The sequence below is a fragment of the Crocodylus siamensis genome, chromosome 4, assembly GCF_052110815.1.
Source record: "Crocodylus siamensis isolate JL-2025a chromosome 4, ASM5211081v1, whole genome shotgun sequence".
Taxonomy (NCBI): Eukaryota; Metazoa; Chordata; order Crocodylia; family Crocodylidae; genus Crocodylus; species Crocodylus siamensis.
This window is the reverse complement of record NC_143398.1, coordinates 38,384,663-38,501,037: the sequence shown is the minus strand read 5'-3', so window position 1 is coordinate 38,501,037 and position 116,375 is coordinate 38,384,663. Positions and strand designations below refer to the sequence as shown.

Here is a 116,375-nt window from a genome sequence, read left to right as displayed (position 1 = left end):
CCGACGTGGGCATTATTGGGACGAGCCCCAGTTGGGAAGAGCCCCAGTGGGGCGTAGGCCCAAGTCGGGCACAGGACCCAAGAAGGAGTCTGGGGTCAGGTAAGGCTGAGGCCGCCTGAGCCCCAATTTTGGGAAGCCCAAGTAGGGCATAGAAGGCCCCAATGTGGGCGGGCGCGCAAGAGGCGCGGGCATAGAAGGCCCCAGTGTGGGCAAGCGCAGGAAGCGCGAGGTACAGGCCTGGTGAGGGTGGGAGCGCGAGAGGCACGAGCAGAGAAGGCCCCAGTGCGGGCGGGGAGCACGTGAGGCGCAAGCAAGGCCCAGTGCAGGCGGGGAGGGCGTGGACATTGCGCAGGCCCCAGTGGGGCACTGTCTATGGGTGAGAGGCCCAGGAGAGGGCATGGACATTGAGCAGGCCCCGGGAGAGGGTGCAGATAGCGAGTGGGCCCAGGACGGGGCACTGATATCGAGCAAGGCTCCAGGAGAGGGCGAGCATATAGGGTAGTTCCAGGAGAGGGTGAGCATCGGGCGTAAAGTAGAGTCCCGGCATAGTAAGGCGGGCACCGTGCCACAGTGGGCAGGAAGGCAGCCTCCCGTTAATAACATAAGATCAAAGACGTGGCGGGCGAGATAGAGGGTGCATTCAAGACCTGAGTTAGCACAGGTAGGTAAGGCACTGGGGGAGGTCACAGCACCCCTGGAGGCCGCCCTGCCACAGCACCTTACAGTCCATTCATTCAGCCCATACTTCCTTAACTTGCCTGCGAGAATCTTGTGGGAGACTGTATCAAAAGCCTTGCTAAAATCAAGGTTTATCATATCCTTTGGTCTCCCCCCATTCACAATAAAACATTACTGTTAAGATGCTGCTTTATAAACCTCATTTTTCAATGGAAAATACTGTCGAATATCTTTGTTCGGAGCAGGGACTCTCTCTCAGATTTGGACAGTGCCTACCACTGATCCTATGGGGCCTTTTTGTACTAATGCATTAGTGCCCAACCTTTCTGAGCTGCAGGCCAGATGTGTGGTGTGGGGTCAGTCCACAGGACAGATCTGATGTCTGTGGGCCTGATCCAGCATGGAGTCAGCTGATGGGTGCTACGTGTGGCCCCAGTTCCACATTCCAGATTGGGCCCACTGCCCTAGCCCTGCACCAGCCTTGGCCCTGCATGTGCCAGATCAGGCTTACCACCCTGCCCTGGGCATACTGAATCAGGCCCAATGCCTCAGCCCTGCGCACACCAAATCAGGCCCATTGCCTGAGGTACAGACTGAATCCAGTGTGTGGAGTTACGTTGCCTGGCTTATGGGGCTTGGAAATTGGATGGTGGAGGAGTGGCAGCATTAAGTGCTACCACTCCCAGCTGCCATGTTTCCAGACCTGTGAGGAGCCCTGCAGGCCAGATGACATAGCTCCACAGACTGGATCTGACCCACAGGCCAGAGGTTGAGCACTAATGGACTGATACACTGTATGTCCGTCAAACACTACTGCCTAATCAAAACTGAAGTTAAAGGGAAGGGAAAACGTCCCATTCTCATAATATACAGTAAGACCTGATAGCTTCACAATTTTGACCACCAGAGGGCTGCATCAAGTTAAGTTCCAATTACGTTTTAAAACATCAATTTCTGTGCAATTAGTTTCAGTATCTTTGTGCTCTGCCACTTGGAATGTATCCAGCCATTTGCAGTTTTCAAGGAACACTTTTTTTTTAAAGACAATGGCACATTATTAGGGAAATATTAAACTTTCCCTGAGAAATGTGAACAGAAATGTTATAAAGAAAACCAAGGGGGTTGTTTTGAGAGAGATTTTTTTTTAGGATCTAGAATCTATTACGCCAGTTATACAAGCACTGAAACCATCATGTAAGTAGAAAGCTGAACAATGTGGAAGCATATAAGACTAATCATACTGCATTTGAAATCTCACTGATGAGTCCAGACATGCACACTTCTAATACAGCAAATTCCCATGTCATTGAAAAGCGTTTTTAAAACAGACATATGAAAAGTGATATCTTTGCTATGGTGAAGTCAGAAGGAGTTTTGCCACTTATTTCATTAATCCAGGATTACATTTTAGGTGCATAAGCTTACAGAACATGAGTTGGCAGTATAGTCCATGAGCTACAGATCTGTTCTGCAGAGGCTTTGGCAGCATTTGGCAGGGGCACCTTTTGCAGGTGCTCTCCACATGCTGCTATGAAGAGAAGTGCCACCTGCAGGTACTTTCCCTGTGCGACCAGAGAGACAGGCAGCAGCAGGTTGGAGGTGGGTAGACCTGCCTGCCCACCTCCAACCTGGATCTTTCTGGTCTGTAGCTGGAAGAGATTTCCTACTCCCCCTCTACAATATCGGGGTGGGGGGGAGCTTGGGGAGAGGGGACCAGGATTCGGAACAAATACTGCATTTTGTCTCAACTGAATTTTCCCACTAATGAGAGAAACTAGAGATGGCACACTCCACAGCAGGTTCCATGCCTGAGGATGTAAGACCAGGAAGTAGAGCCTGAGATAATCAATCCCACAGCAAGTATAATATTTCTTTTAACCAAAGCATGTTTCCTGTGGATTAATGAGCTCAACCTTTATTTCAGTATTCCAGGCACAGAGTTGGGATGCCAGGAAATGCATTTAATAGTTCCATCTTGATCCTTTTTATCATATTACTGTGAGCCCAGTTTGACAGTATTTTTGTGGTTGCTAGACGAGGAATACCAAATGAAAACGTGGGATGTTCTTAAATATGAAGGATCCCTGGCAAATACAAGCTTATATAATAACTAGTTCATACCAACATTATCAGTCCTTTGGCTTCATGGGCAAAACCTTCATCTATGAGATGTAACTAATGTGAACCAACCTACAGAGTGTGGTGAAAGGTTTATCTTTCTTTCACTTCTGCCAGATACTTTTAAACAGTGCTTTTAAATTAGTTTTGTTGCAAATAAATATAAGGGGTTATACTCAGAATTATTATGAGAAGTGGTATTTTAACTGGTTTTTCTCTCAATGATGTTTAAGATTTTGTGATGGTATTACTTGTGTTCTTATAATTTTTGTTGTGATCAGAGTTACTTTTTCAGGAAAAGTAGCATTTTGGTGGCACTGGTAACTGCATACCAAATGTATTTTTGACACTAGCTACTGGTGAATTAGGTACAAACATCCTCTGATGCACAGATCAGTGCTTACTTATGAAACTGCCCAAAGTAACTAAGACCCTGAATATGTTGTCCAGGATAGCTGCTTTGATGCTTTTCCCCAGAATCTTGTTGTAAGGCTGTTCTCTCTAGAAAAGTGCTAATGTGGTTTCTGTGGCCAATGTGCTCTGGAGCCTTAGAGCTGTCTCATAGCAATGCTGAAATTTGCCAGGGACTTTGAAGTGGATGGGCAGAGCCAAGCATTATCTACCAGCAATTCAGGATGAAGTATTCAGGATATACTCCCTATTTTATAAAACAATACAAATATATGTTACTCTTTTCCCTGCCCTTTCAAACTGTAAGTGCTGGGCTTTTGCAGCTTTGGGCTCAGTATCCCTGGGTGGGACATGGTTGCTTTGCACTGCGCTAATAGGTCCTAGCCCAAAAGCTGTTGTAGCTTCTTAAAGTTAGTCATGAACTCAATGCAGAGGATCCTCCTGTGGCAAAGGGGGACTCCTGTGCTGCATACTAGTGATCTATAGCTCTCATGGATGTAGGCAATCAGAGTAACCTAGAGCAGCCACTATAGTTATTTGCCAAAGGATCAGCCCAGGATCAGAGCAGTCCCTTAGATCAGTGGTGCTCAACTTTTTGGCCCTGCAGGCTGGATGAGATCTGGGGCTGTCCTGGATGGGTGCTGGCACTGGGCTTTCCTCCAACCCCCTGCATGCCAAGATTGGGTCCTGGGTGCCTGGCACTACTCCCTCCTGCCCCCTTTACACCAGGGGCCTGGCATTGGAATTGGACCCTGGGACCCAACTCTGCTTCCACCCAGCTCTGCACCCTGAGATTGGGCACCAGATCCAGTGCTCAGGGTTTGGGGTTTCCCATGAGTCCAGAGATTTGGCAGCAGGGAAATAGTACCACTGAAAGTAGCTTGAGACTAAGAATCCCTGCCTTAGATGCATTATGCTCCCTAGCTATAGTTAATTTTTGGGCCTCTGGGGTTGGGTTTTATGTTGTTGAACCACAGCTTTTGTTTTTAAGTGTAGTGTTGGCTTCCCCCTGGCAAAGCAGTATATTCTTTATGTCTGACTGGCAGTGTGCAGTGAGTACTAGGCATGCAGGTTCAGTAAATAACACAATTGTTTGTGTTTTCTTTGAAATATATAAGCCTGTCATCACTGGCCATTTGTTTCCCCACTGTTCATCTATTTTAAACTCTTTTGATTTGTTTTACCAATGCCTTCTAGCTTACACATGAGACTCAATATTTCATATCGTGTTTTATAATATATCTATAGTACTTTATATTTAGAGCTACAAGTATTATTAATACAGTTTGTTATTTCCTTTAACAAGACCTAGCTAGGCTGGCGGACCTCCTCTGGCGGGCTTTAAACTAGGCTCGTCGGGGGAAGGGGAAGATGAGGGCAGAGAAAACATCAGACTGCCAGACCAAACAGCACCCACAACTACAGCCCAGCCCAGACCAACGAGCGAAGCGAATAAACAGGTAAGATTTCATAGATTTCATAGACATTAGGGCTGGAAGGGACCTCGGGAGATCATCGAGTCCAGCCCCCTGCCCAAAGGGCAGGAAGTCAGCTGGGGTCATAGGATCCCAGCAAGATAAGCATCCAATTTACTCCTGAAGGTGTTCAATGTAGGTGCTTGAACCACCTCCGCTGGCAGACTGTTCCAGACCTTGGGGGCTCGGACAGTAAAGAAATTCTTCCTTATGTCCAGCCGCAAACGGTCTTGCAGGAGTTTGTGACCGTTCGACCTCGTCATCCCTTGGGGCGCTCTGGTGAACAAACATTCCCCCAGATCCTGGTGGTGACCCCAATAAACTTATTGGGGCCATCAGATCACCCCTGAGCCTACGCTTTTCCAGGCTAAAGAGTCCCATGGCTCTCAGCCTGTCATCATAAGATCTGTTTTCCTGATCTCTCTCTGATCATGCACATGGCTCTCCTCTGGACTCTCTCAAGCTTCTCCACATCCTTTTTGAATTGTGGAGCCCAAAACTGGACGCAGTACTCCAGCTGCGGCCTCACCAAGGCCAAGTACAAGGGGAGAATGACGTCCTGGGATTTGCTCAAGAAGCATCTATGGATGCAAGCCAGCGTTTTGGTCGCTTTACTAGCCGCAGCATCACATTGCAGGCTCATGTTCATCTTGTGGTCAATGATGACCCCCAAGTCTTTCTTCTGTAGTGCTATCCAATGTAGCACTGCCGAGCCTATAAGGAAGCTGCAGGTTTTTCCTCCCAAGGTGGAGAACCTTGCATTTTTCGGTGTTAAACACCATCAGGAGATAGGGGCCAGGGTAACGCTGGGACTAGGGGGTCAGTACACACACCCACAGGAGGCCTCAAATGCCTCTACACAAACGCTTGTAGTATGGGCAACAAGCAGGAGGAACTCTTGGGAATTCTTGGGTCAGCTCACAGAGGTAGTGAAGGCTAAGGATGTGGTAGTCATGAGGGACCTGAATTTCCCAGACATCTGCTGGGAAGAACAGTCAGCCAGGTCTGAATGCTCACGTAGGTTCTTGGCCGGAGTGCAGGACCTCCATCTAACCCACGAGGTGCACAGCCCCACCAGGGGAAAAGCCTTGTTGGACCTAGTGCTGGCCATGGGTGATGACCTGGTGAGGGGACTGTGGGTGCTCGACCACCTGGGCGACAGCGATCATCGCCTGCTGGAATTCACCATCCAGCGCAAGGTGGCAAAGGCATGCAGTAAGGCAGCGGCCCTAGATTTTAGGAGGGCAAACTTCAACGAGCTAAGGAGGATAGTTGGAGAAGCGCTGAGGTCCTGGAGGGGAAGGGAGCCAGGTGTCCAAGGAGAGTGGTCGCTCCTTAAGGAGACGATCCTCCAAGCCCAAAGGAAGGTAATCCCAACGAGATCAAAGGGAGCAGGAGAGCACACAAGCCTCCGTGGCTCACCAAAAGCATCCTTGCTAAAAGGGAGGCTTACACCCAATGGAAAGAAGGGGTCATCACCAGGGAGGACTATTCTGTAGTTGCTCAGGGATGTAGGGGGGTAGTTAGGAAGGCCAAGGCAGAGATGGAACTGGGATTAGCTTCCCAGATTAAGGACAATAAGAAGTCCTTTTTTAAATACATAGGGGGTAAAAAGAAGGTCCCGGGTAATGTGGGGCCCTTGCAGGACGTGTTGGGAAACTTGGTCATCACACCAGACGGCAAAGCTAACATGTTTAACGATTTCTTTGCCTCCGTCTTCCTAAGTAGGGACCAGAACAGCCACCTCCCTGCTGGGCCCCCCTCGGGCCCCGGGGGAGGCACACCTGGGCCACGGGTTAGTAAGGATTTAGTTAGGGAGGTCTGGAGGGGTTGGACATATTCAAGTCAGCCGGTCCGGATGATCTCCACCCTAGAGTTCTAAAGGAACTGGCCGAGGTCATTGCAAGTCCCCTGGCATGGCTTTACGAGCACTCATGGTGCTCTGGTGAGGTACCGGAGGACTGGAAGAGGGCCAACATGGTTCCCATCTTCAAAAAAGGGAGGAAGGAGGACCTGGGAAACTATAGGCCGGTTAATCTTACCTCAATCCTAGGCAAGCTGTTTGAGAAAATTATGCTGGCACACATCCAGGAGGGGCCAGCAGGGGAATGCATGCTTAGGGGCAACCAACATGGGTTCATCAGTGGCAGGTCCTGTCAGACCAACATGGTGGCCTTTTACGATCAGATCACCAGATCATTAGATGCAGGGGTAGCAGTGGATATAGTCTTCCTGGACTTCCAGAAGGCTTTCAACACTGTCTTTCACCCCGTTCTCATTAAGAAACTGGGGGGCTGTGGTATAGACACCCACACAGTCAAATGGGTCACTAACTGGCTGGTGGGCCGCACCCAGAGGGTGGTAGAGGATGGGTCCTTCTCAGCCTGGAAGGACGTGGGCAGTGGGGTTCCGCAGGGCTCGGTCCTCGGGCCCACGCTGTTCAATATCTTCATCAGTGATTTGGATGAGGGGGTAAAAAGCACCCTGTTCAAATTTTCTGATGACCCTAAGATGTGGGGGGATGTGGGTACACTGGAAGGATGCAACAGGCTACAATCAGACCTGGACAGGTTACAAGGGTGGGCGGACGAGAATAGGATGGGTTTCAACACAGACAAGTGCAAGGTGACGCACCTCGGGAGGAACAACCGGCACCATACCTACAGGTTAGGGAACTCCCCTCTTGTCAGCACGGAGGCAGAAAAGGATCTGGGGGTCATCATTGATTCCCAAGATGAACATGGGCCGGCAGTGTGGGGAGGCAGTTAGGAAGGCCAACTGCACCTTGTCATGCATCCACAGATGCATCTCGAGCAGGTCCAAAGAGGTGATCCTCCCCCTCTATGCGGCACTGGTCAGGCCGCAGTTGGAGTACTGCGTCCAGTTCTGGGCGCCGCACTTCAAGAGGGATGTCAACAGCATGGAGAGGGTCCAGAGGAGGGCCACCCACATGAACTGGGGACAACAGGGCAGGCCCTATGAGGAGAGGCTACGGGACCTGAACCTGTTCAGCCTCCAAAAGAGAAGGCTGAGGGGGGATCTTGTGGCCTGTTATAAACTAGTCAGGGGGGATCAGCAGGCATTGGGGGAATCACTGTTCCCCCAAGCACCACCAGGAGTGACCAGGAATAACGGTCACAAGCTGGCAGAGGGTAGGTTTAGGTTAGATATCAGGAGGCGCTACTTCACGGTCAAGGCGGCTAGAGTCTGGAACCAACTTCCAAGAGAAGTGGTGCAGGCTCCTACCCTGGGGGTGTTTAAGAGGAGGTTAGATGAACATCTTGCTGGGGTCATTTGATCCCAGTATTCTTTCCTGCCATGGCAGGGGGTCAGACTAGATGATCTGCTCAGGTCCCTTCCAACCCTAGAAACTATAAAACTACTATGAAACTAGCCTTCAATTGTTTATAATTTTGCCAAACTTCAACCATTTTGGCAAAAAAAAAAAATCTTTTTTGGCTGGACTCGATGATCTCCCAAGGTCCCTTCCAGCCCTAATGTCTATGAAATCTATGAAATCTATAAAACTGTTTCTAAGAATGAGGGTTGGTAAGAATTACATTGTTTTGACTTTGTTTTAAAAAATGACTGGTGATCTTTTATTAGATAAATTTAGTGCTTCAATGCTTAGGGTAAGAGATTTGAATGTGGAATGGGGAGTGGTTTTGCTTTAAGAAGACACCTTTTCTGTCCCTATGAAAACCCACGTAAGTTTGACCAAGCAATAAGCCTGTGAAGGGCAATAGCTTGCACCTTCAGGGTAGAGATCTCATAGATTTTAGAAGCTAAAAGATTCCATCCTTGCTGAATATACTCAGGCCCCTTACAGCTCTCAGTGCTGCCCAGACTGCATAGGCACTATGCCCTAAGGCCAGGCCTGTGCCCTCAGAGCTCCAATGTCCCCACCCTTCCATCTCCGACCAGGCTGCCCAGCATGGACGACTGGTGCCGCCTTAGGGGAGGGACGTGCCCCCCCTTCTCCTCCCCCAACAACCAGTCAGTGACCGGGGGGATTCCCCCCCAATCTCGCCCATCAGGTGCCCCTCACAGTAAAACTTACCAACCAGCGGCAGCAATCCTGGAAGTGGCTGTGGGGCTTCTGGAAGCAGCCGCAGCGAACATCTGTCACTCACACTCCCTGTCTGGTGCTCGCAGCAAGGACACTGGCACTCTCCCCTGCCCTCCTGCCCATTGCCTGAGCAGAGAGCATGGCCTGACCTGGGTGTACCGGTGTTCTCAGGGGGTGCATGTGCACCCTCTGTGTGTTGCCACTGCTGCCCAGTGTGCCATGGTGACCTGCTCTGGGGCTCTCCTGGAAGGGGTTGGAGGTATGTGCCCAGCAGCCAGTCAGGGGTGGCTTGGCTACTCTGCAAAAAGATCCAGCCCCTTGGAGTTCTGGCAAGCAGCATATGCCTGGCAGCAGGCATCCAGCATGATTGCAGGAATCATGCAAGCACCTGCTGCCACCACCTGCAGTTCACCAGAGCTCTGAGGGGCCCTATCCTTCCTTCTGCAGAGTGCCCTTTTCTTTCCCCACCACATGACACAGCTGTTCAGCACCTGCTGCTCACCAGAGCTCCAGTAGGCCTGATCCTTCCTTTTACAGAGCGGCCGAGCCACCCATGATTGGCTGCTGGGCACATAACCCCAGCTCCCTTCCAGGAGAACCCCAGAGCAGGTCACCATGGCAGGCCAGGCAGCCCAACCAGTGGCTGCAGGGTAGGGCATGCCATGGTGACCCAATCTGGGGCTCTCATGGAAGGGGTCTGGGAAGTGTGCCTGGTAGCCCATCAGGTGTGGCCCACCACTCGGCTGCATTCAGCTGTCCTTAGCAGTCTCTAACATGTTGGAAGGCATGCAGGAGCACCTGCAATGTGCTGGCCTCAACTAGTGCAGGTAGCCTTTGTGCCCCCTCTATAGAAGGACACACTTGTTTTCTGTTCACTCCCAAACTAATCTAGTCTGCTTAGAGAAACCCACACAAGTCAGTTTGAATCCACCCAAGATCCATTCAGCATGTTCCGGCCTTGGAGTAAAGTGGCTAGAGCAGATTGTCCCTGTAATGGCTATTCTGGCAGAAAACAGGGGAGATACATGCCTTACAGACAAACTAGGTGAGATATGTAGAGAGCATAAAGCCCATAAGATTTTATTTAGTTAGGCTGTAAAGTCTACATAGTATGTAGTCTATAAGGTGCGTATCTGCCCTGCCTTCTGCATGCCTTCAAACTAGCATGGGTAACTGCATTTTTCTGCCCATGATTGGCTAGTCTGGGCCAGTGTAGGACTGGGCATCAAATGGGGGAGCAAGGAACCTGGCTTTCCTGTATTTTTAATAACTGGTATCCACATGGTGTAAAGGAGGAAGCCATCTGGTTGAATGTGCAGCTGAGAAAACAGAACAAGAAAGAAGATTGAAACTGGAAGATTGTTAGCCTTAGTGCTATCATTAGAAAGTGTCTAATCATATTGAGACACTTTCCTAAGAATTTTTAAATTATTATCTGTTTGAATGTGCTACCTGTATCCAGAGAATCTCTGTTTTAAATTAACTATATACAAACTTCACACCAGTGCTTAGGGATCTCTTTTTAAAATTGAAGGTTGTATTAGTCCTGCTGATGAAATTCAAACCTGCTCTTTTCTGTGAATCCATGTATTTCAATTTCTTAGATTAGGCATTTTGTGTCACAGTGTGATCAGATGATTGCTGAAAACACTTATTCACAACCCCTACAAAGAAAAAAAGAAACAATTGATTTAAAAGCTTTCTTGGGAAACAAAACTTACTGAAGTTAAGTGAGATTTCCAGTTGATGTCAATGAGCTTTCAATCAGACCTGTAATAGGTGCTACAATGTATAATTTGTCCCAGTGGTTTGCTAGTGTATACAGCACACATACACACACTGCTCTCAAAGATTAGTATTGAGACAGGAAGGAAGCCTAATGCAAACAACTGTTTTAAAAACATAATCAAGAGTGTGCAGAAAGGTTTCTTTTAGGAAATTATCTGTATCTGTAGTAAAACATTAAACACTACAGTTATATCAAATGTCTGAGGTGGAATAATTACACAGATAAAGTCCCATGGAGCAGCAGGCTGAGAGGAGGGAGACACCTAAAACATAAAGTCTCTATCCCATAGCTTGCAGTACGGGCCTCCCAGCTGTCTCCACTTACAGATTCCAAAGCAAAACATTTTGTTAGGACTGCTGAATTACCAGAACAGCAATGAAAGGCCATCCAGGTATCAAACATAAACAGGTAATAATTTAAAAATTTTCAGGAAAGTGTCTCAATATGATTAGACACTTTCTAATGAATATTAATTCTCCTAAATGTATAGATCTAGCAATCCTTTCACAGCATTTGATGAAGTAAAAACTGTGCTCCTGGAAGCTTATGCTATATTTCTCTGATTTAGTCTTTAAGGTGCAAATCTTACCTTGCCTTTTAGATCCAGCATTGACATTTAAAGCTGTAAATATGGAACGCTAATTTTGCTTTCCTGTGCTGCAGTATTAAGGTACATTGACTTGTGCTGAATTTGAAGGCCCTTTGTGCATTGTGATTTAGATTAATATTTTGACCTCACCAACCTGGTCTGATTAATGTCATAATCTTACTGCATGCCCTCCTACATTTGAACTGCTCTCCATACAAAGTATTGGTCTGTGCCATTTGGAATACCCAAAAAGTAATCACTGATTCTTAGGAATACAATAATTAGCTTTCCTCGGGACTTTTTCTTGGAAGCCAAAGGCATGACGCTCTTTTTGATCAGCTTATGTCTTAAAGATCAGCTCTCTCCAGTAAACTAAATCCATACAGAATTCACTTGGAATACAGCATGGGACTAGCTACTAAGTAGTGAGCTTACCAAATCAGATAAATATTGCTCTCTATGTACTCAAAAGTCATGGTCAAGCTGGTGTTATAATACACATGGGAATAGAAATCTAAGATTGGTTCTCAATATCAGTATACATACTGAGACAGACTGCAAACACATTGGAAGATGACAGCACAAATTAGAAGAACTTTAACAGTTTGGAAAGCTGGGCTAGAGCTAACAGGATAAATTCAATGCAGACAAATACAAGATGCTACACCTTGGGAGAAATAATCAAAAAGACGGATATAAAATGGGTGACACCTGACTGGATGGTAGCTCTATGGAAAAAGACTTGGAAGACTTGACAGATCACAGTCTTGATACAAGTCTGCAGTGTGATGCAGCCACACAAAAAGGCAGATGCAGTTTTGGGATGCATCAATAGAATCATTAGGCACAAGACAAGAAGTAATGATGCCTCTTGGCACTGTTTAAGCCACACTTGGAGTACTGCAAGCAGATCTGGGCTCCACAATTTAAAAAAGATGTGAAGAAGTTAGAAAGTATCCAGAGGTGGGCAACAAATGGCTTAGAAATCAAGTCATATGAGGAGTGGCTGAAGGCACTAGCCATGTTCAGCTTGCAGAAAAAGCACTAAAGAGAATATATGATAGCAAGCTTCAAATACTTGAAGGGCTGGCATAAAGAAGAGGGAAAGCACTATGTCTTTCTTGCAGCAGAGAGGAGGACATGGGCCAGTTGCCTGAAGTTGCAGCAAAGTAAGTTTAGATTGGATATCCAGAAAAAACTTCTTCACTGTTAGAATAGTGAGGCAGTGGAACAGACTGCCTAGGGAAGCTGTGGACTCTCCATCACTGGAGGTGTTCAAGAAGAGGTTGGTCAGGGATGATCCAGGAGTAGCTATGCCTATGTTCTACTATGGGTGTTTCCCATGCTTCTAGGCTTTGCTGGTTGCCCCTTCACCTCTTTCGGCTACATTAGTTGGTGTTTTTAAGTCTTCCTTAGAGGCATTGGGTGTTGGATACAGCCAAGGCTAGGGACTATGACTGGGGTATGCCAGTGCTCCCATGGGGACCAAAGCCAGAGGTTCCTGGCTAGAGGGTCTTGCTCAAGGTCAGACCAGTTACCATATTTGGGGCCAGGAAGTAATTTTTCTCCATGGTCACATTGGTATGGACTGTGGGGGTTTTTGCTTTCTTCTGTAGTGGGAGGCGTGGCCCTCTACCCAGGATCTCTTGAGCATATATTGACATTTCATAGACTCAAGACATTGGCTACCATGGTTCCCCTGCTTTACCTATGGCAGATTAGGGTGTTAGGTCTATATTGTGTCAGGGTTGACAGTAGTCTTATGTAGAGTTTAAATTATGGTTTGTATGGGATAGTTTGTATAGGGATGGTCCTGCCTCAGAGAGGGGGTTGGACTAGATGACCTCTGGAGGTCCCTTCCAGCTCTGTTTCTCTATGGTTCTATGACCCTGGCAACAGGACCTCTGTGTAATAATCTATTCACCACAGGAAAATGAGGGCTGAATTTAAGTGACAGAAGATTTTCACCCCACCCAAAACCAGACTTGTGTACGTGCAACCTACTTAGCCTTTGCTGACCTACAAAGAGAAATAACAGGGCTTGAATATTTTAGCCAGACTCTCGCATGGTAGTATGGGTACCAGTATTGGGTCAGATATTCCTTCCCAAATTAAATGCTTTTAAATTTTCTGTTTATAAAATGTACATTTTATAATAACCTCCTGCAAACCAGTTTTAAACCAGTAGTATGGATGCTGCATTTGTTTATAGCCCTATTTCATCACCCATACTCCTGTGCAACAGTGTCATACTCTATCAGTGGCCCAGTGAAATCAGTTAGGCTCTTTGTGGTCTTCACATAATAACTCAGTGGCTGTGTCTCCATAAGACACTAACTGTCCCGTCATTACTATGCAGTCATTTAGTGCTTGCTTATACTTGTATAAATGACTGTGCAGTAACCCATGTTACTGTGCAGTAGTGCCAATGAATGGCTTTTTTGTGATGCTGACTGTGCAGTAGCCCTGTTACATCATGGTTTCTACCACGTAGTGCTATGGCACAGTAGTTTCAGGCTACTGTGCAGTCAGTGTCTTGTGTAGACATGGCCAGTATGAATAAGGTGGCAGAACTGGGCTTGTAGAATTCAATTCTGTACCACACAGGATGCTGGAAGCTCTGATGACTCTGCTGGATACAGGTTAGGCTGTCCACTGCCAACAGGACAAGTCACTGAAAAGTTTTACTCACCATGACTATGTGTGACAGGGTGGCTCCTACTGGTGGTAAGTATAAGTCCTATGTTTCAAGGCAGAACTTTTTCAATGCAGTGACTGAAACATGATAGTTTTCCCACTTAGGAAAATCTCCCTGCTGTGGTTATTTTAGCATAGCATTGGTTTTCCCTCCTATCTGACAGGAAGGCACCAATATATTTTAGTGATGTTTACAAAGTTTAGCCTTACCTTTGTTTTTCAGTGCTCAAGTCTCGCTTCAAAATGTCATCTATAACAATCCCTCTCTATTCTGTTTACTGGTCTATAATTGTTGAAATGAAACTAGCTTTTGGGAGTATCATGTGGCCACAGTCATCAATCTCAGACCAAAAAATCCAATGTGAAATACTTTAATCAGATTTAAAGAATGAAAACTGCTGTTTGTTAAAATCACTCTCATGATAAATATTCAGCTAAATATTAAGCTAATTACCCACTTTCCTTCTCTGGGCTTTTATAAAGTAATCCAAAACAAACCACACTTGTAAAGATTATTTTCGGCACTATTTAATTTTAAACAGTTTATAAATGATTGCCCTGTAATTTTTCCCCATTTATTTGCTCAGCTCCTGCTGTCATACAGCCATTTAAGCTAGATTCATCTCAGTGTAGTTGTTCTGTAGCACAGTTGGAAGAAAAGCTGTCCAGAAACAATTAGGAAGCCAGGCTGCATTGTATTTCACAAAAAGGCAAAATATGTTCTGCTTCTAGACAAGTAAATGGATGTTGGAGTCATGACCTTCTAATCCTGGCTGGAGACTGAGCAGGTCCCATTCAAATACTGAAATCTGTATATGATTTAATCATTAGGGTGGAGACATCTTTATCAGTGCACTTCTCAACCAGATATGCTAATAGAAAGTAAATCTCTTTGATGTCAAGGTAGGTAGTGTCTGGGATGCGTGCTACAGAGTAAAAGGAGGGACCTGACCTTGCCATTACACACCATCTGTGGAGATAATGCCTCTAGTATCATGAAAGTGGAAGGAAAAAATATTATTTGCTTGCATTTAATATTGCACATGTTGTTGTATCCTTTTTCTTATGTAAGAAAAGGAAAATGAAACCATTTCTGAGTGACTGGTTGAATTAAGCTTCTACAGAATTTTGCGTTTGGGGAGAGTTTAAATGATGGAGTAAAGAACTGGTTGGTGTGCTGTTTGCAAAGCAAAGCAATACCAGAACATCTATTGGCTGAGGCTGATTTGACCTTAAAATGTGCTAGAAATTGTTGAGACACTTACTAGCAGTGTCAAAGAACACTTATTGTCTGTTTTCTGTTTGTCATACAGCCGTGTAATATGAAGGGACCGCATGGGTACAGTAGTATTTATACCCAACTAGTCATGTGTGCAATGCTTTGGACCTACTGGCTAAGCAGCAGCTCTGCAGAAAAGGACATGGGGTTTACAGTGTACAATAAGCTGGATATGAGTCAACAACATTGTGTCCCTATGATGCTGTGGGTCTAATACCAGGCAAGGAGACTAAGACACAATTATCCTAAACTAAAGGCAAGTTTATTGAGACCTAACAGATACAATTCTAAATAAAACTGAAGTAGCAGTAGCAGTTAAAAACTTCAGGTTTGTAGCTAATCAAAGCAGATGTTCACCACCCAGACATGTTGCAAATACAACTTCACTGGTTGATCAGGCTGTGAAGTCTTGTCCAGGGGACCTCCTAGCTCCCACGTCTGACGTTCAGACAGGACCTTGGATCAGTGACAGGATCTCTTCAGGCTTCCTCCAGGAGTGTTCTGAAAGGTGCACTCTCTCACCTCTCTCCATATACCAGATAGCTTGCATTTTTAATACATAAAATTAACTTAAGCCTTCCCCCTAATGCATATTAATAATCTTGCTTCTGTTTGCCAAATCTGGTTACCTTTAACTGGAATTTTCTATTCTGAGGTAATCTTTTCATTCTCTGGTGGGAGTAGGTTTTGCTCTGACTGTTCCTCTTTTGCCCAGGTTATATTGATTCAATTTAGTTAGCCAACTTCCTGATTCATTTTAAGTCAGGGGCAGTGTTTTTCCACCTGCTCCTTTCACTGGGTGCAGGTCTTAACCACAATTCAAGCTAAGCATGCAGCTGGGGCTGAGCACAAAGGTCAAACCTAGGTCTGAAGGCCTCCGAGTCCCAAAAACAGTGTTCCCTTGTTGCCAAAAAGACTAACAGCATACTGGACTGCATCGGTAGGAGCACTGGCAGCAGATTGAGGAAAGTAATTATTCCCCTCTATTTTGCACTAATGAGGCCACATCAGGAGTACTGGATCCAGTTTTGGGCCCCCCACTACAGAAAGGATGCAGACAAATTGGAGGGAGTCCAGCAGAGAACAATGAAAATGGCTAGGGGTCTGGGACACATGACTTCTGAGGAGAGGCTGAGGGAACTGGGCTTATTTCATGTGGAGAACAGAAGACTGGAAGGGGATTTAATAGTCTTCAACTACCTGAAGGGGGTTCCAAAGAGGATGGACCGAGACTGTCCTCAGTGGTGGCAGATGGCAGAAAAAGGAGCAATGGTCTCAAGCTGCAGCAAAGGGAGTTTAGGTTAGATACTAGGAAAAACGTTCTCACTAGGAAGGTGATGAAGCACTGGATGGGTTACCTAAAGAGGCTGTGGGCCCTGCATCCTTGGAGGTTTTTAAAACCCTGCTAGACAAGGCCTTAGCTGGAATGATGTAGTTGGGGACAGTCCTGCTTTGAGCAGGGGGTTGGACCAGATGAGCTCCTGAAGTCCCTTCCAACCCTAATTTTCTATGATTCTATGATTTTATGCTTTATGAAATCCCAGTATTTTTTTCTGTGGGTTTCTAAACATGATCTTAATTTCAAAGTGATAGCAGCTGTTGGGTTTAGAAGAAAGTTGTTTTTTTATAATGAAGCTAGTTTCCATAAGTAGGTACAATTTACCTTTTTGTGCCTTTCCAAATGCAACTTGGGAAAGGCTTAAATACTGGCTTGAATCCAGTCTTGGGTTCAAGTTCATTCCTGCCATTGAAGTAGAATTCAAAAGGTAAGGACCAATTTTACAACCATGTAACTTTAAAAAAAAATCAGAATAATACAAGTAGATCCACATGTAGTAATGCCAACTCTCACAAAACAGTCATGAGACTCCTGATTTCCAACTCAAATTAACCCTAACTCACGATCTCAGGATACAACCCTCAAATCTCAAGATTTTCCTTCTGGCATGTGTAGAGAGCGCCCAGTTGGTAAGTCTGTGGAAGGGAAGGGACTGGGGGGAAAGGGATGGGGCAGGGGTGCAGACTGAGCCAGACTGCCTGCTCTATGGACTAGGGCTCTGCACCCTGCTGCCTTGCCCCAGGAGCCACATGATGCCATGTGTGCCTACTGCCTGCTGGGTGGGCAAGGAACACACCACACAGTCAGTGTGTGGCTCCTAGGGGCAGGGCCTGTGGTATACGGGACCTTGGGGCTGGGGTGGCTCATCCAGAGGCATAGGGGTGGATGGAGAGTTCCCTGGAGCTGCATGCACCACCAAGGGAGGCATGGAGCAGGCTGCCTACTGTGGGCTCAGGGCTCTGCACCCTGCTGCCTTTGCCCTGGGAGCTCAGCTGTGCAATGTCATTGATGCCCACTGGGAGGGCAGGGAATGTGGGGTACACTGGCCACATGGCATGTCCCCTGCCCACCCAGTGGCAGGAAGCACAGTGGCATTGTGCAGCTGAGCTCCTGGGGCAAAGGCAGCAGGATGCAGAGCCCCAGCCCACAGTGAGCAAACTGTCTCTGCCCCATGGGGGGAGCATATACCCCCCATGCCTCCCCCAGGGGTGTGCACAGCTGTAGAGAGCTGTGCCCCCTGTGCCTTTGGATGAGCCATCGGCCTGGAGCCCCATTCACCCCTGCTCCTGCCCCACTCCCTCCTGCACCATGAGTGCCTTGATCTGTCCCCGCTCTGCCTCTTCCCTCTCCTCCCACCCCTTCCCCTTCATTTACCAGCTGGGTGCTGTCTGTTTGTCTGTCTCTGTATGACTGTATGTCTGCCCCTTACTCGCAAGTCACAGCCCCTCAGCCCTACTGATGCCTCTCACTTCTGACCGCATATCCTGCCAGGATGCGTGGGGACCCTTCATTCCCGGGCTTCAAACCCTACACAAACACCCACAGTCCCCAACACCTTCACAAATAACACCCCCCCCACACACACGCACATACACACTTCAAAAATAGCACCTCATGATTTACATGCCAATCTCTTGATTCTTTAAGAGTTTGTCTCATGACTTTTGGCATGGTAGGGTGGGCAATATTGCACATGTTTAAAACGAATGCATTATTATCTTGGTGGCTAGTTTCAATTAAAAAATCTACAGAGAAGCCATCAAACAGGAATGCAGTGCTCTGAAATTCATTTCCAGGGTGCAGCTTTGACTATGCTGACATGTTTTTTTTATTTTAAATACATGTTTATCAAAACCAATCGGTAAATGAAATTTTTATTTTATATGCTTACATTAAAATACATTTTCCAAAAGACGAACTCTTGAAGTTTTTATTCCAACAAAGTTCTTTCTGATGTCAGAAGGAATTTTGCCAGAAAAACCCCATGATTTTACCATAAGGCTTCAATTCAGCCAGATACTTAAATACCTGCATAACAGGACATCCTGTGTCATCCTGTGGACATCCTGCTACACTTTTAGCTTCTTTCATTTCTTGGAGTCTCAGGACAACAGAGACTCCCCATGTCTGATGAAGGGTGACTGCACCTGAAAGCTTGCCAAATTTTTTTTTCCAACTACTCAGTTGATCTAATAAAAGATATCACATCTACTCAAAGAACCTTGCCTGCCTATGTCCTTAAACCAGCCCTGCTACAACCAGAAGCCCTGCATAACCGGAAGCATGTATTTAAGATTATCCCCATTCAGCAACACATTTAAGCACATTTAACATTTAAATATATGTTTACGTCCCACCAACTTCGACAGAGTTGCATCAGAAAAGAATGTAGCCCAAGATTTATTATTATTAATAAATGTCAAGCTGTGGTTGCCCTACTTCCGTAGGAAGTTGTTAAACTGAATTGAAAGGGGTCAGTTCTTGGCCTGCTGGAGACAAGTATGCACTCACATGAGAGTTTTACTTACTTAACTGATTGAGCTATCTCCAGGAACAGCCAGAGGCCAGGCATCATTTTCAGGTCTTGGTGTATTTTTGTCTTATCACTATAATCAGTAGCTGACTACTGACCACAGACAAAGAAAGAGCTGGGAACAGACAAGATGCCCCTGTTTACTTTCTCAATGGACTACAAACAGCTGGTACGGATTTGCTGTTTGAATAGGTTGATACCTGTCTTAAGTTCTTATAAAGCATCATAAATAACTACTTTTACTTAACTTTTAGTCTAGCATATCAAACAATACACTTTCCAGCTTACTGTAGTCTTATTTAAATAATCTGTTTAAATATTCTTAAAACCTGCATGTTTTCCTGTTTTTATTTACTTACTTATCTTTTGCTTTGTTTTACTTTGATTTACTTAGTGGACACAAAGCATTTTCAGTGGAGGGGTTCCAGCTAGGAAGTGAACTTCTGTGGGAGACTGGCCAAATTCTGAACCTGGCCATTTTTTGGAAAGACAGCAAAACCTTCCTTTGTATTAAAACAAAACAAAAACAAGCTCACAGCAAGAAGATACCCATAAAAATTGAAAGCACCCCTACCCAAACAGCTTACACTTACAAAGCAAAGTAAATTAAAACCAAGGAAATCTAAACTAAAAATTATAAAGAAATACAACAAACAACCAGTCAACAAAAAGGAGAGTTTAGTTTTCACCTAAGAAAGAAGTGTAGAGACTCCAGCAGAGACTTTGTTATTGCTAATTATCTTCTGTGAAAAATGCTCACATGCTACTGAGATGGGCAGCAATGTAAAAACCTTCAGACAGGTAAACAGTATTTTGTTAGTAGCTGGTAGCTCAAGGCAAGACCTGCAGTCCCAAGTTCTGAGCACTGTGACCAGAAGAAATGAAAGATGGTCCCTGTCACCCACAGCTTGCTTTCAAAAACAGGAATTTGACTTGCATGCTAAAATCCAGTCTTCTGTTCCTCCTTCCAATGTCCTCTCTAAAGCAACTTTATACATAATATTTAATCAACAACAGTTGTCTCCCTTTTAACACATATTGTTATATGTTGTCCACTGATGTAGCCCGAATACAATTTTAAGACCATTTTACCTGTTTCTCAGTCTGAAATAAAATTTTGGCTCTGATATTAAGTAGTCCCACTGACTTCAGCAAATAAGAACTTGTGCAGAGAAAAACTAAAAGCAGAATGACGACTAGATAGTGCACGGTTCACCCTTCTTTGCCCCTCGTTCCAATCCCAGCCTTAGGCTATCTGGTCTGTTTAGGAAACGTTACGTACCCAGTCTTTTACAATACTTAGCATATTGGGGCCTCCAGGCATTACTATGGCAGCTATCTAGATATTAATATGGTCCCATTACTGTGTTATCTGAGCACTTCATACACAGTGTTTAGCCTCACAACACTTTCACATATTTTTATCATTCGCCTACTGAGGAAGACTTAAGAAAAATTAAGGGTAGCACAGGAAGTCTCTGGAATAGTAGGGAACTGAATCTGGGTTAGGTAAGTCCCAAAGTAGTTCCCTAGTTAGGTTACCATATTTCTAGTTTAAAAAAAGAAGACATCTGTCAGGGAGAGGGGGGTAATATGATTGTGGGGGCAGTGATATGCCCATTCCCTGTCCCTGCCCCTGATTCCCAAACCACAGCCGCCCACCCTGACCTGATGCTGCCCCTCATTCCTGACCCACAGCCCCTGTCCCCCTGCTACCTCTCACTCCTAAACCACAGGTCCCCAGCCCTGCCAGTGCCCCTCACTCCTGACCCACAGCCCCCTGCTCCCTCTAGCCCTGCCAGTGCCCCTCATTCCCAACCCACAGCCCCCTACTCCCCCCCAGTCCTGCAAGCATCTCCTGGCTGCCCCACCCCTGTGAGCACAGGAACCAGCCCCACCATGTTGCTCCTCCCCCACTCTCATCCCTCGCTGGAGAAGCAGGTCCCCCCAACCCACCCCCAAGACCTGCTGCAGCCCAGTGTCAGGGAAAATTTCCATGTTGAGCAGAGCAATATCCCCAAACCCAGACATTTGTTGATATTAAAAAAACCCTGCCTGGATGGAGATGGGAGGATCCAAAAAGGAGACATGTCTAGAAAAATCCAGATGTATGGTAACCCTACCCCTAACCACTAAGACAACCTTCCTCTCTTATATATTCAGATAGAGCTCTAAGTTTGCAGTAATGGCCCTGATTTCTCCCCCTATCAGTGTTATGTGTGTATGCCTACAGCCCATTACAGGCATAAACAGTATTTCGGGTTAAAAAAATCAGAGCACATCTAAAGCCATTTTTTTCTTAGTACATTAAAGAAAACCATGTCATTGCTAAACATGACTTCTCCCACAATTTTGCTCTCAAAATTACTCTCACACAAACCAGTTTTATTAATTTATGTTTTATCAATCAATGCAAAATAGATTATGAAATATGTGTTGCCATGGAAAGAAAGCCTGCAGGTCCAGCAAGAGCTATCCTTAGAGGCAAATGTATTGTTAAATTACAAAATATTTGTTTTACTAGCTGTCTGAGAGCAAGGCTTCTTTGAAATCTCATTTTGGGGCTGTGAAGTTGCACTTAATTAACAAAGCTTGGAAATCTTTGATCCTTTTCAAACAATTGTGAATTTCCCAAGTGCTGTATTTATTTGACATGGGAAAAATGATTCCAGCTGAACACTGCAACACATATTTAATTAAAAATAAATCTTAGTTTTTTAATCTGCCTAAATTGTTAAAATGAATTCCTGGCTTCTTAAAAAATTCCAGTCACATTTCTTATGAGTCTGCTCAGAGGCTCCTGGTTAATCTCTGTCTATCTCCCTGGGAGCCATCAAAGGAAATAAAAGGACACAGGCAAGGAGGATAGTCTCCAGCAACTATTTTTGTTATCAGGGTTCATCATCAAGTGACTACTTCTCATATCCATGAACAATAAATACAGCCTAAGGCTAATGAAACAATCTTGAAAATTTCTTCAAAAGCCTTGAAGAGAATCAAGGTTGAATCACAAGCTTTCAAGAGCAAAGTACCTCTAAAACATAGCACTTATTTTCTGACTGGGCACCATCACAGATTTCAAGGCAGGCACAATTTAGTCTAATGATAGTGACAAAAAGGCATGCATAAGCAAAGCTTATTTTGTTTGGCCTTACCCAGGCAATTCTGCTACAGAAATTCCACCAGGAGAGCTCTGATGAGCAGCTAAGTAGTCTCAAAAAGAAGACATGCAAAATACAACATTGAGGGCTGTGAGTCACAATTCTGTCAAGAAGTAAACATACTAATTGGCATAAAGTGCTCTGCAAACCATTGCAAGTCATTTTGCCGATTCCTCTTTAATGACTATCTTGCCAAGTTCTTGTTAAAAACGAAATATTACAGCTGCTTACTGTCAAACTGCAAATGTCAAGTGGAGGTCCTTGTGATGGATGCCAGACTACTAAGACCTACAAAATAAATAGTCAAGAACTTTCTTGTACATAAAACTGAACAGTGAGTGTAAAGAGCAGAAGTGCCAGACTGGAGATTTTATTTAGCAAATGGTTATGCTGAAATGCATTGTCAGTTCAATTTGGTATCTCTTTTCTTTACTTCTTGGGTTCATTCAGAATTGGGTCAGATAAAACCTTTTATTTCTTGGATCCTGAAAGATATAGAACCGGCAGTGGTGAAAATTTTTTGTTTTCTTTAAAGCCTCATGAAATTGTTATTAGATTATATGAAGTTAAAATGTTTACAGGAAAATCAAAGAACAGCAAGTCATAAAGAAAGAAGTAGTTAGCCATGTTAGCTGAAATCAGTCAGAAATCATGGTAGATATGCACCTTTATAGACTAAATAAGACATATAAGGCATTATTACACAAGCTCCAGGATGTGTGTGTGGGGCGGGGGAAAGGGGGTAAGGAAGAGGGGCACTTTAATTAGCAAGCCGTGCTAATTAAAAGTGTCAAGTGTATCAGCATCACATAGAACAAGCTTCAATTCAAAGCCTCCTACTGCCATTTTTTAGCATGGAGACACTATACACATGATGCCAGAGTCTGCTGGAATGCATTTATTTCCGTGCTCCAATGCACTGGATTTCCAGCACATCAGAGCCAGCTCCCTGCATGTCTATAGAAGCCCAGAGAATGCAAGCTTTGATGAATCAAAGTTTACTTCATTAGACACTGTGAAAAAGTTGTTCATAACCTTAAAAAAATACAGTTAATAAAGCAGTGAACAGATAAGAAAAGAATCTAGTAGAGTGGCAGGATGCACTTCAGATCTGAGACATCAATCTCAAAATAATGTCCCTTTTTCTACCATTCTGTCCCTGTTATGTAAGCTACTTAGACTTAATGTGATAGAAAATCAGTATGAACTAATACAGATTAAATATGCGTCAATGACTACATTGCTGCCCATCCCAGTGACGTGAGCTTTTTTGATTCTATAACTATATTGATATGCATCAATATAAATCAAGGCTTGCGTTGGGAGCAGAAATCCTTCAACTATATTTTTCTGTGTCAAAGACTCCCCAGATCAGTTCTGAAGTTCCCAGTGTCTTAAAACCCTAATGTTCTTGCTTGCATAGTTTGAGGCTAAACTTGTCTCTTATTTCATCAAACATCTTCAGATCCACAAAAATCTATAGATAATGGTATCTATCATATATTCTATACAGTGAACATATCTATACAAGACATTTACTACACTTGCCTAATTAGCTTCACAGAAAATGTCTCAGCATCTACACGTGCAGTGCTATTAGGATGGAGTAAACTAATTAACTCCACTGAAGGTTAGTACTTGTAAACACAAGTAGGGCATGTCAAGATGAGCATGCACATGTGTTATGTAGCACTGCAGCCCTCTTAATAGCACTACACACCACAAGTACTGCATATGCAACCATTCCCTGCACTGCTAATTCACAGCCCGGGGCAAGGGATTGATATTGGGAAATCCAAGTGTAAAAAAAAACATGCCTAAAAAAAAAGCAGGGTGGCGCACATGGTAGCAGCATACAGCTTCTGAAACTGGAGCCTGGCTGGTCATACCTATGCTCCAGGTGCTGGCCAGGCTCCCTGCTGCTGGTTCACAGCAACTGCAGCCCTGGAGGCTTCCAGGACCTGTGTAGATCCTGAGACACCCAGATGCAGGTCCCAGCCTCCTCTACCTGACCCAGGGTCACGTGCCACACATGTGCATGGGTGTTACCTGGGGGCAAGTAGCAGTGGCACACATGCTGCTACCATTTGTCCCTGGGGAAATGCATGTTTCCACTCATGGGGACATGCCCATATGGAGTTTGGGCATGCCCAATGGTGGAGTTTTTTACTCCACAGCAATGCATGAATAGACGCTGATGAGGCTGGCTGGGGCATGAGGGTTCTTCAGTGCAAGGGCTGCATGTCAGCTAGCCCTGCACTGAAGCACCCTTATCTGCCCCAGCCAGCCCCTCTACAGCATGTTGAGCAAGGTCAGAGCAGCCCTGGGCCAGCAGGCTGATCCCTACCCCAGGCCCTCTGCATCTGGGGCTGTTCCAACCCAGCTCAATGTGCTGTGGTCCTGAGTACACATTCAAACACAGGGCCTATGAACAATAAACTCCAGTGCAATATGCACCACAGTTTATTGCTGCACATTAATTGTACATGTAGACATGCCCAGTGTGGAGAAACAGGAAGTGCTATGCTTGTTCTCTGAATTAAAGCCATTGGTCAATCAGTCTCTATTAGCACCAAATATATTCCCAGAAAGAAGTTTTCTTTTACGTTAGTAAATAGTGAGCCCTTTAAAATTAAAGCGCCATAGTCAGAACATAATGTGAAAATATTAAACCATATATAACTTCCTGTGATGCAAATGTGGGGCTAGATAAAGCCTTTATGTAAAATGCTGGACCAGTGGTAGCACACAATAACTTTATCCACAGCATTTAACTATACACAGCATTTAAAAGTAATCTAATGGCTTCCCTTTTTACATCTAATGAACAATTCAGGTTAGAAAAAAAGGGGGCAGAATCAGTGCTCCACCAGTTTTCTACTTCTGCTTGCCCACTTGCTCATAATGAATTTAACCCAGACACACAGTCTCCAGTGTGGGACCCAGGTCCACTGAGCAAGGTTGTTAATGGTGCCTAAACCGTTTACTCTTACAGTTTGATACTAAGTGGGGGGAGGGGGGGGAACAGAAACATCAGTAGATAGCACAAACTAAATCTGTGTAATGTCACCCAATATAGTATGGGATTATTGCTAGCAGAGTCAAGAATATAACTCTACTGGTGTAGATTACAACAGTTTAGGTTTTGTGTGTTCTCTTCCCCCTTAGGCCAAGGTTATGCTAAGTGCAAACAAGCTGTTACTTGCTTCTCTGCCACCCAGTGTATAGGTGCAGTAATAGAACCAACTGCTGGCTAAATATAGACAGTCAAAAAGCCCAAGGTTGAATTGATTCAAACTTCACAGGTTAGTCTACTGAGATTGAACTGATAAGCAAGTGAACAGACATTCACTTTTGATTCTAGAAATGTACCCACATGCCTGCAGTGGCCCAGGCCAGGAGCTGGGGCATGCTAGAACACACCTCCCTGTTTGGCTTGTGCGGACAGTTTGGGCCCTGTGAGGACGATTTTTGGGGAAGCTGCAAAGCATCCTAGGAAGCTAGGAGGCTGTGAGTTAACTTAAATCTGGAGAGGATTTGGGGCTTCATTAAACTGATTTAACCTAAATCAGTTAAGTCTGATACTACATCCATCCAGGTTTGGGCCATTTTGAAAGCAGTTTATGTGCACTGAGCTTCTGTTTTATTACAGATTTGAACTGGTTTCTGATCACTTATACCAGTTTATGTGTTATTTCTGGTCCTAGCCTTAAGGACAGCTGTCTTATAAAGGCATATGGTTGTTAAAAACTGAGGAGGGAAAAGAATTACAAAGTTGGCACAGGAACAAATGAGTATAAACTGGCCATGACTAAATTTGTGTTGCAGTTTGGAAGAAGGTTCCTCATCATTAAAGCAATTGTTTCTGGAATAGCTTACAATTGTAATAATGACTGCAAAAAATGGTAACTAGTTTTAAGACTGGCTTCAGTAAATTTATGAAAGGAATGATATAATGTGCGCCTACTATAGGAGGGGATTCAGCTTCATGACACAGAAGGTCCTTTCTAGTTTTCTATTCTTGTTTGCACATAACTAGGTAAGTTATATGTAGTATATTGCGTATCTAAAATCTGTTGTAAGAAGAACTCTCAAAACATTCTGGAAAAATTTTTATTTTAAATCAGGCAGTAGTAGCTACATATATGAGCTCTTAAAAAGCGGTACAAACCTATATTTTGAAATTTTATTTACATCTATTTGTCCGAGCAAACAGTTTGTAGAAGATTTAGGATTTGCTAAGAATATTATATAAGCTAAATATAAGTCAGGTTCTTTAGTGCCTCAAGTAGTCTACTCCCTTCTCTTGTACATTTGATATCCATTTTTAATATTATGGAAAAAATAACTTGCACTGTCAGTAGTTCTACTTATTTTTGTTTTAAGAAATTCAAAGTGGAACATGCTAAAAATGAGTACCAGGATGGTATCAGCTGTTTTTACCATTTCATATATGTATAAAGTGTAAATAAAATCAGATCCATTAATTAAGAAACTAATTAAAAATAATTAAATATTTGCATGGCTTAAATGTGTAGCATTTGTAATCTCTAGCAATCCCTAAAACTTCAAGAAGTTGTATTGTAGCTTTGAAAAAGTATGGGTGACTGTAGATGACAACTATATCTGAAGACAGAGTATTGCCTTATAATATTTATCCGTACAAGAAAGACTATTCGCCACTGAACTTGGATATACCTTCTGCTGACCTCATGAAAGAAGGCATAAAATTCTCTAGCTAAATGGATCACCCTTTCTCTGGATGTCCCAATCAATAATATTATGGCACTACAGTATTAGGGGGCCAATTCTGTGCTACCTACTGATATCAGGAAAGGCTGAAAAGCAATTAACTCTCACAGGAATGGACCTAAATTCCAGACAAAATATTCTCTTACTGGCAGAAAACCACCTCCTTTGTAGTACCTGATTGCATAAAGAAAGTACCTCTTGCACACTCTAAAGTGGTACAAGAGACATGAGCCAATTAGGGAAAGCAAAACATTTTCACTTGATAAGTTGATCTGGACTTTTTTCTGCCAAATCAGCAATGTCTGAAAACAAAGGAGACATACCAGCCCTAGGAGACAGCCTGTCTGCCCAGGCGCTCTTCTAGGAGCTCTCTTAATTTAATTTGGCATGCACATAGCAAAACTACCATGTGTCAGAGTTTGGTATGCCACATAGCACACTACAACCGCTGACATTTTCAGATTCATGAAATCGCCATATGTAAATTTTTGCCTTTAAGGAAGGTTGACTGTACGCTATCTCCACCTCCTTAGTTATCACAACAATCACTTGAATGGGCAATAAGAACAGACCTTGTCTTGGGTATTTTGATAAGCTGTTGATAAGAAATGGGACCCTGAGTTCTTGGTGTATATAAGCCACAAGGGTTTCAGTGTGCCTTACTACTGAAGGGGAACTTGACAGCGCTGTTCAGCAGCTCCAGAGACACACAAAAGATGTTTCTACTGGCACAGATGCTTGCCTTTGCGCTGAGTGGTTTTCTAAGGCTGACAATTGGGTTTGACATTGGATTATCCACTAAATGTGTTGCCATACCTAAGGAGATGAGCATGTGCCACAACATTGGCTATTCTGAAATGAGGCTTCCTAACCTGATGGGACACACAAGCATGACAGAAGTGATTTCAAAATCCACTGACTGGCAGCATTTGGTGCAAACTGGTTGCCACCCTTATGCGAGGACATTCTTGTGCTCTCTATTTGCACCTGTCTGTTTAGATACGTAAGTACTATATCACTTGCCAAAATTCAGTCTTTTATGCCTGAATAGGAACTGAAATGAATTTTTGTTTGTTATAAATTGAAGGGTATTCTCAATCCAATAGCTTAAGTATTTTTATTATTATGTTTTTGTTTGGGGGGAAAAAAACATCACATCAGGGGTTTTCCAGTTTAACTTTGATCTGGAGTGAAAAGGAGAGTTGTGACCAAAATACCATGTTCAGATTTATTTTGTCAAAATGAGAATGTCTGCTGTTTTAATAACTTGGGGGCCAATCTAGCTACTATTGAATTAGACACTTATTGGGCCTAGGATCAAGCTCTTACTGAATACCTATCACAAAATAGTATAAGGATATTGTTCTTAAAATAATACATTAAGTCTAGAATCATAGCAAGGTCCACATACAGAGCTCCTCAGTAGCCCCTGGTGCCATTAATTGTATCTTTAATGAATTTATCATTAATGAAGATGGGGATGTTAAATACTAATATATAGGAAGGATTTGCACAAAACTCATCTATATCTAGGAGTAGTCACTGTGGTTACCAGTTTCCAGAGATTTTAACTGATTCTGTCTGGTTTTTGCTTTTAACAGCTTCATCCATCCTTGTAGGAGCATGTGTGCTGCTGTTCGTGACAGCTGTGCTCCTGTGCTGGTTTGCCATGGACATGCTTGGCCTGACAGTTTGGACTGTGATCGATTTTCAGCTGATGAGGACATGTGTCTAGCATCCCTTACCAATAAATATAAATACATTCACAAAGGTAGATGGAGTAGGTGGGTGGGAATGAATATACAGAATCAAGCAACTATGTGGAGGGGAAAGCTTTCAAAACCAGTCTCTGATTTTGTAAATGCAGCCATGCCCCTTTGTGCATGTTCATACTGCTTGTGCACATTCTGATTCTGATCCTGAAAGGTACTGGATACCTAAGATATAAATTGGGCCAGACTTCAGCTAGTAAAAATCAGTGTTCATTTACAGAATGGAGGCTAACGCCATCATTCACTTAACCAATTTAATCACCACAATATCAATAGAAAATAATGTTATTTTATTTACGTGTTTACTTATAGGCTTTACTGTGCCCCCATCATCATTGTATCCACCCTTTGTATATGCAATGTAAATGTGCTCATATCAATTCTGTGAGATCAGGAAGGATTATCTCCCTTTTACAGAGGGGAAACTGAGGCATAGAGATATTAATGTCAAGCTATTCAAAAGTTCTAAGGTCCAAATTGCTACTATTGAAAACAGGGAGTTTGGTAAGTGTTGAGCACTTTTGGAAATCCGGCCCTATATGGCAAGCCTAAGCTCAGGCAGAATCAAAAGCAGCATTCAGACCTTCTGAATTCTCTCCTAGTACCTTAACCACAAGATCATGCAAGGGTTTTAACAGAGCACCCCAAATAGAATTTTTTCAATCCACAGACACACACCCACCCACACACATACAATGTAGATGAATATTAAATATACAAATTGATGCTAATTGATACCCCTGTCACTCTAAGCAGTGAGGTCAAAGACTAACTGGGTATGGAAAATACCAATTCCCTTCCATCCTTGAAAACAGCATGTTTTTAGAGCAGTGCCTAGAAACTGGCATTGCCATTGCCTATGTTCTCCTGTGTCCTTAGTGGTTCAATGGAGAAATTCACTTTTCACTGGCACCAAACTGATGCAAAGGACAAACGATTAATAAGACTTTAAAATTTCTTGCCAGTATTGCCCAAGCCTGCCTGCCAGACCTGCCCAGAAGTGGAGGAGTTTTTTACACATAAAAGAATCCTAGAAGTATTCTGTGTCAATAACTTTGGTAAGTTCTTACTAACATACATTTGATTAGAGAAACTTAAGTGTACTCACTATATAGACATCAATCTCTCTTATTTAAAATGCATTAAAAATGGCCTAAAAATAGCTGACCATTTCTGAAGGAACATGAAGGGCTAAATTGTGGGAATGTTGTCATATTTCTGTGGATCAGTATTTTGCCCCAAATGAATTTTTTTCTAGAGCTTCCTTCCTTTATAAACAAAATGCAATAGTTTTAGATAATATTGACTCATTGTCTATTTTGATAATCAAATTGTTTCTTCTTCTAGTGTAAGTTGCTATATTTTATGGATAACATTTATGGTATAAAGGTCAAAAAAGTGGTTAATGGCTTTCATTGGTGGTTAAACTCCAAAGTAAACATATGGAACATATGTCTTTATGACATTAAAAGATAAAACCTCCTCGTAGCTTGTGTCAGTGACTGTAATTCCTGCTATGCAGCAACTCAAAGCAAGATTCAGTAAATCTCATTTGAAGAGAGGGTTTGAAAGTTTCAGCTGGTGCCTTATTAGGTTTTTCACTGACAGGCAATACTTTGAGGTTGCAGTTTTGTATCTTCATGCAAAGCCTATTCAAGTCACTTTGAAGACTTTCACTGACTTCAGCTGGTTTTTGATCAGGCATCAGTGGCGCAACAGATTTGGTTGGTGCCCAAGTTTCCCCTGGGTTTTGGGGGACATATGGGTTCCAAGAGCGGGAGGCAGAGGCTACAGGTGTGGGGGGATGCCTGCAGGTTCCAAGAGTGGGGGAAGCAATCTTACCCATGCCAGGACTCCTACACAGCCCTGGCTAAGGTCCTGCTGCTGCTGCACTTTTTCTGCCCACCCAGGATGTTGCTCTTAAAGCAGCAGCAGCTGGGAACTGTTTTGGAGTTCCTGACATGGCAATGCAGCCAGGGTGCAGACTCCACAAAGGTGACAATTATGGCATCTGTCCTAACTTGGCATCAGGATGGGTGTCCCTCTTCCTCACCAACACCTACACTATTGTCAGGCACAGAGCAAGGTCTGTATGGAAAAGTATTAATGCAGCTAGATATGAGGAAAATGCTAGATGTAAAGATATATTGAGAAAAGAAAGAACTAAAAAAGGTGGGGCTAAAGGAGGCAGAGAAAGCCAGTTATGTTGTTAGCTGGTTTTCTTGAACCTTGACAACCCCACAGTTTCAACAGAACCAGCTATGCAGGATGGGATACCTGATCACTCCCATAGTTTGAAACAGGTGATGAAAAAACTAAAATCCATGACAGTCATCTTTGTGAGAACTTTACATTTTTTATGGCTCATGTAATTCAGGGATTATTTATTCGTGTCACCTGTTTTAAAATCATTATTGGATTTTTCAGCATAGTAACTTTGTTTTAGTCATACCTTTGTTTCGGGTCGTACAATATGGTGGTAGTTTTATCAGTAGTGTAACTGAGAGAGGGAAGAGAGGAAAGGGGCAATAGGGTCAACCACCCTGGACACCAACTTGGGAAAAGTGGGCTTTGAAGAAAAGAGGCTGCTGCCAGCAGCTACACATTTTTAATTGTGAACTGGAAGTTGCCACTTTGCCCTAGGCACCCGGTCACCTCCCTACCCTGCTGAGTTTTATAAATGGATGACTCCACTGTTCAACATTAAATTCCTTACTGCATTTAAATAGGTAAAGCAACTTACCTATTTTTTCTCTTCCTAGCAGTGAAGGTGAAACTCTCCAAAAAGAGAACAATTTCTGGGGACCAGGAATATAATATTGAATGCCAGGTGGAATTCATTAACCAGGGCTTGCTTCTCCCCTATGACACTCAGAACATGATACAGCAGTGGCTACTCATCAATGAAAATTGTACTCAGTGGATGACTCAGAGTCATCGTCCTATGGTGTATCTCATTGTGGGAAATATTGAAGAGAGCACTGTTTTAGTAAACCAAGTTTACCGCTGGCAGAGGAGGGACTCCCAGTTGATTCTGGCCACACGGAAATGGAAACACCATAAATGTTTATAAATGTTCACCCTATAGTCTCTGGGTATGCAATTATATGCCTTATGCAAAAGATATCTTGTAAATAGCAATGTATTATAAAATGAAATGTAAAGTCTTGTATTTTTTTAAATGTGTTATATAGCAATTTGAATTCATCCTGGGTGTACGTGAGCATAGGCTCTGAAGTCAATGATGTCCTAGCCACTTATCCCAAGTCTAAATCTGGTCTATCATGTACAAATGTGTTTCCTCAGATTATTATTATAAATGTTATGTAATATGTTTAAATCTGCTATAAAAATGTGTTGAGAAATCATAAAACTGAGTGTTTTTATCTGTCTGCAATCTGTTATGTTTTAACAACGAACACAGTGACATGTCTGAAGTATAGACATTTAGTTCTTAAATATAGATTTAGGTATTTAATGTCTGGCACATGCTTTAAACAAATGGTGTAAGTACCCATGTAGGTAATCTACTTCAACTTCTTGCAATGATAGTGTTTTTAAAAAAAAGGTGTGCCAGATTTTTCTGAGTAAAATAGTTTCTTCTGTGCAGACAGACATCAGTTTGGAAAGATATTCCTTCCATACATAGGGCCTTAGCCTTGGCAATGACATGGTTGCCGTAGTTAGTTTTATTTCATAATGACTATAGGAATAATATTTTAAAGCGTGAAATAAGTTCAATTTTTGAAACTCTTCTTTTTCAACTTTGTATATACTGTACTGTACAGAAAGTGTACAGTTCTAAGAAAAAATAAATCTACTAAATGACCTATGGTTTAATTTTATCATTTTCAAATAGAATATCAGCTACTTTAAAAATATTAAATATAATTAGCCACCTAGTATGTTTCTAGTTGTCTCAGGGATTATATGAGTTGAATATCATTGCAAAAGATCAGGCAACAAGCAAGAAATGCAAAACATCAGAGTGGCCACATAAATAGCATCCTCAACTGTAGCGTGCCTGTGCTGCGACTAAAAAGCAGGTAGTGATGGACAGGGCACAACTTAGTTTTAAATACATAGGAACTAATTTAATAAGAATGTGAAACCACCAAGAAGATGTGCAACTGCCACTGCATGAATTATGAGGAATACTTGCCATACACTGCTGGTAGTGGCTATTCTTAAAAGGAAAACATTTAGAATAGTCTAAAACCAGGTGCTTTCTGTAACTGTTTTATTTATTTATTTTTCTTCTGTATAACTGCCGCGCGGCACTCTCACATTTATGTAACCTTGAAGTCTTAACTAGTAAGCTAAATGAGCGCTTTGTATTTTTCTCTGTTGGCATTAAGCTACACATGCGCATTTTGTAGATTTTATTTCTTATCTAGAAGTGTTATTTTTGCAGAAATGAAACTTATGTAAAAAGTCTGCCTAGCAATTACTATGTAAAAGAAACTATCCTATCCCTGTATGCTCAGCTTATATCATAGTTAGTGTCACAGAGGCAGTCCAACCAACATCTATAAAGAGGCAAAGAAACAGAAAACAGCAGAGACGACGACCGGAAAACTCCATAGGCCCGATCACCCTATAGACCGGTTCTCAGCCTCTCTGTCTGGGCCTACCCCAGCGAAGACAAAGGCCTCGAAAATCCGACAACTAACAACGATTCACCGTGTTACAGTTTTGTACTGTATATCTCACTCATGAGCTGTTGACCAGTTCTGGGACTACGGAGCCGGCAGCCGCACCTAGCTTTGGACTAGCTCCACTGTTGGAACACAAGGGCTGGCTCTAGAACCCCCTGAACCAACAGATCCCCTTTGTATCCAGCATACTGTAACTGAAGAAACATCGGAGACTCCACTCCTCGACTGCCTCTCATTGTAGCTTAGACAGCATATCTACGCTCACTATACTTGTATTTACTGCAGCTTTGTTCCAACCGGCCTCCCCTCTTATTCATAAGAGGGTAAGGCCAGGTGAGTGAATAAAATCTTTTTATTTTATCCCATATCTACTCTGTAATAACTTCTATTACTAACATCCCATCTAAATGAGCCGTTGACCAGTTCTGGGACTACGGAGCTGGCAGCCGCACCTAGCTTTGGACTAGCTCCACTGTTGGAACGCAAGGGCTGGCTCTGGAACCTCGTGAACCAACGGACACCCTATAAATTAAGAAACATTAACAACTTACTCTAAGTCGTCTACTTGTGCCAACTCGGCGAACCTCGAGGGTGGCTATAAAACTACCTCCAATCCCGCCCCACAAACCACGCGCTTGCACAGCTCCGTAAAGCCCGCGGCTCCCCTAAGTGGTGCCAGAACCGCTAGCCCGGCATTCCGCCACATTTTCTACAGGGCAAGAAATAACATGATAGATCTTTACCATGGCCAAGAGCACCTAAGCTAAAACTACATTAATGGTCACTGATTTGTTAATCCCCTATTTCTTCACTTTTAGATATAAAATGTTAAAAAAATTAAAATCCTGACTATGTTTAGCAAGTATTCAATTTGCCTTCCCTCTCCTTACCATAGGTCCCTGTCACTTCTTATTTACTTATGGTTATATCCTGAAATAGACCCTCACAAAGATCATATAGGACTGGGGTTTTAGATTGTGAGGTCTTAATGTGAGGATTGTCTTCTGCCCACAAACAGGGCCGCACTACTGCTTGAGGCCTCTGACCATTCCTGCAACGTAAGCAATAATGAGCGCAAAATACAGCTCTCTAAGCTTCTAAGGCTCCCAAGTTATAGAACCATTTTCCTGTCCACACTAGTAATAACTAGGGACCTACCCAAATTACGAGTGCATGGATTTTGTGGAAATTGTGAAATGTCCAGAAAAAGCACCTGGTCTCGTGATCTGCCCATGAAATTGGCTGGCTGCCTCCTTGAGTTGGGTAGACCCCTAGTACTAACTAAATCTTTAAAAACTGTTTTAACATAGCTTCCCCTATCTAGATTAGAGCTGCACACTAGAAAGTTCATTCTTGTAGTGTCTTCATTTGGTCCTAATGTGAATTCTTCTTCATCATGTCTCCGTCCAACCTTTCTAAATGATCTGTTCCCAAAATTCTGCACTGGTCACTGCTTCTGGTGTTGGTGTTGCCAGCTCTTGTGGGGTGCATTGTGGTGCTACAGGGCATCTCAGGAGATGATCCATGAGTTGCTTCTCCTGACAAACACGTTGAGCTCCAGGGTGGTGGGGGGGGGGGGGAGGCCCTTTAATTAAAGCAGCATTGAGAGCCTGCAGCATCACATGTATTTAGCATCCCACACTCCAAAGCTCATTGAACAACCTTTAGTTAAAGTGCCCTTGCCACCATTTTGAAGTGCTAGGCACTGAATACACATGACCTGGAGGCTGCTGCGTGCTAATAAGTCTGAGTCTAATTAATTGGAGTCTGCTCTGACACATGCTAATTAGCAGATGCTGGAGCAAAGGTCCATCACATGCACTGGTCAGCTGAATAGAGACCTGTTCTCAGTCTGTTCAGGCTGACAAATGATGTATCTTTTCTAATCATTGAAATCCATATATCATGACTGTTCCTTCTGGAGCATGATGAAGAAAACTGTTTTTTAAAACTGAATAGCATCATTATAAGGCCAAATCCTATGGTTATCTTGGTATTTAAAACGCCCCTTTATGTTATTTTGAATAGGAATTTTACGGTTTCTGATAAGAGAAACAGATTATGGGGTTTTTTTTCAAATAGTTTGAAAAACAACCAGAACTTGAAATTACCTATTTTGAATCCAGCATGTATAATACAGCAGCTGTTTAAAAAAAAAGTAGGTTGTTCAGTACTTCAGCTCATTCTGTACCATTGATTCTGTGCTGGTCTCTGGTAGTAAAAGAGTAAATATTTTAAGAACTATCAATCTTTTTATGCATACCAGCTCCCCCATGGGGGCTTCATGAGGAGGCTATTTTCAAAGCAACATTCAGAGCCAGCAGTAGATGACCTATTTTAGAAATGTCAGGGCTTTTAGAGATGTCAGTAACATCACTCATCTGATTAAGTCAATGCTAAAAGCCACCATTCAAACCTGAGGGAATTAGACTTATGATTCTCTGTAATTAAGAAGTGTTGTTTAAATACTTTCTTTTTATTTGAGGGGTGCAGAACTGCGTCTGAACTGCACACCTGCTTGTTTTGTTTTGCTATTTTATTATCACAAGTGTTTGATGAAATACCCCTGTTTTTGAACTGATACAGGACTAAAGCAGAGTCCAGCCCAAAAAAAGACATTCAAAACAGCCCCTGACAGATAACAGGCCTGATTCTCCTTTTCAGTGTAACCTATATGTATATCCACCGCAACACCTGCTTTCTATGCCATAGAGGTGTTAAAGTGGCCAGACTATAAATGAGAATCAGACTCTGGGAGGTCCCTGTGTGGTATTCATACCTGCCAACCTGAGTCTGTTAATGTGAACATTCGCAGTAGCAGTATTAAGGGAATTCTGTGATGATAGCCACTGTAACGCCCTGCAGTACAGTACACACCCCATTCACCTCTCCATCAGCCCATCCAACCTGCTAGTGCCACAGCGGTTTGGGCACTCCTAAGCCTTATGTGGGAGCCTGATAGCAATGTCTGCTGTCCCTCCATCCCACCTCTCCCCCAGCAGCAGAGATCATGGTTTTTCTGTACCCAGATGCAGAAAGAAGGAAGCTCCTTGGTGCCCTTTCTCCCTCCTCTACTCTCTGTGTGACCAGCTACACAAGTGCCTCGGAGGGCAGTGTGCAGTGAACTGCATTCCTCAGAGGAGGACAAAGTTCTTTGGCAAATGTGATATCTTTTATTAGACCAACCAAATAGATGGAAAAAATTGTTCTTTGTAAGCTTTCAGGCACAAACACCCTCAGAGGAGGAACATTTCTAAGGGGATGGGTTTAGTTTCTCATTTTTTAATCAAATCACCTCTCATAGTTCTTGTTGCTGTGATGGTGGGGATGCTGCCCTCACTGTGCTTGGAGCTGTGCAAGAGCAGCAGAGAAGGAGGCTCAGCCAGCGCCTTCTCTTTCTCCCTCCATGGTTTGCTCGCAGCTTGCTCTGGGGTGGTATTTCCTCAGTGTGGGGTAAATCACGGTGGACAGGGTGGATGCATGGGATAAGACTTCTTTGCATGCAACTCGCAGGCACGCGTATGCCCTGCATCTGGTCTCTTTCTCTCTCACACACACATACACGTGCCGCATTTAGTCTCTTTCTCTCTCACACACACACACCCTGCATTGTCTCTCACACAAGTCCTGCACCTAGTCTCTCTCTCTCTCACACTCACGTCCTCCATCTAGTGTCACACACATACATACACGCGCACGCACACACATCCTGCACCTAATTTCACACACGCACGCACACACCCCCCGCACCTACTTTATCGCCCCCCGCTCCCCCGCACGTAGTCGCACAGGCACGCCCTGGCCCCGGTCACATGAGCCGGGAGAGGCGCTCGGGGCCTAGCTGGCGGCGGCAGGCTGCCGCGGAGGTGAGGCGCGTCCCGCCGCCGGGGCCGGGGGCAGCGGCCTCGGAAGCCGCTTGTGTCGCGGCGCTTCAGGAGCGGGCACGCAGCGCGGCGGGACTGGCTGTGGCCTGCTGCTGTCGGGCCACAGCGGAGACGCTGGGCGCCGCCCACGCGCGCCCCGGCTAACGCAGCAGCGTCGCGCTGAGCTCCGGGCGGACACCAGTGTCTGCTTCTAGGCCAGGCCTTTCCCTCCGGGCAGCGGTGGGGGCACGGGAGTGGTTGGCCAGCAGGGAGATCATCTGTGTCCTGCTCTGAGGCAGGTTCAAGGTCTCCCTTTCTTGATTTTGACGCCCAGAGCAGGGGATCCTAGCCTTGGCAACCTGCTGCTGGGCTGTTCCTTATCCAGTCTGTTTGGCAGCATCGATTTGTCCAAAGTTTGTGGGCTGGACAGGTGAACAAATGAAAAACTGAATAATGTGTCTGCTCTGTGTGTGTGTCCTCATCCCCCTGCCCCGCCAGTGGTGTATTTTTGTAATTTTTGTTTCCAGCCTGAAATATGCACAAACACGTCTTGGGTTCTCCCTCTCGCTTTGCTTACAGCCATGGCCTCAGGAACTGCTCTGATTTACGACAGTGAAATGACCCGTCATAGGCTACTGTGGGAGGAGTAAGTCTGTGTCCATAAACTGATACTAGCATTTCTGAACAGAGAGGTACCCGATAAAAGTGTGTTTCCTTACTTAGCCCCAGTGAAGGAAGAAAATCTTCATTGCCTTCTGGTTGCAATCTTAATGAACAAAAAACACTTCTCGCTTCTTCTTTACACAGATGATTTTTATTCCCAGTATAGCAGTATGTACACCTGGGCTAGCTGAAGGCCTAAATCCAAGAAGATGCTTAAGACTGTTATTTTCTTAACTACTTGAGCTGTCTCACCAGTAACGTGCTTAGCACTAAGTATTGAAAATAGTTATGTACCCACAGAGTTGCTAAAGGGCGAGTCTGAACCCTGTAGCATATCTGCCTAACTAGGTTTCCCATAGTCCGCATCTCCCCTTTGTCTCATTATTCATCCAAGTCTAGGGTAACGGTGTTTTAATTAAGATCCATTGCTGTTCCCCCTAGATATAGTTAGCTACTCATTCATCAAATGTTGGGTGGCTGAATATAAGCTTGTAAGCATAGGCCAGTTTTCCATTTTGTGGATTGATTTGTCATGGGGAGGCTTAGAAAAGGTTTATGATTTAGCTAGAAATCACATTGTAACCTCCATTTTTTTTCTTTGACTTTCTGTTTAGTTATCACTAATCTTGTTTGACATTTGAGAACTGCTGCTGTTTATGTTAGGAAGCTATCCCTACTTTTAGTATAATTGCAGCTATCTTTGTGGGTTTTATTCCCTATTTCTTTAAAGAACCATATAAAATCCCTTTTACTTGAACCTCGCTATAACTAAAATATATATGGCAGCCCCAGACCTAATTCTGGAAAGTTTTCAAAGGTTTATTTTCTATGTCCATACAAGAAAAATGAACCTGTTTACTTAGAGTGGCAAATCTAAATAACCTGAAGAATGTGAATAAGCCTTGATGATATTATATTATATGCATAATATTATTATCTGTGTTTAGTCCTATCTGTGAAATTGAAGTGCCGGAAAGATTGACATCCTCCTATGAGCAACTTAAACATTGTGGTCCTGTGCAAAGATGTATGCATGTACCAATCAGAGAAGGAAATGAAGAAGAAATCATGTTGGTTCACAGGTTTGATATCTTTTGTCACTCTTCATCTTAATTCATTGAAAAATAGGCCCCTATAACCTCAGCTCCTCATCAGAGTTATATACAGATCTATTTTTATTGCTTTTTTAAAAGAAACAAAAGGCAAGTTTTCTTTTGCCCAGATCAGGCAATGGCTTGCTTTGTAACCTGGAATAAATTATGTACCCACTTCATACTCCAGTTTCCCCAACTGTGAAACAGATGATAATGCTTAATTCCTTTTAAAATGCTTTTGAGATTTACTGATAAATAGCACCATAATTCCATATGCAAAAAGGTAAAATTTTTAACACAAACAGTTGCCTTTGTTTGTTTGTTTGTTTGTTTTTACTGTCTTTTAGGCTCTAACCCCTTAGTTCCTGTTATTCCTTTCATTTTATGCTATTATTTTGCATCATCCCTATAAGGCTGCTGCCATCACTGATTGCATCTCTTAACTGGAGTGGGAATCCAGTTTGTCATGTGACCACACAGAGGCATAAGCAGGGGTTAAGCTGCATCTCATCCTAAAGAATAGTTTGGAGTGGAGAACAAGTTTAAGTGGGCTGCCACTCTCTTGCAGTTGGATAGGAAGTATGTGGAAAGGGCCACAAAACAGCATGCTGATTTTCAGTGCCCCGGCCAGCACTGAGAAGCTAGCATGGATATGGAAATGATATGCACCCAGTACAGGCCTGATTGAAGTGACGCACTCTATGAAACAAAGTGGGTGTGAGGGAACAAAATGATTCAGTCACACTGAGTCCCTGACCTCTTCTTGGCATCTGCTTTTTTGTTTTGTTTTAAAAACAAAGTGTCTCTTGCACTGCTCTTCTTGCTCATATCTAGATCCCTTAGGAAATGGGCTGATAGTAGTACCAGAGCTGAGTAATTGTGTTGATATTTCATGCTTATGGAAAAAAGGATTGGCAAGCCTTGGTGTAGCCCCAGAACATCTTAAATGTTATGCCTCTTCATTGGATCGTGGGATTGTTGCCCCTGAAACATGTAAACTGTGTTCAGGAAAAGTACCCATTATGGTTACTGTGTTTCTGTTTTCAGATCTTTTGTAGTAACAGGGGCACTTCAGGCTACACCTGAGTCCATTTAATCCACCTTCTCTCTTTTTTAGTTCAGAATACTTACAAATTGTAAAGAGTACACAAAAAATGGCTGAAGAAGAACTCCGAAGAGTCTCTGAAAATTATGATGCTGTTTACTTTCACCCGGTGTGTAGCCCTAGCTGTTTACCGGTGGGGACCTGGTTGTTTCCCCTGTTCAGATTATAAGCATTTGTATTACTGCATTCGAAGCTCATTTGCATAGGCAGAAGGAAGAGTACCAACTTGTTTATTTTTGAAGTTTGTTTCAAAAGGGACTTAGTGTTGCAATTTAAATTGCTGACACTCAAATTTTACTGGTACTGCTTTGCTAGCACCTCCCTGTGGTGCACACGCAGTTCCTCTGCAGTGGGTCTGCCTGTGCACCATTTATGGTGCACTGTTGCAAGATCATTAAATAAAAGTCTCTTATTTTCAAATAATAAGTATACAGTGGCAGAGCTTAACCTGCAGTAGGAATCTTGGTAAACTTTTCTGATTTGTACGCAGTTACAAATCTCAGCCAAATAATTTATCACAGACTTCTGCATTTAATGCATATAGAAGCATTGTGCTAATTAGAAGCCTTTATTTTTAAAGATAAAGTGCATCTCTATTTTTAAAGATATACCATATCATTCCATTAAACCATAAGAAAGGCTTGTTATTCTTTTAATTAATCCCATAATTTATAGGTTCTGTATAGGATATTTATCAGATCAAATATCCTTGTAATGTAAGCACAAATATTTTAAATGAAAGTCACATTAATCACATTGTCAAATTCAACTTTCAGTAAGTGTATTCAGCTCTACTAACTTCAGTTTAGTACAGCCAATTTGGATTATTCATTGTGCTAGTACAAAACATGTCAGTTTTACGTTTAGTTTAAACAGCATTTTGGGTTACTAACTAACTGTGAGATTTTTCTTCCTCAGGACACTTATCACTGTGCCAAGCTAGCAGTAGGAGCAAGTTTGCAACTGGTGGACTCTGTGATGTCAGGAAAAGTATGCAATGGAATAGCATTAGTAAGGTAATGGAGGAGCTTGAAACAATCTGCTTTTCAATGTGTTTCATTCATAGTAACTTTGTGAACCTGTTTTAGGCCTCCAGGTCATCACAGCCAGAGAGCTGCAGCTAATGGGTTCTGCATCTTCAACAACGTTGCTATTGCCGCAGAATATGCAAAAAGAAAATATGGTCTACAGAGGTTAGTGTAGATTTATCTCTGGCACAGGTTTTCAAAGGCATATATGGCATTAGATACCTCAATCTCATTGAAAATCTATGGATAGTGAGGTGCCTTTTGTGCCTAACAATCTCTTCTGTTTGTTTGTAGTTATTGGGGTGCTGTGCTTTTTTTGACTCGGTATTTTCTGTTATTGATTCAATCAGAATTCTAATCGTAGACTGGGATATACACCACGGACAAGGGACTCAGTATATATTTGAAGAGGATCCCAGGTTTGTTAAATAATGTTCACCTCTCTATAAGATAAAACCCTTCTTATTTTGGAAATGGAAATTCTTACAAAATGCCTGTCATTCTTCAGCCATACAGTAGAGTAACAAAATTCTTTTTTGTTGAATTTTTAAATATTTTTTGTTTGATTAAATAATGACAACTGCATATGGTAGCAAAAGGGAACAAGAAGCTGGAAAAATAACTGACACAATATCAATATTATGGCTATCTTTGATAGAAAGATTTCTCTGTACCATTATCCAAATTTTCACTGAACACTAAAATATATGTGGCTTCTTAAAAATGATAGACACTGAATTGGATGCTGTAAGGTCTATCTTCTGAAAATGTTTTGTCTTTGGCCATAAAATAATCCATGCTAGAAACTTAGAGTACAAGTGCCCTAGCTGAATTTCACTAGGACAATAGCATAGCATTTCAAATTGTTCAGAAATAAGTATGGTTAAATATTCTATTTAAAACCTGTACCAAGAGTCAGAGAGGGCAGATGTGAAAATAGCTAAGTGTCATCTTTGACAATTTCTGTTGAAGTCAGGTTGATTTATTCTTTCTTTCAGTGTTCTCTATTTTTCCTGGCATCGCTATGAACATCAGCAATTCTGGCCAATGCTCAGAGAATCTGATTATGATGCTATTGGTCGGGGTAAAGGAGAAGGATTCAATATAAATGTTCCTTGGAATAAGGTAAAACTTGCTTGATAGTGTAATAGGGTGAATCTAGTAGCTTTAGCATGAATTCAGGGCAATGCATTTTATTGGAACTGACCTGATGACTTGATTATGTGGCAGAGGTGACACTTGGTATACTGTTTTTGGTGTCTCCTGAGAAAATATGATTTCCAATCTGATGATATAAAGACATGTCATTGATTCAGACTTCCTGCTTCTTCTACCTGTATGCTGCCTACTTAGATTCTGCTTTAATTATGGTTTAAGCACTGAATTAAGTCCAGTCCTACTCGGCAAAGAACCTAAGCTCGTGCTTAACATCCCTTGAGGTTGGTGAATGAGTACTTTCCTGAATAGCAATGGAATACTGGAAAAGGATCTTACAGTCTAAGGTGGCAGTTGGCAACCTTTTCAGACTGTGGACCAGAATGATCCAGCTTGGGTCAAAGGGGCAGGTCCACTGCCTCTTTTTCCCACTGTGTCACAGGAGAAGTTCCCCCTGCCACTGATTTCCCCCCCCCCGGCCGCTTTTCCTTGCCATCTCATGGAAAACATCCTTGCCATGAAACCCCTCTCCCTGCCAAAACCCCACATCTGCAAGCCAGATCCAGTGAGTCCATGTGATGCAGGTTGCCAACCCCTGATCTAAAACTCCAGCGATGGATTTAATGATTTGTCCTATCTTTTAGTAAGAATCTGTTAAAACATAGAAAATACGTAGTTTACTCGGGGGAGAAAAAGGCATTAATTTACCATTCATTCTTTTTGCAGACTGGGATGGGAAATTCAGACTATTTAGCTGCATTTTTCCATGTGTTACTTCCTTTGGCTTTTGAGGTAATGTGTCTGCTTTAAACCCTTGAATTTCCTAAGTGCCTTTTAAAGTGGTAAAAGAGATATGGGTGTAGAAAAGTGGCACTTATTTCTAATGCAGTTGATACATTATTTCTGTGGGAACTGTTCTGCTGCATGAATAATGGCCTGACCTACCAAGTGGTTGGGGTTTTTTTAAATATTTAGTATATAGGTCTGTAAGTTTTCCAGGTAGAAAGTAAAATCCATTCCTGCAGTCTTTACTTAGGAAAAGTTGTTGTGTGTGTAGGTAAACTGGGTGGCAGGCTTGGGCCCATAAGCCACAAAGCTATAGGTGGGTCCCAGAACTATAAAGATGAGAGAGAGAATTATTTCTTTTTTGTTTATAGTTTGATCCAGAGCTGGTCCTTGTCTCAGCTGGGTATGATTCAGGAATTGGGGACCCTGAGGTAAGGATTCATACAGGGATTCCATGCTCTCATTCATCATTTATTTTTAAAACCTCATATTTTAAGTGTCATAATTGTCCAGCAGTTGATAGATTGTACTAGAAACAAATATAGAACTAAATGTTTCAGACCTTATCCTAATCCTTAATACTTCTAGATTAAATTAAGCCCCTCATACAGGCCAGATTCTCCTGTGTTATCTACTGTGGGGTTTCTTCAACTTCCCTCTGAAGTCTGACTGGAATTGCCTATTATTACAGGCTGAATACTGCAATACCCAGTTTTGATGTTACTAACTTTATTGACATAAATTCTGATCTGTTTCTAACGTTTTCAATTTTTTAGGGTCAAATGACTGCTACACCAGAGTGCTTTGCCCACCTAACTCATTTCCTAATGCAGTTAGCTAAAGGAAAACTGTGTGCAGTTCTAGAGGTAAAGTTTTAACACATGGCATTTTTACATGCATTTTGAATCCACAGAGGACAGATTTTTTTTTTTTATGGAGTCCCACAACCCTAGCCTGAAATTAGAAATAAAAAAAATCTCAGCAAAAGTTCTTTCCCTTAATGCAAAAATGGTAGAAATTTTACAGTGCTTTTACAAGCTAAAATAATGAATCTCGTACTGACAGTTTGCGATCTATATATTTATGATGGAGCAGAAATGTATATGAAGATTTCATAGGTTGATTAAATATTGCACATAGGTTCCACATAGGTTGCTTGTGCTCAGCTGGACAACTGGTCTGGACCATATCAAATCCATTAAGAGTTACTGATGAATTATTTGCATTACAAAAGTTGTTGCAAGCTCTTGCCCCAGATGAATTTTTAAATATGTTAGCTTAAGTATTAGTCCTGTAATAGAGCCCTTACTGATTTCGCTTTTTTATTTAAAAAACATTTTAAAAAGCAAGGTAAAGTAGTGCTGGGGGAGGCTTACCCTCCTGCAGGCACTGTGGAAAATAACAGTGCTGCCTTCTAAAGACATCTCCCACCAAAATGACCTAGTGAAGGAGATTTGTCATGTACAGATGTGGGAATGGGGAGTCTGTCCAGGAGCAGAGAGTCTCAGGCAGTGCTGTGGCCCATAACAAAGCCCAGGGAACCTTCTGTAACCTAGCACTAGAATTCTATCTAAGGACTTGTCCGCACAAGAAAATTTACTGTTGTTACAATGCCAATATAAAAACATGACTAAATTTTATGCTGGTATATCTCCCTGTGTAATCGCTCTTACTTTGAATGACAGTAATCTTTTTCATGTAAATACTTCTGTTGTTTTGAAGAAAAGTAACTATGCAGGGGGATGCAACAATTTAACTATAGCAGTCATTCTGCTGTTGCAATGCTGATAAATACCCCATATAGATTAATCCCAAATTAATGCCAGTCATCTCACCAGCCATATGAACATCTGAAGATTAAGGAAGTAAAAAGGCCAGGCAAAATCTTTTTGAACTGTGTGGTCTATATTCTGCTGGTTAGTGCCGTAGCACAATATCTTGCCCTTAGTTGCAATGTTTACTCGGCTGGGTTACATTTTTGAAAATCAGTCATATCTGCACCATGTTGCACAGTGATGGAATTTTAATACATTGTCTATGACTAATTATTTTCATGCTGAATATTGTTGATTTTTGAAATTTTACGTTACTATTTATTTTTGTGTTGCTGTCCGTTTACTTGACATATGGATAGGTCTGTATATGTAACATGTATTTCAAAAGGCGTATGTAGACCTTTTTAGCCAATATGTTTCCTACAAATGTAATAAAATTTCAATTTTTTTTTTCATGTAGATTTAGTAAGTATTTGTTTTTGCAGTATACAAAGCATAGCTTCATTTTCTCAGGGTGGGTACCATTTGAAGTCATTATCTGATTCAGTGTTCATGACTGTAAAATCTCTGCTTGGAGACCCTATACCCCAACTGTCTGGAGAAATGGTACCATGCATAAGGTATGGATAAAGAACTGTTTTTCTGCATGTAATGTTTTGTCTGTTCTTACTAAGATGGAAAGACATGGAATCTGAGCTATCTGAGGGTGATATTAAAATCAAATTTAGAAGCGTTTTACAGTACTCCTGTTCTTTTGTCTCTTCAAATAGGTGGGGGAAAAAAGAACTCCTTTAAAACTTATGCATAGAAAGTAGAATGTTTGATTTAATGTAATCCTGATGAACAAATATAATTAAACAGTATGACAGTAGTGATGATTAAGCTAAGGTGCTTGTGTACACGTTTTAAAATTTAAGTACAGGAATTGTCCTATTAGGCATATAAATAATCTTATTAAAGTTAGATATGTGCCTAAAATACTTTGCTTTTCTCCAAGCCTTAAAATGCTGCTAGACTGTTTTACTTTTTTGTTTCTGATCATTCTCACTCCAAAGAGATCACCTCGTTTCTGTCTTTGTTTTTCTTTTAGAGTTTATTTCAAATTAAAATTTTATGTACTTGGGAAGAGAGTTTTGGGGGTTGGTTTGTTTGTTTGTTTGTTTTTTACTATCTCTGTCCTTTAGACCTCTTCCCTGTTGATGCTTACCTCAGTTCAGGTTAGATTCATAGTACTTAGAATGACAATTCCAGAAAATACCAAGCAGTGGTTGATGAGCTGTGTATATGAAAACATGCTTATGTTATTGTTACCTTATCTTTTCTTTTCCCCCTTACAACAATTTAGTTGTTTTGTTCACTTGCTGCATCTTGTCCTAGCTTTAGACTATAACATTTGGGGGCAGATCTCTTTTTGTTAACTTAGTATTTATGCAAGAGTCAGGGCAGTGGGTTCCTGACTAGGATCCCCAGTTGCTTCTGCAAAACAGTATAAATAGTATGGAAAAAAGACATACTATATTTACCTAAATCCAAAATGACTCCCTCAGTAATTAAATTATGTACATGGAAAAATTATAAATTTGTCCATAATTTTCCATGTATACAACTTCATTATTGGAGGATCATCTTAAATTTCCCCCTTCCCCCCTACTACAATAAGGAAAATAGTAGAAGGGGGTCAGATGGTGAGGAAGGTAGTTTTGGGGGGGGGAGGGGCGGAAGGTGATAAAGGGCAGGTGATGTGGAAGGCTACAGTGGGGGCAGAAAATGAAGGGAAGGATGGCCTGAGGCTATAGGAAGGAAAGCCAGGGGTGCACAGGTGGTGGGTGAGCTGTGTGCACAGGTGGTGGGGCAAGCAGCTGCGACTCTAATCCTGAGCCGGAGCCACAGCTGCTGCCAGCAACCCTACCACCTTGTAGTCAATTCAAAGACAAGGGGCTTTTTCCCCCATGTTAAATGGGGGTGGGGGGAAGAACTAGTCTTGGCATCAAGTAAATACAGTATTACTTTCAACCCAGTGAAGTAACAAAGAACATACCAGTATTTTTTTTGGCTCCAGTTCTGCTTTGGATCTCCTTGAGCAGACCTTTGTGCTTATTGAGAGCTCCCTTGACTTAAAAAGGTTCCATTTGGTTCTCCTTGTAAGGTACTGAACAAATTGACAGTGATGTGTTCAAACTGTTTCCTCTTATTGACACTTGAAAGTGTCCCAGTAACAGGCCCACTGACCTTCCTCCTCTTTGTTTTTCTGGTCAAGATTTCTTGAGCAGTGTCTTAGGGCTCCTATACATGTGCTTGAGGATGCTCTGTAATTATGTGCTGTGATTACAGTGCGTTGGAGCAGAGTCTGCTCAAGTGTGGAAATTACCGCACTCCAGCAGACTCCAACATCATGTGTAACAGCATCCCTGCACTGAAAAAATGGTGGTGGGGGCACTTTAACAAAAGCTCGTTTGATGAGTTCAAACTGCTACAGTTCCTGGTGCATGTGCAGACAGTAACAAAAGCATGTTTGGTGAACTTTAGTTAAAGTGCCCCTGCCACCATTTTTCAGTGCAGGCATGCTGATCCACATGACTCTCCCCCACTGCCTCCTGGGGGACATGTACATAAACCTTCTTTTCCACCCCCCCACCACCCCCCATCAGACCAGTAACCATTCCTGTACTTTTATCTGAACTGGTGATTTTGATCATTTCTCTTTTAGTGCTGTTGAGTCTATACAAAATGTGAGAGCTGCACATAAAACCTACTGGAAGTGTTTGATACAAGAAGGTAATTACTGTTCTCTTCTTCTTGGGTGAGTGATTAAACTGGATACACACCTGAAAGGCTGGAAAACTAGAAGGATAGCATCCCTAGATTCAGAAAACTTACCTACTTCCCTAGAACATCAAATTAGTTGTCTTATTTTGACATAGCAACATTGACTTCTGATTAAGGTTGTTAATACCAGATCAGAATCTGGCCCTTATTGTTTCAAAAGTGCTTTGACATCCTGTGTTGCAGGTGCTAGCATGTGTAATAGGAAGTAAAGATGCTAGGTGGCCCCAGGCGTGCAAAGAATTAACCTCATTTCAGCATCCTACTCTATCTGCACAGTTTTTCAAAGCAGCTGTTTGGGAAGCACCTTTCTGAGGGCATGGTTTCAAATGTAGCATCTTAGGACTGGATTAAGTCCTGTGTTAAAGAATACTGTGCATTTCTTTCTGCCTTACATTGATTTTTTTTTTCCTTCTTACAAGTATTAGCAGTATTTCTTGAGGAAAAGACCCTACTAACTACAGCTGTTTTTTCCTATCACTAATTTACTGTACTAAATGGTATCTATCTTGAAAATGTTTGTTTATTCTGTATTGCTTATTTTGTTGACTTGACTGTCATCTGCTACTGCTAATTGTTTGGGTTGTAAGCATTTTAACTAAGATTAAGGAAAAGCATCATATATAGGATTTTAATCTCTTATTCAAGTTATTCAACTATAAACTACAGTTTTGGGCATACATTTTATGTACCGAATTAAAATATATATATATTTATACATATAACTTTTATGTACATAAGTTGTGAATTCAGCCCAGTTAAAATAAATATTAATAGGATTGGGTCAGAGTAAAGAACAGTATTCGTCACTCAAGTAAGAGTGCTAGAAACATGTATTTATTCATTTTGAGATTAAGTGAAGGTTGAAACTGTGTGTTAGGATAATTTATGACATCCACCAGTTGAAGACAATACAGTAACACTGGGTGCATCTACACGTGTGCTGTATTGTGGAGTTGACTAATTAGCTCTGCAGTAAAGCATCACCACCTACACATATGCCAGTATTAAGGTGCAGTAAATAAATTAACTCTGCCGCAAGACAGTACTGTCAGGGATAGTACTATCCTACAGTGGAGTACTTAACTTCACTGAAACGCACATGTAGATGGCAACATGGGCTGGCTGAGGCACAAGGGTGGTAAAGTATAGGGTCTGCCTGCCACCTAGCCCCACACTTTAGCACCCTGGTGCCCCAGCCATCCCCTCCACTGCCTAATGCTGCCACCTGGAACCCGGGGTTAACCCCCCGCTCTGCTAGCCCAGGGCTGCTCTGCTCGAGTTCAAACTGCTACAGTGTCAGGTGCATGTGCACACACTGCCCCTGGCGCAGCTGGCTCCAGCTCAAACAGAGTTGGAGTTTATCAGATCACATTCGTTGCACATGTAGATGCACCCAACTAAATATCACATCTGAAAATCTGTTGCCTGGGCAAATTGAAATTAGCACCTGAATATATTTCCACAACTAAATGAACACCACTCTGATTTAACAAATTCAATAAAGTAGAAATATGGTAAATATATTTGGTGCTTGCATTTTTATGATACTTGTGAAATGAAAATGCTTTTTGCTTTCACTAGATATAGGACTGTTACAAGATCTCAGCACCAAATCTCACTCAGTGGTGGAGCCTGAGCTGCTGCAGTCCAGTGTGCATCCTACAGCAGAACAAGCAGTTGGGAAGAGTTATAGTGATGAAGCCATCAAAACAGAGAGGTTTTTGAAGTCACACATGAAAAAAATTCTGTCTCCAGTGCCTCCTGTTAAAACATCAGCAGCAATTGTATCTACAGGTGCTGAAAATTTGCTCCCAATTTCTGTTCAAGTGGAGAAGGAAATGGATACAAAAAACTGTAAAGCCCTCATCAGGTTTGTCTGATTTTATTTTTCTGTCAGTAATTATGAGGAGAGGCTTTGTATAGTGATTTGACCACAGATTTTTGTCTTCTACTATTAGCTTTGTTATTGCCTCCCTGGACTTGATGTTACTTTTAACCTCTGTCTTACCTTCCCAGATAAAAAATGAGAATGAAATCTGCTTATGTGACACTTCAAAACTCTTTGTAAAGCTGTTCGGAATATTTTTAACAAAATGCTGTTTTATCAAATCCAGACCATGTAGTGCAGATATACTAATTTTGATAAAGGTTTCTTAAGATTCAGGCTCTTTGGACACTTTTGACCATAAAAAAAGAGATGGATCTGAATTGAAAACTGAAGCTTTTAGATGTGAAAGAGGTGGGGGTTTTAAAATACATTTTTTGTTTTGTAAAGACATTCAGAAGCTTTTACTTATGTTCTAGTATGTAGGGGGAAGACAGCTCTAGCTTTTTGAGGGTGATTGTTGTGAAATAGACACACAATGGATTACTAACACCGAGTAATTAGCATTCCTATTCATATAATTTTACTGTTCAGAGGATATTCTTAACCTTGATTTGTCACTAAGTCTTTAGTAGTTTTAATTTTGTAATTTTATTTTACAGCAGGTTTTATTCAGAGGGTGTGAAAGAGAACGAGGCTTTAATTCCTCTCGGGAATATGTTGGCTGTTCTAGATAAAATACTTAGGAAGGAGGTAATACAAATTGCCTTGGCTGGTTTTCTTTTTGTTTTGTTTGTTTCCTTATTTACTAGAGTAATAGCAGGTTACAGAAGGCATTTTCTGTATTGTCTTTGGGCAAATAATGAGGGAGTAAGAATATTCTCTTATACATCAGCATTACTCAAATCCATTATTCCAGCAAGAGAAGTGCGGAAAATTATCCATTTTAGATGTTTCGTGAAAAGCAGAGTGAGGAGAAGCTAGAGCCATGGCCATGCAATATCCTGTGAAAGTATCACAAATTTATTCATCTCCTGGTGCATCTAGGGAAACCTGAGTAGAGTTTTGTCTTTTGGTCCTATCATTGGGGTGGTGACTTTACCTTTTACTTTCAGCTGTATGCCATATATCAATTTATCCCTTAGCAGTTCTTTTTGTTTATACTTGGGCCAGGATTTAATCAACACTTGTCACTTCCTCCGTGCTTAATCTTCCAGTGACGCCATAATTCTGTTTTGTTTAAAACATCACAGAAATATTGCCATGAATATTAATGTAAGCGCTTCAATTCAGCAAAGTCATTTTATTACAGAATCAGGAAATAAGGCGGCATGGGTCTATGTTTAAACTCAAATATCATAAATATCTCCTAGCTGTGATAAGAAGACTTATGAATAACAAAGAAGGGATACGTGGGTGTAAGCTTTGTCCCAGTGGAGTTGCCACCTTTTTCCCCCTAGATAAAAATCACCTTTCTAAAGTGCAGTATTTGTCAGAAAAATGACTGTCAAAATGACCCTTTTTCTTCAACACATCTGCTTCCTGTTTTTTGGCATTCGAAACCAGATCTGCATTCTCAAGTAACAAAAGTAAATCCATTACTTCTTTTAATGTCTGCTATAATTACAGACTGGGAGAGAAAGTCAGGTGCTAAATACTGGTGAAAAAAACCAATAATCAAATGGCAAATGCTAAAAATAGACAATCTAATGAGAGAGCATATTGAGTGCCAGATTGTAGGCTAAGCTTGCTCTGCCAACAGTTGGAGAGAAGACCATATTTCTGCTGAGTGCTTAAATCACTTTAGAGCATTACAAATACATTAACCAATTAATCCTCAAACCTTGTGTAAGTATTAATATTAGCTCTCTTTAATAGATAGGGAGACGAGAAAGTAAAGTGATTTGTTCAAAGTCATGGGGATAGTGATGATTATGATCAGGGTGAATCGAGGGGAAATGCAGTTGTTCAGCCCCTCCCACTCTTTTTTGATTCCTGTTTATCCCAAACTTTAAAAACAACTGCCATGATAGGGAGAGTGTATGGTTGTTTTTTTTTTGGTTTTGGTTTTTTTTTGTTCAAGCAGCGCTGAGAGAGTCAGTTAACTTCATGGCTTCTTATCTCCTTGATTCCTGCTAATCTATATGCAAGTGTTAATTACACTCTCTCCTTTTTAATGATTTTGGTGTCCTGTTATTCAGGCTATCCTTTCTTCAACAATTTTGCTGTGTCTTAGCTATTCCTGATAAATGTCTCTATTCAGTTTCACAGCCCTGAAGACTGTTTTTAGTTCTAGCTAAAAGCCTAACTCAGGTGTAGAAAAGACTGATAGTGGGTATGTCTACAGATGCTATTAGCGTGCAGCAATAAACTCCAGCACATAGTGCACTGGAGCTTATTGCTCCTGGGCATGCCATTTGAACATCTGCCCAGAACCACAGCATGTTGCGCCAGGTTGGAGCAGCCTTGGCTGTCAGGGGGCCCCAGAGGAAAGCCTGGGGTTGCTCTGACTCAGCTCAGTGTGCTACATAAGGGCTGACTGGGGCACAAGTGTGTTCAGTGCAAGGCAAGCCAGCAGGCAGCTCCAGCATTGAAGCAAACTTGTGCCCTAGCCAGCTGGGTAAGCATCTACACATACTGCTTATGAAAAACCTCTGCAGTAAGTACTACCCTGTTGTGGAGTCAGTCAGTTTCCTGTGGCCTTAATGGGGTTGCATGTGTAGACATGAGATGTTTGCTGTGGAGCTGATTAATCTGCTCTATAGCAAACGTCTCATGTAGATGCATCCAGGAAAGTATCGGAAGTTCTGTCAAAATGATCAAGAAGATTAGATCATGTTTTATGAATCTGAATGAGACACGTACATTTCACTAATGACACATACAGGGCTAATGACACGGTGCGTCTACACACAAAGTTACATTGTCATAGCTTGTTGCAGTGGTGACTTAGCATTGGCAGGCACAAATCATGATGCCGACTCTACGGCAGCGTAGCATCTAAAAATAATCATGCGTTGCTGGGACTGTACAGTACTGGCAGTTACTGCACAGTCATTTGTTAAAGTAAGTACCAAATGCGCAATTGTGGGCAATATGTTTTGACTATTTTAGCCTAGCTTGTTTTTCTAAAATTAATATATAATCTTAATATCTGTGCTAATTAGTGCACATTCCAATAGTTATATTTGTTTTTACTTAGATCTCAAACCAAATAATATATTGCTAGTCCTCAGTGTATTAGTAAACCTTTTGGCTTCTCTTTAACTGGAGAAAACTAATATTGATTTTCCACAGCTATAGTTTTATTTGCATTTATACACGGGTGTAAACAAAGATGGGTGCAGTTGTTGTAACTTTTAAAAATTATAGAAAACTTTTATTTTTAGGTGTGCAATGGAATTGTAGAATCAGCCGTGGGTTCTCTTTGCGCTGCTGTTGCATTAAAGCACTGCACAGATTTTGGGTTACAACGGTAAGTAATATTCTTTGCATTTCATGCTTTGTAATAAAATTTTTGAAAATTGTTTACAGATTCATAAACCACAATGGGTTGCCTTTTTGCTAACATCTCATTTGCCTTTTTAACAAATAACATCCCCTCAGTGTGCATCATTACTTGTGGTTGGATGTACTGAATATTGGCAACACTGGGGGTATCTACACATGTATTTACTCCAGTCCACATTGAGCACATCCACACATGCAAGCATGTGCACTTGTAGCAGCTCAAGTAGAAGTGGTGCAAATTTGAGCCAGGGCTTTTTGCCTTGTCATGTGTGCTTGGACATGCACTTCGTTGTGGTGCAAATTGTGCCACTTGGGGTAAAATAACCCTGCCTGGCTCCTCCTGGATCTGCAGCCAGGGGGAACTAGAGCCCAGGGCCAGCACCTGTGCTGTCCCCAGCAGTATAAAAAGCCACCCTGGCAAGTAGCTCGGGGCTGCCCGCTCTCAGGAGCTTCTGGGGCCCAGCCAGTTGGTACCTGGGGACACTGCCCCTTGTGCCAGCTGGACTGCTTAAGCAGCTCTGAGAGTTCCCTGCACCCTCTACCCACTGCAGCAGTCTGGTGGGTGGGGGCTGCTGGCTGGCTGTGACCTGCTGTGCACCAGCAAGATCTGGATGGGGACTGCACAGCCAGTAGAGGCATCTGCCCCTCTGGGCCAGCTGCCAGTAGGCTGTGGCTGCAGAGTTGGCCTCTGTGTGGCACTACTGCCATGTGTGCTTCCTGCCTGGCCATCTGGGCAGCTATCGCCTGGAAGGTGTTCCAGGTGTGGTGGCCTGCTCTGAACGGTCAAAGCATGTCCTCCTGGCCCCATTTAGCCAGGAGGTCAGCCACGGCCATCTGGGTCCAAGGTGCCAACTCTGAGCAGGCAGGGTCCTGCCATTGGCCTCCCTAGCAAGAATTCTGGTGTTCCCTATTAGAAAACTGAAAAATCCCTGATTTAAAAAATCCCAAAGTTACTCTATAAGATACCCCCTAATCCATGTTCCTCCACAAGTAAAACAAAAGACCACAATAAAGAGAGAGAGAGAGAGAGAGACGGACACAACGATCAGTTGGACGATGTTTTATTGAGATATCTACAGTGTTAAAGCCAAGTCTGTTATCATAATAATAAAGTGAACTCTAAATACGTTTCATGAATAAATGAATATGTATTTTGCTGCCCTTCCACAGGGGGTTATGGCCCCCCAACAGGGGGCTACCACCCCAGCCCTCTGATCTGCTGCCCCACCTGGCCCCATCCCCTGCCAGCTGTTGCAACCCAATGGCTGTCCCACCCAATCTCACCCCCCACTTGCACCCACAGGGGGTCCCCCCCAATCCAATCCCAGGCACCATCACTTTTAAAGAAAAAATAGGGGAAAAAGCCTCTACTTTCCCCAGAAGCAGGGGTGGGGGGGCTCCAGGGCCTCCTGGCAGAGCCCCCAGGACAGCAGGCGGTAGGGGGGCCTGAGCCAGGGCCGCTGGGGCTGTCCCCCTGCCCTGCACTGCAGGCAGGGCCCCAGTAAGCCAGACAGCAGCTGAACTGCCAGTAGTGCCAGGGGTTTTTTTTGTTTTTTTAAACTAAGGGGGCAGGGATTGGGGGGGAGGGCGCCAGGCAAGGCAGGGTTTGGGGGAGTCTGGGGGGCAGGCAGGTGGAGGGGTCAGACTGGAAAATGATCAGGGGGGCTGGCAGGGGGAGAGGTGGGGCAGGGGAGTGATTGGGGGCTCAGGGGATGGGGCCATGCCCTGCCCCGCTTTTCTAAACTTTGGTTGTTTTCGACCCCTGGGGGACATTTTTAGTTCCCCACAGGGAACACTTTTGTTCCTGCACATGCCTCTTGCGCCATCTCAAAGGGGTATGAGACGGAGCAAGAGGGTTGTGTACGCTTGTCTGGACATGCCCATTTACTCTGTTGTAAAATACCCTGGAGTAAGGGTTTTTGGGCAGGCATCTACGTATATGGGGATTAGAGAGTAGATTTGCACCCAGTTCCCTGCCCTTCACTGAGCCCCTGCTGCCACTGGGGGGAGCTCCAGGCTCTCCTTGGGTGCTAAGGGAGCACTGGGCCACAAGACAGGTGTATCGTGGCCCCAGGGGGCTGCCTGCTGCTGGGGCAGGGTCAGTGTCCCTCTGCCTGGCAGCAGGGAGCTCCTGGCCCTAGCTCCCTGATCAGGAGTAAGGGGGTTGGAAAGAGCTGCAGGGGAGGGACAGGTCCCAGCCCCCTGCCCCAATCCACCAGCGGGGCAGCTAGTAATTAGCTCACTGCTAGCTGCCCCACTGGTGGATCAGGGCAGAGGACTGGGACCTACCACACCCCTGCAGGTCTTTCCAAGCCCCGTGCCTTGATCACCCAATCTGGGACAGTTCCTGGCCAGCCCTAGGCTACTTGGGGAAGTCTGCATGTACAACTCAGAGCTGGCTGGAGACTGCCCAAAACAGGACAGTCCTCAGCCACCTCCAAGCTGCATGTGCTTACCTGTGCAGCATGGGGCTGGCTGGGAATGGTGAATGTCACCATAAAGCAGATTATCAAGGCAAAACTCAATTTGTTAAGTGACAGCTCTATAATGTTTTCTTCTGCTTCCAGATTTTGATTGCCCTGTCTCCAAGGTTTTGATTATTTGGTTTTTGGTTTTTTTTAATAGGGAGTTTCCGTAACCTTTTTACATATTGCTAATGGGCAAAATTCAGAGGAATGCCATATTTTCAGATTACTCAATCTGAGGGACAACTGCATATTTTTTTAAAAGTTGCAGGTTATGTAAGTACACAGACATACTATGGATTTTTGTTTGTGTTCTGTAGAGTGCTCTGCATATTTGTTGGGGAAATGGATACTGAGCTCAGCGTGGAAGATGGGTAAGGCTTTTTGTTATTTCAGGCTATTTAAAACCAAAGGCTTTATACGTGTTTCTGAGAGCATGTAGACTTGTTGAAACTGGCAGTAAATAATCAATCAGAGCATGACAAACATCAGTTAATGAGGTAATCATCTTAAAGTGGGGCAGAACTATTCTTATGATGCTCAGGGAGACTTTATAATGTCCTCTAAAGGTAAATAAAATTATTATATTAATTTTGCTATTGAGATTTTTTGTTGTTGTTGTTCATTTGATTACTTCCCTGGTGCATGTTATAAAATGCACTAACTAATTGCACAAGCAAAAAATAATAGTTGAATGTATAATTCTTTATTGAAGGCCAGCTCCTACAGACTTTCCTTTTCTCAGTTTCCTTTTCTTATAAAAGTGGCATGACTACTTTTTAAAACATTTTTAATACAGCACAAAAACAGCTTCACTGAGATTTTAGTTTTAATTGGTATTGATATTTTTATTATAGTGTTTCATAATATAATTAGCTTCATGCTGTTGAGATTAAACTGGGAAATCAGTTGGTAGTAATTGTAGCCATTTCAAAAATATTTTTATTAAATACTTCCTTTAATTTTATTAAATCTATTTAAAAATGTCATTAGAAATTGTGATGAAGTAGTATAATGTACTTTTTTTATTTACAGAAAAAATCTTCTGGTAAATATTTGTCAGAAACCATCTGAGAAGGCTGGCTCCAAGTACTTTATTTCTCTGAACTGGAAAGAGGTAAATTTAAATTTCTGAAGACCATATATGATAAAATACTCTCTTCATTTTTAAATGAGTTAAGAAAATAATCTATTTGCTGTTTCATACAGTTTACATTGTCCAATGGTATTAGTTTAAATAAGGGTTACTTTAGAACACTATTGGGGAAAATTTTCAATGGCAAGTGCCTTTGAAAATCTTGCCGTACAGTTTCTCTCTTTGCTAACAGTGCATCTTAAGAACCAAAGTTCTGTCAACTTGAAAAAAGTTACAGTCACTTCTTATAGTAATTCTGGAGATGGCAGAATTGTAAAGTAAAAAGTAAAGTGGAGTAATTCTGCTACCTAATTGATAGAAATAAAGATTCATATGAAAAATAGGAACGCTATATGGGAATCTGTAAGTATCCTGTTTTCATGAGAAGTCGGAAGTCTTACTACTTTATTTGAAAAAACAAATCTCAGATTGTTGAATATTCGCAAGGATTAGTTTCAAGCTTATGTTAAACTGTTCTTCATTTTTGTTGAAGGATACTGAAAGAAACAACTTCTTTTCTGCTGCACTTGGATTCATTCTTCCCGTAGCTTACAGCTATCAACCTGACTTAATTGTAATAGTTGTTGGACCAAACAGGAGCCTTGGTATAAATGGGATTTCTCTGCTTACCAGTCTTCTGAAAGGATTAGCAGAGTCTCGAATTCTTGCAGTGATTCAGGTAAGAATTGACACTAATCTTGATTTATCTTGCAATCCGTTTAATTGATAAAGAAAGACCCTACTTAAGCACTGTTCACTTCAGTGGGAGCAGGAGCAGACTCTGAGCATCCTAGTTATCAGAGTCTCACCAAAATACACTCTGCTGGGGGTATTAAATTTTATTTAGTTAGCTGATTTTATAGTAATAAATCATTAAAATGTTAATGTAAACAAACTACATAAAAAGAAGCCAATGTAAAGGTAAAAGTGTCTGTGTCCTTGGACATTACTTGGGTTTGGTTCAATAAAGAATTAAGTGCCAAGAAAATGCCATTTCAGTACCTCATTTTAGGTATCTGACTCCCAGAATAGAATTTAGAATTCTGTAAAATGGTGAGGAAAGTTGTGCACTTCAGAGCAGGATCCAGAACAGGGTTGCTGTCCAGGCTAGCCATAGGAAATACTGCAAAAGAAGCATATCTGAAATTCTTTCTCTCTCTGGGGTTTAGATTCTCCATCTAGTCACAATTCACAGAATTTTGTCCTGAAGACAGGTGCCTACACTGTTTCTTTTAAAGATGGCAACAGTGTGCTTTCTGTCTCTCTATTTGTTTATTTATTTATTTATTGGTTAAATATTGATGGCAGTGGCAACACCTCCCTGGTTGTTATATAGTTACCTAACTCACCCACAGAATGAGACCCAAATTCAATTCAGTATTTGCCTGAGAGAATTCAAACTTACGTTTTATAGCTTCCAAGGAGGACGGCCCAACATCAGCACCATCACCACCACCAGGTTGTTCTGGGTGGGGACTAACAATTTCTGAAAATAGCATTGGGAGTTTTGACCCTTGGATTCTTCCTTTCTCCTCCACCCCCCCCATCCCCCCACCAAGTAGAGGCTCTTTTCCTCTGGCTCAGCCTATCTGGATCTTTTTCCTGTGCAGTGGCACAGCTACAAAAGGAAGGGGAGAGAGCCCCCACCTAGAATAGTGTATGGTCTAGCTGCTAGGGCATTCTTCAGGGAGATAGGGTTGTGGGCTTACATTCCCTCAAGTAGAGGAGGGAACTGAATTTTGGTCTCTAATATCCTGTTTAAGTATTTGTCACTAGCCTATTCTTCTGTTTTTAAAAGAAAATGTCAGCTGCAACTCTACATGAGAGAACTATAGTGGGGAGTCCAGTCCTATTGATGTATGTTATGAGCGGGTAGAGAACTCGTACTATACTGTACGAGTCTCCTCTGGAGACTTAGATGGAAGAATGTTTGGATTCTGATGGGATTTAGGCTCTAAGATGCTCAGCCTTGTCAAGTCTGTAGCATTTCTGGGCCTGTTCAGAGGCCCAGTTGTAAATTTCTAGGGACCTTCAAAATCAAAACTGAGTGTCAGTGATTATGCAACAGCTCGAAATGGTTCTCTGGATTGCACTTTTGGACTTAGGTATCCAAATTCTGCCCAAGTCCTTTTTCTGAATGTGGTACTTGAGCCTTATCCTTTCCATCACTGACAACTGCTTTGCAAAACTGAGTTAATAATGCTCATCTGCCACAGTGTTTTGTATCATAACTCTCATTCACATACTTAAGATAATTTGATGCTATTTGAAATACAAGTAGGAACAGTACTATTGGCAATGTGTAGGGAGTGCATGCAGGTGCACATGCACCCCCTGAGCATGGTGGTGCACCCACTACAAAAAGGTACCACTGACTCTTTGTGGTGCCTGCAGGTGGTTGCTGCTCACCGCCCCCCCCACCAACTCGCTGCAGCATCTGCAGGCAGTTAGCAGTCACTGGTCAGCACTCACCAGCCCATCTGCCAGCAGCAGTGTCTGCAGGAGCTCCTTGCTTACCACCGCCATGCTCCTGCCACTACCAGTGCCATCATGCCCCACCCCCAGCCACAGGGGCCATGCATTGTTTACAAACAATACTATATAGCAGAAAGGATGCAGTGAACAAAAGGAAGACTGGAAAAGAGTGAAATTGCATATAAATTACAATGAATCCATTTACAGTCTTCCACGTGTTTATTTAATTGGGCAAATGTAACTTTTATTTGTTAGGCTGCAGGCAGGGTAGAGGGGCACCTTGTAGAGTAACAGATTCAGATGCATAAGCTTTCATGAGCTATAGCTTACTTTGTCATTTGATGAAGTGAGATGTGGCTCATTAAAATGTACACATCTCTGATTTGGGCTGTAAGGTACATCTCTACTCTGCCTTCTGACTAACTTCAGCCTATATCTCTCTCTCCTCATGTATTTATTACTTAAATGCATTGAATGGAATCTGTTTTCTGGCAATTGTCCAATTAAGCACATATCATTCATCAAGGTATCAATTAAATAGATTTCAGCATACCATTTCAGAGTGACCTAGACAAATTGGAGGATTGGGCCAAAAAAAATCTTATGAGGATCAACAATGACAAGTGCAAAGTCTTGCACTTAGGATAGAAGAATCCCCTGCACCGCTATAGGCTTAAGACCAACTGGCTAAGCACTAGCTCTGCAGAAAAGGACCTGGGGGTTACAGTGGACAGTAAGCTGGATATGGGTCAACAGTGTGCTCATTACCAAGGCTAACAGCATACTGGGTTGCATTGGCAGGAGCATTGCCAGCAGATTGAGGGAAGTAATTATTCCCCTCTATTCTGCACTGGTGAGGCCACATCTGGAATCCTTAATTATGGTAATGGTGTGGGAGCTGGAGCACATAACTTCTGAGGAGAGGCTGAGCGACCTGGGCTTATTTAGTTTGGAGAAGAGAAGACTAAGGGAGGGATTTAATAGCAGCCTTTAACTTACCTGAAGGATGGTTCCAAATAGGATGGAGCTAGACTGTTCTCAGTGGTGACAGATAACAGAACAAGGAGCAATGGTATCAAGTGGCAGCAAGGAAAGTTTAGGTTAGATATTAGGAAAAACTTTCTCATAGGAGGGTGGTGAAGCTCTGGAATGGGTTACCCAGAGAGGTTGTGGAATCTCCATCCTTGGAGGTTTTTAAAGCCTGGCTTGACAAAGCCCTGGCTGGAATAATCTAGTTGGGGATGGTCCTCCTTCGAGTGGGGCAGGGGGTTGGACTAGATGACCTCCTAAAGTCCCTTCCAACCGTATGATTCTATACCTTATTCTACAGCTCACTCACTTTTGGGGGACTTTCTTTAAACTTACTCTAATATGTTATGGAAATTATCTAAACTAATATAACCTGTACATTGCTATACAGATACTAAAACTTTTGTACACACTAATTAGGAGTATGCCGTTGGGGAAAATTATTGATCATCTGAGGGTTAGGCCTAGGGAGATTAAAAAAGAACCTAGACAAATGTCTAAGCTTCTAAGGAATGACTGACACAAAAAGATTTATATTGGTGTTTAGCAAGCAGTGAGCTTAGCTTTTTAGAAGAACTAAAAATCTTCCTTGCCCTTTTTAATAACATAAGATTAAAGAGTACATTCCTGAAGACTGAAAGTAATTTGGTTTGCTGTTCATTGTATATCATAATGTCCAGGGACAGTGGTTTAAATGAATGTGCTTTAAGTGACTTTAGACTGTTCAAAGATTCCAACAAATGCTTAAAATGCCTTTACTGAGCAAAGCAAGATAAATCACCGTCCCTGATTGAAAATACAGTGATCTGTGATGCGAACAAGACCTGTTTTGCCTCCCACTTCTTTTTCTGTCTTCAGGGATAGTGCTTTTTGCTCATAAGAGTGTAATTGATATACAGTTTAGATTTGGGACAAATTAGTCTTCCAGAAATTCGGTATAAATTTGCTTCTTATCTGCTTCTGAAAGAACTCCTTCATTGCTAGCACTTAAAAAAAAGAAAAAAAAAAGGAAATTTCATCCGAAAATTAAGTTGCTTATTCTTGCCAACTTTTTTGCAAGAGCTTGTTTTAAATGAGTCAGCCTGCTTCACTACAACACTCTTTTTAAATAGGACACAGAGATAAAACTGGTGCAAAGTGTGGCTAAAGCCTTAAACAAAGTTTCTGCACATGACTTTGGAGTCTATGCATCTGCTTCTCAAGAAAATGTACGTGAGATAAAACTATTAAGGCACCAGCTTCAACAGGAATGGAAAATGCTTCAGTGTTCAGGTAATTATCCAGTTCTGGCTCCACTCCTTTCTACTGAAGATAGTTTCTGAAAATGTTATAAGCTTAACAAGAGCTTGATCCTGTACCATTTAGTTACTGGGAGTGTTTCAGTTGTTGAATATGAGCAGGAAGAAGTCCTAAATGCCTGGTAAGATCATCTTCCATTTCAATCGGATCATTTTCCATTTCAGACAGAAAATATTAAATTCTACGTGAGGGGAGAGTGCATAAAACGCAGAGCACATCCATTTCTATATATTTAACGATAACTAATACTGAAAAATTAGTTGTGGTACCAAACTATAAATTTAGAGAATAATTAAGAGAACAAAGACAGGGTCTGTGTTAACCTTTTTCTGAACAAGGTTCAGAATTCGCTAATGTGTGTATATGTTTAGCTTAGTTTCTATGAGTAATCCTGTTGAAGTCAATGAAAGTTCCTCATATATTTAAATGTGCATGCATAGATATTTCCAGGATGACAGTCTTTGGACTAATAACTGCTCTTTTGTTTCCTTTTTCTTTGTAGTAGCGGACTGTTTTTCTGGCAGCTGAGGATATTTTGCTATCATCTGATGCATTTTATCACAACAGAAGAGAACAATGTGTTAAGCAAACAAAAAGATGATTAAGCTATAGCCTGAGCAAGAGCCATTCATGATTATTTTATGACACTTATATTAAAAGTCCCCAACATTTTCAGCCAGTACCTCTAGCTGTATAGTTTTATTATGATGCCGAACCAAATCCTCATGAAGTATCTGTACTGGGAGAAATGTTGGAACTGCATGCCATATTATGAGCCTGATCTGACAAAGAAGTGCCCGCAAAGGTTAATGCACATTCTCAGTTACTCATGTGCTTAAGTGCTTCCAGGATTGGGGCCTGTGTGATTTCATAGACATTAGGGGCTGGAAGGGACCTCATGAGATCGAGTCTAGCCCCCCTGCCATAAGCAGGAAGTCAAGTGACCCCAGCAAGAAATATATCCACCTGTTTTAGGAGAGTCCAGAATAGGTGCTTGCACCACCTCTGGGGGGAGTTTGTTCCAGACCCTGGACACTCACACTGTAAAGAATTTTTTTCTTATGTCTAGTCTAGATCGGCTTTCCTAGAGTTTATGGCCGTTAGACTTTGTTATCTCTGATGGAGCTCTGGTAAACAGCTGTTCTCCTAGGTCCTGATGCACCCCTCTTATGTAATTGTAGGCTGCCACCAAGTCCTCCCTGAGCTTTCTCTTCTCCAGAGTGAAGAGTCCCAAGTCCCTCAGCCTTTCCTCATACAGCCTTCCCTCCAGGCCTTGGATCCAGTGGCTCTCCTCTGGAATCTCTTAAGCTGCTTCTTCCTAAAGTGGGGCGCCCAATACTGGACACAGTACTCCAGCTGTGGTCTAACCAGGGCTGAGTAAAGCAGGAGGATGACTACCCTGGGGTTTTGCTTGAGATGCATCAGTAGATGCACACCAGAGTTTGGTTTGCTTTGCCAGCCACAGCATCGCTTTGGTGGCTCATATTCATCTTGTGGTCAGTCAAGACCCCCATGTCCCTTTTGGTCGTGGTACTAGCAAGCGTAGCACGGCCAAGCCTGTAAACATGTTGAGGGCTCTTCCTACCAAGGTGTAGCACCTTACACTTATAAACATTGAAGGCCATTAGGTTTTGGTTGGCCCACCTTGAGAGCATGTCCAAATCGGTCTGTATCCCTAGCCTCTGCGTCGGTGAGTGCAAAGAAGGTTTGCTAATGAAATAAGCTGACATGAGTTTTGAAGCTGACTAGAAACTTGGTCCGAAGTGTAGAGAAGGCAGAAAATGGGTTTCTGAACTGACTACATATAATAACTGAATTACTGCAAATTATAAACAAATGCCCAGCACTGCCTGCTTGTAACGGGAGCCAAATACGTTATTTTTTTCTGAATGCATCCGTAGAACCTCCTTGCTTTTCTTGAAATGCACCAGTCTCTGGCAAGTGACCAGATTTGTTTTCTGCCTGCATTTCTAAGATACTTTTTGTTATTCAGCCTTGGAAAAATTAACTGTGAAACTAGTGAACCTATTCATGGAGTAGGGTGCTACTCAAAAAGAACAGTGTTATCAGTGTTTGACCCTGGTTACCGTTCCCCATAACCCCCACACATACATAATGGCACTTTATTTTAATTTTCTGATTACCAATTGCCTACCTTGCTATTTCCCAGAAGGAGTTTAAAAAGATAGAAGAGTTGATGGATATCTGGTGCACATTCATTCTGGTGCACAGTTGTTGTTTAGTCTCTCCTACATATTTTCCATCAGGGCATTTGGCGCACCAGAATGAATGCACACTGGAAATCTATTAAAGACAAGAATACCCAATTACCTGTGGGGGCACATTTCTCACAGGAAAACCACTCTCTCTCTCTCCAAAGGAACCACTTACCTCAAAGGGAACTTACAAAACACTTCACTTCAGAGAGGAGCCTATGAACTTCACTTCGTCAGCCTCCTGGATACAAAAAATCATGGACTCAGTATAGACATTGGATTTATGACACATTATAACCTGCCTGACATCCAACTCCCCTGGTACCTCTCTACTATTTAATTCCTACCTTCATCCCACCCAGCCTGTCTCTCACCCACTGACTCCTCAGTTTACATCTTCACTGACTGCTGATCTTGCATGCATACCAGCCCAGCCTCTGGCTTCTTTACTATTTATTCCATCCAGGAAGAGCACACACCAACTGCAGAGACTTCCTCAGCCTGACGAAGGGTTTTTAAATCCAAAAGCTTGCTTATATAGTTGGAAAACAATTTTATAGTTGATCTAACAAAAGATATCATATTCACCCAAAGAACCTTGTCTACCTATGTCCTGAGACCAACATGGCTGCAACCTACACCCTCAATCACTATAATAAATTCTAAATGCCTATAAATTTTGGCGTTTGATTTTAGATCTTTTTATCATGGCAAATCAGAGCTCCCTTGGTGCCCTTTGCTCACCAGGACGTGGATCCAGCTGCAGCTATCTTCCCTCACTGCTTTGTGGTGCTGAGAAGCCCTGGTAGGCCAGTACCCTGCCCATGCCATTGCCCCTCTCCCAAGCCACAGCCCCCTGGTCCTGCTGGTGCCCCTCAATACCCAACCACAGCCCCCTGACCCTGCCAGTGCCCCTCTCCCAATCCACAGCCCCCCATCCCTACTGATGCCCCTCACTCCGAACCCACAGCCCCCTGCTGGTAGGGGCCCACAGCTGCCAGGGCTACAGAGCCAGGGATTTGGTTCTACAGTGCCCAAACCCCAACTGCTGCCCATGGGAGGTCACAGGTCACAGCTGTGGTGGAGAGGGGCATGGACCCTGGCTCCCCCCACAGTGGCACAACCCAAGCAGAGGCCGTTGGGGGGAGTGGATGTGGGCTTGGGCTCCTCACAGGCTGCAGAGGCCCTGGCGCCTCTGCAACCCAGCAGGAACGATGGCAGGGTGGAATGGGGCTGGGCAGGAAGGCTCGCTGCTGCTGGGAGCTCTACACCACCAGTGAGGCACTTCCTGCCTGCCCAGCAGCAGTGAGGGGCACAACTCTATGTGCATATGGTGGTGCAGGGCTCATGGCAGTGACAATGAGCTTTCCCACCCCACTTTGCTCTGCCACACTGGGTTTTGCCCCCTGGGCTGCAAAGGCCCTGGGAGCAGGGCAGGGAGCCTGAGCCTGCAGTGGGCAGCCTGCACCCACTCTACCCTGTGCATAAGTCTGGGAGGCACATGCCCCACAGGGCCCCCTGGGAGTGGATACAGCAGTGGGGAGCCAGCCTGCCCCCCAGATGAGTTGCCCATGGCTTTGTCCTGCTCCCCAGTCAGGCCCTACGGCTGTGCATTCCAGCCCTGGGTCCCAAGCCCCATGCATGGCCCAGGCTGAGCAGCAGCCCCAGCCCTGCCTCACTCCCTCTGTCCCTCGTTATGAGGGCTGTAATACCCCCCCCCCCCCCCCCCGCCACTAGACTTACCTGTAGGAGCTGCTCTCCAGGCTGCCTGGCAACCATGTGCATGTGTATGCATGCACATGCACATGGCACCCCCTGCCTGACCACCCCCTTCCCCCCTCCCCCCAGCTTCTTGCAGGCTGGAACTCTGCCACATTGTAAGGGGAAACCCACTGTTTCCCATGTTTTTTTCCTTTAAAGGAGTAAATCCGGTTTTTTCTTAAAATGAGAAAATCCAGGTTTTACTGAGTTTTTCCATGGCAAATGGAAAACCCGGATCTATGTTGATGACTATGCACTGAACACAACCATTCAAGCAATTATGTATCTATTACAGTACTTTCATCTAGTCTGTAATTCCTTAGCTTAGTAATGAGAATGGTATCAAAAAGCCTTACTAAAATCTAAAATCTAATTCTGAAGCAGAGTTTGTGTGTGTGGATTTGGGGTCATTTAAAAATAATGATAATTTGGTAACCTAAGATAATATTGATGTGTTAATTATATTACATACTGCATGACATTTTCCATTGTAGCATGTCTTGGTTCTTTGTTGTCAAGACTAAGTACAACCTTTGACTTAATATATCTTCCCTTAGAAATACCACAGTGTGAAACACTGCTCCTGTATGTGCTGCAAATATTCTATAGGTAGAGGACTTCATTTTCCTGGGCTTTCAGAACAACCTCTTTCCTGACCATAAAGAATACATGCAATACATTTTTAAAAAGAGGGTTCTTTTATAAAAATAAGAAGCCTAGTGATCCTGTGCAACTGTAATATGCACTAATTTAGCTAAACAAAATTCCAACAAATGGGAATTAATTTGTTGTTTGCGAACATGCCAGGTATGTTCTGTTAAATGTGCCTCTTGACCTTGCATTCTACCATTTTCAGTGGAAAGTTAATGAGCAGATGCCTACACAACAGGAAACCATCCTCTACCAGAGTTGTGCTTGTTGACTGGTCTTGGCAGAGAATTAATGCTAGGTACAGAATTAGGCATGTGTCTCTTGTTGCTTTTAAATACATGCCCCATTAAGTATGGCATTTACCATATGAATCCCCCTGCTGTACCCATCATCCTTCTGACAATGCTATGAGTCATGTAAACAGTTGATATCTAGCTCATATTGAAACACAAATACTTCTAAAAGCACTTTAAACCCAGGGGCTTTATGTTCTTCTCTCTTCACTCCACTGGCTGACACTGGAAAATGAACAGGACATTAAACATTAAATGCAAGGAACAATTTAAAATAAGCAACATCACTTATTGTAATTTGTTCCAGCCATTGTAAAGATAGTTATTTATTTTTGTAATTGGAACATTAATATTTGATCATGATAAAGCAGAATGAATAAAGCTAATATTTGAAAATCTATAAATGTTACTTGTATTGTTAAATAGCTCTTTTCTCATTTTGACAGCATTTTTTCTAAGATAACAACTGCAGGCCGTTAACTCTAAAATACAATGTAGTGCCTTAACTCTGACATGTCTATTCCAATCATTTTGTAATTAATTTTAGTTCTTACCCAGGGTGCTCAATGAAAATGTGTTTAATTTGCTGAAGTTAAGGTAATCTTTTTAAGAGCACTAAAAACAGCCTAACCCCCATTGAAAGTATGTGGGACTTAAACTTCTGTAAGCTTTGGAGTTGTTGGTTTTAGCTGTGCTCGTCTAAGGACACAGGCAGACAAGGTTCTCTGGGTAAATGTGAGATATTTTATTAGACCAACTAAATAGGGATTTTTTTTTAGATGTTGAATTGAACATTGAAAACAAAGTGTATACATAAGACTACAAAAGAGTAGTCATAATATTTCTGGATATTAATGGTTATGGACTTCGATACTCTGAGTGCTACAACTTTAAATAGTAAAAATCTTTATTACATGTCTTCTGTCTATGGCTATTCAAGTAAAAACCTTTCTGGTTGATATTAGATGGATACACAACTGGCTGAATAGCTACAAACTAGTATTAGTAGATCCATTTCTGACTGGCAGGTCTGAAATGGTTATACTCTGGTTTTGGTGAGGTTCACCACTGCTGTTAATGACCTGGATGCATGGATGGAGGTGAAGGGTAGAAACTGAATCAGAAGGGGTTGCAAACCCTTCCAAGGGTGGGATTATAATTCAAAGCGATTTTGCTAATTTGAAGCATCGGGGTACAAAGGAAAGGAATTTGCCCCCTAGGCAAAGGTAAGGCACTAGGGCTAGCAAAGGAAAACCAAATGCACAAACAGGTGGGAGATGCACGTCTTTTTGCAGCCTGGTGAGATGGCAGATGAGAAACTCACCATAAGTCAGCAATGTTAGGTTACTTAAAAAAAAAAAGCAAGACCTATTTGGGGCATTAACCCCATCTTTCGGGTCAGATGCTGGGCAGGGAGGCTGGAGCCCCCGGCCAATTGAGGAAGTACAAAGCGGGCCGAGAAGCGGCAGCGAGGGCCTGAGGGGGCGGCTAGGTCGTGGGTTCGTTGCGCGGCAATGACGTTATCAGAGCGACACCACGCGCGGGGCTGTAGCCGCTCCGAATGGGGGGAGGGCTGTGATATCGGCCCGCCGCGCGCGCGCGCAGTGACATCATCGCCCGGCGCGGGGCGGCAGGTCCCCGAGGCCATGGAGAGCGTCCCACGGTTGCTGGCGGAGCTGTGCGAGGCGCACCTGGCCGCCTGCTCGTGGGAGGCGCGGCTGGGCGGGCGCGCCGTGGGCAAGCGCGCGGCCAAGCGGCGCCTACAGCGAGCGGCCTACAACGCGCTCTTTCTCTGCCTCGGCCTGTTCCAGGATGAGGCCCGGAAGCCGCCGCCCCCTGGCTCCCGGCTCCCTGTGAAGAACAAGGTCCTGATGCTCTCCTTCAACCTGCGCGTGGGTGGGCTGGGTGCCCAGGCCGACCGGCTGGAGGCGCTCGTGGAGGGGCTGGAAACAGCAGGTGCCTTGCCCTTCATCGAGGTGAACTCCGTCCTGGACCTCCTCGTGCAGCTTGCGGGGACAGGCCCTCCCCAGCTGCTCCCCCCCAAGAAGGACTATTTCCTCAACAACAAGTACGTTGGGAGAAATGTCAAGTACCAGGGTTACGACTACTACGACGTCAGCGTGTTCGAAGCCGATATTCAGTCGCTCATTGCCAGCGAAGAGTGTCAGTTCCACGACACCATTCAAAAGACTCTTCAGATAATGGAGGCAGCGCCTGGCACGGGGCTTCCTGCCATCGGGTTGTTTTCACAGAGCTACCCTGCCGGTGACAAGTTTGAGAAGGAAACGCGCGTCTCGCTCTTTGGTGCTCTCGTCCATAGCCGTACATATGATATGGACATCAAGCTGGATTTGCCGCCGGTACCTGACAATGCAGATTTGTCTGGTCTTGCAATTAAAGTACGCAGCTAAAGTATTTTCTTTTCACATGAACATACATTAGTTCAGCGTGTATGAGTGCTTCCAATATACCTTCTCAAAACAATCTTTAATAAATATAAGCTTTCCTTGTAGCAGTATAAATGTTACAGAGATGTATATTTAAAGCATTTGCTTACACCTTTCTCTGTGCAAAATATTTCATTTTTTTGGTTGGCTATCACTGTGCACCCTTCCACCCCTCCCCATGGGGAGGCCATGGCATAGCCATAGGCTCACCTTCAGCTCCCAACACTGTCCCTCTGTCCTGGGGCAAAGGCTGGGAGTGACAGCTGGAGGTGGGAGGCTGAAGCCTGGAGACTCCAGCTGCTCTTGCAGCTATAGTGATGGGAGGAGCCACAGCCAGGTAGGAGCCTGGGGACTGTGCATTAACCCGTTACAACTTGGATGTTCTGGAGCATTACAGATTATAGGCCATTTACAATGTCTGAACTGATAATATGCTCCTAGGGGGAGTGAAATAATTCTCATCTAGTTGTATCAGTATTTTGGTTTAACAGTTATACTCTTAACTATTGTAGGCACAGATATATTATCATGAATTGATGTGAATTTTGTTATTTATGTTACAGATATCAGTTTGATTTTCTGTAACTGATTCTGAAACTACTCACTTATAGGAGATTTGCATTAGTCATGAATAGAAACACAAGAGGAAAAAACAGTTGATGGTATCAAACCATTTTATTGCAAATGATAGTAGACTTTCTTTGTATTAGCATATGTTACTCAGTTAATGCAGCATACATGTATGCAGTAGCCAAATTATCATGATTGTTTGCAGGTTCCACAAAGCATAGACCAATCTGAAGATGAGGGGTTCCAGTCAGCATCCAATTTGACTCCTGATTCTCAGTCAGAACCAAGCATGACTCCAGACATAGACCTTTGGGATGCAGTGCTTACATATGGACCCAGCAAACGACGATGCTGGGAAAGAATTGGATAGTAAGTGTCTGATATTATGCATGCAGTTATCATGCAACTTACTTGTGTATGTGTATTAGTTGGGAGTTATTTTACTTAAGTAAGAAATATGTAATCTGTTTAGGAACGAAGATTTCAATATGCTGCATAACAAATGTGACAAAACGAGTCCTACAGTTTCAATAAACTGCCTTTCAAACATGGCAGCTAAACTTTTTGTAACAAGAGCAGCAAAACAGGGGAAATTAATTTTTGTCAGAAGTGCTGAAAAGATGTCTGTGGTTTATGTCTAAAAAACCATTGTTTGCTTCTAACTGAAAAAGTTAAAGTCAGAGAATGATAGGAAAATAGGGCTGGAAAGGAAGTCATGTAGTCCAACCCCCTGCTCATGGCAGCACACTCCTGTCTAAACCAGGAAAGCCAAGGCTGTGACGGAACTCCAGCTAGCTACAAATATCAAGGACGATAAAAAGTCCTTTTTTAGATATGTAGGGAGCTGGAGGAAAAGCAAAGGCAACATTGGACCCCTGCTAAACCAGCTGGGACAACTGACAACCGATGCCCAGAAAGCAAACTTGCTAAATAGGTATTTTGCATCAGTTTTTCACCAGTCCTGTGGAATGCCCTTTCCAGCTGCGGAACAGGGAGGCCCGGGTGAGGGAGATTCCTTACACTCCATCAAAGCTGATCTTGTGAAGGAACACCCTGACAGGCTGGATACCTTCAAGTCAGCCAACCTGATGGTTTATACCCAAGGGTACTCAGGGAGCTGGCAAACATCATAGCTCAGCCCCTGGCATGGATCTTCGAGAACTGGTGATCTGGTGAAGGTCCCTGAAGATTGGAAGAAGGCCAGTGTAGTGCCTAACTTCAAGAAAGGGAGAAAAGTAGATCTGGCAAACTACAGGCCCATCAGCCTGACCTGTATTCTGGGGAAGGTCTTGAAAAGATTATCAGAGAAGCCATCCTTACCAGACTAGCTGACAGCAATATCGTGAGGGATACCCAGCACGGGTTTGTTGCGGGTAGGTCTTGCTTGACCAGTCTCATTTCCTTTTATGACCAGGTGATCTATCACCTGGCCAAGGGGGAAGAGACTGATGTCATATATCTCGACTTTAAAAAAGCCTTTGATCTGGTATCCCATGATCACCTCTAGGCAAAACTGGCTGACTGTGGCCTCGACCTCACCACGATCCGCTGGCTGGGGAATTGGTTCTGCGGTAGGGCCCAGAGGATGGTGGTTGACAGAAGTCAATCATGGTGGTGCACGGTGACCAGTGGGGTCCCTCAAGGCTCTGTCCTAGGGCAAATACTTTTTAACATCTTCATCAGCGATGTAGACATTGGTGTCGGAAGCAGACTGGCCAAGTTCGCCGATGACACCAAACTCTGGGGTAAAGCATCCACACCTGAGGACAGGAGGGTGATCCAGGCAGAACTTGACAGGCTCATGAAATGAGTGCACGAGAACCTGATGGTGTTTAACACCGAAAAATGCCAGGTTCTCCACCTTGGGAGGAAAAACCTGCAGCATGCTTATAGGCTTGGCAGTGCTATGCTGGTTAGCAGTACAGATGAAAGGGACTTGGGAGTCACGATTGACCACAAGATGAACATGAACCTTCAATGTGATGCTGCGGCTAGTAAAGTGAGCAAAATGCTGTCTTGCGTCCATAGATGCTTCTCAAGCAAATCCCAGGATGTCATTCTCCTGTTGTACTTGGCCCTGGTGAGGCCGCAGCTTGAGTACTGCATCCAGTTTTGGGCTCCACAATTTAAAAACGGATGTGGAGAAGCTGAAGAGAGTGCAGAGGAGAGCGACATGCATGATCAAAGGTCAGGGAAACACACCTTATGATGAGAGACTGAGAGCTATGGGACTCTTCAGCGTGGAAAAGCTCAGGCTCAGGGGTGATCTGATGGCCACCTATAAGTTTATCAGGGGTGTTCACCAGGATCTGGGGGAATATCTGTTCACTAGAGCGCCCCTAGGGATGATAAGATCAAACGGTCCAAACTCCTCCATGACCAGTTCAGGCTGGACACAAGGAAGAACTTCTTTACTGTCCAAGTCCCCAAGGTTTAGAATAGACTGCTGCCAGAGGTGGTTCAAGCACTCACTTTGAACGCCTTGAAGACACATTTGGATGTTTATCTTGCTGGGATCCTATGATCCCTGCTGACTTCCTGCCTGTGGGGCAGGGGGCTGGACTCGATGATCCTCCTGGGTTCCTTCCAGCCTGAGTGTCTTGAAATCTATGAAATCTGTCAATTTTATACACAGTCGGGTTGTCATGGATTGGGGTGGGGAGCGTGGGGTACAGAGCGCAGGGCAGACAGTTGCCTTCTGTAGTGGGGAGCATGGCCCTCTGTTGGATCTCTTGCATCTATTTTAACAAATTACTTCTGTCCTTTCAATGACAGGATATTGACAGTGTCCTTGTCCTCCTGCTTTACCTTGGGCAAGTTAAAAGATGATTTAGATGTTTTAGGTATTGTGCCTGCTAGTTGTGCGTGAGGGTTGTTCCCAAAATTATTTTTCCTTTCTTTAAATTTCTAGTACATGTCACTGTACATTTTGGAAATAGCAAAATTCTATATCTGCAGCCATATACAGGTTCAAGAGAGAAGGAATTGAATTTGCAGTATCCTGAAAAACACTGAAACCCATAATTGCACAAAACATCATGGGATTTTTAATAAGTTTTCTTTTATGTGTAATCCAAGGAGGAGTCATTTATAAAAGTTTTTAATTGGAAACAAATACACAATACTGAGTTGCTTTGACTATTATGTGCCAAACATTCTTACAAGAGAGACTTGTATAAAAACTTCCCAGGCACTTCATTCTAGATGCAGAGAAAAGCAGGTTATGCCGAGGTCCTCCTTAAACTCCATTATGTTGTGCCTGGTTATTGGAAAGATCCTGACTGTAAATTTTTTGGATTTAATGGTGTCTCAGGGCACTTACACATATGCAGGGAGGCTGCTCCAATGCGCTGTAATTCCAGCACATTGGAGCAGACTACATTAATTGAGTTGCCAGAGTGTGGAAATGCTAGTGCTCTAGCAGACTGCAGTGTCACATGTATCAGCATCCCTGCACTGAAAAATGGCAGCAGGGTGCTTTAAGCTAACACTCATTCAATGAGCTTTAGTTCAAAGTGCCCTGCCAGCATTTTTTAGCACAGGGATGATGATACATGTGATGCTCCAGGCACCTTTGATTAGTGCAACTGTCAGAGCTTTGTTAATTGAAGCATGCTCACCTCCACCTCCTGGACCATGTCTATAAATCCCCTTATTGTTGTATTTGAAATGATTTCAAAAGTTGTTCCACCTGCAGTTTTGAGATTCAGAAGTGTTTTTCTCTACTCTGATCCTTTTCCTTTGCCCAGAAAGCAGTGAAGTATTCCATGCCATCATGCATGGGTCAGAGCAGTCTTGTTTGCCCCCTTTAAGAATGTAAAGTCTTAAAAGACATGAACTGCATGTTCCAAAGTGAGTGATAGTGCCTGTGGATGCTACCAAAGAGTGGATGCTACCAAAATTTAATGTTTAGTATAGGTGGAATACTTTCACAACACCCTGTTGCACTTAAAAAGCAGACTTTTAAACCTAGTCCCCTGGTCCTATGCATACAGGACCAGCCTCTGGCTTTTTTACTTTTCATTCCATCCAGGAAGAGCGCACATTAACTGCAGAAACTTCCTTAGCTTGACAAAGGGTTTTTGAACCTGAAGGCTTGCTTAAATTGTTCTCTAGCTATTTAGTTGGTCTAATAAAAGATATCAGATTCACCCAAAGAACCTTGTCCGCTTATGTCCTTAGACCAACATGGCTACAACCTACATCACTGTTATTGGCTTAATGTCATTTACCAGGTGTTTATAGTTAGGGGATTGCTAGAAAGCATGTGGCTGTTTTATAAATTCTCTAGAATATTTCTGTACTCTGAAAAATATGACAATTAAGAATGGATTCATGTTGATAGTGAAAGGAAAGTTGACTTCTTTTTATGATATCATCTTTTTAACGTTTTGTGTTTATTTTGACACAGCCCACCTGGTAAGAAAGAGGAGCCATACCTTACAGAAGCTGGGAGAGAAGCTTTTGATAAATTTTACAGACTTCGAGAAGGGGAATTACAGCTATTTAGTAATACCATCCTTCAGCTTCCTCAACTAGTGTTAATGAAAGAATCCGAACTAGTTAAGGATGTCTTGAATGTTCTTATTGGTGTGGTGTCTGCTACATTTTCACTTAACCAGGTGAGAATCATAGTACTTAGCCACATCAGATCTCATGATTTGTGTTAGAGACTGCTGCAAGAAAAATAAATACACTTCATTCAAAATGTCATTTTTATTGGTATTGTTTACAAATAATTCCAGTGTTCTTTTACACTTTACAAAAGACACTTTTTACCAGTAAACTAAAGTAACAAAAAATAGGTTTTTTAGGAAATAAATTAACAGATTTTGGAAATAAGAATAAGTTACTAGAATAATATCTGCAGAGCTGTTGTTTATGATCAGAAAATTAGGCAACAGGTTTCTTTTATGCATTTCAAAACATTAATGCTTTAGTTTTCTTCTGGAGATTGTACTAAATCAAATCTATTTGCCGTGCCATCATAGGTGTTAGTTCCAGTTACTGTAATATCTGAATTGTAAATCTGTGTTGTTGTATAGAGCTTTTTCAACATATGTGAGCTGAATTGGGTATTTACTTTAAAAGAAATGTGTAGTTGTGAAATCACTTGTCTCCCTTTTTGCTCCATTTTAGGTTGCTCAGATGTTTGTGATAAAGGAGGGGGTATATGTGTCTGGAACATCACCTGAAAGCATGAACAATCTCCTATCAGAAGTTGCTGAATATGGAACCTGTTACACACGACTGAGTCGTTTCTCTCTTCAGCCAATCTTAGACTCTTCATACAAGAGAGGACTGGTATTCCAGGTACTATACCCATAGACTTGTTGGTAAAATAATTTTAGCTGAATAGATTAGTTATTTTAGATAAAGAAAATTATGGTCTTCATTTGACATAAAGCTGGCGTTGCTGTGTTCTGTGTTTGACACTTAATTTGCTGTGTTCTGCTGAAGTCTGATGCATGTTGGATGTGAACATTTAGATCAGATATTACTGGCTACTGTTGGCATAAACCAGTATTTCTCCACCTTTTTAGATGTGAGACACACCCCTCTGAAAATGCCAGCTCTTAGCTTTCACTCATTTTTGATTATGAAAAATAACAGAGCAATTCTTTTGGTGCAAAGACCATGACAGGTCAGAGTGTTTTTGAAACTATGGATTTCTGTTTGAAATCTCCGGGTTTATTTTGTGAACTATGTATAAGTATTTGCACAAATAACAGTGCTAATGTTAAGTGGCACAGCACCACACCCTTGAAAGGGTCTCGTGGTAACCTAGGCTGCCATGGTACCCTAGTTGAGAATTGCTGGCATAGACCCTGATTGTGCAGTGAGCTCTGCCAGTGTGGAGCATTGTTGAAAGAAATAGGGCTTTTCAAAGAGCTGGGATTCAAGTCACCTTAGTAGTGAAGAAATAACCTTGATATACTGTTATATTGGAAAATAGAGACAGCTGTTTCTTAAATTCAGGACTATTTCTAAATAGTTTAAAGTTAATATATTAAGCATGATACTAGCTTTCTTACACGACAAAGTACTTTTAGACCAACCAAAAACAAATGAAATAATCCCTTTTAATAGTCTTTATTTGATATATTTTGGAATTGCTTACTGTCTGTTGTTTCTCCAAGCATTAATTAGATCTAGCAATGTTCAGATTTATCTATGTGTGGTCAGGGGCAATGTTAGTTAACTTTTTTGAAAGCAGATTTTTTGTTAATACTACCTTGTGTATAAGTATGAAAATATAAATGATTTTATTGACATGTTCCCTCCTGAATACTCAACTCCCATTAACAGGTTTTCCATACGGATCAAAAATAATAACAGGAAGAAGAATATCTCACTATCCTTTTCCTTAAGTAGTCATTGAAATTGGACATACTTTCCTATGATAATGTGGATAAGTGATAATGCAGTAAATTTATCTTACTATACATGCAATATGATATCTTTGAACCTAAACAGAGCACTGATAATTTTAATAAAGTTTTGTCATTGTGTTTTCTTCTACTAGGCATTCACAAGTGGTCTGAGAAAGTACCTCCAGTATTACAGAGCATGTGTGTTGTCAACACCTTCTACTTTAAGCCTTCTAACAATTAGCTTTCTCTTCAGAAAATTAGGGCGTCAGTTAAGGTAAAATAATAATAAACCTTTGTAGGAATAAAAAAATCCAGTCTAGTTTCTTCTTTATCAATAGACACTGTTGGACATTCCTCCCTATACAGTTTTTTAGTTTTCAGTTTCTTATTTTTTTTAAAGTTTTTTAAATTCTAGAAGTCAATAAGGAAGACGTGTAAAGAAAGGCTCAGTTATCTACATTGAAGTTAGATCGTTTTACCTACTAGCTCAATAAAATTTTGTTTGTCGTAGCCCATTTATCAAAATTCCTTCTATGGTTTAATTTGGAATATTATTTTCCACTGTTTCCCCTGCTACATCTGTTATAACTTTGATAATGCAGAAGGGTTGCCACATGTCATCCATGTGTGTCTCATTTCATTAAGAGCTATGACCACTTCTTGACACCACAAGTGTCTTATGCATTTTATTTTGTCTTTCCATGTAGGTATTTAGCTGAACTCTGTGGCATAGGAAATGCTGCTCTGGGGATCAGTGGAGGTGCCAGTGTTTCATTTCCTATGGTGATTATTGATTTTATTCTTCTTGTTATATTTGAGTTACATTATCTGTAAATTCCTTTTGAGCACAAAAGGTGTGGGGTGAAAGAAGGAGTGGTTGTTCTGTGACAAATGTGTTCCAACTGGTGTTCGTGTGTGTCTGCCCTTAATAGCTCTTCTGTGAGAGTTCATTCTGGTGCACAGTTCCTGTCTAGTGTCACCCACAGTTTCCATGGGGGCATCTAGTACACTGAAAGGAATATGCCACATTCCATGATGTGTGTTAGTTGTTATATTGTGAGGGGCATTCACTGTTGTGATGTAGGAGATGTTGACAGGTTCTGTTATTATTGAGGCAGGGTTGTGTCCCATAAGAAATCTGTTGATTGGATGGGAGTTTGCTTCTGATGATGAGTTGGGCCAGGTTTGAGGGTTGCTTGAAGGCTAAGAGATGAGAGCTGGGAATGCTTCCTCAAGCATCTTTTTTCTTCTATAGGCTGTAATTGTTTGATGATCCTTCTTATAGACTCCAGTGTGGGATGGTGTGTAACAACCAGGGGAGTGTGATCAGTGGGAGTTTTCTTTCTGTATTGCAGTAGGTTATTATAGGCTAATTGTGTAGCTCATTTATATATACAATCTGTTTCTTTTCTGGAGCATCCTTGCCAGGTAAAGTATTTTTCAGGCTGGTGAAATGGATGTTGTGACTGTTACCACCACATATACTCTGAGGAGATCTGAGAGCTCGACTGTAGATTATAGTTTCTTAGTGCAACTCTTGTGGTTGCTGTCTTTGTGAATGGTATGTATGGTACTCCATGGGTTTCATATATACAGAGGTTTGTAGGGTGCAATGGTCCAATAAAAGATGCAACAAAAGAGTCTCACCTTTCCTCACTTTTTGGATGACCATGGCTACAACAACACTCCAACCTTACTAAAACCATCTGCGAAGCCAAATGGAGCATCAAAAACAAAACTGTAAAAAAAACAAAAAAACAAAAAAAAAACACCCAACCCCTGCTTTAAACCCTTTCTGATGAATAGAAAAGGAATTGAGGTGAATACATGCATGCCTTTCCATTAGAATATGGTATGTACACTTTCTGTTCTGTGTCTCTCCAATGAGACTGCCCTGCTGTTAGTCCACAACTGTTTTAAGTTTTGGAATTTTTATTCTAGTAAACTCAACTGATAAAGCAAAAGGGTAGCTGCTATCCAGGAGCAAGTTAAGAAAAGGATTTACAGTTCAAAACCAATTTCTCAAAATATGCTTAGAAGCTGATTGGAAGTAAGATCTTTACAGTGATCACTGGTATAATATACCTTTTGTTTGATGTAATCTGAACAGGCTGTTGCACTCTATACTACCTTTAAGTTTCTGTGACAGAGAAGTGCAGTCCTAGATAGGCTGCATAACAGTAGTCCAGTATATTGAAATGATAAATACAAGGATAATGGAGGTGAAGTTGACATGCAGTAGGGAAGTTGCCATCTAGGGCTGTTGAAGCACCCCAGGATCTAGTAAGAATACTGAAGATTCCAAAAAAACTTAATCAGTTGAAGGGATGTCACCTACCTGCACCATTTCTTCAGGTGTTTTTCACCTACCCAAATTGGACCATAAGCAAACCGTCTATATTTAGTTAAAATGGCCACATAATGTGTATTTTGTGAATCTTTTATTATCAAGAATAAATTGCATTTTCCTGTCCAAAAATTAAGATGTGTTTGTTTTTTTCAGGGAGTGAAATTGCTGTCATACTTGTACAAAGAGGCTCTTGATAACTGCAGTAATGAACATTACCCAGTTCTTCTGTCTTTGTTAAAAACCAGCTGTGAACCATATACACGGTAGGTTTCATACTATTAGCTTTTTCGATTTTGATTAGAAGTAATGAGTAATGTTATAAAACTTGATTTATTTTTTCATCTGACATTTTTACTGTTATGCTTACTTCAAATAAATGGATAACCAGGATTTATTTGGACATACATTGTTCAACATCTTCATTAATGATGTGGACATTGGAGTCAGAAGTGAACTGGCCAAGTTTGCCGATGATACCAAACTTTGGGGCAAAGCATCCACAGCAGAAGACAGGAGGGCGATCCAGGCTGAACTGGACAGGCTCAGCAAATGGGCGGACGAGAACCCGATGGTGTTTAATGCTGAAAAATGCAAGGTTCTCCACCTTGGGAGGAAAAACCTGCAGCATCCTTATAGGCTCGGCAGTGGTATGCTGGCTAGCACTGTGGAAGAAAGAGACTTGGGGGTCATCATTGACCACAAGATGAACATGAGCCTGCAATGTGATGCTGCAGCTAGTAAAGCACCCAAAACACTGGCTTGCATCCATAGATGCTTCTCAAGCAAATCCTGAGACGTCATTCTCCCCTTGTACTCGGCCTTGGTGAGGCCGCAGCTAGAGTACTGCATCCAGTTTTCGGCTCCACAATTCAAGAAGGATGTGGAGAAGCTTGAGAGAGTGCAGAGAAGAGCCACGCGCATGATCAGAGGTCAGGAAAACAGACCTTACAACAACAGGCTGAAAGCCATGGGGCTCTCTAGCCTGGAAAAGTGCAGGCTCAGGGGTGATCTGATGGCCACCTACAAGTTTATTCGGGTGACCACCAGTATCTGGAGGAATGTTTGTTCACCAGAGTGCCCCAGAGGATGATGAGGTCTAACGGTTATAAACTACTGCGAGACCGTTTCAGGCTGGACATAAGGAAGAATTTCTTTACTGTCCGAGCCCCCAAGGTCTGGATCAGCCTGCCGTCGGAGGTGGTTCAGGCATCTAAATTGAACACCTTCAAGAGTAAATTGGATGCTTATCTTGCTGGGATCCTATGACCCCAGCTGACTTCCTGCCCTTTGGGCAGGGGCCTGGATTCAATGGTCTTCCGAGGTCCCTTCCAGCCCTAGTGTCTGTGAAATCTATGGAATTTTGTACTGTGTAGACAATAAGAAATATGGATAGTTCTTAATTACCTATAATGTGTTTCTGTTCTAAAGAATGACTGAAAAAAATGGCACTGTGTGGTTCCATATTTGCCATTGGTACTCGGGTATTAAATTACAATGAATTCTGGTTAACTGGTTACTAGGATAATTTGTACTCTGGTGTTGTTAGTTGGTGCACTGAATCTCTGCCATAATACTCAAAACATTTATCTGTAAAAGTACAATTAACAATTTCCAAGTATACATGCATGCTACATCACTGTAGTGTTTGCTTCTGATAATTAATTGGCATACCTGTACCATTGTTAGTACCTGCCTAACTGATATAAGGCACTGGATATTCTTAAGCTTTACTTGGCTCAAGTAGACATAGACAATCGACTGTTATACTTGGTTCACGATGAGTGCTGGTAAGACGGTCAAGCAAAAATCTTTGATTATTTTAATCAGCCTTAAAGTGACAAGTTAACCAGATTTTTAGCAATTCATTTCATAAACAAAATTGTTGTTTTTGCCAGCCCATCAAATTCACCCATGGCTCTGAGACTACAACAGTATCTTCTTCTTGTGCTTCTTTGCTAACAATACAAACTAGTGCTTATTTACCATTTCTGTTGCTAATGTTCAAGCCAGGAAAAATTCTGCTTCACTGTCACAGCTTTTAGTACTAATAGAAATGAGTAAAAAACATTTTTTGTCACTAACATAGGTAGTTATGCCTAAATCCAAACTGGGATAACTGTTAAGTAAGAATGATCTTTAATAAAGTCTCCATTAAATTAAAATACCTAATTATGGGTCTAATCCTACAGTTTTTGTTTGCAGCCACACTTCTATTTCCCCCACTATGGTGTATATTGTAAGATTAAAGCCTTAAATTTATATGAATGTGTACAAGTGTTTTCAGAAATTTGTTATTGCTTAATTGACATTCTGATAACAAGTGCCATAGAAGTCATTTCTTGCCAGATAGTGGCTGTCTGGAGACTCTTAATCCAATCATACTTTCAGTATCTCTTCAGGAAATATAACCCCAAGGTTGGTATTGCTTCTATAAATCATAAAAATATAAGAATGTTAACACCCAAAGTAATATTTTTAAATTAGAAGGTTAAAGCTATGGTTACGTCTGTTGTTGTTGTGGTTGCAGTTATAATACTAGTTTTCATATATTTTATACATGTTCCTCTGAAGTTTGTCAAGTTTAAAGATGAGTTTTTGCCCTTGATCACTTTCTGCCCCACCCTTATGACAGTACAAAGGGTACATATATGTCCAAGTGTGTGTAAAAATTAAGATAGAAGTACTTAAGGTACTTACTTGGAGTAGAATATTTGGTTTAGTTAAAATCTACCATGAAGAGGATACTTGTTATGACAAAAAGTAACCAAATATTGTTAAATTTTTTTAATATCAGTGTGAAATTCTAAATATGACTTTTAATTTTTATCTCCAGTATGATTTAGACTTGAATTTTTGGCAAGGCTTTGTCAGATATCCTGTGCGTGTGTGTGTGTGAGAGAACGACAAAAAAATACTCATATGCATATTGCTTAAAATAAAATAAGTATATGAAAAAGAAGTTTTAATTCTTTGTGTCATCATGTTGTTTTTCTTTTTAGATTTATCTACGATTGGGTGTATAGTGGTGTATTCAGGGACGTTTACGGCGAGTTCATGATCCAAGTAAATGAGGATTATCTTGGTTTCAGAGGTACAGTGTGTATACACAGTACTTCTGACTTTGCTTGCTTTGTTTTTTTGCATGTAATTTAACTATCAAATATGGTTTGATATGCCTTGTTTTTGTCTTGTTTATAGATAAACATTATTGGACCCATGGATATGTTTTGATTTCCAAAGAAGTAGAAGACTGTGTCCCTATTTTTTTGAAGCATATTGCCAATGATGTATACATTTGTGGGAAAACCATAAACTTACTGAAACTGTGTTGTCCTAGGGCAAGTACCTGCTTCATTCTTTTACTGATAAAATAATACATTCTTAAAGCAGGTGTACTAGTTCTTTGGGAAACTGTCTTCGTTAATAATAAGTGATGCCATCTAGGGCTAAGGACAGACAGTCAGAAAGCCCAAGCCTGAATTGATTTAGTCTTTGCAGGTTGCTGAACTGATTTAATCTTTGCAGGTTACTGTAAAATGCAGAGATTAAATTGAATCAGACATGAAGAGACATTTACCTGTGATTCAGGAAATGCAGCCACATGCCTGCAGTAGCTCAGGCCAGAACCTAGAAGGCTGTACAGCACAGCTCTCTGGCATGTATCCAGCATGGGCTGTGTGTTCGCTTCCTTTTCCTCCTGCCGCTGAGGCCTCTGGGATTTGCAGTACAAAATCACAGTAGCGGGACTCTGCAGGGTTGGTCATCACTTCTTCGTCCTGCTTCCATGTGCCTCTGGGATTTGTAGTCCATAGTTGCAGTTAGCAGTAGATTTGAGCGGGGGAAGAGGTGTTCAACTGTTTAGCATCCCCTCCCTGGCTGCAGACCCCAGCCAGGGTTTGCCTGGGGTGGGGAGCAGTCCCCTCCCCCCGTGCTGACTGGGCTCCATCCCCAGCTGGGCTTGGCTCTTCCCTCCCACCCCCACCATTGTTAGCCAGCCCTCACTGTTCCAGCTAGGGAGCAGAGGGGTAGGGCCAGCCCTGCTCTCTGGAGCAGACAGCACAGTCCAGCCCAGGGCTGCAAAATATGCTGGGATACTGGGGGACTGTGATTTAACCAGGACTTAACCAGGAGTCTGGGACAGCAGTTTCATAAACTGGGTTGACTCAAATCAGTTAAGTCTGATACTACATTCAGCCAGGCAGGTTTATCTTAAACCAATTTCAGCCATTTTGAAACTGGTTTAAATGCCCTGAGCTTCTGTTCTGTTACAGGTTTAAACCAGTTTCTGATAACTTAAACTAGTTTATTTGTAGCTTCTGTCCCTAGGAGAGATGCTGATGAATGCTTTTGGCTGTTTGGTCAAGTATTCATAATTTCACAATGCCAGCAAAACACAGAGGTTGGTATCATCCTGAAAAAAATGTGATTATGTGTAGCTGCAGTGAATTGGGTGATGAGAGTAGGTCTGGGCCTGCATAGGAACAGCACTCTACACATCAAGGGAATCTAACTAGTGGAGACATAGGCATCTACATACTTCAGGTGTCTCTGCAGTTAGATGGGAATTTTGAACAGCACACTGTTGAACCTAGTCTTCTAAGTTATATCTACTTCTAGTTTAGGCATTGAAATTTTTGGTGGACTTGGTTCTTAAAGCTGTGAACAGTTCAAGAGCATAATATGATTAAACACCTTGATTAGGTCAAGTTTCTTTGCGGCAAAAGCTTGCTTTGTACATAAACAACCATCAGCCTAATTGCTTGTTTAAACTTTACAGAATTCTCAATATTTAAATGGGAAAATATTTCTTCTTTGCAGCATTACATATGCTGGTCAGATATCCCTGTTCCTCGGATTTCTGTCATATTTTCTCTAGAGGAGCTGAAAGAGATTGAGAGAGATTGTGCAATATATGTGGGTCGAATGGAAAGAATTGCCCGTTATAGTTCTATAAGCAAAGAAGAAAAGGTAAATGAATATTAAAGAATAATGATTTTTGTGTTATTAGGGTGTTTTCTTTAGAAGTGGATTCTGATTCCTTGTGTTTGTTGTCTGTTTAAAAGAACCAACGTTTCTTGTTAAAGTCTTTTAAACTTTTGTCTGCTTACTCTTTCTACTACTATCTCAGCGAGTCATTCGTGCTACATTCTAATTTTAACAGGTTTTTTATGTTTTTAAAAATAATTTTAGAGAATTTCCTCTTTATTGCTTTGTGACTTCATCTTTAATCTATAGTAAAAAATACTCAAGATACTATTATATTAGAACTTGATTGTTAATTAATATGTTCAATTTGTCAACATCCTGTTGTAATTAATATGATTAATTGTTTTATCATGACTTCATTAATATAAACAGACCATTGTGTTCATGTATTAGGCCATGCTAAAATTTAATATAGTTAGTTACTAGACTAATGTGTCCCATAATACTGTGGGTATAAATCTTGAAAGCTAGCTACATTAGATAGTTGTGTTTTCTGTACATGAAAAGAAAGTGCATATCTGTAATTTCAAGAGCATAGCTTCTTATCTGAATAGCATAATAAAATGATACATGTTTACTCTTTAGGATTTGCGTATTGAAATTGCAAAGCAAGAGTTAATTGTTCATGCTCGAGAAACCGCTAATAAAGCATTAAAAGCCATTAATGGTAAGTTATAGTAGTATTAATTTAATAGTATTAAATTAATACTTGTTTTATTTTAAACAAACAAATCTTGTTTGTTTATGTATGCTCATGTAAATAACAGTCATTTTAATTTATAATAGATCGACAGATGGCAGAAAAAATGACTTTGGATGCAAAGAAACGTGAACGGTTTCAGAAATTGAAAGAGCAGTTTGCAAAGGAACAAGAGGTATTTCTTTGGTTGAATTGTAATGAGTGTATTTCTTCAGCAAGAAATTGGAAACATATATGTGCACATTTCCCAGACTGTTAGCACCAAGTGGTTTTTGTTTTAAATGTTTTTGTAGCGCCGCCTTGCAATGAAGCAGGAGGAGATTGATGATGATTTCAGTTATGCACGGGAGCTGAGAGAGAGAGAAAGAAGACTAAAAGCTTTAGAAGAGGAATTGGAAAAAAAGGCAAGGTAATGTGTTTGCTAGTCTTCCAAAGGTTGTATATTAAATTTTACCATACACCTTAAAAAATACTGATCTTTTCTCTTGGTCTCATAATAGGCACAGGTATTGTGGTTTTTGTCATAATAAAGAAAAAAGGTGGTATATCAAAGTAGGCTCAAATTGGGAAGTGGAAGCTTCATAGCCTTTTTGTACTATTAATCCTAGTAATTAAATGTGGGTTACCATTCTTATTTCTGAGTCTAAATGCACTTAATCTGCAGTTAAATCTTTCCAGGTGTTGGGATGATTTCAGTTAGGCTGTCCATGGGGTCAGAGATCCATGCAAGTGGATCTTTTGGCACAAAGTAGTATGTAATGGTAAATCCCATAAACCAGTTTCATCTGGATTATTTTCTGAGTGGATACTAGAGATTGGCTCGTATTTTAATGTCTTGGAACATGCCTCACTGGTTGTGTGATGGTCAGCTCTTTACTGTGACATATTAGCAACCTCTCTTCCAAGCTAGGTGTTCTTTGGCTGTTATACAATTAAGAGGAATGGAGGCATCACCACAGACCTTCAAAATCTAATTAAGTTCAAGGATACCCCTTATTCAATAGTCAACATTGCTTTTACTGACAACAATTTATTCTTGTAACTTTGTTAATTTAATATGTAAGCAAATCTCCATGGAAGTTTTTAAAGTTTAGTTTGACATGGTTCGTATTTATGTACCTTATTATAATTTATTTGTATTAATTGACAGATTAAATGCACTTAAGTGTCCTATTAAAATATTTCTGTTGTCAAAATTGCCATAATTTTTTATCACATTCTCTCAGCTGGTTTCTGCTCTGTGAATGAAGCTTCTGACTTTTAAAACTTGAAGTTTCAAGTGTCTCTAATTTAGTTGTCTCTCTACTTCAGGCAAGAATTAATTGACCATTATAGTAAACTTTCTGATGATGCAGCCCGTAGGGAGCAGAGGGCTTTGTGGAAAATCCAGCGGTACAAACTGGAAACAGCCCGTCTCAAGTTCCTGCTGGAAGATCAAAAACACACTGAGGTATCTTTACATCTTCAAAGAAATATTATTTGAAGTATTTTAATATTTGGTACAATTAATCTTTGTGATTTGGCTATTTTGTTCTTAGGAGATGCTTGAAAAACTTCCAGATGGGAAATATAGGAAGAAATTAGATGTTATTCCTTATGAACAGCACCAGACACTTTCAGTTACAAACACTGTTGTTGGAGATCCAAGTTCTCAGGTTGGTTTATTTTCCTGCATAACAATTTGTGGCAGGTTCAAGGTTCACTAAAGTAAACTTGGTAAATCTGTTTAAAAAGCAGAACATTCACTATGATAGCACTATGAATGGTTTTTACTGTCTACCCATGGAAAGAAGAAATTGAAAATAAAATGTTCTTTGTGAGACAAGTTTTTATTATGTGAAACTAGCCACAGGATATAATAATTATTTGTATTTCAGGTGTCTTCTTTGGAACCTGTACATTCGGTTGAGGAAGTTGGCAAAGCTAATTCTGAATCTGGAATGGAAAATGTTACTTCTTCCCATAAGCCATTGCCTTTACTACAGTCAGTAAATAATCCTATTAGTCAGCATTCTAAGTCAGCTGCAGAACAAAGTACAGAGCAAACATGGAGTCCATCACAAAGTACTAAATCCCTGCCCGAATCCCATGTGAATTTTGAAGATTTCTTACCAAAACCACAGGATGAACAACCTGTTCCCATTAGCATGCAACGATCTTTGCTAGATGAAGCATTTCAAAATATTGATTCAGATCTTTCTCAAGTAAGTGAAAATCAGCCTATTTTGAAACAAGCATTACAAGGAGAAAGTGATACACATTTACATAAGCAAAATGAATATGATTTTAATACAGTTCTCAGGCCATCTGCTGTTTTACAAGGACATATCGGAGTTGGAGAAAATGTGTTTGATGTGGAAAATAGGAGGCCTCGGTGGAATATTCATGGACATACATCTGATGCCAACATTAAAATAGGGGAATATGTACCTCAGCCAGAGACTTACCAGTTGAACTTAAAGTCTTATGGTCATTCTTCAGATTCACACATAAAAATTGGGGGGTACACTTCTGAAGTTCAACCCAACCAGCTTCGATGGAATATCCATGGCCATGTTTCTGATGCCCATATTAAAGTTGGGGAATATGCTTCAGAGGTACAACCCTCAAGGCCCAGGTGGAATATTCATGGGCACGCCTCAGAAGCCAATATTAAGATTGGCGAGTATGTATCAAACGTAGAGCCTGCAAGGCCTCGGTGGAATATCCATGGTCATGCATCTGATGCCAGTATCAAGATTGGAGAAAATGTATCTGAGATTGTACCCTCTAGGCCCAGGTGGAACATCCATGGACATGCTTCACAATCTCACATAAAAATTGGAGAGTTAGTTTCTGATGCAGAGCCTTTAAAACCTCGTTGGAGCCCTTTTGGCCATGCATCTCAATCAAGCATTCAGATAGGGGAGTGGGCCCCTTCCAGCGAAAATGATCCGTTGCCTCATCGTAAACCTATCTCTGGTCCGTCATCTGACTCTACGGTTCAGACATTTCTGTATAATAGATCAGGTTCTCCCGTTGATGGAAGTACAAGAGATGATAAAACATCAGGTGGCAAGGGAGAGGATTTGCTAAAGTTACAGTCCTCTGACAAGGGTCCGGTCCTTTCAGATTCTAATGCTGAAAATGATGGAAAGCAAGAAAACCTCATAGGAGAGAAAGAAAAGCAAGAAGGTTAGAGCATAATAAAGTGTATTCAGTCAGCAGTTTTGTTGATTCCTGTGAAAATAAGTATGTTCTGTCTGGGTATTTTATGATTTAATGGAATGCATGGTTTATAATAGGTGTTAGAATTTAGAGGCCAGAATTGTGACCTGTCTGGTTCTCTGTATATAAAAGGGCACAACTATTTTTTTTTTCTGATTTAAACATTTGTAGATCACTTAAATCTATGGGTTTTTGAATATATAATTTTCATTGTGAAATCAAAGGAACATGACACATTTAAATATAGCAGTGCCATTTGCACAATATTGTGTGAAATTAAAATTTCACTTTGGAATTGTGATTTTTTTTGTACAGATTTTGTGGACTTCAGGAACTATTGTGTACTTTAAAAGCAGATATTAAATACAAACCAGATGCTAATTAACTACATAAAGTAGTTAGCTCTATTTTATGTATTCATGAACTTGATTTTTTTGATACTATTTCTTTTTTTTGTAATTACAGTAATTGCAAATGATGTCATCAGGGATCTCCCTAGAGAGACTCCCCAGAGTTCACAGGTAAGAAGTTACCTGTGGAAGGGATCTCCCATCTCTACGGTGTCAAAGTGGTCAACACTTGGTGATTGAAGTATCTTGTTTCTCTCCAAGTCTGTTAATTGCTAATTATAAGCAGAGTGTGCTGGGCCATTTTTACTTCTTCTTAGTATTCATGGCATTTGAAAGACTCCTACATGAACAAGATTTGTACAGCTATGGAAATCCATTCTGACAAAAGTAGTTAGTTATTGTCTTTTTCCTTTAGACAGAAGAACCTGAAAAGTCAACTGTACCAAATGTTATATCTCAAGAAACTTTAATTTGTGAGCCTAGTACTTCTGAGGCTAAAGAGAAAGGAGGTGATGAGGATGATACCTGGAAGAAAGAACAAGCATATCTAAAAGCCTTATCAGACCAGTACTGTCTTGAAAAATACCAAGACAGCTATGATTTGATGTGTGAGTAGAGTTCATGAAATGGTACATGAATGGAAAAAGCTAATGAACTTGAATGAGAAATCAGAGTATTTAAGATACAGAAAAATACCCTGTTTTAAGTCAGAAAAACCATTTCTGTGTATAACAATCTGAAATCTAGATGTTATAATTTTCTAACCCAGAATGATTTTAGATGTTTAATTGAAAAGTCTTATCAGATATTTAAGTCTAATTGCTTACCACAATTTAATATTTTTCAATTTAGCAGAGCTTCCAGTTTCCCATCTCTTACATCATGTCATACCAAGATCATACACTTTCCCAGTGGATCCTCTGATGCAGTCAGCAACAGATGAAACAGCTGTGCAACTTAGTGAGCTCTTATCTCTGCCAGTGCTGATGAAACGTTCTATTACTGCTCCCTTAGTATCTCAGTAAGTATTAGTTAGTAATAGTAAGAACTCGTTTTGTAAATTTGCTTAATTTTGTTTAGTGGTCATTCTCCATTAGAACTGAGCTCCACACATATTTCTGAACATCTTTCCATTCTTCCAGAAGTGCAGCTATTTCAGGGGTCTTCAGTCTGAAACTAGTGTTGGCCTGAAACTGAATCAGGTCTCAAGAGTTAAGGAATAGGAGTTTCTCAGCCTCCTGGTTTTCCAGACCAATATGCTATAAATAGCATTTTGATGTCTGATTTTGAATCTGTTATTTATCATGTTTGTTGTTTTAGCCTCTTACAAGCTGTTTTGGAGCAGAGGGTGCAGCTACACGGGCACTTTATTACAGAGTTGACTAATTAACTGCAGTAAAGGATCCCCATCTAAACATGTGCCTGTATTAGGGTACAGTAAATTACTAAACTCTGCCATAGGATAGTACTGGCCAGGACAAGTCATTAAGTGTATGAAAACTCAGGTGTAGCTGGTGACCGGGGTTGGCTGAAGCATGAGGGTGCTACAGTGTAGGGGCGGACTGCTGGCTAGCCCCACACTGTAGCACCCTCATGCCCCAACCAGCCCCTCTGCCACTTAGTGCTGCCACCCTGACCACAGGGCCAGCCCAGGGCTGCTCCTCCCCAGCTCAGTGTTTTGTAGTTTCAGGCGTATGTATAAACTCTGTTCCCAGGGGATATAAACTCCAGTGCAAACTGCACGGGAGTTTATTGCTCCCCACTAATTGCATGTGTAGATGCACCCAGATGGAAGTTATTTACCTTGTTGCTACAGCAAAGGGAAACTGTATATGCCAACACAATGAAACAACCCATGTCCCAGTGATATATTGAATGTACAAGAAATTGGCTACTTCAGATTATTTTATAGGCAACCACCTGCTTCATCGGATGCTATTAATGTAGTTGTAAATTATTATCTGCAAAGTAGGTTGTTGCCTACAAAAGCTCATGTGTCTCTGAGCCAATTAGTTTCTAAGGTGCCCCCTACCTTACCTTCTGCCTGAATTCCAGCTAACAGGGATAACCACATCTGTGTTTATGTTTGTTTTTAGGTATAGCTGGCCCTACCTTGTGTAGGGTTGTGCATGTGCACACACACACAAAGTATGAACTCTCTTCCATTCCTATTCCTGTCTCTTTATTTTTAGTGTTTCCCTAGTGAACAAAGCAGTAGTTGATTACTATTTTGTGGAACTGAATGTAGAGAAGCATTTTGAAGCACTAAGACACTTTTTGTTAATGGAAGATGGGGAATTTGCACAGTCACTCAGTGACCTACTATTTGAGAAGGTATTTGCATCACTTGTTTTGTAATTCTTGTATATTGTATATTCTTTGCAACAGGCATGAAGCTTGTTAAGTTCTAATGCTCCATAAAGTGGTGTTAAGGCATAACTAGCTTCTTCACTTAGAATATGAGCTAAAAACATGGTGATAAACTGGAGTGAATTAGACTCCTGTCTGAGCTATTTTCCTGTTATGCATTCTGTCTCCTGTTGTGTCAACACAGCAAATCCAGTTACAAAGAGGCCTTGCTGAGACTTAAGTAACTGTGGGCCAAAATATACCTGCACCTAGAAATACACATAGAAGTGGCCCTATGTGGCTCAAGAAATTCTTTGAGTGTATCGTGTTGCTCATTTCACTGAGTAAAGTGTAGAAATATTTGAAAAAGGAGGCAGAGGATATCACGCCTAATTTGGAGCTGAGAAAAGAACTCCACAATAGCCTATACAGGGTTTGGCCCATCATGCTGCTGCTCTGGCCGCTACTGTGTACTGGAGCCCACTGCCACTGGTTGAGCCTTATCCCTCCCCTCCCATCACCCTTCAGGGGCCAGTGCGGTAAGGAGTTGGTCTGAACCCTCCCACCTCAAAAATCCTGTACAGCGCTACAAAGAGCACATTTGGGGAAGCTGGAAACTGCAGCGGGCAAGTCAGAACCAGCTTTCAGAAGCTGTAAGTATTTGGGTGCGATCCAAGAGAACACTTGAGTTTGTATTTAACTTTCAGCCTGTGACAAGTCTGACAGAAATCACTGGGACTATTTTCTGCCCTGTTGAATCTGGACCTTTTGCTCAGCCATTTTAACAGATGCAAGGAGGTCAGGATAATATAAAAACATCCTGTAATCCTGAATGTTTCATTTACATGATTTTTTATTAATGCAACCCTAAGGACAGCTGTATTAATCCTGCCCCCTCCTCTAGCTTTCAAAGGCTACTGCCTTGTAGTCACCTGCCACTTTTTAGATGCATGTATATTTAGAGACTGGCTGTTAGAGACTCAGCATGAGCTTTGAGGTGCTCCCCTTCTGATTGGCCTCTGCCACTTGTTTTCTCTCTCTCTTCTCTGGGCCCAAGCCTCTAGTTAAATCACCCTGCGTCTCAGGGGCACTAATCATGGCCCTAGGCTTCCAGCCTCCCCTGTAGAAATGTCCATGCCTCATGCATCTTACTCTGGCTCTGTTCACTGCACCTTCTGGCCCTGTCCTCACATCAGGTTACTCAGCGCACTGGACCCCTGGCCCTTGCAGGACTCAAAGCAGAGCGTGCCTCCAGGGCACCTCCTGTAGCCACCAGTCTCCTCTATGGCCACTTTTAGACCTTCAGTCAGAAGCACAAGCAAACTGCTTGACACTAAAATACCTAAATCCCATTCTGGGTCACTATCCCACAGCAGCTCCCTAGTCCGCCTTTACCTGTCTCCTTATAGCTCTGGGGTACCTTGTGTGTCTGTGGGTGTATGTCCAACAGTCTCAGACTCCAGGACCTCCTTTCTATAGGGATGTAAACTGAGTTTATGTCCCCTGGGTTCCACCCTTTCAAATCATGTGTACCTCAGACTAGCTACAAGTGTGTCCCCTTGACTCAGTGGGCAGTGTGCTCTCATCTAGTGCAGACTGTTCAGCTGAGCTGCAAGCTCTGCCCTTTTACTAGCCTATAGGTCTACTATTTCACCTGTTGTGGTGCATCTAGTTCCCAGGAAGTCACTTGCAGCAATTAGCCCTTGTCTTGGCTTTCTGTTGGCTGTTATCTTAGCTGTCTACAGCAAATTGCTGTCCTAGGTTGCTGTTCTCTCCTTCTTAAATTAACAGGGTTCCTTGACCTCTGTTATATGCCTACAAGTGTGAATTGGCTCTGTATGTTTCTGTATAGCTCCCATAACAGTAGCTGAGCCCATAGGTTTATGTTTTGAAAAATAAATGAGCTGGGTCTCATTTACATTTTCATAACATTTAATCTTTCATTAGTAAACCAATGTAAAATACATTAATGTTCCTATAAAATAAAAATAAAATATGAAAAGTTTATTTCATAATATGCTTATCTATTTAGATCATTCATGAAACCTAATGTGAAACTAGTCAGGTTTCTTTGTTTTCAATCATGATACTGTGGCAAAAACTAATTCCTAGTTTCAAATAAATCAGATACTCATGAATGTAAGTCTCTTTGAAAATGTGTGGAACTTAGGCTCCCAAGGGGCAGATGTAGTTTGGTCCCACTGGTACCTAAACAACTTAAGCAGTGTTTAGGCTCCTACATTTGAAAGGATGGTCTGTATTTGCTGTGTTCAAGAAGCCACACAACTCATTAGGCACCTGAGTCCAGGTGGTGCCCTTATTTTGGATTGAGAAGTTCCCTAAGTGCACTTAGGTTTTTGTGCATGCTCAGAAGTTTGTTTTGATCATCACCTGTGTGTCTAACTCCTGCCTAACCTCTGAAGCAATTCAGTTCAGTAATAGAGAGATGCTTAGTCCACAGAAAACTTCCTTAGGCTTCCTGGATCACTTTTTGAAGATGCCTGCCTACATGCCTAAATCCTGTCAAATTGAATTGCTCTGTACATTGCCTAAGTCTCCCTGTTGGCTGCATGGGGATCCTAGGCCCCTAAATCCAGTCAAATCAGATTTATTTACAGGGGCCAAAGCTGTATCTGTTCTAATGCCTAAATCCTGGCCAAACTGGTCTCAGTTGAGTGCAAAAGCTTAAGTCCCTTCTGAAAATGAGATTTGGGCTACTTAAGTCATTTAGGGCATTTTTTACATGTGGTCTGACACAGTCTGATTAGAACATGTTGGAACAGAGTTGATTAATCTGCTGGAATCTAATCAGAACGCTCCAGTGTGCTGCAGTGTCTCGTATTCAGCATCCCACGTTTCAAAATAGCAGCGGGAGCGCTTTAAGATCATTAATTAAAATCCCCCACCCCAGAGCACATGTATAGTCACCCTTACCTGCTACTAAATTTATTTTAACACAACAGTATGACTCTTTCAGTGTTTCTCTAAGAATAATAATATGGGTTGTTTTTTTTTTCCTAGCTTGGATCAGGGCAAACTCCTGGTGAACTGTTGAATCCTCTGGTTCTCAATTCTATCTTAAATAAAGCATTGCAGTATAGTCTTCATGGAGATACCCAGCTGGCTTCTAATCTTTCTTTTGCACTCAAGTACCTTCCAGAAATGTTCAAGCCCAATGCTCCTGATGCTTTGAGCTGCTTAGAGCTAAGGTACAAGGTAAGAAAGCACATAGAAAAGAGTACTTGAAAGTTACATTTTGCCCCACACCATGATTTTTTTTTTTTTTTACTTTGAGCATTCATGTTTATCATTTGTTCTTTGGTGTATAATTAGTGTGTATAGTATGCCTCAGGGGAACGGAGTTAAGAAATTAAGGTGGTCTAAATGAACTTTAAAGGGTTTGCTCAACTTGGGCACCCAGTGGTACCATTTTGCACATTCATTCAGTTGTGTCCAGAGCAGTTATCTTTCTAATACCTGTGACTGCAGGGGATACAAAATATTCTGAGATGACTAACTGTAACGTGGGCGATGTTAATGGCAGCCTTTCTTTCTTTTTTAGGTTGACTGGCCTCTGAACATTGTCATTACAGAGAGCTGCATGAATAAGTACAACAAGATCTTCTCCTTTTTGCTACAGTTGAAGCATATGGTTTGGACTCTCAAGGATGTTTGGTTCCACTTGAAACGCACTGGTAAGATAAATTAGTAAATTAGACAGGGTACCATTTAAAATGCTGGTAGCTCTGTTTCAGGTACCTGATTGTAAACATGCTACTTAAAAGTGTCACATTAAAACTTTAAAGCCAACATTAATTCAAGAAAGCTTATTTGGTATTTTAGGCTGGTTTCTGCAGGTTATGATCTCAAACTGATTTTTATACAAAAGATGGTCTCTGCAGGTGCTGAAAACAACATCTTGTTTTTTTCTTTTCAGCCTTAGTGAGTCGAACATCGAATTCCGTTCAGTTTCGGCAGCTTCAGCTGTATAAACATGAAATGCAGCACTTTGTAAAAGTTATCCAGGGTTATATAGCTAACCAGATTTTGCATGTTACATGGTGTGAGTTTGGAAACAAACTGTGTTCCGTAGGAAATCTGGAAGAGATTCATAGAACGCATGCAGAATACCTCAACAAAGCAATCTTTCGGTAAGCAAAGCTGGAAAATGCTTCAAGTGAAACAAATAGTCAGTGGAACTATGCTAGTTTACCCAGCTGAGGATTGGTCCACTGCCTTCTGTTTAAAGGGTATAACACACTCCAAACATACAAAAATAATTTCTGGATGAACTTTGCAACTTCTAGGGTTTGTATTGTAGGACAGTAGGGTGGAAGCAGGACACATGAATTCATCTAGTTCTGCCATCTGCTCTGCCAGAATAATCCCTGACTATACCATCCCAGCCAGGTGTCTGTCCCAACCTGCTCCGGAAATCCCTAGCAATGGAGATTCCATAGCTTCTCTAGGTAACCTGTTTTGTGCTGGACCACCCTCAGAGAAAGTTCTTCCTAATCTCCAACCTAATTAAAAGTCAGAGTTTCACCTAAGCCTAATGTAACAACACTACATGTCAACATGACAATTTCTAAAACCAATAGCAGGCAAAGGAGTGATATACGTTGCATTGCTTCTGTCTACCGTTCATTTCCTGCCTGAATGACGTGCTACACACTTACAGCTAAGCCTTCAATACAGGTCTAGAGTGTGGCTCTAAAGTATGTGTCTGGAGCCAAGGCAACTGCTGTGTCCTGCCACTCTGCCCTGGATTTACCCAACAAATAAAAATAGTGATTATAAATCTTGTAAAACCTGAATACGGCAAAAGCACTCAGAATATTACTGCTTTTTCAAAAAGGAAAGGAAGTTCATGGTTTATACTAAACACCAGCTTCTTAAGTGAATTTGCTGTGCTGTGTCTACATGAACAAATATTATGGACATATAATCCAAGATGAAAGATTGTGCAAGCCCAGGTCATGCTTTCTGTATTGTATGCACTTTTAATGCGTGTACAGTGATCGTTTTGGAGTTTAGGACTGTGTTGTAGTGTAGCAGTTATAATATGAAGCTACAGACTGTCACCATCTACATTCATGAAACTGCAAGAGAAAAGACTGGCTTTAGGAATCGTTTGCTGTTAGCACTTCAAGCTTCATGCACAGTAACTGTTTCTAGGCTTAACTATAGACATCCATAGGGATTGTAGTAGAGAAGAAAAAGGAAAAAAGAAATAGGGATGAGAGGAAAGTACCTCTGAGTGGTTTGTGAAATGAAAAGGGTGCTACAGGGAGAAAAGGTGGTCAAAAGATAAGGGAAAAGAAAATGTACAGAACAGGAAAGGTCAGAACGAGAGAAGACTAAGAACGGCATTTCTGTATGGCATCTCATGTCTTACAGACAAGAACAGCAGTATCCATTTGTCTGCCCCAGTATGGTACTTCTTACATTCTCTTGAACCAAACAGTTTTCTAAATGTCTTTGTTTTGCTAGGGGCCTACTGACTGAAAAGGCAGCCCCAGTGATGAACATCATTCACAGTATCTTCAGTCTTATTTTGAAATTTCGCAGCCAATTAATCTCTCAGTCATGGAGCTTTGATACTGGGAAGCAAATGGCCATTCATCCCAACTTTGGCTTGATGCAGCAATCTTATAATACCTTCAAATATTATTCGCACTTTTTATTCAAAGGTAAGAGATCACCTCTGTTATTTTGTATCAGTCAGGTAACACCTGAAAACTGTATGTGCTTGCAGTTTCTTCTTACAGTACAGTAGCAAAGTGAGCAAAGCAAGAGGATGTTTGTACTGAGCTCATTAGTTCATTATTTCTGGGGACAGTAATACCTCCGGGTGCCCATACGTGAGCGTGGAGGCTGCTCTGACGTGCTGGATTTCCAGTTGTAGTGGTAGTTACCACACTTCAGCAGGCTCCTGCATCTCGTGTATCATTATCCCAGGCTTAAAAATGGCAGTGAGGGCGCTTGAACTAAAGCTCATTGAGTGGCTGTTGGAGTCCCTCTAATTTAAGCACCACCCCTCCCACCCTAGGAATATGTGTAAAAGTGCCCTTCATGTCTACTAATTAAGTTCTTAGTAGCAAAAATCTGATTTTTTTTTTTTTAGCAGTTATCGTAGAAGTATAATTTTTGCTTGTATACGTGGGCAAACATCTCTGCTGCCCACCTTAATACATGGTTAGATTTCCTAGTTATCTGGGAGATGGTCTTTGGAAACTTGCATTGTCAGCAGTGACAGATGATCATATTTATAATGGCAGAAAATCTCTGAACTCTGCTTTACATCTGTGTACAAGTTAAATGGTGCAGCTTACTGCAAGACTGGATATTTTCTGCTAACTGGAGCTTAAAATTAATCCTTCAGGCAAGTATTTTGCCTCTGCAGCTTTTTTGTAGAGTGTTTCATGTTCTGTATCAAGTAGAATTTCTCCTGACTATCACGTCTGCTGGCAGGTTAAGAAACTTGTAGAGTTGTCTTCTATATTTCCCAAATACCAGCCTTTCAGACCCTTCCCATATTTCTGCCAAAAAATAAATTTTTTATGTGAATAAAGGCATATTGTTACTCTTTTTTGTTAGAGGCCCCAGTACCCAAAGGAAGTGAGACTGCTTTCCTTTGGTATTCTCTATTAAGTTCTATTTCAAGTCAGGATGTATCCTTCAGGAAATAAGATGCCCTTTTTATTCTTTAAGGGGGTCAAAAAACGGTGTCAAAGGACAAAACACATCAAAAACAAATATTTCAGGATGAGTTAGAGCGGCTGCTTCCAGAGCCGATACGAAGCCAAAACGCTTTTGGGAAACATCTAATCTCATGCTACGAGATCTATGGTTGCTTCCTGGACAGAGATTAATAGATCCTCCCGTAAGGAAATTTGCAGAATAACCTGGTCCTTTACACACCCTTATATTAAGCACTACAAAACAGATGTGTGCTTGTTCATCTACACATGCCCCTATGATCACTGTGTACTGCAAAATGCGCTCTGTCACAAAGGGCCTGATTCAGGTCCCGTTGAAGAGCAATGAAAAGTCATCTGTTGATTTTAGTAGCTTTGGATCAGGTCCCGATCCTGTGTATTCTACACCTCCCTTTTCCTTGCATGCTGCTACTGCTTGCTGATTCCCTCCACATTGGTGCATGGAAGGTTTATGAAACTAAAATAACCTTTTTCTTGATATTGAAGTCCACCAATTTGTAACAATTCCTCCTTTGTTGTTAAAGATACTAAATATTACTCAGTTCATAGTTGGGTTGTGCATTCATCCTATGAGTGTCCAGTTGAGCCCCGTTTAGAAGCAGACTTGGCACAGGAAAATTGCAACAGAGCTGCCCTTTAGAGCAGTGGTTCTCAGCTGTGGTACTGCAATGCAGGGAGGTAAAACTGCCCGGTGTATAGGGCTGCAACATGCATACACATTCTCCTGCCTTACTGGGTTTCTCTGTTAACTGAAAAGCAAGCAGGAGCCAGCTTGTGCTGCAGTCCTTCCCAGTCTGTCCACACACTTCTCCCAGAAACAGAAGTGGGGGACAGTTCCATTTGCCCCATTCAACTCTGTGTTCAGGGGATGTTGGGCAGAATTATATCTGGAGACAGCAGTACTCCATTGAGAACCACTAAGGTGACTTGAGGCAGCACCAACAGTAGTTTTCACCCCAGATTGAGTTGTGACTCTGAAAAGATTGAGCATTATTATTTATAGTCAGGGCAGCTGAGTAGTGCCTACTGCTCAATTAATGCAATGCTACAAACACCACAAACTGTCCTTTTGAAGAAGGCTTGGAGAAAGGTGATCCCTAATTAGAAGTGTAAAATACCATTTTTAAGCTTACTTTCTTTCCTTGCCCCAAGTCCTGTTTTGAAGTCTGGCTGTTGAGAGCCCTTTCATAATACCAGAAAAAGAGAGGGAGAGGGCCCTTCTTTGTGCAGAAGTGAAGCTTTGTTTCCATGTACTACAGACTCCTGCAGTAGGTTTTTAACAGTATCTGAACATTGTGAGAAGGAATTGACTGACTGTGGAATATAGATTAACACTTGTTTGTGTTTTGCTTTTCCACCAGTGGTAACTAAACTTGTAAATAGGGGATACCAACCACATCTAGAGGACTTCCTGCTACGAATCAACTTTAATAATTACTATAAGGATAACTGAGCGCAAGCATGCTGTAAGGACTACTGATAGCATGGTAAAGGAGATACAGATATACCTATGTGGTTATTATTCATTTGTATGCTGATGTCATGCCAGATGCATTTTTTTTCTTTAAGAAACAGGCCATTATGTAAAACAACATGAAGAGTATAGCCACAATAAACAGAATCCAGTCAGACTTACAGAGCACATGCCCGGACAAGGGCATACAAATGTAAATCTGTGAATGTGTAATTTATCTTTTCTGTGTAATGGATGTATGTCCAGTGTAAATACTTGTTTGAAATAAACAAATCCTTTTTTCCAACTTCATGAAAATCTGTGTGTCAATGCAAAGCGTTCAGATTTGGTTTACAAGCTATGTTAGATTCAGATCCAAGTCCGTTTAACTTGGAGTTGTTTCAGCTGATGCTGCATTTCAATCTAAATTTTATTTACAAAGCAAAATGGAGAAGATCTGTTCAGCTGCTAAGACAGAGAGACTGGCTTTTGAAGTAAAGAGTCATTGGGTCATTTGTCATAAAGCAGTTTTAGTAACAAATTACACTTTGTTTTAAGTAGTGTATAAAATAGTATAAAATGATGAGTATGTAAAATGGCAAACAAATTAAAGTTTAGCATTACTGGCAAATCAAAGCTCTATGAAACCACCTTATCAAAGATTTTTAACCATTAAGACAAGAAAATATCACACCATTTTAAAATTCCATCTTAGTCACAAAGATAAATAATACAATTTTATTCATATTTTAATTCAATCTTTTATAAAATGTAGTGTTAAACTTAGGCCAGCTAGAGGCATTTCTCCTTAAGACAGGCTTTTGTGGCAAATGCTATAGTTAAGTTGATACCAAGCTACAAATATAAGCACATATTTTTTCTAGGCACCGGTAACTGTTCAAAAAATTCTTGCTTGAGTTTGAAAGTTTCTAAATGTGTATTGTTTTAGGAATTTGAGCAAAACATTTTCATTCTTTCAAGATTGCATCAGGATTTGTTTTTTCTGGGCATACATTTGAAATCTCTGTACTTTTTAAAGTTCAGTGCTAGTATGAATTAAGTGTACTATACTAGGTTTGAAATATATTAGTTTTGAGTTTATAAAATTATTTTAGGTTAGAGCAGTGGCGCCCCATCCTTTGGCCCCAGGAGCCAAATGAGTGCCCCTGTGTGCTGGGATTGGGCCCTCTGCTGCTTGGCTCCACATGCTGGGATTGGGCCTTCGTCCAGTCTCAGCATGTGGAGCTCCTGGTGTGCTGAGATCAAGCCCTGCACCAGCCCCACATGCCAAATTGGCTCCCGCACCACCCTGTGTACCTGATGTGGCACACAGGCCTGTGCCATTTGGCCTGTGGTGTTCCTCACAGGTGCCACTTAATTAGCCTACGAGTAAAAATTTAGCTGCATGTACAGAGCCATGTTCTGTATAAAGTGCACGCTATACATCTAATCACCAGTTTTCCAGAATGAAAAGACAACATCAGTGGTTGTTAAGTGATGACTTTCCTTTTTCATTTTTAGTAAAAGTGAAGTGTTAAGCTTTTTGTATTTGCCTCTAAGTTGTGAAATATTCCGAAAAATCCCAAGTGTAAAGTTGGCTTGAGTAGGAGCAGTTAGACCTATATAATTAGTGTAAAAGGATGGGAAATGTAGTGCCCAAACTGTGTACCTCAATTTTATCTCTGTGAAGTTGTTCTACTGTGCTGCCTATTATATTTGTAGCTAACTCCTTATGCTCTCCTGGGGGTGAAAATTGCATCTGTCAAGCCAGTTGTTACATGAAATGCACTGTTGACCTGGGCACAAGGATAATGCTTAGGAATCTGCATTTTTTTTTAGCTTCAGATCTGTCTTAGTACATTAGCCTCCACCAGAGGGCATCCAGACCACTTTGAAAGGCAACAGTGAACCATTTCTATCCTAATAAAAGGAACTCTGATTTATAACCACATTCCAGGAGAGAGAGAGATTTTTAAGAACCTTTTAGGCTTAAATCCAGTTCTGATTTAATCCAGGTGACTTCCACAGGAGCTGGAATAGGGCCCAACATTATGAAGGGAATGCTAGCACCACTGTTTACCAGATAGTGCTTAGAGATCCTTAAAGCACAATTAACCTTTAAGTGGAACGTGAACTACAAATGCAGACAACTCAAGGTCCTAAAATTAAAGTTTAACTTTATTAGTACAACAAGTATTATATTAGCAGTTTTTATATTTAGAGAGAGAAAAACACGTAGTACAATGATTTCACCCCAGCTGTTACTTTGCTCAACAGAAAAGATTGGCCACTCAGTTCCTGAAGCAAAGAGTGTGTTATTAGCTGGGATGGTCTAGACAGGTGTTGAAGGCTAGATTTATGATGACAACAACACACTTGACTTTCTTGCTGCCCCCTTTTTATAGTTTTCTTAAACTTCACACCTTTGACTCCTTGGCTTTCAGATTGGTCTCTTTGCAGTCAACATATTGTCCATATTTTATCCTGTCAGCGTATTCATTTGTTCAACAGACCGATCATAAGCTCACCTCTTAATTTGGCCTTTTTCTAATGTCTTATTTTGGGCATTGTCCATGGGTCTCTCTTACCACCTTTCATTAATATATCCAATCATTTCATCTGCTGATTCAGCAGGTTAGTGCCAAGTTCAGTTAATTTGAGCTAGTAACAAAACTATTACTATGTTGTGTTAGAAAAACTTCTCATAGTGATAGAAAAGGAAAGAAACATCATGCGAGCAAACTCAAAGCCATAAGCTGCTTGCTAGAGACAAGGCCATCTGATATTGCAAAAAAGTTCAGATAATGAGGCTGTACAGAATTTAAGCAATGATTAAGGCTAAATATAAAAGAAGACTTTAAACAATACCATAATTCACCACTCTATAAATAGGTACAACTTTAAAGCATAAAATACAACAAGCTACCTTAACAGGAAGACATGGTAATAACAGTAGAAAGGATCAGAATTTAAGCACAACAATTATGAAATCGGTTACACCAGTGCTTTCCATAAGCTTAAACTGCTTTTCTACACATTTGCCTACAGCAGCCATTAACCATACTGGATCAAAACAAAAAGTCACCAAATACTCCAATATGCTGAATTATCATTGTGAGCTCTTGGCTTTGGTTGGTGATTAACAGAAGAGGTGGAGTTATTTTTCTGCTCTGGCTGGTATAAGATCTCAAAGTCTTAGGTATGAGTAAGTGAATACAGTTACTGTGCTTTTACTTGTACTTACTAGTTAGAGGCATTGCTATTCAGCTGCTTATTTCTTTATCTAATTAATGCACTCAGGATAACTGTAAATGCATATATAAACATGCAACTTCATGTAATTTTATACATTATTAATTTAAATATGAATATTTCAATTGGAATAAATTAAATAAGAATGGTTATTAATGATTACTGATTAAATTAGAATAAATATGACTATTTAAATTGCATCTTAACAATAAATATTTTAAATAAGACACCAGTTCTATTTAAAACTTTGACCACATTCTTTCAGGTCTTTTAACCTCTTTCATCTGTTGTACTTCTCAGTGACTGGATTGATATTTCTGGTTTTGGAGCTGGTCTAAGTGTAAATTGTTCCCCTAAATCATAAGGTAGCCTAGATACAAAATAGAAGGTTTGTGGATGTCAATTGTTGCCAGCTTTAGCCATCTTCAAGGGAACTAGGCCAAGCTACAGAAGTATGGCTAAGTAGAAGGCCCCAAAGCCTATTTCTGAGTGACCATGGCATGACTCTTAAAGATGTGACAACTGGCTTAGTCAGCAAAGTGAAGGAAGCCAGATACATGTACCAAGATGCAATTAAACAAAGCACAACGCCTGAAAGGAAACATTAGAAGGGCAAAACATAGATTAAATAATCCAAATACACTATATCATAGCTTTATCTTAAAATAGTAGCAGCAGTGATTGAAGTAACCAAATGTATTTGATGTTATTTTGCTGTAATAGATATATTTTTGTTAAGATGCTTAGATAGTTTGTAAAAACAAAACAGCCTTGTCAGACGTTACCATAAACTCTAAGGTAAAGAAGAAACAGGTCAGTGTTGAACATTCCTTCCTGACTGTGAAGTGCTAGAGATTAGAAAACCCTCCTTATACTTTCCCAGGGATATAAATCCAAGTTAATTTACACCTTCCAAGTCCACAAGAGATCTCTGGTTCAGTCCAGGTCCAAAGTTTCAGCAAAACAAATACATTTAAATAAAACCAATCAGAGATCATTTATTAGAATATTAGAACCAGCCAGCTTTAAATATTGGGCATAGTCTGGAAGGAAATTTTAATAACTCAGCAAATTCAAGAACTGCTGCCAATATGTGCCACCCTCCTCCTACCTGTTGAGTCTCCCCAGCCAGTATAGGTGAGAAGCTATTTTGGGCTGTCATGACTTTGAGATAATGTTTGATTTCTGGATAAATGTTCACAGGTAAGGTCAGCTCCCAGACTATTGCACCGGGCAGCACAGTTTGAGGAGGAGGTGAGCAGCCCTCAATGGTGAAAGAACAGGTTAGGGACTACCTAGAAAAGCTGGCAAGTCCATGGGGCTGGATGGGATGCACCTGAGGGAGTTGACTGATGTGACTGCAGAGCCACTGGCCATCATCTTTGAAAACTCATGTTGATCAGGATTGGTCCTGGATGATTAGAAAAGGGCCAACAGTGCCCATATTTAAGAAAGGGAAAATGGAGGATTCAAGGAACTACACACCAGTCAGCCTCATCTCAGTCGCTGGAAAAATGGAGCAGATCCTCAAGGAATCCATGTTTAAGGACTTGGAAGAGAAAAAGGTGATTAGGAACAGTCAGCATGGATTCACAAGTGGCAAGTCATGCTTGACCAACCTGATTGCCTTCTATGATGAGATGACTTACTCTGTGGCTGGGGGGAGACTAGTGGATGAGGTGTACCTTAATTTTAGCATGGCTTTTGATACAGTCTCCTACAACATTCTCAGAGGCAAACTGAGGAAGTACAGGCTGGATGAATGGACTAAGGTGAATAGAAAACTGGCTGGAGCGTCAGGCTTAGAGAGTAATAATCAATGGCTCAATGTCTAGTTGGTAGCCAGTATCAAGTAGAGTGGCCCAGGGGTTGGTCGTGGGGCTGGTTTTTTTCAGTGTCTTCATCAATGATCTGGCAGATGGCATAGAGTGCATCCTTTGCAAGTTTGCAGATGATACTAAGCAGGGGGTGTAGTAGGTACACTGGAGGGTAGGGCTAGGATTCAGGGTGACCTAGACAAATTGGAGGATTGGACCAAAAGAAATCTCACAAGCTTAGGTAATGGGGGGAAGGGGGGAGGGGAGGGAGAAAGCACATGCCCCCCCTAAGGTTAACCGATGCTGATTGCTGTGGGCTGTTGGTGCTCACCACCACCCGCTGGCTTTGCAGGCAGTTGCCAATTACCACCCACCCTCCCCTTTACCCCACCTCCCCCCTCCAACACCGGCACTGGCTTCTGTGGGTGGTCACTGTCGCCCACAAATTGTGCTGCCCCAGTCTCGGGAGGAACCAGTTGTTTGTGCTCCTGAGGTTCAATAAGGACAAGTGCAAAGTTCTGCATTTAGGACAGAACAATCCCATGCACCACTACAGGCTGGGCTCCGACTGGCTGGGCAGCAGCTCTGCAGAAAAGGACCTGGGCGTTACAGTGGACAATAAGCTGAATATGAGCCAGCATCATGCCCTAGTTGCCAAGAAGGCTAATGGCAGACTGGGCTGCACTGGTAGGTGTGTTGCCAGTAGGTCAAGGGAAGTAATTATTCCCCTCTATTCAGCACTGGTGAGGCCACATCTGGAGTACTGTGTTCAGTTTTGGGCCTCTCCACTACAGAAAGGACATGGACAAATTGAAGAGAGTCTAGAGGGGGTAACAAAAATGGTGAGGGGGCTGGGGCACATGACTTATAGGGAAAGACTGAGGGAACTGGGCTTATTTAGTCTAGAGAAGAGGAGACTGAGAGGAGACTTAGTAGAAGCCTTCAACTACCTGAAGGGGGTGGGCTGTGTTCAAAAGAGAGTGTACCTAGACTGTTCTCAATGGTGGCAGATAATAGAACAAGCAGCAATGATCTCAAGTTGCAGAAAGGGAAGTTTAGGTTAGATATTAGGAAATTTTTTTTTACTAGGATAGTAGTAAAACACTGAAACAGGTTGCCTAGAGCAGTGGTGGAAGCTAAGTCATTGGAAGTTTTCAAAACCCAGCTAGAAAAAGCTTTGGCTGGGATGATCTAGTTGGGAATGATCCTGGTTTGAGCGTGGGGTTGGACTGCATGATCTCCTGAGGTCCCTTCCAACCCCAGCTTTCTATGATCTGCTGGTTACATTTTCAATATGCACCAGCTTACAAATGTAAAAAAGAGCAACTGCTAATTGTCATCTCATACTAGAAACTGGCGTGCTAGAATACATTTTACTTTAAGCCCACTAAACAATAATGAGTGAATCCAGTCCCAGGTTTTCCAGTACACTCCAGACAGCCAGCCTTCACAATTTTCCTTTGTATGCCACACTCCGTTGAGATCAGCCATGCCACAGTGGCTGAACAACCACCCAGAATATCCTACATCCTTGGCACAGTTGTCGTATGCATGATCATCACTGATGCATACAGTGCAGCCATCATTGTCTCTGTCATAGGTAGTAAAATGTTGGCCATTCTGATCCCCAAATTCTTCTGTGCCTTTGAATGCATCTCCTGAACAGAACAAATGCATTCATTGGCATTTCAAAAAGATGCTAATCACTAATGAGATAACACAGGTGCAAACTATTTGCTTCATTTTCCTTAAAAAGCCATAGTGACCTACAAACACTAGGGCCCAGTTTTGTATTCCATGTATGCTTGGAAATCCCAGGGAAATGCATGGAAGTTTTGAGTTCACAAGGAATGAGAGTTGGAGGCTTTGCTTAAAAACAAGACCACAATCAGAGATTTTCTCCTATGTTTTGTTTTGTGTGAGGATGGCAGGCTAAAAAGCACCATCATCATCCAGCTACAGTAGACTTGTTAGGTGAGGTACTGCTCTGGTACCATATCCTACAGGACAGGCTTCTGTTAAGTAGCAGTCATTACTTCCTTTTATTAATTTGTAAAAAAACAAGATGTACAAACCCCAAGTCACCAAAGCAGGAGAAGTGGGAGAAGGAGAAAGCACAATTTTTTTTGTCTCCAGTTTTTTAATATACTTCTTTGTTACAGCCCTTTATTTTTAGTTCAACAGCCCTGTACCACTCCCGTAAGTGCCTGTTCTCTTTTATATATGGAATCAAACAAGCCATTGTTTTATCTGGTATTTACTTTAGGCTGTGTTTTATTTCTTTCCCAGACCTGACAAAGGGCACTTCGTGCCGAAAAGCTTGTCTAACATCTTCCCTAGCTCTGCAGTTGGTTTATTAAAACACTGGTTGGCAACCCTTAAAGGTTGTGGACTGGATTGACCCAGTTTGGGGTAGAGGCAGGTAGGTAAGAGCCCTACTCCCCCCTCCCTGCACAAGTGCTTTTCCCTGTGGTGGCAGGGAACAGAGACTACTGAACGCCTCCCCCCCACAACCACTGAATGCTGCCAAAACCCCACATCTGTGGGCCAAATGTGGCCATAGGTTGCCACCCCATTCATTGAAAGATACCTTCAAAACAATTTTGCTTCTTGCACTGAAGACCATGGCAGTCATTCATGTATTTCACTAGTGCAGCAGGCCAGAGGGGCATGCGGGGGTATCCCCATTCAGAGCTTTCTACTATCTTAAATATTTCCTTTCCCTGCACCCCACCCCCACAAAAAAAAAACCCAAACAAACCACACAACAGAATTCAAAACAAAAAGGTTTCTTTCTCAGTGAGTTGGCTGAATCCTGGTGTGTGTCCATTTTGAGGTAAGGGAAGAGAATGGACTTGGGGACTATTAGTTTGTTCATTGAGAAGTGTAATACATGTGTTAAAGTTGGAAGTTGGTCAGATAATGAGGGAGAAAATAATTTAATGCTCTGTTATCTGTCAGAAACTTTTTAAGGCCTCTTCAGGGTATATTTAACTCAACATTCTCAATAAGCCTAAGCCACATACCTGTTTCCATCTATACCTGACCTCGGTGATTCTCAGCCAGGGTGCTATGAGATCCTTTTGAAGTGCCATGGGATGCCAGACAATATTACTATTAGGCCTTGCACAGCTTGTCAAGGACTACTTGTCTCCCTTTCTAGGATTATCTGTATTTATGGACAATAGTGAGCATGAAGTGAGTACAGAAACAAAACTGTAGGATTGCTGTTGGTGGACTTTCTGTACTTGAGACTCATGTAAATTCTAAGCATACCTATACAAGGGAGGGCATCTTATACCACCAATATAGCATCTTCACAGCTTCCAGTAATGCATTAAGCAATGTGACTAACATCTCCTAATTAAATTATGAGCAGAGAGGTAATAACCATGTTAGTTTGAAGTCAGGCAGAAAGCAGCGTAAAGAGAGATGCATCTTACAGACCAGCTGGATTCATTATTATTGATAATCCAGGTAGTCTATAACGTGCATCTCTACATTTTGCCTAATTATATTATGGAAAGGTAGCAATGTACTGTCAGTATGCTAACAAGAACACAATATAAAGTTTGAGGAGCCCAGTAGTGGGACTTCTGGATTCTGCTGCAGAACAGCCTAAGACAACAAGCTAACAGAACTACTTGGTGCATGCCTAGTTAGACCTTGCATGTTTGTACATAGTTAGTGAACACAGTTCCCGAGCCCCAAATTGCATATGTGGCTGGGGAAGTGTTTTTCTTATCATTCTAATAGCATCTAGAGAATAAAAACACATCAAGAAAGGATTCAAAGAAATTCCTCCCTTACCCCAAACCTAGGCAGCTCATCATACTATAAGAGTTAGCTCATGCTGATGTCTATAGTCAATGGCACACAGGGGAATGACATGGTTAGTAGCCACTTTTGGTTTCTCGGTTTGAAACACCTATTGATGAGCTGACCAAAGGCAGATGTTAGCATAAGTCCAAAGCAAGGCTTAAAATCATATTTCTGGCTCTAAGGCAAAATATCTTAATCATTCTGCCCCACACACACTTGTTCTCCCTAAAAAATACACGAGCCAGTAGAGTATTCTACAGTGGGCGTGTCTACATGAGTTGCTACATCACCATAGCAACAAGCCATGGTAACATAGCTTGTCGTTACAGTGATGTAGTATCAGCAGACATGAACCGTGATGCTGTCGCTACTGCGCAGTAGGGTCAGAAACAACCTGTGCAGTGCCAGGACTGCACAGTGCCGGTGATTACTGCGCAGTTAGGCACATTTGTGTCCCGCTCCGGCTGGGCTCTGCAAGCTTTGCCCAGCAACAGGTGCCGTCAGCACTCTCCTCGCAATCCGGGAAAGTCCCTATTTGGCCTGCTACATGGCCCCTGGCCATGTGCTGGGAAAACCCCGTCCCCTAAGGAAAAGCCCGCGAACATTTTGGCGGGAAAATTCTACCAATCGGGGTTTTAGGTTGGGTTTGTCATCTGGCCTATAAAGACTGGGGCGGAGTTTCCACCCAGGGCGGACGCGAGAAAGATACCGCGCGGAGGCCAGAGCATCCATCGCTCTTGGTCAGCTAGCAGGAGCAGAAGCCGGAGCTTCCACCGCTACGTGGGTAGGCCTGGCCAGCTTCCCACGGCTTTTTCAATCTCCGAAGAATTGTCTGTTTTGCCGATCAGCTTGTTTTGGTTCTTGGGAAGTCCAGCGGTTTACTGTTTTCGCCCTCACCTGACCTGAGAGCCGTCGCTTTACCTTCATCTGTTTCATCGGAACGGGACGGATGCTCGATTATCGATTATCCCCCACCCGAACCAAGATCCAGCGTTTTGTTGTTTTCTTCCCTTCATCTCTTACCTGAACCAGGATGGAATCTGCCCGTGCAGCCACATCCACACCGGTGGTGCGCAAGTGAGAGACTTTATTTGTCGTAGTTCAGGACTGAACCAAGTGTAACTGCCTGCGCAGCCACATCTACATCAGTGGGGCGTAAGTAAGAAACCAAATAAAGCTTCCTTGCAACCATTACGAGTCTACTTCTCCCTCTCGCAAATTGACACCAGGGGATAGAACCCACCGGGGCAACAGCCACAACCCGGCTCGCGCCCTGCACAATGTGTAGACGTGCCCAGTGAATCACAACTTGGGATACTGAAATAAAAGATGGGGGTGTGCAAAGACCTCACCTGAGGTGAAATTTAAGGGTCCTCCCAAGGGAAATACTTGATATTTGGTGATAATTTGTGCATCCAAAGGCAGAAAAGTCACTTCTGTACCTACAATGTAGGCAGACCTTAAAAACCATAACTTAAGTTAGACATTAGATTTTTTAGGCTTAACTTTAAGACTTAGTCTTAAATGCAGTTTCTGGTAACAGCAGAACACTCAACATGTCCAAATCCTCTTTTATAGCTTCCCCAGGCCTTCCTAAAATTCACTGGCTGACCATCCTCACTCTTCCCATCACGCCTCTAAAAAACAGTCCGTCCTCCATCTTCACACTTCTCACAGAAAGCCTACAAAACAAAGGCTGCAGCTGAGGTAACTTTGTTGCAGATTACACAACACCTAATATAAATGTATATAGATTTTTAATGTGCTTTGCAAACCCTATTAGAAATAGAGGAATCAACCCTGCACTCATTTCGCTGATAATTCTACTCAGCCAGGAGCTAGCATAATGCAACCGAAGGTTTACATTGACAGGATGCTAGAACAAAAGCTTTTTAAAACATCCTGTGACAAAGGTTTGCCATGTCATCTAGCCAGCAAACTTTGGGCTTACCCAGTTTTTCCCCCCTCTTTTCCTGTTTCCTTTTCAAGGAAGAAATGAGCAGTCACAGGACGTAGATGCTTGCAGAGCTTGGTTATATTAGGTACAGTTGAGACCAAATGCAGCCTTGAGCAATAATAAATAAGAAACAGCAAATGCAAAAAAAATGCACCTGTTCACTGAAAAAGAGCTTCTCATCATGAACAACTTTGTGTTTCAGGCTGCACTAAACCCAGCCCTGTGCTCTTCAACCCTAGTCTGGTTGTAACTGTTTTAATTTCTCCAAAAGGCCTTTGCCAAGCAAAATATGTGTTTTCTATTCTCTTTAGCTTAGTGTTTTGCCACTAAATTATACCAATGCTCATGCTCTACTAAAATTGAATGAGAAATCTTCCTGTAGAAAACTCTGAAATGTTAACATTTATTTTTATGTAGAATCAGAAAAAAGTTAAAGTATTGAACTTGCTTAGAAGTAGTGAAACATTTCATTCTAAACAACATTTTCCTGTTGTGGTGCATATATCAGGTCTGCTGTCCCCATTCACTATAAGGATTTTTCAACAGGATAGGCTAGATAGTTGTGACAGTGGCTACTGAAGGACATAAAAAAGAAGTGGATGGTCTGGACTGAGAATGTGAGTATGAAGGGATTTTCAGAAAAACAGACTTCCCCATCAGGGGTCTGTCTCTAAAGTCTCCAATTATTATGGCAGCTAAGCAGTCCATCAATGCCTAACTACAAGATGGTACCTGTCTATTATATGTATAGCTCCAACAGTATAGTATGTGTGAAACAGCAGAAATGCTAGAAATAACAACTTACCTTAAATGGTTTGGCAGGTTTTTCTGGTTTTATCAGATAAACACCACTTTCAGCATTCATATTTTTTGCAAATATTTCTGTAATGTCACCTCCTTTAGTTAAAAGAAAGAATTACAGTTCTGAATTTCAGACAGGAGACGAGGGTGCATCACAATGACATTTTTATAAGAACTGGTCAGATGTTTTTCACTGAAAATTTTCTTCAGTATTTGCAATATGGCTTTTGAGCTGAATGGAAATGTTTATGTTCAAAAATCTGTTTTTGTAAAATAAAAAGACAGGTTTCCTAGGTAATCTGAACCTTTTTTATTTTCAGCATTTTTGGCTTTTCATGAAAAAGCACAGAGTACATTTTTTAAAAAGGAAAAAATGTTTAGTTTTATTAAAATTCTCACAGGAAAACAAATTGTTTCCTAAGCAGCTTTGTTGTTTAATCTCTTTTCACCCAAAGCATTTTTTGACTTACAGGATCTAAACACATATTTAGGACTTCAGGGTCTAAACACAACAGGATTAGTGAACATAGTAGGTACAGTATATATGATCTGGAACCTTAGGTATATTCAGTACAAATGATGCAACAAAAATTGTGTGCACATACATATATATACATTAAAAATATGTGTTTCTCTCCTTTTTGTAAGCTACATGTATGTTATTTGTATCACACTTAACTATTATAATGGCTGGGATAAACTGAGAAGTTTTAGCTGTCAGAACTAAAGTTTAAATATTCTGACCAAAGTTTTCTAATCAGAATACCTACAATTTGAGAATTCAACTAAAACTGAATGTTATGCTATTCTGAAATTCAGACTATTTATCCTATGCACCTAAATTTTAGCCAACTCTTTTTAATGTTAGTTTACATTTCTTACATTTCAAGTCTACAAAAAAAAATCCAGCTTTCAAAATTTACTCCAGTTGCGAGTAACCAGGCATGATAACCTCCTATTAATTTCAATAAGCTTTGGATGAGGTCATTGCTACACACAGCTGTCCCAACAATGGGTACTTTAATATATAATTTATTCATGATCCCTACCATAAAAACAAAAACCTTACCCTGTGTTTTGCAACGTTTCCATTCTAAAATATATTGTTAAATTATTGTATTTAATTTGATAAATTAGTATCACTTTGTAAATGATAAACATTTTCATTAACAAAAGATTAGTGGCAAAAAGATTTATTCAGATATCATACCTTGAACAGTTTCTTGAGTCGCCTTCTGCAAAGTAATTGTATAGTGTTCATTTTAGTCAAAGCTAAACACAAACACTGCAGCACATCACTCATAGATGCTGTTTCATTCATTCAATAGCAAAAAAGATTAAAATTAAATGAGTCCCTCCCTTTAAACTGGATTTCTAAGAGGACAAGGGAAAAGCTCTATAAATGAAGCATTCACCAATCAAGTTTAATACATCAGATACTTTTATTCCATATCTTCTTGGTGAGGCCTTCATTTCCCTCTGGTGGAGTTTGGGCAAACAGATTCATGAGCTGGCTGCAGGTTTGGCTAACACGGCTGACTCTTTTAGTTAGGCAACAAAGGTTCATGCTTTAAAGTCCAGAGGTCCCAGGTTAGACTGGTACTGCCAGGAACCCAGCCAGGGAACATCTGTATCATTCCCTATGTGGCTGTATCATTTGCGTATAGACTTCTACATGAGGTCTAGATTTCATCTGTATTGTTGCATATGAACTTCTACATGAGACCTACTTACCCTTCAAGCAGGCTAAGCTGAATGGGTGCAAATTATGTATTTTTCTTGATACAGAGAGAAACTATTTTGTTCTGGGACTGGACTGGGCATCTGGAAAGCTGATTTCTCTTTACAGCTGTGCCACTTATAAACAAGTCATATTGCCGCTCAGTGCTTTACAATTCCCCAGTTGCACGATAGGAACTATAACTTGTATCCATCCTTGTGAAGCCATTTAAAATCTATCAGTGAAAAGTGTGAGTTAAACTAAGTACTAACTATTATTCTGTTTTATTTTATTATTAGGTCTTGCCAACATTGAAAGGCAGAAAATAAGTCAGCAAAATTTCAGCAAAATTACCATTTTTCATTAATTTGTTCCAACAAGCAAATGTTTTTTTCTTATGTTTATATTAAAAGTCTTATTCAATCTTAGCTTGGCACTTGCTTGCTGAAAGTACAGGCTTAATAAAAGCATTACAATGCTGTTGCATTGACAAGGGAGATTCATTTTCTTTACTAAAATAAAAAGTTTTCAAGAAAGAAGTTCAGACTTAATTCCTTGGCTGAGTTGACAAGACTGAGGATAGTGGTCTCTTTACTGCCATTCTTTGGTATTCTGTGGCGAAATGTATAAAATAATGAATCAGCCTCCTTAAAATCAAAATCTTGTTTATATTGCACAAGGAGCACAGCATTTAGAAAAGCTGCAGACTGTTTAAAAACAACAGTCTACAGTCTATTTTACCTAAAACTAGAAAAATCTGACTTTGGAAAACCCCAGTGTGTATCTGTGCCTTGTTCTAGTTCCCCCAAATTGCCCTCTCTTGAAAGTGAGTTATTTTTAAGCTGACCGTGCTTTTCTGTGCGCTCAAGTTCTAGTGCGTCAGCCCCTCTCATCAAAATCAGTTCTTTGGGTTGGCTAGAACTGGTGGTAAAATCATCAAAGTAAGTCTAGTATTGTCTCAGCAACTCTTTGTGTTTGTTATTTTGTGTGGCTTATTGTTAATAGGATCTTAGGAAAGTAGGGCTAGAAATAACCTCACAGCATCATCTAATCCAGCCCCCTACTCAAGGCAGGATCATCCCTGACTAAAACCATCCCAGAGAGATGTAATTATATATCTACTTTGGTTAGTCTGTAAGGTGCAAATCTACTCTGCCTTCAGCTAACCCATTCCAGCCAAGCGTCTCCCAGCCTGCCTTGAACACTTCCAGCGTTGGAGATTCCACGACTTCTAGAGGTAGCAACAGGACACCTATAGAAGTATGTTTGACCACCTTCCCTCATAGTCAGAAACTCCCTCCTAATCTCCAACCTAAATTTCCTCTGCTGCACTTTGAGGCCATTGCTTATCGTCCTTTCCCTTTGACCACAGAGAAAAGCCCTTCTCCAGCGTCTTTATATATTTTGATTGCCCTGTATTAATCTAAACATACAGTATGTAGTCCAACAGAAAGCGCTCCAAAAACATGCCAGGTCAAAAACAGTTCATAAATTACCACAGAGCTGCTACAAATACATACCAAGTAAAGTTATAAGTTATAGTAATAAAACTTAGGTGCTCTGCAGTATTGGAAACATAAGCATTGTGTGCACCCATAAAAAGACAGTCTGCGTATCACACAGACAGGCCTCCTGTCCATGCACTTCTGCCCTCACCCTGCCCAAAGCGTCCCAGTAACAAGAACCAGGAAAACAGATGATGTAAGAATAGAGAAAAACAACTGCTACTCAAGGACAAGTCTGAGGGAACAATGAGTCTCGCTGTGTGATCTGATGAGTGGTTTAGGACACTGCTAGGATTGACAAGCTATGGAACTGGGTCCCCATAAGGGTCCTAAGTGTTCCCAAAGGACAGGGAAGATGGTTGTCAGATGGACAGGGGAAGGTGAGATTAAAACTATAACCCCTTCCACAAATCTCTTCTTTCCCTGCCCATGCTCCCATCACATCTCCAGTCCTGAACAACTCTATGTGGGGAATGTGAGGGATTTCTCCACTATTTTTTAAATATTGTGTGTTACCTTACCAGCAGGGCTGGATTAACACATAGGCAAACTAGGCACATGCCTCAGGCCCTAAGCGAAGAAGGGGCCCAGCTGTGCTTATTTTACATGTTATAATTACTGAGTGAAAAAGTAAGGGTCCATAAGTTTGTTTGCCTAGGGCTCATTAAAGGGTTAATGGCCCTGCGTACTTGCATGATTTTTATACAGATCTGACTCCAAGGGGTTAAATTATTTGCACACACACACTTGCTAGGAGTCAGGCATAGGTAATAAGTAAGTAACATATGTCAAGTGGCCTTGTCTGGCTTGAATGAATAGACAGCTGACATTTAAATTGGTCTACATCAGGGGTGGGCAAAATATGGCCCACCAGGCAATTCCTTCTGCCTTGCAGGGACCTTCTGTAAGCCCTTTGCAAGCCCTGGCCCTGGGCTGCCCCTTTGCAAGCCGGCGCCTCCACGTGGGAGGTGCAGCTCAGGTGGCTAGGCAACCACCCCTCAACCCCAGCCTGGCCTGACCTGCCCCAGCCCTGAGCCATGGGCACTAGAGACAAGAAGCCTCTGCCTGACAGAGCTTGTGCCTGGCTGCTCTGTGGCTGTTCCCAGCCTGCCTGCCTGCAAGAGCAAGAAATCAGGTACAGGCCCCACCAGGCCAGGAGTCAGGGTCTCCCACTGGGGGAGAGGGATGGGAGTGCAGGGAGCCATGTGCTATGGGGCCAGGCTGGGTGGGCCCCACACACTGTAGGAGCTGCATGCTATGGGGCTGAGTCAGGCTAGCCCCACACCCTGCCACCATGTGCGGCCAGGGATTTTGGTGGGAGCGATATGGGTCCTACACCTTGCCACCGTGTGTGGCCGGAGACTTGGGCAGGAGTGCTGTTGGGCTGGGTGAGCCTGGCTCCATGTGCTGCCATCACCTGTGGCCGGGGACTGGGGTGGGAGCATGGGGAGCTGTGCACTATGGTTCCGGGTGAGGCTGGCCCTGCTCGTTGCCACCACATGCAGATCCAGGGACTGGCACACTCCAGAAACTCTGAGGACCCAGGAAACTATAGGCCCATTAGTCTTACCTCGGTCCTGTGAAAGCTCTTTGAGACAATTATCTAAAAGCACATCTGCGAGGGACCAGTGGGGGAGATCATGCTTAGGGGCAACCAACATGGGTTCATTCGAGGCAGGTTCTATCAGACCAACCTGGTGGCCTTCTACGAGCAGGTCACAAAATCCTTGGACACAGGTGGATGTAGTCTTTCTGGACTTTTGGAAGGCCTTCAACACGGTCTCTCACCCCATTCTCATTAAAAAAATTAGGCAACTGTGGTGCCAATGCCGAGAGAGTGGTGGTGGATGGGTCATTTTCGACCTGGAGGGATGTGGGCAGTGGGGTCCCCCAGGGCTCAGTCCTCAGGCCCTCACTGTTCAACATGTTCATCAACAAGCTGGACAAGGGGGTGAAAAGCACCTTGTTCAAATTTGCAGATGATGCTAAAATGTGGGGAGAAGTGGGCATGCTAGAAGGGAGGGACAGGCTACAACTAGATCTGGACAGATTACAGAGGTGGGCAGATGGGTTTCAATACTGACAAGGGCAAGGTACTGCCCCTGGGGAGGAAGAACCAGCAGTATATCTACTGGCTGGGGAACTCTCTTCTCGTCAGCACAGAGGCAGAAAAGGATCTTGAAGTCACTATTGATTCCAAGATGAACATGGGCTGCCAGTGTGAGGACACGGTCAGGAGGGCTAAACACACCTGGTCATGCATCCACAGATGCGTCACGAGCAGGGCCAAGGAGGTGATTCTCCCCCTCTATACAACACTGGTCAGACTGCAGCTGGAGTACTGCATCCAGTTCTGGGCGCCGTGCTTCAGGAGGGATGTGGCAGCATTGAGAGAGTCCAAAGGAGGGCCACTCACGTGACCAGGGGGCAGCAGGGCAGGCCCTACAAAAGGCTACAGGACCTGAACCTGTTCAGCCTCCACAAGAGGAGGCTGAGAGGGGATCTGGTGGCCATCTATAAATTGACCAAGGGGGACCAGCAGGGAATGGGAGAGACACTGTTCCCCCAAGCATTACGGAGAGTAACTAGGTATAATAACCCTAAGCTGACTGAGAGTAGGTTCAGGCTAGACATCAGGAGGCGCTACTTCCTGTCAGGGTGGCTAGGAGCTGGAACCAACTTCCAAGGGAAGTGGTGCTTGCTCCTAACCCTGGGGGTCTTCAAAAGGAGGCTGGATAATCACCTAGCCGGGGTCATTTGACCCCAGCATTCTTTCCTGCCCATAGCAAGGGGTCAGATGTGATGACCTGCTCAGGTCCCTTCGGACCCTACCAACTATGAAACTATGAAACACCCTCCCATAGCCACCCACCCACAGCATACCCCCAAACACACCCTCCCACACATTCCCACTCCAAGTCTTTCTACAGCCCCCACCCTAACCACATACCTGATACCTACACTCTTCCACATCCACTCCCCACTCTCCCCGACAGACCCCACCCACCATACCCATACCACCCCCCCCACACACAACCACTCCCCAACCACCCCCCATACATCCTCTTACCCCCCCCACACACAACATACAAGAGTAATACTTTATCTTGACCTATTATACAGTCACCTCTAAATACACTATGCAAACACACATAAATCAGGACAATTTTTTTTTAAATGAAATTAAAATAAGTTATAGTAGGTTTTTTTTTTAGTTTATGATTTTTCTGCCTCATTTCAAGATGGCAATTTTCCCCCCTCATTTCCCCCTCTCTCCCAAAAGGAGTACTTCTGGGACAAAAAGAGGGACTTTGGTAGCAAAGGTCAGAGGTTAGGGGGTGGGATTTTGGTCTCAAGTTGGCGACCAGGGGGCAGGACTCCCATCAAGGGGTGGGGCTACCCTTGCAGCCCTCAATGGCTCACCAAAACTTGTTAAGTGGCCCTCCAGCTAAAATAATTGTCCACCCCTTGTCTACATGCTCAAAAATGGCTTTACTAATGAAGGTAGCCAAACCAATGCACTTTATTCTGCTAAGTGGTCTGGTAACCACATAACAGATCAACTGTCAGGGGACTTCAATCACCAGACAAATGAGGTTGTAAAAATGAAGACATCTCACCAGCCATTTTAACCAACAATTTTAGAGTGAGAGAGAAACTGGATGTAGGAAGTCGCCAGCAGGAGCGGGACACTCTGTGATTTGTAGGCAAAACCATGA

The 116,375-nt window shown here is 41.9% G+C and overlaps 3 protein-coding genes across 7 annotated transcripts; all 3 read left to right on the top strand.

Moving 5' to 3' along the window:
• The first annotated feature begins 27,606 nt into the window (after nucleotides 1–27,606).
• LOC149865646 (secreted frizzled-related protein 2-like) lies at nucleotides 27,607–31,779 on the top strand. The gene is made up of 4 exons (XM_090046318.1): nucleotides 27,607–27,893; nucleotides 28,492–28,661; nucleotides 29,628–29,720; nucleotides 31,425–31,779. The coding sequence occupies exons 1-4, from the start codon at nucleotides 27,607–27,609 to the stop codon at nucleotides 31,733–31,735; spliced, it is 861 nt and encodes a 286-aa protein (XP_089902444.1). The 3' UTR covers nucleotides 31,736–31,779.
• Nucleotides 31,780–37,004: 5,225 nt separating this feature from the next.
• On the top strand, nucleotides 37,005–64,242 carry HDAC10 (histone deacetylase 10). 3 transcript variants are annotated; one of them, XM_090042137.1, is made up of 21 exons: nucleotides 37,005–37,186; nucleotides 37,711–37,829; nucleotides 38,794–38,928; nucleotides 40,058–40,154; nucleotides 40,964–41,061; nucleotides 41,134–41,238; nucleotides 41,424–41,492; nucleotides 42,072–42,198; nucleotides 42,955–43,020; nucleotides 43,386–43,445; nucleotides 43,791–43,880; nucleotides 45,303–45,409; nucleotides 47,497–47,564; nucleotides 49,197–49,485; nucleotides 50,103–50,193; nucleotides 52,830–52,915; nucleotides 55,736–55,789; nucleotides 56,451–56,532; nucleotides 57,044–57,229; nucleotides 61,167–61,326; nucleotides 61,856–64,242. In XM_090042137.1, exons 1-21 carry the CDS (start codon nucleotides 37,133–37,135, stop codon nucleotides 61,879–61,881), a joined length of 2,169 nt encoding a protein of 722 aa, XP_089898263.1. In that variant the 5' UTR covers nucleotides 37,005–37,132; the 3' UTR covers nucleotides 61,882–64,242. The 3 variants fall into 3 exon arrangements, with proteins under 3 accessions (XP_089898263.1, XP_089898264.1, XP_089898265.1); XM_090042138.1 differs by having other exon boundaries at nucleotides 37,039–37,186; nucleotides 37,763–37,829; XM_090042139.1 differs by lacking the exon at nucleotides 37,005–37,186 and adding an exon at nucleotides 37,224–37,613 and having other exon boundaries at nucleotides 37,763–37,829.
• Nucleotides 64,243–67,856: 3,614 nt separating this feature from the next.
• TUBGCP6 (tubulin gamma complex component 6) lies at nucleotides 67,857–98,088 on the top strand. Of its 3 annotated transcripts, none has more exons than XM_090042136.1 (25): nucleotides 67,859–68,673; nucleotides 69,497–69,660; nucleotides 73,703–73,913; nucleotides 74,431–74,604; nucleotides 75,818–75,939; nucleotides 76,373–76,448; nucleotides 78,169–78,278; nucleotides 81,015–81,106; nucleotides 81,214–81,353; nucleotides 82,834–82,983; nucleotides 83,587–83,668; nucleotides 83,788–83,876; nucleotides 83,995–84,110; nucleotides 85,013–85,151; nucleotides 85,240–85,356; nucleotides 85,579–86,875; nucleotides 87,374–87,429; nucleotides 87,674–87,866; nucleotides 88,111–88,279; nucleotides 89,451–89,592; nucleotides 92,629–92,823; nucleotides 93,170–93,302; nucleotides 93,545–93,758; nucleotides 95,101–95,300; nucleotides 96,322–97,675. In XM_090042136.1, the coding sequence occupies exons 1-25, from the start codon at nucleotides 67,921–67,923 to the stop codon at nucleotides 96,480–96,482; spliced, it is 5,295 nt and encodes a 1,764-aa protein (XP_089898262.1). In that variant the 5' UTR covers nucleotides 67,859–67,920; the 3' UTR covers nucleotides 96,483–97,675. The 3 variants fall into 3 exon arrangements, 2 of the variants coding, with proteins under 2 accessions (XP_089898262.1, XP_089898261.1); XM_090042135.1 differs by lacking the exon at nucleotides 96,322–97,675 and adding an exon at nucleotides 97,691–98,088 and having other exon boundaries at nucleotides 67,860–68,673; XR_016441747.1 differs by lacking the exons at nucleotides 93,170–93,302; nucleotides 93,545–93,758; nucleotides 95,101–95,300; nucleotides 96,322–97,675 and adding an exon at nucleotides 90,136–90,260 and having other exon boundaries at nucleotides 67,857–68,673; nucleotides 92,629–92,767.
• The last annotated feature ends 18,287 nt before the right edge of the window (nucleotides 98,089–116,375 follow it).

What these genes read in the sequence shown, in the direction of transcription:
- LOC149865646 (XM_090046318.1), top strand. Translation starts at nt 27,607, where the DNA reads ATGTTTCTACTGGCACAGATGCTTGCCTTTGCGCTGAGTGGTTTTCTA. An exon ending in GCACCTGTCTGTTTAGATAC is followed by an intron (nt 27,894 to 28,491) that starts GTAAGTACTATA and finishes TGCTTTTAACAG; the next exon opens with CTTCATCCATCCTTGTAGGA. An exon ending in ATTCTGTGTCAATAACTTTG is followed by an intron (nt 29,721 to 31,424) that starts GTAAGTTCTTAC and finishes TTCTCTTCCTAG; the next exon opens with CAGTGAAGGTGAAACTCTCC.
- HDAC10 (XM_090042137.1), top strand. Translation starts at nt 37,133, where the DNA reads ATGAGCCGGGAGAGGCGCTCGGGGCCTAGCTGGCGGCGGCAGGCTGCC. An exon ending in ATATTTGAAGAGGATCCCAG is followed by an intron (nt 41,493 to 42,071) that starts GTTTGTTAAATA and finishes TCTTTCTTTCAG; the next exon opens with TGTTCTCTATTTTTCCTGGC. An exon ending in TACTTCCTTTGGCTTTTGAG is followed by an intron (nt 43,021 to 43,385) that starts GTAATGTGTCTG and finishes TTTTGTTTATAG; the next exon opens with TTTGATCCAGAGCTGGTCCT.
- TUBGCP6 (XM_090042136.1), top strand. Translation starts at nt 67,921, where the DNA reads ATGGAGAGCGTCCCACGGTTGCTGGCGGAGCTGTGCGAGGCGCACCTG. An exon ending in AGCATTAAAAGCCATTAATG is followed by an intron (nt 83,669 to 83,787) that starts GTAAGTTATAGT and finishes AATTTATAATAG; the next exon opens with ATCGACAGATGGCAGAAAAA. An exon ending in GTTCCACTTGAAACGCACTG is followed by an intron (nt 93,303 to 93,544) that starts GTAAGATAAATT and finishes TTTTCTTTTCAG; the next exon opens with CCTTAGTGAGTCGAACATCG.